This window comes from Kogia breviceps, chromosome 8 (assembly GCF_026419965.1).
Source record: "Kogia breviceps isolate mKogBre1 chromosome 8, mKogBre1 haplotype 1, whole genome shotgun sequence".
NCBI lineage: Eukaryota > Metazoa > Chordata > Mammalia > Artiodactyla > Physeteridae > Kogia > Kogia breviceps.
The window spans coordinates 1,553,313-1,661,469 of record NC_081317.1 but is presented as its reverse complement, the minus strand read 5'-3'; the positions used below and the strand labels follow the sequence as shown (position 1 = coordinate 1,661,469).

The window sequence follows — 108,157 nt, the reverse complement described above, 5'->3', positions numbered from 1 at the left end:
CGCCCCGGGGGCTCCCGGGAGCCCAGCCTAGAGGAGCGGGCAAGGATGTGTGGCCTGCAGCAAAAGTCTGGGACAGCTGCTGGGGACCCTGCCCCTCCCCTGCTCCGCCAGCCCCAGGTGGGAGGGCGCCCAGGGCAGGGGGCTTCAGCGCTGGGCCCTCGCCCCCCACAGGTGTCCCGGGTGAGCCCGGCCGCGAGCTGGCTCCTGTCCCCCGGCGCCCCTCTTTCTCAAGAGCCCTTAGTCACCTCAGAGGGAGGGCCGAGGACCCCCGTTGCGGTGTGGACAAGGCTCGGGCCCGTGCACGCCGCGGTCTGACCGGAGAGGTGGATGGACAGGTGGCACCTGGTGGAGGGAGGAGCCGGACCGCCCTCTCCTGGTCTCGGCTGAGCCCGTGCAACCTGCCAGCCTGGGGAAGCTCCCTCCCCTCAGCCAGGGGGTGCTGCCCAGGGGCCTGGTTCAAACGCTGGCTTTTCCCCCTTCCAGCTATGTCCAGGTGACTTCATAAACTTCTCTGAGCCTCAGTTTCCCCGTCTGGAAAATGGGGCTATAGTTGGATCACCTCACAGGATTGTGGTGGGACTCCAGTGAGGCCCTGCGTGGGCAGTGGGAGGGCAGAGGTCAGCCGGGGTCAAGCTCCCTCCACCCCCCACCCCCCACCGTGAGGCCTGAGGCATGCTGGGCGGAGACAGCTCAGGAAGGACCACAAGTCATCGGGAGGTCAAGTTCCCCACTCCTGCCTCAGGGGCCGTCCCCAGGGGGGCTGCCTAGGGAATCCTGCCCTGAGGCCAGCTTTGAACACCTGCCGTTAGGAGTGACTCCCCCCACCCCCCCACCCCCCCGTTCCAGAGTGCAGCCCCCCAGCTGGGCGCCGTGACCTCTGCCTCTGCCCCTGCTCCAGGAGAAGAGAGGCCAAGGGCCTGAGTGGAGTGAGGGCCAGAGAGGGGGTGGCTTACCAGCAGCCGGGGCCTGTCTGGGGTACCGGCGCGGGGCGCCCTGGAACTTCCTGGGCCAGGAGAGCTGCCTGCTGGTGTGGCGCCCTAGCCGCCCTGCTCAAGGGGCCCTGTGCTACCTGGAACCAGCCCAACCGCAGGGAGGCCACGGGGCAAAGCTGGCTGGCTCCTCCCCAGGGCCACTGTCCTTACCGGATGGAACCGGGACAGAGCCACACACCTGGGCCAGCCCCGCCCTCAGGCAGGAGGGGAAACTGAGGCCGGGAGCCCAGGGCAGGTGGGCTCTGCCCCCGCTTGGTCGAGGCCTCTCCCCTCCCTACCCCTGACCGCCCTCCCTGGAGAATCAGGCTGCCTTTCCTGGACACTGGGGCCTCCGCGCCCCTCCCCGCGAGGCGGTGCACCATCCGTCTCTTAGCCCCACTTGTCTGTCTGGAGCTGTTAGTACATTAGGGTCCCAGGAGGCTGGGACCACCTTCCCCTCGGCTGCTTCTCTGCTCAGCGGGGCCCGCTTCCCGAGGGCGGGGTGGGCTTTGGGTCCGGACTAGACCCGCAGCACCACCCCAGGACAGGCTCCTCAGGCCCCCTCCCAGCTCCAGGCCTGGCCACTGGCCACAGACACCCCAGGGAAGCCCAAGCAGCCGGGCCCAAGGCGGGAGATGGCCTCATGGTCTGAACCCCCCACCCCGTCACAGCAGGAGTCCTGTTGATACAATGTCACCGAATCCACCTTTTGCTTATCTCCCACCTCCCGTGTGCCCTGACCTGTGGGGGGGGGGGCCCAGGTGGCGGAAAGGTCTCAGAGCTGGGTGCCCTGGGGCAGCACAGAGAGGCAGGCGCCATCCCTCCTGCCCTGCCCACCCACCTTCCTGACGCGGGGCCCCGACCTCTTCCCGCCCCCTTCCCGCCCCCTTCCCTTGACAGGTGAAGACCCCCCAGTGGTGCCTTGACAAACGTCTACGTCTACTTCCGAGTAGACCCTCCTGGCTGGCCTCCTGATGGACTGGACATAACCCAGAACCATAACTGACCCCCCAAGCCTCCCCGGCAACAGGCCAGGATGCCCTCCAAGCTGCGCTGCTGCCAGCATGGCATGGGGTGCCTCCGTGTCCCCATCTAGGGAGCGCCGGTGCCCACCCAGGGGGTCGTGAAGGACACACCGCTCAGGGTCTGCCCAGCAGGGTCAGGAGAGGCCATGACGGTGGTCACCCCTGCGCTGGCCAGGCCCTCGCCCGGCCTCTGGCTCAGACTCTCCGGGTGTGGACGGGGGCGCCCCTCCCCCACAGGCTCAGGACCCCCACCCCCACCGGGCTCTGACCCTTTGTTCTGGAGGACAAAGGGCTCCCGGCAGAGCCTCCGGGTCCTGCTGACTCCGCACCCCCTCCCAGAGCAGGACAAAGGGGTGGGATGCAAAGGTTCTGATGCCTCAGCCAGTTTCTGTGGAGGCTGCAAGGGCAGGGAGGCCGGCTGAAGGACGGAGGCTGGAGGGGACAGGGCCAGGCTGGCAGGTGCCCTGATCCCCTCGTCCTAGGACACCGGGAGGCTGGCACGGGGAAAGGGGCTGGGCTGGGCGGCTGGAGCCAGAAGGATGCGGCAGGACTCCTGGGTTCAGAGCGGAGCCCTTCCTCAAAATGCGCGCCTCCCCCCCCCACCCCGGGCCCCAGCTCCTCCCACCGCCGGGGGCTCCGGGCCCGCCTCAGTGGGGCCATTTGGAGGCTTATGATGGCGTCTGGGGGCCTTCCAGGGGTGCAGCCTGTGGCCCCGAGGTTGGGTGTCTCCACCAGCCCAGGTGGGAGACCTGGAATCCAACTATTCAACAGCTTTGAGGTCCCGGGCAGGAAGGGGAAGGGGCTTGTACAGGCCCAGCTGGCGGCTGAGCTGGGCTCCGGGCAGCAGGGCACAGCTTTGAAAACAGGACCTGAGGCGCTCACCCATCGGGGCTCAGCACTGGGGTCGGCGGGGCGCGCCTGGCTCTCCCCAGGCTTTGCCCGTGTGTGATGTGGCCCCTGCAGGAGGGGGCGGCTCAGGGCGACCCCAAACCAGCAGAGCCACTGCTCCAGGGGCCCGTCTGGAAACCACGCCCACCCGTCTTAGACTGTGTCTGCTCCATGCTGGCCGCGGCTCCAGGGGACCCCCTTCTGGGAAAGTCACGTGAAGCAGACCTACAGACCCCTGGCCCCGGGGGAGGCAAGATAAACAAGTGAGCAAATAAATCCATCCCTGGCTTGGGCACGGCAGCTGCTACAATGCCTGAGAAAGTGGGAGAGGCCGGAGGTGCTTCTAGAAGCAGGTCAGAGGTGAGCCTTCTGGACCAGACCTCGCAGGACAGAGCAGACGAGGAGCCCACCACCCAGGTGTCCGAGCGTCGGAATCGCGCCTGAGGGCCCGAGACCTGACCCGTGTCTGGGGACACACTGATGCAAAGCCTCACCCACCGGGGCCCAGGGGAGCCCAGAAAGGTCCTGTGGGTACAGCAGAGGAGAGCAGGGGGACAGAGCTGCCAGGCCTGAATCAGAGAACCCCAGCCCTGGGCTGGCCTGGAGGGACGGTTCCAGGGATGGTCAGGGGATGGAGTGGCCTGGCCTGGACCCGCCCCCCCCCCCCCCCCCCCCCCCCCCCCCCGCCCCAGTCGAGCCAGGTGACCTGCTCCGCCCATGTGCAATTCCCCCTCCATCCACCTGGGGGCAGACCTAGCCCAGGAGCAGGGGTGGGAAGGGGAGGGAGGCAGCCACACACCTGGAGTGGTAGGCAGGTGAGCCAGGTGAGGTGGATGCCCCAGTTTGCAGACGAGAAAAAGCAAAGCAGAGCCTCGCCAGTTCACCCGGAGCTCAGGGCCCTCCCCCAGGCACTGGACCTGAAGGACATCCTACCCACCAGCCCCCTTCCCTTGTAAGATACTGCGGGGAGGGGGAGGTAAGCGGGCCAGGTGAGGACAGTGGCCAGCGAGCCTGGCGATGGCCCTTCCCCCGCCCCAGGCTCCTGGGTCTTGAGGGTGTCCTGGGGTGGCTGACCACGCTGCTCCCAACAGCCCACCCCCTCCCTGCCTTCTCAACGCCGCCCCCCCAACAACGCCACTGGGCGAGCAAAGTGACGGCAACCTGGCTTTGAACTGACTTTATTATTCTGTAAATGTGAATTTTACAAAGCGCTTTACAACGAACGATCACATCCTTTTGTTTGTAACGGATTTCACCTCCTGAAACGGCTCTGAGCACACTGCAAGCCCTCGGTTTCCTGGTCGCTGGCGGACGTTGTGTCTTCTGAGTCATGATACGGTGTCAGCCGTGGCGAAAAAGCAACAGTCTGGACTCTGCCAACTAGCAGCGCGGAAGAGAGGGAGGCGCGGGAGGAGCAAACAGAGGTTTCCTCCTTCTTCTCCAAAAAAGAAAAAAAGAAAAAAAAAAAAAAGCCAGCCTGCGGCTGAAATGGAACTCAGTGTTACTGTGAAACAGGCCTCCTTTATACAGCACAGGACAATTTATTGATTTATTTTTAACAGTCGTGAGTTACAGTACTACATAACCCCTCCATGGACTCTTTACAGCAAGTCTCTTTTTTCCCAAACATTCCGTCCAAAGGATGAATGGTCTATTTGCACCCAGTGCCATCCAAATGTTCAAGTCAAAAATATTTATACATTTTATATTTAGTTCTTTTATTTTTTTGTCTGCTAAAAATAGTATTGCAAGTTTTGGCTTCTTTTGACATAAAAATTACAATCATGTGCAAAACACTAACACTGAAGCACTCATCAGGATTCAGGCAGGCTGTCCAATCTGAACGCTTTAGCTGCTGCATCATTTTCCTTTCCGTTTTTCTCAAATAAACAAAACAAACAAACAAAACCCAGAAACCCTTGCTACGTTAGAAACACCTTGTACCGAGCCCCCCACGGCCTCCGGCGGGTGACACGCCCGGAGCTGGATGACATAATGACAAATTCGTGCAGCAGCAACATTTGGAAACAGCAGTTCAAGCTCAAGACGGCTCTGAACTCTCGATTCTGTGTTTAGGATTTACTGCTGGCAGAGGCAAACTGAGGTTTTCTCTGAGTTCTCAGTTGGTTAATGGGCCATAGGGCCTTTTTCTACTTGCAGCAAGATATTTCCATAAAGATAACCCGTTGGAGGGGCATCTAAGCCATCGACGGCTAGGGTGGCACGCACGGGGCCAGTGCTGGCGGGTTCCGGCCGTCAAACGGGGACGGGTCAGGGCCGGGCACACAGCAGACCCCTCCCAGGCCGAGCCTCTCTCTGCCTTCCTCCTTCCTCTAAGGCCGCCGAGGCGTGCGTTTTCACGGAGGAGAAACAGGCCCGGCTCCGGGCCAGCGGGCAGGGGCCAAGGGCCGCACCTCAGAGGCCTCTCCCCTTCGCCTCTCGTCCACATTCAGGGGCAAGGAAAGCCGATCGAATCGAATGCAAGGTTAAGCAACCACAGAGGACTCCGGGCGAGACCAGACACGGTGCAGAAAGCAAGATGGGATTCAAGTACCGAGGCCGCCGGCTAGGCGGGCGGCCCCACCGAGCTCACAGCATGTCGCATCTCCCGGTCCCTTCTCCTGGACCTTTGCACTTGTCCCAGCTGCTTCCCTGGCACATCCCGGCCGCTGGGGAGGGCAGGAGAGGGCAGGCAGCCGCTGGAGCTCAGGCCAGCCGCCCACCACAGCCGCTGGGACTGGCCCAGTCCTCCTCTCCTCCAAAGGCGCTGATAGGACTTAGCTCTATATAATAGACTCTATGTAGTTATATGCGTATTGCTAATAGTCAAGCTTAGGGATAAAGGTGCAGACATCTCATAAATACTGAGTGGCTTGTCTCTCGGTCTACAGGATCTGGGTGAGTCGGGATCACGCTCACAGGACAGGAATTAGTCGTCTTGTAAACAGAGGAGGGGGAGGGTCCGGTTCTCTTAATTGGTTTTCCTTGGGAAAAATGATCAAAAGATGCTAAGGCACTCTGGAAGGCCCCACGAGCCCAGGCCCGCCGCCACCCACGCCGAGAACATTCAGCAGAGGGAGCGCCCCGGCAGATACAATCATCAGCCACGCCCGTCTGCAACGCTCCCGACCCACGTCCACCACCGCGGGACACATTAGTGCAAAACGCTCGGCCTGGCCCGCCCGGGGCGCAGGGAGAGCTCAGAACCCATTCACATTTGAGTATTATTAAAGTTTCACCTGTAGCTCTTGCCTTCCTTACCCAGAACAACAAAACAGACGGCGGTTATAAACAATTAAAGGACAGAGGTCACGGGACATTGTGCTAGCCTGAGCGGCGGTGAGGCCGTCTCTGGGAGACCAGCGGCACCCCTCCTTGTCCTGGCCTCGGGTGAGGGCCGTGCCCACCTTGGAGTGGGGGAGAAGGGAAGAGCGGGCCCTTCTGTCAACAGCCGGGACGGGCGGCCGGCCCCCGAAGGTCCCCAGGGATGGTGGAATGAAAGTGCAAACGTGGGGCAGGGACAGATGAAGGGACCTCCGTCTGGAGCGGGGGACAGTGGGGTCTGCCTCGCCCACCACGCCCCGCCCCGCAGCCTCCTGATAGCTTAGGGGGTGTGGCCTCCTCCCAACTCCAGGAGGACTTGGTCCTGGTCCCTGGTGGGCTGTGGGCCTGCGGTGGGGGCGGGGGGCCCGGCCAGCTCCAACCCCACCTGGGCCTGAGACAGAGGAGGCCCGCCTCTGGGCCAGGTGGTTGGTCCGAAGCCCCAGCAGGAAGGAGCTGCAGCCCCTCGGGCCGGGACCACAGGGCTCGGCCCTCCCTGCGCCAGTGCCCACCCAGGGCCCCCCGACCCCGGCCCGGAGCCATCAGCGCTCTCTGGAGGGCAGGCACCCGTCTGGCCTGGCTGGAAGGCGCCCCGCCCCCCCCACCCCGAGGTCTCCCCCAAGGGCCCTCCACAAAGGAGGGCTGCAGTCAGCAGGACGAGGAGCTCGGGTGGGAGGGGGCCTAAGCCCCCTGCCCTGCCCCCCAGGCTGCCCCCCGCTGGGACCCACACTAGGGCAGCTCAACTTTGCAGGTTAGGAGGGTTGAGCCACACCTGCCGGACGGCGGGGTGGGGGGGTGGGGGTGGGGGGACGACGAGACGGGGGTGGGGCGGGGGGGGAGCAGCAGGCCAGCTCAAGTCTGGGGGTGGGGCATGCCTCTGGCCAGGCCTGGGGGCTGCCTGGGACTCGAGGGGAAGGCAGCCCCTGGATGTCCGGACAGGAGAGCACTTCGGACAGCCTGCGCCCCTCCCCGCAAACAGCAATTAAACTTCACAGTGAGCTTTCCAGCCTCAAACCGACACTTGCACGCCCCTGCCACCCCGCCCACCATGCATTCCAGAACCCGTGCACCGCAAGCCGCCCCAGCTCAGGCCTGTGCCCACCCACCCACAGCCTCAGAGGTGCGCATACCCCAGGGCTCAGCGCGCATGGGGGAGCCCAGCACCGAGGGGCCTGGCTCCAGCCCCGGCCAGGCCCCTGGCTCCCTTCCTCCGGAACATGCCCTGGCTGCACTTCAACAGGAGGTGAGTGGGACCTGGCCGGGGGAAAGGGGGGCGTGGCATCCGGGCAGACCCACCCCCAAGCCGTAGCGGGTTGGGGCAGGGATCCCAATCCTCCCTAATTTTTTTGCTCTTTTGGGTCTGAAAGTTTCCAAACCATACATGAAATAGATCTGAATTAAGACAAAGACAAATAAACAAACAAACATAAAACCCAACGTGGCTGCGGACTGCGTGGTCTGCCCCGGGGCAGCGGCCCCACCTCACAGGATGGTGGGCGGGTAGCCGGGCGGGTGGCCGGGCTGGAGCCAGCAGGCGCCGGGTCCCGGGTGGACCGAGGGTCCGTGGAGCCGCAGGGGTAGGGCAGACCCCACGGGCGTGGGGCAGGAGAGCAGACACAGCCAAGATCGCTTCCGCCACCCACAGTGACCAGCACGGCCCGTCGCTGTGCCGTCACCACCGCCCCCGCATACGCTCACACACGCCAAGCGCACACACCCACACCCCACACGCACGGCGGGCCCGGCGGGCCTGAGCCCCGAGTCTCAGGAAGAAGGGAGAACAAGGAGTTTGGCCCCTGGGGGCCCAGCCCCGGCCCGTGGTCCCGGAGTGGCGGGGGGGGGGGTCCCCATGGGAAAGGAACGAGGGTCCCAAGACACGTGCTCCCACCCCACAGGCCCCTGGCTTTGCCCCAGGCAGAGGGAACCGTGGGGGCAGGAGGCCGGGCACCAGGGTCTGGCGGCTTCTAGCCCCCTCCCCGCACAGGGGGAGGGAAAGCTACAACGTGGAGACTAACCTCTCGAATATCAAAAAGGAGCCCCGGGACCACCTCGCAACTAGGTCGCCAGGGGCCTAATCGTTTACAGTATAACGAATGCATTTGTTTCCTTCATGAATTTTAAATACAAGCAGAATAAAAATCACATTTTTTTCAGGCAACAGTAGCAGTTCAGTAGGTAAGTGGCTTGATCACATTTGTCTGTATTAGTAACGCATGCAAGCAGCTTCAGTACCCGCCTTGGCGCCCGGTCCGGCCTCGGGCCCCTACAAGGTCCCTGCGTACGGGCCCTCCGGTCTCCTCCCCGTGGCCGGCGTCGCGGGCCGGCTGCTGCTGGCGCTGCCCTGCTCGAAGGGCTGCGGGGGGCTCTGGCCCTCGGCGGGCAGCGGCTCGGGCGCAGACACCTCCTGGACGACCGAGCCGGCCCCGTCGGCCTCCGAGCCGGCCTCGAAGGTGGGGTTGGTGGAGGCGCCCAGGTCGACATTCACAGCGTCAGTCCTCAGAGCCACGATGGCGGCGGCATCGCCCCGCCGCTCGGCGTAGAGGCGCTGCTCGAACACCTGCGCGGCGGCGGGCGGGAACTCGGGGTCCAGGGGCGCGCTGGCGGCCGAGGAGCCCATGACCGTGCGGTACATCTCCACGCCCTCGGGCAGCATGGACTTGATCTTGGGCAGCCAGCGCTTGCGGACGCGGCGGGCGTTGGTGCACATGTCCGCGGCGATCACGTTCATCTCGCTCTCCTTGAAGCTGGGGGCGAAGTTCTGACAGTACACTGCAAGGACAGGGTGCCAGGAGGTGGCGTGAGCGGCCACCCACCCCCAGGAACCCCACGATGCTGGCTGGCCCTCTGCCTCCTGAGGGGCCGTGGGACTGAGATGCCCTGGAAGCGCTCTGGGCTGGAGAGGCCACCGCGGGGCCAGTGGGGCAGGCCAGGGACCTCCAGGGTCTCCTCCACCCTGCTCCCCTCTGGCAGGGGAGGCCACAGGGCCACCGAGGCCTCTCCTGGGTCAGCCTGAAGACCAGTGGTCACCCTTCTCAGTGCTGGAGGCCCCGCCCTGCTCCTCTGGGACAGCCTGGGGGAACCTTCAGGGGAGGGGCCGTCGGGGCAAACAGGAGCCCAGCCTGCGGCTCTAGCAGGAGCACAGAGGGTCCAGTGGGCTCCGGCTCCTCCTGACCACCGGCTGGCAGTGTGGCCTTGGGTGGGCCCCCATCTCCGGGCCTCGCTTTCCCACCCTGTCCCACCCACCTTGCATCCTTGGTCAGACAAGCCTGATAGAATCCCTGCCCTGGTGGAGTGGGATTCGGGGCAGGGCCTGGGCACCCGCTCAGCTGTGAGGCTCGGGTCTCTCTGGGCCCGATCAAAGGGCTGGCAAGGAGTGAGGAGGGGGCCGGCTGACACCTGTCTTCAGCCCAGTCCCCGGCCCGGAGACCCCAGCCCAGCAGCTGGGCTGCTGTATATCATCATCAGCAATAACAACGGTACGCCCTCTCCCCGCTTCTCCTCTAGAAGCCTCAAGATCCAACTCTCCGAACAGCCCGGAACCCAGAGGCGGGTCCCCCAGGGTGAGCCCCCTCCACTGGGAGCCCTGCCCTGGGGCAGCAGCAGCTGCACCCCCCCTCTCAGCATCTTCCCAGAGCCGCTGCCGGCACCCCACCCATGCTTTGGGACGCGACTACTGGCTGCAAAGGCCCCTCTGCTCTAAAACAGAATCAGCCTCACAAGAGAGATTTTTTAAGCCAGAAAACTAAGACAGTGTTTCGCGTGCCGACAGCTACAGGAGGACGTGCTCTTGGCTGCACTGGCCCGTGCCGGGCACCGGTGGCTTCCTCCTCGTCTGGGGGGTGCGGGGGGACGGGGGCGGCGGTCTGCCACCGAGATGGACCAGACTCCGCCCCCACGGGCCGAGCAGCGGGAGGCAGAAGCGGGCCGAGCAGATGGCAAAGGCTCAAAATAACCCCAAAATGTAAATAAGCGGTTTTGTTCCAAAAGGAAAATTAGATCTATTTCACATATTAAAATAGTTTCGCAGCTGAATTCATCACGCTTGGAAACCTACCAAGAATGTTAACACCCCGAGACCGGGCCCCCGCGAGCTGCTCTTTTCTCCCCCTCGACCCTGCGGCCCCGGCTTTTGCTCCTGGGGGAGAAGCCACCTTTCCCAGGCTGACATCCAAGGGCCCGGGGGCTCCTGGAGCTCCTTGAGACGCCTCCCCAGCCCCGAGAGACCCCAGCGGTCCTCTTACGTTTCACAGCGTTCAGGACGCGGCTGTCCAGCGGCTTGCGGCTCGGGTCACTGGTGGACGAGCGGATGCCTGTGCCACAGCTGTTGGCCAGCGTGTTCCTGGCGGGGGGACAGGAAGGGGGGCGGCCAGCGTGAGGCCGCCGGCTGGAGGGGACGCACGGGAACGGGGTCCCTGCCTGCGTGCCCCCCCCGCCCCTTAGGGGAAGGAGCCCCCCGCCTCAGTGGCGTGGAGCCGGTGTGGTTCTTCACTTTGGGGGGGGGGTGTCCACAAGCCCTCCCCAGACCCGGGTCTGGCCGACGGCCTCGGGTTGACACCTGTGAGGTCGGGAAGGTGGGGGACCCTGGGCGCACGGCCTCGTCTAGAGAAGACTCCGCGGGGGACCTACCTGTCGAAGAAGGTGGCGAGGAGGCGCCGCAGCAGCACCTTGTGCTTCACCCCCGCGCAGAGGTGGCAGTTCATCAGCTGCCCGCGCGTGATGTAGACGCCAGAGCCTGCGGCCGCCAGACACAAAAGGGAGGCCCTCAGCCCCAGACCCAGGGCCACGGGCAGCCCGGGGGCCGCTGGGGCCGGGACGGGCGCACCACGGGTGAGGGGGGGTCGGTGGGGGACGGTACGGGGCAGCCCCCCCCTCCAGGCCTGGGACCCCGAGGGGCTGGGAACAACGCTCGAGGCCTTCCTCGCTGCACTGGGGCCCTGTCACCAGAAGCAGGCAGCCTTGGTCACACGCTTCAAAGGGCTGTCCCCAAACTGCCCTCCCAGCCTCGAGGGAACTGCCTGGAGCTGACCTGCCTTTGGGTTTGGGCAGCACTCATCTTGCCTCTCAGTTCTCCCTGAACACCGAAGGGCCGTGGGCAGTGATGGAGCTGCAATCGTGGAGGTCGGGCTGCAGCTGCCCCCTGCCCAGCACTGACCTCTCCGGGGGCCGGGACGGAAGGGCCAGCCCAGGGCAGAGACGGGACCAGTGAGGCCCGCGGTCTGGCCAGGCCGGGCCCCCACCGGGGTTCAGGCCAACGAAGGGCAGGGACGACAGGGGCCTCGGGGGGGGCCTCTGTTTACCCCGGACCCTGCCCGCGGAGAGAGGGGCTCCCGCGAGTCAGCCCGCGTGAAGAACACTGAAGGGTGAGGAAACGCCGGCCCCGCTCGGGAGCCTGCAGGGCCCCATGCGGGCCTTTGTCTATGATCTGACTTTTTACGGGGCACGTACTGAACCTCCTCATTGGAAAACGTGAACAAGGCAGTGTTCCCTTCTGGGCGGCGGGGGGGGCAGGGCAGAGATGCAAGGACCCCCCCGTGAAAGCTGCCCCTCCGCTTCGGGGTCCTTCCCCGGCTTAACGTTTTGTTCCCCACGAGCCAGGTCTCCAGAGAAGCCCACAGGCACCGGTTAAGAAGCACGTGGCTGATTCTGGATGGAAACCGCCATCGGGCGTCTCCGGCCACGACACACCGAGGCTCCCGCAGGGCCTCGCCCCACCCGAGGTCTGCAGAGCCTCAGACCCAACAGCACGGCAGGTCCCCGTGAGCCACACGGGCCGGGCGAGCCCCCTCGCTGTGGGGAGATCTGTAAAGGGGGGCTTAGCAGGAGGCCTGCGCCCTTCCCACCCCAAGCTGATAAGACAGGCCTCCCCGGGGAACACGCCCACCCCAGGGCCCTGAGGCGCCTGCCTACTCGCAGAACCCCGCACAGCCTGATGCTGGCGTTCCCCGAACAGAGGAGCTGGATGCTGCCTGGAACGCCGCCGGCCAGCAGGGGCGGGGGGCTTGGGGCACGGCCGGTGACGTCCCCACCCCACCCAGGTCCAGCCAGCACCGCCCAGCTGCCCTCCCGTCGGCTGAAAGGCGAGGCCGCCTGCTGAGGCGTGGGTCCAGAAGTGGGGGACGGCTCAGGCAGAAGGAACCCCGTGATGTGGCCCGGGAGCAGCAGGCGGGGGGGTGCTGGTCGGGAGTGACGACCCAACAGCTCACAGAGGAAGAGGGGAGGCCCCATCAATTCTCATCTCCCCGCCGGACAGCCTTAAAAAAAAAAAAAAAAATCTACAAGGAGGGACTTCCGCGGCGGTCCAGCGGCCAGGACTCTGCGCTCTCACTGCCGAGGGCCCGGGTTCAATCCCCGGTCGGGGAGCTAAGATCCCACGAGCCTCACAGCGCGGACAAAAAAAAAAAAATCTACAAGGAGCTGTGAGGCGGAACGAATCCCAACACTGAGAAGATAAATATTTCCAACAGGCACGAGCCCTAAGGGGCTTTGGACCCCATCGGTATTGTTTGTTTTTACAGAAGAAACAAGTCCATTGCTGCCTGGGAGCTAGCTGCCGTTTGGAAGCTCTGGTCATTAGCTCTGGAAGGAGACAATTGGACACTTGGGGAGCTGGGGGTGGTGGGGGGACTTGGTTTTATCCCGACCTAAATTAAAACACAATCATGACTGCAGTCCCCGCCAATCAGAAGCGCGACCAGCCCAGGGGATTCAATTAAAATGCTAAATTAATTCAATTGAATATCTCCTCTTAATGACACATTCTTCTAAAAGGAAATTAGAGGAAATTTAAGATGTTCTTTTTTTTTTTTGACTGACTGGTGATGAGTCCATTGTTCATGGCTCCGGAGAAAAAATAAACGGCAGGGCAGCTGCATACAATAGACAGGGTGGGGGTGAGGCCTCACCTGCCACCAGCTCCAGCTTCTCGCCGGGGTCCCCCTCGGAGTAGAGCTTGGGGTGGCAGCGGTACCCGATCTGGCTGATGAGGCTGGCGGGCAGGGCCACCAGGTCGCGGCGGATGAGGACGCAGGAACGGCTCTCCAGTGGCAAGGGCTCCGGCTTCTCTTGCACTGTGGGCCCAGAGGCCACCCAGTCAGGGACACGGCAGATCTCCCCTCCCGCCCACCCGGGCCCGGGCCAGGCCTGCTGCATGCCCGCCCCCCCCCACCCACCAGGTGTTGTCCCTGCCGGGAGGACCCGACTAAACCAGAGGGCAGAGAAGGCAGGCACGGGACTCCCAGCCGGCCTGGGAGCAAGTCGCGGGAGGCCTGGGAGGCTCCCAGGGTGGGGGTGTCCAGCAGGCTGAGGCCTGCAGGGCGAGGAGCCGGAATGAGGGCTCAGGGCTGGGGGTGGGAGCAGGGAGGGAGCGCCCCGCGAAGGGGACCCAGCGAGACCTGTACTGTCAACCGCTCCCCAGCCTGTCTCCTCACAGCAGCCCCGTTCTACAGGCGGGGGGGACGCAGCCCCCCTGAGCGTGGGCACCCCACCCCCAAAGGCTGCGCCATGTTTTCCTGGCCAAGAGCAGCTCCATCAATATTCACCAACAGTAAAGCCAGGCGGTGGCCCAGCCGGGCAGCCGACGCTGTCTCCACGCCGGCTCCAGGCCTCCGGGCCGTCGGGGGATGTTCCTGACAGACCACTACTAGGGGTCATTCAGGGACCCCCAGGGGTGGGGAGTGGGGGAGGCCCCCTCCGACGTCCCCATGTCACACGTGAGTGCAAGCACCACACACAGGACACCAAGCAGGGGACGGCCGAGGCCCCAGCGCCCCCCCCCAGCCTCCTAACCACCCACCTACCCACGGGCCCTCTGCAGGGGCTCAAGGCTGGGCTGGGGGTTCCCTCTCGGGCTCATGGGGTGGGGGTGGGGGCTAGTCTATCGGGCACTTGCTGGGCACCCAGCACACCCAGGTGCCTCCCCAGGTGCTGGGAGGCCGAGGGCCTGCCCCCTGCTCACAGGGAGTGCCCAGCCCAGAGGGTTCAGCAGGCGGCCAGGCGGGGTGAGGGCAGCGGCCACGTGGAGGCCCCCATGGTGGGCAGGACCCCACCTCACCAGCCTCGCCGCCCCAAGACCCTCCAAGCAGGCCCCCGCTTCCTGCCCCGCGCCTGCCCCCCCGCCCCCTCCTCATTTTCCTGCCCGGCGCCAGCAGCCCGGGCAGCATCACACGCCCGGCTCCCGCTCTGCAGGGTCAGCTGGAGGCCCGGCCCCGGCCGGGCTCTACCGTAGGCCGGCCTCCCCGTTCAGGCTCACACACGGCCATCCGTCCGGCACTCCTCACCCTGCGGCCCGCACTCAAGCCATCCCGGCCAGACACAGGGCAGGGACACGGCCTCCCTCCTCTGTGTCCTCAGCACATGGCGCTCCCGGGTCACTCCTGGGAGGGCCACCTGCTCCCGCAGCTGTCGTTGTTGAGAAATCACAGCTGCTCCAGGGCGGGCCCACGCCACACACCTGGCTGAGCAGCGAGGCCTGCAGGTGAAGACCCCAGGGCCCGTCCCCCGGTCACCCACCCGTCACGCGGGCACCCAGGCAGGGTCTGCTCTGATGGCCACCCGGGGTTGGGCTTTCCTTGATGAGGACGGTGGCTCTCATCAGCAGCCTCAATGACCACTGGCGGGGAGAGCGCGGCTTGTAAAACCTCCCAGGGCTCAGGTACCCAGAGGGCAAGCCTGGGCTGGAAGCTCTCCTCCAGCAGCCTCAGGGTAGGCGCTCAGCGGCAGGGCCTGTTGGGGAGGTCCCGAGGCCACTCCAAGATGGTCAGAGGCAGCCCCCTGGGCTGGCCGGTGTCCCATCCCCTCTGCACTGTGACCCCCCTTGGGGCCACAGGGAAATTCAGCAGAGGCACCTAAGTCTGGGGGAGGCCAGGTGGGGCTGGGAGAAGGACCTGGAAGCCCTTCAGGAGGGGGAGGCTGGCAAGGAAGGGTGCCCAAGCCCCAGACCCGGCACAGTGTGAGCATGAATGAGCCCCTAGTTATCTCTGTAGCAAGCTCTTGCGGGGGAGACGTGAGGGCTGCCCAGTCCCTGAAGGGCCAGCACCCCCCAAACCACAGGGCGAGTCCCGCGGGAGAAGGCAGGACGGTCGGTTCCAGCCCCGAGGATGGGTTGGGGGCCCACCTGTTGCTCTACCCACCCCTCCTGGGTCTGGAATCGCCCGCTCCGGAGTCAGCCCCAGTCCCCACCAGGGGACCCCCAGGCCACCCCTCCCCCGTCCCCTCAGGGCTCAGCCGTTCCTAGGGAGGCACCTGCCAGCATGCACAGGATGGGTGGCACGCGGTGCCTTCGGCCTGGCAGCGGCCACTTCCAGTTCAAAGGAGGGAGTTTTCCTGAATCAGCCAAGCCCTGGGCGAGGTTGCAGCACAGCTCAGGGCAGAAGTCAGAAGGGTGGCCACTGTGGGTGGGGTGGGGGGGGTCGGGCAGCATTTCCCACCTGGCATGTCTGGGGAACGCTGGCAGGGGGTGGGGGCAGATCGGCAGAGAGCTGCCAGAATCTTCCAAACCCGGAATTACCCGGGGGCTCAGGGAGCACAGGAAAAACAACCCGGATGATATTTTAAAACATAATTACCCGCCCAGCCCTTCCCTCCCCCCCTCCCCGCCCCCAGCCTGCTGCGATTACACTCTCAGACTCTCGGGAGCAGGGCGCCAACGCTGGCGCCGTGGCATTTACATAAAGAGCGCTCACCGGCAGAAATAATCCCCATCTACAACTCCTCGGCCGCGATGTTTCTCCAAACAGCAGAAGTTGTCTGCACTCCGCACGCCCCCCACCCCACCCCACCAGCCCCAGCACGGCTCCCCAAGAGCCAGAGGCTGTCAGATCCAGAGGAACCAAAAGAGCCACTTCTATTTCTGCTTTGCCATGTGCCGGATACTGCGCCGGCTAAAAATACCCTCAACAGAGTGGCGGCTCATCTGGAAAGGTGCTCCGAATCGCTTCACGTGCCCCCGTCCCTCTCCAGCCCCAAATTACCCACCAAGGCCCCAGCTTCCAGCGGCCTCCTTCTAGGGAGGGGGTGCCAAGTTACAAACAGGTTCTGGAAACCCAGGAGAGTCTGTACACCAGGACATAGTGACGGGGCCCCGCCAGTCTCCCTGGCGGCCTCTGGCGGGGTCCCTCCAGTGCCTGACGGCAAGGGTGATGGGAGACCCCTCGGTGGACTGTGGGCAGGGGTGTGGCAGCCTGCAGAGATCCCTCGGATCACACCCAGGTCTCCCTGAGCACTGGGGGGCCCAGCGGCCTCCCGCTGCCCCAGGACCGGGGCGGCTGCCTGCGTCATCCACGGCCCCGGTTATTACCCTTTATAAGGTCGGTTTCTAGGATCGTGGGCTCCAAATATTTCGGCCCCGTGAAATTTGGAGAGAAGCGTGTGAAAGCAATTAGCTGTTTGTATCGGGGGATGAGCAATCTCTCTGTGTGCAGGGAAGGTGAGTCATGGTTGTAAAGGTCCCGATGGAACGATCTGGAACAGCAGCTAATCTGGGCAAATGGGCAGCAGGGATAGAGGCAGGCAGAAGCTTCCCTCAGACCACAAGGGCCGAAGAAAACACCAGTGTGTTCACAGGGTGCATGGCGGGCCCTGCAGGGTCTCTAACTGGAGAGAAAGAGGGGTCCAGGCTGTGCCTTCGGAGTCCTGCTGCCCCCACCATGACACCTGCCTGAACCCAAACGGGAGACATCACGCAAGGGAGGTGAGCCTGACACAGACGGACACGGCCTGCAGGACCCACTCGTGTGAGGTCCCTGAAGGAGTCAAACCCATGGAGGCAGGAAGTGGACGGTGGGGCCTGGGGCTGGGGCGGGGGGTGGGGAGCAAGTGTCTAGTGGGGACAGTTTGGGAAGAAGAGAAAGTTCTGGAGGTGACGGTGGTGATGGTAGCACAATGTGTATGTACCTGATTTCTGTGCACTCAGAAGTGGCCTTAACAGGAAATCTTACATGAGCTACACTCTACCACACACACAACAATTTTTTTTAAAGAATGAATGGGAGACTTCCCTGGTGGTGCAGTGGTTAAGAATCCACCTGCCAACACAGGGGACACGGGTTCGAGCCCTGGTCCGGGAAGATCCCACGTGCCGCGGAACAACTAAGCCCGTGTGCCACAAGTGCTGAGCCCGTGTGCCACAACTACTGAAGCCCACGTGCCTAGAGCCCGTGCTCCACAACAAGAGAAGCCGCCGCAGTGAGAAGCCCGCGCACCGCAACGAAGAGCAGCCCCTGCTCGCCGCAACTAGAGAAAGCCCGTGCGCAGCAACGAGGATCCAACGCAGCCAAAAAAAAAAACAACAAAAAAAACCACGAATGAATGGAAGGAGGGAAACCGGGAGGGTCACGCTGACCTCAGTCCTGAACTTCCTCAGCCTCCTGAGGCCCAGACTGGGAATCTGAAGAAATCACTGGACCCTCTCTTTGGGCAACACACACCAAGACGCCCGACCACAGGATGCTGTCACATCCAGGAAGCCCCAAAGGGCCCCTGTTCCCGCCTCCAAATGCGTAGTGTGTCCTAGGGAATCACCATCAGACACAGCATAGGCAGCCCCCGCCCCCGGGAGCCCCGGCAACGTGGGTGACCACCAACCGGCAGGTGCCCGAGCCGCCCTGGTCCAGCTGCAGTGTAGCTCTGCTGAGGTTGGGGGCGGGGGGGCGGACAGGGGACAAAAAAGGTGATGCCCACTCCACGAAAGGGTACGCTGTTTGTTCAGAGGGCAGCATAAGAAGCCGAACCCCTAGTTCTTAATTGTATAGAAAAACACAACTGAAAACCAACTGGAAAGAAAAATGCTGCACCACCCCACCCAACCCTGGCTCCCCACAAAGCACAGTGACCAGGCCTGCCAGACACACAGTGCACGGTCCAGAGACAGACCCACTCAAGTACGCTTGGCCGATCTGTGATAGAGACGCACACAGACCCAAAGAAGGAAGTGACAGTCTGCCAACAAACGGTGCCAAGTCACAGGTCACACACAGGCACAAAACCCATGGGCCGAACCTCACAGCTTGTGCAAGATGGACACAAGGGGGTCGCGGATCTAAACGTAAAACACAAAAAACGACAAAACTTTCACCAGAAAATCTGTGATCTTGGGTTCAGCTAAAAGCCTAGACTTGACTCCAAAAGCACAGTCCCTAAAAGAAATTAAATGATAAACTAAACTTCATCAAAATGAAAAACTCCTGACTATGAAAGAAGACAAGCCAGCTACCACCGACCAAGGAAAGATCTGCAAACCACGTGTCTCCAGGTAGGCCTCTCAAAACTCAATAGAAGCAAAACAAAAAACCCAATTTTCAAAATGGGCAGCAGAAACTGACACACCATTGTAAAGCAATTATACGCCAATAAAGATGCTAAAAAAAAAAAAATGGGCAAAAGATCTGAGCAGACACTTTGCCAGAGAACACGGAGATGGCAGGTGAGCAGATGAAAAGATGCTCAACGTCCTGGGCCGTTAGAAAAATGGAAACGAAAGCCACGTTGAGACACCACTGCCCGCGATTAGGACGGCTCAGCGGGACCTGAGCACAGCACATGCTGGCAAGGACACGGAGCCACCGGAATGCTCGTCCCGGTGGCGAGGACACTGGAAACCATGCGGCAGTCTGTTTTAAAGTTAACCGTATGGGGCTTCCCTGGCGGCGCGGCGGTTGGGAGTCTGCCTGCAGATGCGGGGGACGCGGGTTCGCGCCCCGGTCCGGGAGGATCCCACGTGCCGCGGAGCGGCTGGGCCCGTGAGCCGTGGCCGCTGCGCCTGCGCGTCCGGAGCCTGTGCTCCGCCACGGGAGGGGCCACAGCGGTGAGAGGCCCGCGTGCCGCAAAATAAAATAAATAAATACAAAATAAAGTTAACCGTATGTATAGCTGAGCCAGCAATTCCACTTTTAGGTATTTACGCAGGAGAAGAAAGAAATGAGGGCTGGACGCAACGGACCCTGTACAGGAATGTCCACACCCACTGTGCTCACAGACGCCCCAAACTGGAAACACCCAGTGTCCTGAGTCAGAGGAAGGGACAGCCAGGAAGCCGTCCACACGACAGTCACCACAGGGCTGCAAGAAGCAACTTTTTTTTTTTTTTTTTTTTTTTTTTGCGGTACGCGGGCCTCTCACCGCTGCGGCCCCTCCCGTTGCGGAGCACAGGCTCCGGACGCGCAGGCGCAGCGGCCACGGCTCACGGGCCCAGCCGCTCCCCGGCACGTGGGATCCTCCCGGACCGGGACGCAAACCCGTGCTCCCTGCATCGGCAGGCGGACTCTCAACCGCTGCGCCACCAGGGAAGCCCAGGAACAAATTATTGCCACACAACTTGGATGGATCACAGGTTCACTACACCCAGCAGAGGGGCCAGCATACAAGGTCATCTCCTGGGCAGGTCCATGTGTCGGACACGTTCCAAGACAGAACCACGGGGACAGAGAACAGCGGCTGCCAGGGGATGGGGTTGGGGGGTAACTGTCGGAGCAGCACGCTGGAGTCCTGGGGCCCTGGGGGCTGGTTGGTGGAGCTGTTCTGGGTGGTGGACACTCAGGCCACACCACCCCATGCCCAGGCGGCTGCCCAGCCCCCGTCCGCTCAGCTCCGGGTGGCCTCCACTCATGCCAAACGCACCCCGGGTGGGCGATCTAGCCCATCTCTGCAGCTGCCAGCTCAGTGCCAACCAGACGGGCGGTTCTGAAAGGGCCACACTCGTGAAGGACATCTGTGCACTGCACACACCTATATCAGCATCCCAGGAACAGGGCAGGTGGCGGTTCCTGCAGGTGCACTTGGGCCCAGGCGGCTGGGGGGGTCACCACGGGCATCATTCTGTCTTTTACGTGACACCAACGTAACTGTGATACACCACCGACTGTAATACGATGCATCCCATTTCTTGGATCTAAAACAGGGGCACGAAATGCATCCAAGAGCCAACGCAGTTTGGCATGTGGGGTAAAAAATAGCAAAGTCTGGCAGGGAAAGCCAGTAAGAAAGAAAAATAAAGGTGGAACCAGAAACACGAGGCCAAGAGTCCAGAGGACCTGTGTGTAAACCCCAGCTGCTAGGACACAAAGGGACACAGCGGGTCTCCAGGCCCCGTGGCTCAGGAAGTTACAGGCATAGCTGCTGGGGAAGACGCAGGGCCGAGAGACCAGACCCTGGACGGTGCTCCAGCAGGGCTTTGCGGCCAGTGCAAGCCCGCACCGCGGCCCCCCGACCCGGTGACCGGCCCCCCGGGCCACGGCTCGGCACACTTGAAACGCCCTCTGGGCAGCTCCCTCCCACTCAGCTCGTCCCAAGGAAAGCTGGTGCTGCCCCTCCCAGGGGGCAGGGTTCTGGGTTTTTTTGTCTCCTGCGCCCAAATCTGGCCCTAGGAGACCCCACTGGTTCCCTACCTGGTCTCCTCACCCCACCACAGCGATCCTGGCAGCTCTTCTATCGCCAGTCTGACCATGTCCCTTTCCTGTTCTCCATCCTCCTGTCCAGTGCTGACCTTGAGAAGCTCGCAGCCCCCCTGCCCACCCGTGGATGCCAGGCCGACCATGGATGCTTCTGGGGACCCGAGTGGGAGGCGGAAGGGCCATGCGGGAGAACGGCTTTTCACTGTACGATCGTCCTACATTCCTTAAGATAACGAGTACACGTTAGCTACACAAAAATAAATGCACTGAACTTGTAAAATACCCCGCAGACGCCCACTGTGAGGAGGAGGCAGTAGCCAATAGTGGACTGAGCCCCTCGGCAAGAACAACGCTAAAAGCTGCATTAAAAAAAGCTGCCCAGTAGAGAGTATCATACTAAGTGAAGTCAATCAGACAGAGGAAGTCGTATCACGAGATACCACTTATATGTGGAAACTTAAAAAATGATACAAATGAACTTATTTACAAAACAGAAACAGACTCAACAGACATAGAAAACAAACTTACAGGGACTTCCCTGGTGGCTCAGTGGTTAAGAATCCGCCTGCCCATGCAGGGGACATGGGTTTGTAGGCCTGGTCCGGAAAGATCCTACATGCCGCAGAGCAACTAAGCCTGTGCGCCACAACTACTGAGCCTGTGCTCTAGAGCCTGTGCGCCACAACTACTGAAGCCCGTGCGCCACAACTACTGAGCCCGCATGCCACAACTACTGAGCCCACGAGCCACAACTACTGAGCCTGCGCTCTAGAGCCCGTGAGCCACGACTACTGAGCCCATGTGCCACAACTACTGAAGCCCACGCACCTAGAGCCCGTGCTCTGCAACAAGGGAAGCCACAGCAATGAGAAGCCAGCGTGCCACAATGAAGAGCAGCCCCCGCTCGCTGCAACTAGAAAAAGCCCGCGCGCAGCAACAAAGACCCAATGCAGCCAAAAAGAGAATAAATAAATTTAAAAAAGAATGTGGCGTCCCACGTATGGCCTGGACAAACACTGAGATTTGGGGCCCGCCGAGGAGGCAGTGCTCTGGGGAACACCCAGGCTTTCAGCTGAGACGTGCGAACAGCCAGGGCCCAGGAGCAGGGCAACCAGGAGTGCGTAGCCTGACTTACTCCAGGAGGTCACATCACTGCTCGATAAATCCGACAGCCTCTCAGAAGGACCTCTAAGAGGTCCCAAGACCCTCTTTGGAGCAGCTCTGCTTAGAGCTTCCAAAATGTCTTCACACAATGTGAAGCATTTGATAAAAAATTACCAGCAATACAAGAAAGCAGAGCCAAATGATTAAAAAAAAAAACACCCCACAATTTACAAAGAGACATTAAATCAGACCCATGGGCGATCTGTAACAGGTTAAACAGGCAGACACTGCCTTTCAAATAACTACTCTTAATTTGTGCAAGAAATGTACAAGATGGAGAATTTCACCAGAAAACTAGAATCAATAAAAACAATCAAATCTTAGAAATATGATTGGTTGAAAAGGAAATTAAACAGAGCAGATGAGAAGATTGGTGAACTGGAAAATAATTCAATCCAAAACTTCCAGCTTAAAGCAGCAGAAGAAAAAAGAAATAGAAAAGTCATAAAAGAGAATAAAAGTCATCCGGCATGCCCAGGACGCGGTGAACGCACACCACGCGTGTCACGGGAGCCCGGGAAGGAGGGCGGGTGCACGTGGGAAGCTGTAATGACCCAGAACTCCAAACTGATTGAAGACATGAAGCCTCATGAAGAAAGTGATCCCAGATAAGAGGGCGAGGGTAGGGAATTCCCTGGTGGTCCAATGGTCAGGACCCAGCGCTTTCAGTGCTGAGGGCGCAGGTTCAATCCCCGGTTGGGGAACTAAGATCCCGTAAGCTTCGCGATGTGCCCCCCCCGCACCCCGAAAAAAAAGAGGGCGAGGGTAAAGCAGGAATATGTGGAAAAAATAAATGGGCAGGTTAAGTATCAACACAACTATTTAAAATGACAACGACAAAAGGGCTGGTGCAGCTCAAAACGTGCAAAACAACCCCAACCAGCGTGACGGGGGCCAAAGGGGCTAAAGTGATGGAGGCCTTCGCGAGGCTCCTTGAAGGCAAGCTATGAATCCGGATGAATGCTGAAACCTCCAACCCTTAAGAGACCAGCAGACAAACTTACAACAGGCATGGAAAGGCAAATAAACAGTAAAACGCTTGATTAACCTGAAAGAAGGGGAAAGAAATGGAGAAACAACAGAAGATCAGAGGGGACAAAGGGAAAATAGTTAAGATGGTAGATGAAACCCAAAGACACCAGTAATTACATGAAATGTAAGTGGACTAAACACTCCAATGAAAAACTGTTAAGTCTGGATTAAAAAAACAAAACCCAAGAGACAATCTTAAACAAAAGAAAGTTTGAAAGCGAAAGAAAAGGTAGAAAAGGTGCACCAGGTGACCATCAAAGAGAAGGATGCCAGGGCAGCTCTGCTGATGTAAGACCACGCAGACTTCAAAGCAAGAAACTTTCCTGGTGCCACAGGATATTTCACAATGATAAGAGGACCAGTTCACCAGGAAGATGAGACAAGCCTGCAATTGATAGGCACCCAAATCAAAACTTCCTAATAACCGGCAGAGCTAAAAGGAGAGAAATGGCAAATCTATAAGCCTACTTGGAGAGCTGAACACCCCATCTCTTGAGCCAACCTAAGAAGACAAAAACAAATCTGAAAGAGTATGCAAGATGTGATTTAATCATTGGTGCAACAGTTTTTGTCTGGTGCATGTGGGACACCTGCTGGGGCGCAGAGTCTCAAAAGACGTCAGAGCTATGAAGCGGTCTGAATATGTTCTGTGACCACAGAGAATTTAATTCAGAAATTACAACAAATAGATGACCAGAAAATCCAAAACATGTTTGAAAATTTAAGCAACACACCACTACATCACCCAAGGGTCGAGAAGAGAAAAATCACGAGAGCGCTGGGAAATGCTTTTAATGGGATGATACTGGAAATACGACATATCAAAATGTGTTGGGAAGAATTAAGCCGTGCTGACCAGGAAACGGACAGCCCCAAAGTGCATGTATTTTAAAAGGCTGAGAAATCAATCGATCAAAATACTAGGAAAAAAATAGCAGATTAACTCAGAGGAAGTCGAAATAAATTGAGATTTTAAAAATACATATGTAAGTACAGTTGACCCTTAGACAATGTGAAGGTTGGTGCGCGGACCCCCTGAGCGGTCGAAAAGCTGCATATAACTTCTGTCTCCCCCCCAAACGTAACTACGAGTAGCTCACTGTTGACCAGAAGCCTTACATATGCAGTCAGTTCACACATATTTTGTAGGTTACACGTATCTGTACCGTATTCTTAGTCAGCTAGAGGAAGGAAAATGTCGTTAAGAAAATCATGAGAAAATACATGTACAGTACCAGACTGTACTCACCGAATATCATAAGTTTACATCATCTGTTTACAAGATGAATCATGTGTCTCTCGGTACCTGCGTCAATGCTGTCTTACATGGTACGGAACACTGCAGGTATTATACGTGTTACCAGAACTAGACATCAAAATGGAAATGTGACAAAGAAATGCATATTTCTTTACAGGTACTGTACTTATTGCAAAAAATCCGTGTATAAGTGGACCCATGCAGTTCCAAGGTCAACTGTATACATAAGAGAGAAAAATCCAAAAGTTGGCTCTTTGAAAAGACTAATATGTTGGAAAATCTCTAGCAAGACTGAATGAAGGATAATGAGGCAAAAAGACACAAATTAACAATACTAATTGTTAATATTATGTTAAAATGACACAGCAGATTCTACAGAACAGGGGTTGGCAAACTTTTACTGTAAAGGGCCAGAGGGGCAATCTTTTAGGCTCGGTTCTCTTGAATATCCTTCGTTATTGCTTTTTTTTCTTTTTACACATCTCTTTAAAAATATAAACAGCATCCTTGGTTTGTGGGCTGTACCAAAACAGGCCATGGGGCAGATCTGCCCTACGTCACAGTTTGCCACTTTCTTCGATAAACATTAGGAAGATTTTTAAGAGGATGTAAGTAGTAGATTCACGCCAAGAAATCTAAAAATTGGATGAAACCTATAAGCTTGAAGAGAAACACAACTGACCAACACTGACACAAGAAGAAAAAGAAATTTGAAGTTGGACCTAATAAAGACATGAATCTAATAACTACCGTCCTGCAAAACACTCCAGGCCTAAGTGGCTTCACCTGGGCATAATACTTCAAATATTTAAGAAATGGACTCATGTCATACAAACTCTTCCAGGTCAATTTTAAAAGGTGGGGAACGGTGATAATTCTCAAATCCTTTTATGAGGCCAGATAACCTTGCTAGTAAAAAAAGGGAGAGATTACCTTAAAGGAAAATTAGAGGGCACCCTCCCTCGTCCACACAGTGGCAAAAATCCTAGAGAAAATACGAGGCAATATGAAAAGCACAGGCTTGTCCCACGCAGCCGGTGCTCCAGGCGTTGGGTCCAAACTCCCGCTCCTCTGATGTGGGTCCGGGGTACCTGCACTGGCGCCCACGCTCTGTGTGCCTTGTGTGGGTGGGGGGTATGCACTTAACAGGTTTCCCAGTGTTTAGGCTGGAGCTCTGTGGGGGGTAGGGGGGCACCCCCAGCAGAGGCAGGGGCTCCACGCTCAGGGTCTGGCCAGACGGGAGTGGCTCCCTCGATTTAGCGACTGCCGGACGGACACCTGGCAACCCACCTGAGGCCTCCTTCTAGGAGATGAACACTGACTGGGGGTGGTCATAGCTCCAGAGAGCCCCCCCAAAAAGGGCAAAAAAATTAGGCAGTTGAATCCAGAGGTAGGTAAAAAGGATACGACGTCACAACTAGGTTGATCTTATTCCAGAAACACAAGGTTTTTTTAATATTCGAAAAAGCAATTTATAACATTAACAGAGCAGAAGAGGAAAACTATATGACCATTTTAATATTTAAAGAAAAGGCTGGGGCTTCCTTGGTGGTACAGTGGTTGAGAATCCACCTGCCAATGCAGGGGACACGGGTCAAGCCCTGGTCCAGGAAGATCCCACATGCCGCGGAGCAACCAAGCCCGTGCACCACAACTACTGAGCCTGCGCTCTAGAGCCCGCGAACCACAACTACTGAGCCCACGTGCCACAACTACTGAAGCCCGTGCACCTAGAGCCTGTGCTCCGCAACGAGAGAAGCCACCACAATGAGAAGCCCACGCACCGCAACCAAGAGTAGCCCCCACTCACCGCAACTAGGGAAAGCTGGCGTGCAGCAATGAAGACCCAATGCAGCAAAAAATAAATATAAATAAATTTTAAAAGGAAAAGAAAAAGCAAAGAGACTTACGGGACTTCCCTGGTGGCACAGTAGTTAAGAATCTGCCTGGCAATTCAGGGGACACGGGTTCGAGTCCTGGTCTGGGAAGATCCCACATGCCACAGAGCAACTAAGTCCGTGCGCCACAACTACTGAGCCTGTGCTCTAGAGCCCACGAGCCACAACTACTAAGCCCGCGTGCCACAACTACTGAAGCCTGCACGCCTAGAGCCCGTGCTCTGCAACAATAGAAGCAACTTCAATGAGAAGCCCACGCACCGCGACAAAGAATAACCCCCACTCGCCACAACTAAAGAAACCCGCATGCAGCAACAAAGACCCAATGCAGCCAAAAAAAATAAATATTTTTTTTTTAAATCCTCTTTAAAAAAAAAAAAAGTAAATCTTGAGCCCCATATCACACCACATTAAAAAAAAAAAAAATCAATTCCAGATATACTACAGAGAGAAAAGCCTTAATAAGAAAGCAGGAGAGTCTGAATCTTGACTGTTAGAGGGGAAAACAGACGTAAGGAAGAGAGGAGGCTGGGAGAAGCCTAGGACATTGAGTTAAATTTGGAGATATCAGTACAAACTCGTGATTTTTAAATATATAAATTCCTAGCTCTGACTACTAAAAGGGTATAAAAACAGCACCCTAGTAGCAATAAGCAAACGTAGCACCCAGATCTTGGTTCCTAAATACCATTCCCTACTCAGAGGGAAAAAAGCTGACTCCAGGGCTGGGGAACAGAAAGCATGAGACGAGCCCGGGATATTTTGCTGAAAAAGACAATATGAAAATGCTTAAAAAAAAAAAAAAAAAAAAAGCAACTTTATACTAACACCAAATAAACAACAACAATAAGTGAAGGAATAAAATAAATAAGTAGGGGGTCTGGAGAAGCTCTTCCCTACAAAAGACCGCCAACTAATAAATGTAGGAGTTATGGAGTTCTGATCAGCATTTTGCAACCATCAGAGCAGTATAAACCCAGGCAAGAATCATCAACAAACACTAAAAGGGTTGGGTGAAAGGCTAATGACACACCTTCTCTTCTCACAGTGGCTCTACCTGGCAGAGATCACCTGGACCAAATGACCTAAGGGGCCATTACCAACACTGAGCCAGACCAGGGTCGTGGCTGGAGAAGGACACAGCATTGCTCCTGTGGAATTCCAGCAGAAACGAACACCAGGCACCCAATCGTGAGACGAAACTCAGCAAACCCAAACAGAGGGACCTTCTGCAAAACAGCCAGCCCATGCTCTTTCAAAAGGAAAGTCTCATGAAGGATAAAGGCTGAGAATCTGTTCCAGAATAAAGGGACTAAAGAGAATAACTAGAAATGCAATGTGTGATTCTGAACTGAATACTGGATCAGAAAAACCCAACGTGACCACAAAGGACAATACTGAGACAACTGCAGAAACTTAAGCATGGAAATTTAAGCATCGTTGATTATATAGTTAGTAGTGCCGGGTCAAAACTAAATTTCCTGGGGACTTCCCTGGTGGTCCAGTGGGTAAGACTCTGCACTCCCAATGCAGGGGGCCTGGGTGTGATCCCTGGTCAGGGAGCTAGATCCTGCACGCATACCGCAACGAAGATCCCTTGTTCCGCAGCTGAAGACCCAGCACAGCCAAAACAAACAAACAAACAAAAACCTGAATTTCCTGAGTTTTTGAACACTGTACTGTGTTTATGCAAGAGAATGTCCCGTTTGTAAGCAATGCTCAGTATCGTGGGGTAAAAGAGCATAATATCTGCAACTTGCCTTCAAATGGCTCAGAGAAAAAAAAACCAAAAACCTATACATAAAAAGAGAAAAAGAATGACAAAGCAAAATGTGGCAAATTCTTACCAGCTAGTGAGTCTGAGGGAAAGGTATACAGGAGTTCTCTGTGCTTATCTTGAAACGTTTCTGTAAATTTAAAATGATTTCAAATCCAAAAGACAACTTTAAGGTACATAGAAGAACATTACACTGATCTGGAGGTAAAGGAAGATTTCTTTAAACAAGATGTAAGAACAGCTATTGATAAAGGGAAAAAAGTTAATAAACTTACTACATCAAAATTATATTTAGAAGATGACAAGTTGTAGAGTGGGAGAAGCTATTTACGACACTTGTCTGACAGAAGAGGTCTATTCAGAGTACACAGAAGCTCACGAAAAGTTGTGAGTAAAGGACAGACAACTCACTCTACAAAAGTGTGGGAAAGAAGATTTAAATGGGCACTTCACAAAGGAAGACAGACAAGCTGCCAAGAGTATGAAAAAGCACTCAAAATCATTACTCACTATGGAAATTCCACTTAACTCCACAATGAGAGACTCAGGATAAGACTGCTAGTGCTCAACATCCACGATGTCCAGCACCTGTTACAAAATTAACAGACACGTGAAGAACCACCAAAAGGTGATCCTAAGGAGGAGAAAAATCAGTAGGTAGAAACAGACCAAGAAATAACAAAGTGGACCGCATTAGCAGGCAAACCAGCTATAAAAATACAATCAGAACTTAAAAAAAAAATGTAAAAGCAGGAACTCAGTGAGGGCAGAAACGGAACATACAAATAAGAACAAAACGGAACTGCAGAAAAGATCAGCGACCATGAAGAAACAGCAATGGAAACTACTCCACCTAAAGCCTAAACAGAAAAAAAGGCTAAAAACTAATAAATAAACAGAGCCTTGGGACCTCAGGGACAAAAACATGTTTAATTGGAGTTGTGGGGGGAGGGACACAAGATATTTGAAGGAATAATGGCATAAACGCACACGTCCAAAAAGCTCAACAAGATGTAAACAGAAATAAAAGCTGCCTGAAAAGACACAACTCATACAGAGAAACTCAGAGAAGAATGACTATGATTTCCTGAGGAAAAAAAATGCATTTCAGAAGACAAGAGAACGTCTATTGAAGGCAGAAAGTAATAGTCAGCCTAGAATTCTACATCCAGCAAAAATACCCTTCAAGAATGAAGGTGACAACTGTACAATGAAAACTGACTAATTTTATTATACATAAATTATACTTCAATAAGGCAGATTTTTACAAAATGTGATATAAAGACCTCTTTGTAATTTTTCAGAATTCACTACTAGTCCATCACTAGGTTGAAGGAAATTCTCCAAGCAGAAGGAAAATAACACCAGAAAGAAACTCTAATCTATACCAAGTATGAAGAACCGGACAAGGTAAATATGTGGGTAAACATAATAGGCTTTTTATCGTATTTTAAATTTCTTTAAAAAAATTAGACATCCACATGGAAAAAAAATCAGAACCTCGATCCATGTCTCACACCTTATACAAAAATTAACTCAAAATGGGCCACAGACTAAATGTAAAACCCAAAGCCATAAAACATCTAGAAGAAAACATAGGGGAAAAAATTCTTATAATCTTGTTAGGTAAAGAATCAAATACAACACCAAAAGCATCATCTGTAAGAGAAATTACTGACCATTTAAACTTCATCAGGGGACTTCCCTGGCGGTCCAGTGGTTAAGAATCCGCCTTCCAATGCAGGGGAAGTGGGTTCGATCCCTGGTCAGGGAACTAAGATCCCACATGCCGTGGGGCAACAAAGCCCGTGGACCACAACTACTGAGCCCGCACACCGCAACTAGAGAGAAGCCCGCTTGCTGCAAAGAAGAGCCCGTGTGCCACAACTAAGACCCGACGCAGCCAAAAATAAAATTTAAAAATTTAAAAAATAAACATCAAAATGTTAAAATGTCTTTGAAAGACACTAGTAAGAGAAAGAAAAGACAAACTGCAGTCTAGTAGAAAATGTTTATGAGTCGTGTATCCAACACGGGACTTTCACACCTAGAATGATAAGGAATACACCATATCAACAATACACTCAATATTCAAACCACTCAATAAAAAGAGGGCAAAAGACTCAAAGAGGCACTTGACCAGAGCAGGTATACAGATGGCAAATAAATACACAAAGGGCGTTCCACATCATTAGACATTAGAGAAATACAAATACATTAACACTGCAATATGACACCACTATAGACCATGAGAATGGCTTTAAAAAAAAAGACAAAACCAAGTGCTGACAAGATCATGGAATGACAGGAACTCTCCTGCTTTGCTGGTGGTGATATAAAGTGACAGAACTATTTTAGACAAGAGTTTGCACAATTTCTTATAAAGTTAAATATGCACTTACCAGATGACCCACTATCTCATTCCTAGGCCAATTTACCAAATAGAACTGACAATTCAAGTGTGCACAAAAACCTAGATGCCACGTTTGTAGCAGCTCAATCCATTAGCACTAAAAATTAGAAATAAACCAAAGGTGCTTCGACTGGCAACTAGATAAACCCATCGTGGGAATACTATTCAGCTGTCAAAAAAAAAAAGAACCACGAACTCACACAACACGAATGAACCTCAAATGCATTGAATCAAAAAGCCACACACTGTGTGATTCCACTGATGAGACAGAAAACAGACCAATGGTCGTGGGAGTTGGAAGAGAGGAAGAAAAGACTACAAAGGGGCTGCAGGGGATGATAAAATGTGGGAGGTGACTGCTCTGTATCTTGATTATGCAGGTGATCACATGACTATATACATTTGTTTAAACTCAGAGAACAATCTGCCCCAAAGAGTAAATTCTACTCTATTTAAATTTTAAAAGTGACTAAAAGTGGAAAAAAGACAACTGTCTGTTTCAGATAAAAACAATAACATCATCATAAGGCTTATAGCCTATGAAGAAGTAAAATACATGACAACAATTTCACTAAGGACTGGAGCGGGGAAATGAAAACACACTGTTTTTAAAGTCTGAGTTCCACAGGAGGGGGTGATATACCTGAGAAGGTTGATGGGATAAGTCAAAGATTCATGAGTCAGCTCCAGACGACCGAAGCATGGCGGGGGGTGTCGGGGGGAATGTCTAACCACTAGGTCAACAGCAGAGCTAAAGAGAAACTCTGGAAAAATCCAATCAGAGAGTGGTGGAAAAGAGGAAAAAAAGAAAACATGACTAATAAAAATCTAATAGTGAGATGACAGACCTGAACCTAACCCCCCTGAAAATTACACTAAACGTAAATGGTCGAAAGATTCCCAATAAAAGATGGTCAGATTGGATAAAAAAGCAGATCTCAATCATGTGCTACTTATAAGAATTGAGCTTTAAGACATAGGTAGGTTAACAGTAAAAGGATGAAAACAGCCAACACCAGGTAAATAGTAAACATAAGAGAGCTGGCACGGCTATATTAATACCTGCATAGATCAGAAATGGATACATTCCCTGAAACACACAAATTACCATGGCTCAAGCAAGATGTGAGAGAAATCTGAACAGTTCTACATCTAAGCTAACAGAATGTATAATTGAAAACCTTCCCATAAGGAACAAAAACAACAACAAAACTGCAGGCCCAAGTGGCTTCACTGGTGAATGAATTCTATCAAATGCTTAAGAAAGAAATAACATCAAACTTATACAAGCTCTTTCAGAAAATTAAGGAGAAGAGACATAAGGTTAGCATATCCTCCTACAAAACCAGACAAAGATACCACAGGCAAACTACGGATAATTAACCTTCATGAACGTAGATGCAAAATTCCTTAAGAAAACATTAGCAAATCGAATCCAGCAATATAGAAAACAAAAAAACATAATGACCAAGTGGGACTTATCCCAGAAGTTCAAGGGTGGTTCAACATTTAAAAATTAACCTATGCAATACACCACATCAGTAAAATTAAGGAGAAAACCCATATAATAATTTCAGTAGATGAACAAAAAAGCAGTCCCACGTGCACGTGGATGTGCACAGCAGCACTATGATAACAGCCACACACAACTGCCACTGGTGCCATGTCCACGGCGTGGGACAATACCATCAACCACAAGGACCAAGGACCCACACTCAGAACCACAGGGATGAACTGATCTCAAGATACAGCAAATGAAAAAAGTCAAAAATAAAAGACTCCGTTCTGTGTGATCCCACTTAAGGAAAAATGATAGTGATGGAAAGCAACGGCGGCTGCGGTGGTGAGATGGGGTGGGGAGGACGCGGGGAAACATCTGAGGGAAGTAAATTGTTGTGTATCTTGACCGTGGTACTTGACTGATTACAGTGGCCAAACTCATCACCTGTACACTTGAAACTGGCACATTTTACTGTGTGTAAATGCTTTAATAAATAAAAAAGAGGGGGAGAAAAAGGCAGGATAGCCCACCCAGCACAGGCAAGTCTCAAACTCATTCTGCTGACGAGACAGCCGGACTGGAGTGCAGACAGCCTGCCTCTGTTTACGTGACGGACAGAAGTATCCAGAGGACAGAAAGCAGATCCGAGGCTGCCCGCGGCTGGGGGTGGCGGAGGGGATGCCAGCAAAGGGACGCAAGGGCCCCCAGGGTGACGGACACGTTCTCCATCTGACTGCGCTAATGGCACCACACCCAGATCTCAAATGGGTAATTTCATACCCGTGGCACCGAGGTATGTGAGTTACACCTCAATAAAACTGGTTTTAAGAAGAAATCTCAGGGTGTTTGGGGGTGTGAGGGTTAAATGTTGACACTGCACGGAAGCTGAGGTCAGGGAGCCAGGGGGGCCGCCCCTGGAGGCCCTCAGGGACGAGCCCCAGATGGTGACTGGGGTGCCCGACCAGCCCTCAGGGCAGCCTCCGGGGTATACAGTGCGACAGACACACTGGCGCTGGCACCTCCTTCGTCTGGCCTGAGCTGCCAGGATGCTGCCTTAAAAGAGCGGGAAGCCCCCGGGCCTGGGCAGGCCGCCCCCACCTGGGCACCGCTGCAGCCAGGCCAGTCCAGGGGTTGTGCTGGGCTCTAACGGTGCGGACGCTCCGGGCCCAGGGCAGGAGGCAGTGTGGGTGGCGGGCAGTGGGGCTTGCAGAACCCACCCTGGCTGCTCCCTCTCTGTGGGGCCCCCAAGCCACAGCCTGTGAGCTCTGAGCTGTGGGTGGGGGCAGCCGCCAACCAGGCTTCCCAGAGGCTCTGCTGGAGGGACGCCCTGCCGAGTGGAGGGGGAACGCTGCAGGCTTGGCCCGCCCCCCGTAAGATGGGACAACAGCCGCGCCGACCTCAGAGGCCATGCTGGGGAGGCCTGGCCCGGGGCAGGGCTCCACCCTCTCCCACGCGCAAGAGCCAACTGAGGGCTCTGCTCGGAGCCGCGGGGCCCGGGAACAGACGTGCTGCCGCGTGCCAGGACCCTCCCGCGCACCACCAGGGTCTGTCCCGTGTCCAGGCGTGGGGACAGTGGGCAGACCCGGAGGGGGAGAGCAGGGCCACACAGGGCCACCAGCTCACTGGCCACCAGCAGGGCACCCCGCGGCGGTCTCCTCCTGGGAAAGGGTGAAGGTGGAGGTTCGGGGCTGGCGCGTAAACACCTAGGTGGGCCCGTGGCTCGGGAGCACACCCGCCTGCGGGATTCAACACCTGCCCAGTGAGGGGGGCGGGCCTGGAGGCCGGAGGGTGGTCAGAACCGCAGAGAACGGGGAGGGGGCCCGGGTCGGCGTGGGAACCTCCCCCTCCACGGCCTCTGTCGGCTCATCCGACGTGTCGCACCCCTCAGCCTCACTCCCGGGCCGAGGGGCAGCCCGCCCCGACGGCGGCCCCCCGCCACGATGAAACACCGCGTCAGGGTCCAGTCTGGTGTCTCTCTGTGTCCACAGCAGGCAAGGGCAGGGACTGCGCCCACCCTGGCCACCGCTGCTCGCAGCCTCGGGGTAGATGTGCCCGAAGAGGGTGAACAAGTAGAGACCATGGGAGCGGACCCCTCACGGCGGGGTGCCCTCTGCGCCCCGCCCACCCCCAGAGCCCACACCAACCCCCCCAGACCCGCGCCGCCTTGACGGGGCGGCCCCCTCGCTCCTGCGCCACCCCCGGCTAGAGGCTGACGTGCAGATAGGCGCCCACCGGCTCTGGGCCCTGCGGAGCTGGGGCAGGAGCCGCCCTGAGCCCCGGGGTGGGGGGCTGAGCCCAGTGCGACGTGGGGCGAGTCGGATCGGCCCCATCATGGTTAGGGCCTTCCCAGTGGCACCTCTCCTAAGCTAGCCAGTTAGGAACCACCCGATATCCTCCGACAGGGAAGTGGATAAATCAACCACGGCATCTCCACTAACGGACAGCGACACAGGACTTGGACACAACGGAGGAACGCGCAGGACGGAAACGGGAAACCACGCGGGGGCTGCTGGGGGGAGGAGTCAAGAGTCCATCCACTCATCTGTAATATTCGATTCCTCGACTTCCACAAGAAGCCAGTCACGTGGGAGCTGCTAACAGCTCTTCTCGGGGAGGAGGGTGGGGACAGGGTCTCCAGGGCAGGGCTCTGCATCCTCGGCTTTCCTGCACACGGCGTGCTGGAGAGAAGACCCCTGAAGGTCGCTCAGGCCACCCCCTCCCTTGGCAGGTGGGGAAACTGAAAGGAGAAGGGACTCCTGAGAACCTCATGCGCCAGTTCGCCAGTTCACCTTAGAACGTTCCGGATTCCACCAGCTCGAGAGCCCCGCCCAATCCTTGTCCAGGCCCCGGCACGGGGCACCTGGCTACTCGGCTGTCCGTGGGAGGTGTGAGGATGCCCGCTGGCCAGACCAGGCCAGCACAGAGGGAGCCTGGGGTACGGGAAACCGGCGCCAAGGAGCAGCCAGTCTGTGGGGACGGGCCCCTCTCCGCCTGCCCGGCCCCCACGGACCCTCCCCCCAACCCTCTTCCCCGCGCGCCCGGTGCCCAGTGATGCCAGCAACGTCACTGCCGATAACCTAGATTTTAACCAAGAAATCACACACCCCCTCCCTGCCCCACTTACGGGCTCAGGGAGGAGAAAACCCAGACCGGAGCCTCCCGAGTCCTGTTGGAGACAGGCTCCCAGGCCACCGCCCCCAGGCTGGCGGCTTCCCTCCACCCCGTCCCACCTCCAACGCTCCCAGGGATGTGGGGTGAGGGGCTGGGCTCACAGGCCTTGGCTGACCCGTGCCCGGCCCCAGGAGGACCCAGCAGCTGGTCTCAGTGCGGGAGGAGCTGGCGAGAAAGCCCAGTCACAGTCAAGGCAGTGGGGCAGCTCGGTCTCCCCGGCCGCACCCCGGGCTGTCCGCGGCCACCTCCCTTGGCTCCTTAGAAAATCCAAGGGTGCAGGTGGGCCACAACTGTCCAGGTGAGGAGAGGTCCAGGCTCGTGCAGCCAGAGGGGCAGGTGCCCTGAGACGGGCTACCGCCTGCACCCACACCCAGCAATGCTAACACCTGTGCCGTCTCTCACTGTCTTGGACACACCAAGGCCCGAGGCCACACTGGCGGGAAGGGGGCCATACAGGGAGGACACTGGGGTGACACCTGAACTAGGGTCCTCTCCCGGTTTGGCACTGCACCACCAGGGACCGCCGGTGGGCAGCCCCGCCCCTGGGCCCTCAGCAGATTCTGCCCTGACCCCTCCGTTGAGCCCTGTTCCAGCTGCCGGCACTGGGGGGGTGGGGGTGGGGCCACGGCCCTCAGGGGCTGCAGGGTTTGCCCCGAGCCCGTGTAGCCTGTTTTCCTGGGGAAGGGGCTTGGGAGCCACCCCAGCTCCCTCTGGCCCAGTCTGGGTGCCAATGGATCTTTCTACCCCCTGGGGGCTGTCAGGGAGATGGCGGGGTCAGGCAGAGGAAACTGCACACGGGTGGTTCCCGGGGTCCCGGCCAGGCCTAACCCACACCGGAGCTTGCGGGTTTCTTGGTGTCAGGAACACCAAGCCCTACCCCTTACCACTAAGAGGAAAAAACCCAGTCCACACGGAGGTGGTCTGTGTGCTATAGTATCCTGTGCAATTCATACAAATATGACAAAACGCATTCAAGTAAAGTCATGAGCCCTGGGAAGACCCAAGGTCCAGGGCCCCTGGGGGGAGCTGCCCAGGGCCGTGCCTCCCCCGCAGCTCTGAGAGGGACCCAGAGACCGAAACCCAGCCGCCCGGCGCCACACGGGGAGCGGCGGCCACGACGGCCCGAGCAGCGCCCCAGGCCCCCTCTGCCCGCGCCCCCCAGGACGGATGGACCAGTGCCCGCCTGGAGGTGGAGGAGCAGAGGGCGGAGGGAGAGGAGGGGCAGCGTCGGCCCCATCAGGGCGCAAGGACGCGGCGGGTCTCAGGGGCGGAAAGAGTCCCCAAACTGCCCTGTGGGGCCCCAGCTCTGGGATGCCACCTCCCACTGGCATCCAGGCCAGTCACTGGGCACGGGCCCCGCATGCAAATCAGGACAGGCAGCGGGCCCAGGCACACAGCCAGTTTTCGGGGAACACAGAAGGCCAGGGGACACCTGACCTGGGGCCTCAACTACGGGACCCTTCACGCAGCAAATCCTGAACCGTCTCGGGCGACTGTGATGCATTTCACGGGCAACGCCAGGCATCGCAAATCAGTGCGTGTTGGGTTTATAGATCCCAAATGCGGGAGTCCCCCCCAAAGTAAGTTGAGGGGCGCACGTTCAGTACAAGAGGCACTCTCTGGCCTGCCGCGTGGTGCTGGCCCCAGGGAGGCTGCCGCGACTGGGAGGGGCCCGAGGGACTCTCTGGCCTCCCTGAGTCAGGGAAGGCAAAAGCACACGGGTGGGGAAGGGGCTGAGGTCAAAGGTAGCGAAGACGGGCCTGCTGGGGCAGCCACCTCAGCGACAGGGACGCTGAGGCCTCAAGCAGGGGAGTGACCAGTCTGGATCACACACGGCCCTGTGAACCCTCAGGCAGGTCCCTGGTCCACTGAGGCCCTCTGTCTCTTCATCAGTCCGGTGAAAGCCAGGGCCCTGTCCCACACGCCACGCTGCGGCTGAGCTCTCCCGTGGCCTCTCATCTCACCCGGGAGGAGTTTAGAGTCCTCAGCTAAGGCCCTGCAGGACGGACCCGGGTCCTGCTCCTGCCTCGGGTGTCGGCTCCCGCCAGCGCGTCCGGCCCGGGCTGGGGACTGTCCCTGCACACCTGCAGCACAGTGGCCACCCAGCGCTGTGCCCCCGGGGTGCCCTGGCTCCCAGACGTGCCCGTCTTCCTGCCAGGCTGTGAGTGCCACGGGGTAAGGCCAGGTTGGCCTGGGCGGCCACCAGGAGGTGCCGGGAGGTCCGCCCGTGCCCGCAGGCGGGCGGCCGCGGCGGTGGCGTGGGGACAGGCCGGCGCCCCGCGTTACCTGCGTAGCTGCCCGTGGCCTTGATGTACATCTGGCCGTACTGCTCCTCCACCATGGTGTCGTAGGCCTCGTCGTCCTCCTCGTCCTCCTCATTGTGGTAGGAGGTGGGGCTGTCGGTGGCGGGCAGGCTGCTGGCCCCCGGGCTGGTCCGCTCCCCCTGGGAGTACTGCGCCTGCTGGATGCTGGGGATGAGGGTGGCCAGGCTGGGCACCCCGTAGTAGGAGACCCGGGGCAGCTTGAGAGGGGCCATGCCTGCCGCCACCGCGGGGCCCGTCGCCACCGTCGCGCCGTCCCGGGCCCCCGTCTCCAGCGGGCGCTTGGGGGCCAGGCCTGGGCCCGCGGCCAGCGGCAGCTCCATGGCTTCGTGCTTGACGCGGGTTAGCAGCGGGATGGGCACGGAGGGGGACACGACGTAGGGGGGCGCGGCGGTGACCGGCTGCAGCTGGTTGCAGGGGCTCTGGGGCTCGGAGCTGGCGTCCTCGATCATAGCGGTCTGCGAGTCGCAGTGGGGTGAGCTCACCTTGAACATGAGGTCCGTGCCGCGCTCCACGATGTGCTGGATCTGTAGGAAGCCGGCCGTGTACATGACCACGAGCTGCTCGCTGGCCGCCATGGTCAGCCTGCCCGTGTAGCAGAAGGACAGGATCTGCTGGAAGCAGGCGGGCGGCACCGTGCCCGGCAGCTCAAAGGCGCTCTTGCTGTTGCCGCTGAACAGGTCGCGGAAGTAGAGGCTGCTGGCGGCCAGGACGGCCCGATGGGCCTTGAAGGCCTGGCCCTTGACCACAATGGACACATCGCAGTAGAGGCCCAGCAGACGCTGCTCGTTGAGGCAGCCGAGCACGGTGTTCCCGAAGTTGGGGATCTCGATGTGCAGCATCTGCGACATGGCGGGCGGGGGCGGCGGGGGGGCCTCAGACTCTCAGTGCGGGAGCGGCCGAGCGGGGCACATCTGCGGGAGAGAGGGCGCGGGGCGCCACGGTCAGGCTCGGGCTCCTGGACGTCCGGCGGCCCGCCGGCAGGGCCGAGCCCCGCACCACCCCGCTCTGCCCCAGTGCCCGGGCCCCCCTCCGGGGCACCCCCGGACCCTCCAGCCGCAACGAGCCAGACCAGGTCTCGCTGCAGACCCGGCCGACGGCGGGGACCCTGGCAGGGCCGTCAGTGCCGCCCGGGATGCTAGAAGCCCCAGCTGGGTTTCCAGCTGGGGTGGGGGTGTCCCCCCCACGCCCCCCTGGGACGCTCCCAGCGGCCACCCAGCAGAGCACGTAAGCCCTCGGGGCCGGGAGACACCCCGTCCTGGCAGAAGACGAGAACAGGCCCGCAGGCGGCGGACAGACTGGAGGACGGGACCGGGCGGTCCACCCCCAGCACCGGAGGGGCGAGGGCGGCAGGCCCGCATCCGCACAACTCTTCTCCCGGGAAAAAGTTAGCAGCAAAGGAGCCCCTTGCCGCCTGTCCCCTGGGGGGGGCCGAACCCAGAGCGAGGGGCAGGGCACCGCGGTGTGTGTGGCGGGGGTCTCGTGGCGGGCGGTTTCTCGGAGGCTTTGCTTTCGGTTTGCTTTTCCCCTTTTCCCTAGAGCAGCCGTGCGGAGGGCCCGCCAGGGGGGGCATTCCGCCCCGCCGTCAGCCGCCCCTTCGGCCCTCAGGAGAGGCGGGCAGGAGTGGTTGCCCGGGGAAGTGAGCTGAAGCTGGGAGAACTCAGCCTCTCCGCCACCTCTGCTCGCCCTCCAGGCAAAGGAGACCTCGGGCCAGAGGGGCTCCGAGCCGCGCCCGCTCGCCCAGCCCGAGCTGCCTCGGGGACCCGGCTGCCGGTCCAGGAGCCGGGAGCCCGTCGCAGCCCCACCTGCGCGCCCTCCCGGCCCCCCACTCCCGACGCCGGCCGATCCCTGCCCGCTCGCTCCCAGCCCAGGTGACTAAAGGGGTCGTGGGGAGACAGGGGAGGGCCGAGCAAGGGACCGGCCGCTGTGGGGAGGCTGCCGGCCCGCGGGGTCTGGGGACGGGGCTCCCGGGCTGCGGATCCGGTGTCCGACTCAGAGAAGCGGGGCCGGGACGGACGGGCCGGAGGAGGCGCCGGCCCAACTCCGCGCAGCCGGCGCCCGTACAAAGGGCCGCTCGGTCCCGCGGGAGGAAAGTGCAGGCGGCCACAGAGGCGCCGGGCGGCCGCGGAAGGAGGGCGGAGCGCCGGCCCGGCCGCCGACAGGAGTTGAGCAGGTGGGCGGCCGCTCGGGGGGAGGGCCCGCAGTGCCCCCGCTGCGGAGAAGTTGCCGGCCTGGCCGGTGGCACCGGCGGCAGGGGAGACCTACCTTTGGCCGCTGCCGCCGTGGCCCCGGCACTGCCCGCGCAGCCTGGCAGGGGCAGGCTCGCCCGCACGCCGGCCGCCCGCAGCCGCCAGCTGCTCCGGGAATGCAGCAAACGGAGCGGGAGCCCTTGGGGTGGGGAGGGCGAGAGGAGCTGCGGGGGGAGGAGGAGGAGGAGGAGGAGGGGGAGGAGGGGGAGGAGGAGGGGGACAGAGAGTCTCGGCTGGGCTGGGCCGCGGCTCAGCTGCACCCAGCCCGGCTCTCCGGGGCAGCGCACAGCATCTAAATGAAGAGGCCGGATGCAGACGGACATTCAGGCAGCTCTCGGGAATGAATAGCCGCCTTTGATTTGGGAGCCGAAGTAAATGCCAGCTCCCAGCCCCGGCTTTAAAAACAGTGGAGTGTTGGTGCCAGAGGAATGCACGGCTCCGGGTGTTGGTACAAGACAGACTTTTGATGACTCACTGCAATGCAAACAAAGATGGCAGAAATACTGTACTGTACGTGGAGAGACGCTTCGTGGTGCCACGGCAACTGAGACAGCCTGGAAATTTATAGTGCAGTTTTGCATATGAATTACCCAGTAACTGCCACCCTGCCATCCAGTACAGCCCGAGTGTCAAAGCATTTAAACTATGCCAAACAGTCTGCAGGGCTGGCAGAGCGGCCTAACTCCTGCAGTGCAGGCGGTGGGGGTGCCGGATGGGGGCCGGCGAAGGGGGCAGGGAGGCCAGGGGGTCGGGGCAGACAGGGCAGAAGCTGGGCGAGCAGGGGAGGAAAGGAAGGGAGGTGAGAAAATGAGGCAGAAAGAGGTGAGAGCAAGGGGCCAGGGAGGAAGAGACCCGGCCCCCCTTCCCCCGGCGCCCGCCTGCCCCCCTTCTTGGGGTCCCAGAGCAGCAGGCCCACCTAGTCCGGCCCCAAAACCCCAGGTAATCACCCTGTCCCCCAATTCCCCAGCCGGGGCAGCTCTCTTAAAGAAGTACAACTTTGTGATTACAACCGGGGACCAGGCCCGTGGCGGCCAGCAACCAGGAGCCCCCGAAGGACCCGCCCTAGGCCCCGATGGACCTGCCCCGGAGAGGTGGCAGCAAACGCACTGCCCCCAGGTTACCCGTGTGGCCGGGCCAGCAGTGCGGGGTCCACAGTGTCCACCGTCTACTGAGCCTTTCCTGGGCAGGGGCGGCCGTGCTGTGCGCACTGCCCGTTTTGTGGCAGAGGATGGCACCTTGTTCTAGGCTCAAGCCCGCACCTGCTGGACGGCGTGGGCCCTGGGGCAAACCCCTGGCCTGCCCAGCCTCAGTTTCCCTGCTTGCCACCAACTGTGGCAGTCTGCAAGAAGGGGCAGGGTTGAGAGTGGAGATGGCCAAGGAAGGTCTGTCTCCTGCAGCACCCAGCATCGCCACCATCAGGTGATGCTGTGGCAAGGCGGGGAGGGGGGGCTACAGGCAGCACCCCTCCCACCGTCCCTTCCGAGGCATCCGGAGAGAAAGAAAGAGCCATCTGGCGCCTCCCCATTCACACACCGTGGGCTCAGCTTCCGAGACCAGATAAAAAGCTGCTGAATGGAGAGAGGGAAGAAGTCCAGGTGTAGGGAAGCCGCCCAGTGAGCTGCGGCCAGCCGAGGCGGTTTGGTGCCTCCTGCACGGGGCTGCTGACAACTCGAGAGGTGATGGCAACACAGGCCCGCACGTGGAGTGTTAACAGAAATGGTCCACGCTCGGTGCTCTGGGGCCCCGGGGGCTGTGTGGGGAGAGAGAGCGGGGCTTGGCCGGGCTTCCTCCTGCTCGAGGCCTATGTGGGGCAGCCACCATCTCGGCACCAGCCAGGTTTCACATCCTGGCTTGGCCTCGGCCACCAGGTGACAGACCGAGGGCCCTTACGCTCCACACTCCTGGGTCCACGTGGACGCCTGGGTCTGCACGCCCCCCCCTCAGCCCCACTGGCCCCAAGATGAGGGACTGGGGCCCCGGGGGGAGGGGGGGAGCGGGCACAGCCCCATGTGCCTGCCCAGCCACAGAGGGGGGCAGACTGGGCGCACATGGAGCCAGTGGGGAGGGAGCCAGAGGGACACTCAGAGGCCCAAGGACAGTAGGACCCGTGATGGGTAGGGAAGGGCAGGGGCCAACCCTGGCCTGGGTGCAGGACACCCAGCCTTCCACTGCCCTACACGAGCTCTCCCCTCCCCTGTGCTGCACCCAGGCCCTCCCTGGGTGGAGGAGAGCTGCCGCCATCAGGCCCCTGCTTCACTGCCAGCTCCGCAGGGAAGTCCCCCAGGTGCCACACGGGGGCTTGCTGAGGCTGGCAAAGTCTGTCCGATGCCTGATGGGCGTTTCACCCAATGCTGGGCACAGCCAGGGAGGGGGCCGCAGGAGAGGGGCTGTGCGGCCCAGGGACACACAGCACGGTGGGGAGGGCCGCTACGGGGCCCCTTCACCCACCGCTGGGAGCCTCCCGGAGAGTGAGGTGGGGCCTCCTGAGCCAGATGGGGGCTCTCGTGCCGTGAGAGGGGAGGGTGTGCCCAAGCCCGGCTGGGGTGGGCGGAAGCTGCAGAGGTGCAGCGTGCACTGGCCCCCAGAGGGTCCAAACTGCCCAGGGCTGGGCAGGGAGCGGCCAGGTTCTGAACTGAGGGCAGGGAACAGCGAGGTGTGCGGAGCCGACCCTTCCAAGAGCGGCTCCTGGGTTCCGCCGGGTACCACCCCACATGCCAGGCCCGGCGCCAGCCACCTCAAACGCAGGTCCTACGGCCTCCAGCAGAGGACTCCACGTCTGGGATGCCCGCCTGGGAGGGGGGTCACGTTCACCCTCCCATGGTGACCACAATATCGAGGCAGACGATGTTATTCGGAAAGCGCTCGGCTAGAGAGAGACCGGCACACGGCTAGGCCCCGTCCGTGCTTCACGCGCCCGCCCCCCCGGGCTGCGGCCAGACCGTTCACCCAGAGCGGGGACCATCCTCCCCCTGGAAGGTGACGGGGCCGTCTGGCCCCGGGGCTGGGGACAACCAGCCGTGTTGTTGCCGTGTCCTCAAGCCACCTGTGCGGGTGAGGCCGCCGCCCCACGGCCCAGCCCAGGACAGCCCAGCACGAGCTGGTTTCAGGTTGCTTTCTTAGAAGCCTCGGCCGGAGCGAGAACAAAGCTGAACTTTAGGAGAAAAGAATAAAATAAAGGCTTGGCTTACACACCCAGGACTGTGAAAGCAGGACGTGCCGAGGGCCGATCCATGGGCAGCGGCCGGAGAGGAGAGGGGGGCCCGGGGCCTGAGCTGGCCTCCCTGGCCAGCCCTACACGACCTCCTTCCCCTCCGGTGCCTCTGTTTCCCCGCCCCCTGCTACCCAAGCAGCACCACCTCTTCTGCTTCCCTCCGCAGCAAGACTCCTGTGCCGTGCACTCACGGAAAGTCCTGAAGAGCCGGGAGGCACATCCGAGGTCCTCTCTTTGTTCATCCTGGCCATCCTCGAAGCCACTGCACCACGGAACCCTCCCCCTCATAACGCCCTTCAGAACGGAACCCACCTTGGGACATAACAAAGCCAGAGTCCGGCCCCTGCAGCTGTGCCAGCCTCAGGGGAGGCCCTTTCCACACAGACTCTAGACCTCCCCAGGAACAAGTGTGTGTGGGGGGTCTCTTCTCTGTGGACCCTCCCTTGGGAACGGCTGGCATTACGGGCTGTCCACCAGAACGCCTCCCAGCCCCCGGCGGGCCACGCCCCCACAGGTGGCCGAGAGAAGGACGTGGGGCCGTGAGCCCCGAGAGCTGCAGACACGCGTGCACACGGAGGCCAGGGGGCATCAGAGCCCAGCCTCCCCCACCCACCCCAGACCCTAAAGGGCCCGCTGCGGCAGAGGCACGGCGCCGCGCAGGAACGCAGCGCTTGATTTCTGCAGGAGCGCGAGCAGCGAGGAAAAAGGAGGCGAGACAAACTAAATTAAATTAAATTATTTTGCAGGATTTAATTTTACCAATCTAATAAGCGGACCGGACCTTGGCGAACGCACGGCCATTAAACACAGCCACCGCAGGGGAAGGAGGGGGCAGGTGTGAACATTCTGGCAGCAGAAAAAGGAGCCCCTCTCACCCCCAGCACCTCGCACCCAGCCGGGGGCCCATCCCCGTGGCAGCCCCACTGCCCGGCCGCCAAGCCCTGCCATCTCAGGACCTCGGCAGAAGCGGGCCTGGCAGCAAGGCCACCTCCTAAAAGGCAGGGCACTCCGGAGTTTGGGGGCCAGGCCCCAGCGGCCACATCCCCCAGGGCCGCGTCCTGCAGGGAGCGGGGCAGGTTACTGAGTCAGCATGAACACACGTGGGCGCGTCGGGGCGTCAGGAATACCGCCCAGGCTGCCCCGCGGAGACCGTCAAGAGAGCATGGGCGAGGCGGGGTGTCGCTCTGGACAGCAGCCGTCAGAGCGGCGGCCTTGCTTTCCGATTACAATTACGGCGCAGGCTCCAGTTACCAGGCTCTCTGGCACCCCCACCTGCAGTCCCCCACCGATGCTCTGGCTTGGCTGCGAGCTCTGCTCCTCCGAGGGGGAAGGGGGAAGCGGCCTGGGGGTTGACCCTTCGGAGGTCCGGGCGGCTGTTTGAAGCAAGGCTGCCCGGCTCAGGCGTGCCAGGCCCCCTGAAAGCTGGGCGAGGCACCGGCCTGCTTGAGCCTCAGGTTTGCATTAAGCTTTTAATACACCACAAAGCAGGGCTGGGCTGTCAGGGGGCCAGGCTGCTAATGCAAGGCCCCGGGCAGGGAACCGGGGCTCCAGGGTAGGGTCTCAGCTGCTTGGAGCCCCTCCCCACGGTCCTGACTTGTGTGCTCGCCTCCCAGCCCCACCCCCTCCAGGTGGATACAGAAGAGGCTGAGGTACCCAGAGGATGAGCTTCCTGCCCAGGCCTCTGGCCTGGGCTGCACCCAGTCACCACCCTCCCCAGCTGACTGCTTTCGACACCCATGATCCCGGGCAACCGAGGTCATCAGGAGGGTGGGGACTGACCCTGCTGGACTGAGGGACGCTGAGGCCTGGACTTGCCCCGGGGCCTCCAGGACTCTGCTGCAGAGGTGAGAATTCCACCTCGGCCTCTGCGCCTGGCTGTCCTGGAGTCCCCTGTGCTCAGGGCAGGGAGTGCACAGGCCTTGGGAAACCTCAGGGGCCACGCGGGTCAGGGCTGTGGCCACACCTCCAATACACCCGCCCCCACGCCCCCGCCCCGCCCCAGCGCCCCGCCCCCGCCCCCCATCCCCCACCCCAACTGGTTCACTGAGCCCCAGCAAGAGGCCCCTGTGTTCAGCCGGGCACCTGGGCAGCCTCCACCCAGACCACAGCCTGGACCGGCATCAGGAATGAGAGCCGGTTTTAACTGCACTAACAAATGTTTGCCTAGAAGCGGGTTTTTTTGTTTTTTGTTTTTTGTTTTTTTCCCAACCAGAGAAGGGCAGTCTGCCAGAATCTGCAAATTCAAAAATGTGCTTATCAGTCTGTCCCCTGCCGCCCCAAGAAGAGAGCCACAGATGCAGGGCTGGTCCTCAGACAGATGGAGCACACACCTGAGTTCCCTGCCAGCCCCCCAGACAGCCCCCCCAGCCCCCCGAGGGCCCAGGGCACTGGGTGCGGCACCCGCAGCCAGGCCCCATCAGCCCCACTGGCTGCAGGACCGCGGGGGCTGGGCGGGGGCTGGGCGGGGGCTGGGTGGACGCCCTCCCACACGGGACAGCAGGCCCGGCGTCACGCAGCACGCGGCCCACGCGGTGGGCTCTGAAGAGGGTCCAGCCTAGGGGTCGGGGTGGCCCAGCTCTTCCCACGTGCGGGGGGACGATGCAGCTGGGGCTCCTTCCAACACGCCTCCGCCCACCAGGCATGACTGCCCGCCACCAACACGCCAGCCCCTGGCCCTCCGCTCAGGTGTTTCGTGCGGAGAGGGGGTCGGGAGCCAAACAGACAGGGCGTGAACCTAAAGAAACAGCTGCGGCCGGCCCAGAGGGACGGCAGTGGCCCCTAGGAGCCCACCCGCCCACCCTGCACCCACCAAGGCCAGGGACTAGCCATCAAATGGTTCCAGAAGCCTGGGAAGAATGAAGCAGTGTGTTGAACAGAGCCCGACAATCTCTCTCACCCGTATTTGTAATTTAAATACCGTAAGCTTGAAGAGCGTGCCCGAGGGGCACCGTTTAGTAACTTAAAAAGCCAGATCCGTGCCTTTAGAGGCACCCTACTCCTCCCTCGTAGGCTGAAGCTGGGTCTGCCCCCTGCACCCAGGCTGGGGGCACCCGGGGGCCGGCACTGAGAGCAGGGGCTGCCCGCGCTGGGCAGCTGGGCCCCTGGAGCCGGACTCGCCCCCCTCGGCCTTACAGCACCTTGCTGTCCCCTCCGAGCGCTCACGGGGGTCCTGAAGGCGGCAGGTGGACGGGGTGCGTGCCAGGCCCGGCCGGTCACCCAACTCATTAACGACAGCGCCTCTGCACACACTCCCATCTTTAATATTCATAGCTCTCCTCATCTGCATATCATGCCATAAATAGTCGAGGTAAGACACAAAGCTCCCCTGCATTTCTAATTATGCTTAAAAATCTAATGTAAATCAGACCGACACAGAAATACTAAATCAGCTGCTGGGTTGAGGGGGGGGCAAACAGGCTGAGACGGGGTCACGGAGCACCAGGTCCCACCTCCACGCTCCCGCCAAGGTGGCTGCTGGCGGGCGCTGGCCCAGGGCCCCCCCCCACCCGACCCCCGGCCTGCAGCTGGGTGACGGTGTCCCAGGCCACTCCCTAGCCAGCCGCACCCCCGAGGCCCTAAAGAAAGAGACAAGTGTGGGGCAGGGGGGGCACCTCAGGGACCCCGCCGCTCCTCCCCTGGGGCCAGCCAGCCTGCCCTGCCTTCTCCCGAGGGGCTCCCACCACCGTGCCCCCTTACCCTCCGCACTGGGGGACACTCAGCCACCCATCCCACCCAGGGGCCCAGTTCCTGGGCTCCCCTGCATCCACATTTAACCGGCTCCCAGAGGGATCTGAGTCCACCGCAGGGGAGAAGCAGAGCAGATGTGCCCCCAGCGCCAGGCAGTGCCCCACTCTGGGGGTGCAATTTGGCAGGCAGGGGGCGCAGCCGGAGCGCCAAGCCACTGAAGGGCGTGGGGACAGGACTGGACGTGACAGCGGGCCCCCTGACCCCCGAGGGGGCTCCAGCCCTGCACGGGCAGGAGAGGCCCGCGTGGGCCTCGGCTCTGCCCTCGGGGCCCAGTCCCCCTGTCTGCGGGGAGACACAGCGGAGGGGCTACAGAACTGAAGGCTCCGGGCAACTCAGAGCCCAACACAGCACCAACCCTCACGGGGGGGCACCAGAGGGGCATCCGGGGCCCTGGTGGGCGGCACTGACACCAGATCTCAGGGTCCCTGGGAGCTGAGGAGCAGCTGGGGCAGTGGGGGCATCTGGGGGCAAAGCTGCTGCCCAGGGAGCCCAGGAGGTGCAGAGCCAACAACAGGGGACCCGGCCTGCATCAGAGCACACGTCTGTCTCCGTCCCTTCAGACAGACCCCAGCACCCCCGGCCCCCGTGTTCCCGGGCAGCCCCAAGCACTACCGCTCAGCACCCACCCTGCCCAGCCCTGGCCCAGGCCCCCCCAGACGCAGCCTGGAGTCGGGGCCCCTGGGCTGGTGCACCTCTGCCTGTCCTGGGGTGCAGAGGCGGGGCCCCCAGAGGGACCCGCAGGAGACACAGGCCCGAGTGACACGGGGGTTACCCCGCTCTGCTTTTAGAGAGAGACGCAGAGATGCCTGCTGCCCGCATCTGCCTGGCATCACGCCCAGACCTATTTTTAAGCCCATTTACTAGAAATCCCACAAATTAAAGGAAATACGGATAATGCAGAAAGAATCCTGGGGGCCAAATAAAAGCTACACATAATTGTCCTCGTGCTGCAGCGTGAGAATCTCAACCACAAAACCAGATCGCCCCGAAGCACCCCCGCGACGCGGACACGTCCTGGGTGAGGAGCAAAGTCCAGCGCGCAGGTCGAGGCCGACAGCAGGGCCATAAGAGGCAGTTACCGATACGAAAAATAAAGACCATAAATACAGACACCCGACTTTACAGCCGCGGAATGCAGATCATCGGCAGCTACTGATAGCATGTTGGGTGGCGGCGTGCTTTCCTAGAGGTGGGTCCCGGCTGTGGGCAGGAGCCCCCTCTCCCCATCCCGTGGAGGCAGCTCCTCTGTGGGACAGGCTGGGGGGGCGCCAGGCGGGGACCGGGGGACCGGGGGCCTCCCTCCCAGCACCTGGCCTCGGCCACAGCTCTCCCGCCTCCGCCCCCCCCGCCCCCAAGTTTCACGTGGTTCCCAAGACAAGCCAGGAGGTGGGGGCTATGGAGACCCAGATCTCCAGAAACCAAGGCCCAGGGAGGGGACCAGACAACTGGGTTTGCCCGGGAACGGGGTGCGGGGGCCTCCGTGGGCACCCCGGGAGGGGCCAGGCCCCCCAGGACAAGCTGGTTGGCTGAGGTGAGAAGTTGAAAGGCCTCACACGCGGTCCCCCCCAGGGTCAGGCCCAGGCCTCCTGGCCTCCAAGGTCGAGGGCCGTCCTGTAGGCTCAAGGCCTCAAAGATGCGATCAGGACAGAGGACAAACAGCCAGATCGCTCCTGGGTAAAAAGCATCAAAGACGCGTCTGGGTGGGCACCGAGCCCCTGCAGACCCTCAGGAGCCCCGGGCATGTCCTCCCCAGCCCTCCCCTGCTTGTTCCACCTGCCAGGTATCCAGGCATCCGCTATCCAGCCGCCCCTTCACCAGAACCTCCCCCTCTGCATCCTGAAGCCCACCAGCCCCAGGCACACCGGGCGCCCTGAGAAACTGTGGGTGTCGGGGGTTGTGCACAGGTGGAAGGGGAGCCCAGGATGGGGCGGTGCGTGTGTGTGTGTGCGTGTGTGTGCGTGTGTGTGTGTGAGACAGAGAGAGAGAGAGAGAGAGAGAGAGAGAGAGAGAAAGAGAGAGAGAGAGAGAGAGATATGTCCCTGATCCCTCGGCCGGAGGTCACACGTTTCATCCTGAGCCGTCACTGGGTGGGGATAACAGACCCCCCCTCGGGGGCTCGGGCAGAGGAAGCAATGCCAGGTGGGTCAGCTCTGCCCCAGGCCTGCTCCCCTGACCGCCCGGGAGGTGGGGGAAGCCGTCAGCCACACCCTCGTATCCCGCCAGACGCTGGGCGGTCTCCTGCTGCCTGGTGGGGTGGGCGGTGCTCCCGACACGCCAGGCACACTGAAGTGGGTCACGGGTCCCGCCCAGCCACTGGGACCACAGCGAGGGCCCTGTCGCCTCACTCAGATGCTTCCCCAGCTCTACACAGCACGAGGCGGATCCTCGCGGGGACCTGGCCGTGGAGGCGTCACCTGGGAGCCCAGCCTGCAGGAGAGGCTGGCGGTAGAAGGGAGGGCGGAGCCCCTGCAGCACCTGCTCCAGCAAGACCACCCGGGCCCCCGGCCCCGACGCCACCAGGTCGGGCAAGGCCGGATGGAGAGGCTCTACCTGCCCCGTGACGGGCAGGCAGCCGGGTGGGGGGCGAGCTCACGGGACACGCACACGTCAGTTCCGGGTGGGTGGGCGACGGGTCACGGGTTATCAGAAACTTGGAAATTAAGCAGAATATGGACTGCTCGACCCTTCGCCATCGCAGGGGCTGCCCAGGGGATTATCCGGGGACGAGGACCACACTCTCCCGTTAGTGCCCCGCCAGCCTCTGTCCAGTGACGTGCACACGCATTCATCTTTTGGTCCAGGAAGGATGCAGAGGTATCTCTCCATGGAAGAGACACCCCCAAAGGTTATGGGTTCTGCCCTGCAGGACACCAGCCAGTTTAGGGTTGGGCCTGGCAGGTCCAGGACATCCCTGCCCCTCCCCGGGGGGCCCACCCTGCCGGCTCCCGCACATCAACGTCGACACAGCCCTGACATGCGCGCTCTCTATATCTGTACGAGGGTCCTGTTCACAACCTTTAAACAACTATACCTGACGGGCACCCAGGTGGACTCGTCTGCAGCAGCAGTCCGAGCTGGTTGGTGGCAAAGTCTGTCAGTCCACCCACCTGTATCCTAACGCGTGGTGTGGGCCACGCCCTTTTCTGCAGTGAGGACCAGGGGCGAGCAGTTACCGGGACCACTAGGCTGGTCTCAGCCACGCCGTCCCGGGCACCCCGAGGGGGCGGCAGCGAGTGGGGAGACTCCGTAGGGAGGATGACGGGGTCCTGTCTGTCCCCACCGGTCACCTGTTTGTCTATCTGTCAGTCAAGGAAATAGCTCATGTCCCCTGCAAAGGAAAACATCTCTCAGAGACAGGGAGAAGAGGCATTTTCCATGTTTATTTCTGACCCATGGCTGAAGCGGAGGGTTCCCTGTGTCTAGACTCGAGGGAAGCCCTACCTTCCCATTGAGGGTGGAATTTTTTCCACCCTCTAAAGAGTATCCATGAATTACAGATGCTTAAGAGCTGCATCCTCGCGGGCTAATAGACGAGAGGTTTTATAAGCTAATATTTTCAGAATTCCCAGAACATAAACGTAACTTCTAATATTTTAAATGAGCTAGCATGTAAAGGGGAGGGGATCCTTTTCAGAGAAACCACTAGACCAAAAAGCACTTCCATGTAATACCCCAAATTCCTGCAATCAAGGGGAAACCTGGGCAAATCAGACTGCTTTGATAATGGGTTAAAAAGACAACACAATGTCTCTTCCCTGATTTGTAAATACAGCGCATATTTTATTTTCAAGATCTAGATGTGTTTTCTCATGAGGAAAAGAGTTAATCTGAATTTCCTAAACTCCATATACTGTTTCAACCAGAGTAGCTAGCATCTCTTTTACATGATGCTCAAGATCATGGAAACTATAAAATTATAAAGTCAACTATATTGAACAATTCTGACAAGCTGATATCAAAGTTAATTGTGACTATGTAACACTGGAATACTGCAGTGCCGCTTTAAAACCTCTGTCAGATAAACAACACAAAACAACAACAATGCAAAAACAAACAAAACAAGACAAAAAATACCTCTGTCAGACAATTCTAACATCAGTCATCTAAAAACGCACAGCACGTAAATAACACATTAAAAACACTCAGCGCCTAAAAAATACTCAACCAGCTAGGAATGGGGGGAACTTCCTCACTCTGATAAAGGACATGTGTGGAAAACCCACAAGTAACATCAGAGCCCATGGTGAAAGACGGGATGCTGTCCCACTAACCTCAAGGATAAGGCAAGGAGCTCAACACTGTACAAGTCCTACATTTGAGGGAGGGAAATTAGGCAAGACAATAAAATAAAAGACATATAGTTGGAAAAGAAAAAGAAAAACTATCTCTATTCACAGATGACATGATCTTGCACAAAGAAAGTTCTAAGGAACCAACCAAAAGACTATTAGAACTAAGAAACAAGTTCAGCAAGGTTGCAGGATGTAAGATCAACAGACAAAAATCAAATGTATTTCTATACACTTACAATGAACAATCTGAAAATGAAATTCAGTAAGAAATTCCATTTATAGTGACAACAAAAAGCATACAACACCTAAGAATGAATTTAACAAAAGCAGTGTAAAACTTATACTTTGAAAACTACAAAACTCTGTTGGAAGAAACTAAAGATCTAAATAAATAGAAAGGCATCCATGTTCATGGATTAGATCTAATATTGCTAAGATGGGAATACTCCCCAAATTGATATACAGAGCAAATGCAAACCTAATCAAAATCCCCGCTGACATCTTCTCTTCGTAGAACTTGACAAGACAGTTCTAAAATTCATATGGAAATGCAAGGGACCCAGAATAGCCAAAACAATACTGAAAAGGAAGAACAAAGTTAGAACACTAGTGCCTCCCAATTTCAAAACTTACTACAAAGTTACAGTAGTTAAGAGAGTGTGGTATTGGTATGAGGATAGACATATAGATCAATGGAACAGAATTGAGAGTCTAGAAATAAATCCATGTGTCTATGGCCAACAAGGGTGCCAAGACCATCCAGTGGGGGAAAAACTGTGTTTCAACTTATGGTGCTGGGACAACTGGATATTCACATGTTAAAGAATGAAGTTGGACCCTTACCTCACACCATACACAGAACTTAAGGTGAATCAAAGACCTTAATGTTAAGAGCTAAAACTGTAAAACACTAAATCTTTGTGACCTTAGACTAGGCAGTAGATTCTTAAACACTAAAAGCACAAGAAGAAAAAAAAAGATAAATTAGAATTCACAAAAATTAAACACTTTTGTGGTTCAAAGAATACCACAGGGCTTCCCTGGTGGCGCAGTGGTTGAGAGCCCGCCTGCCGATGCAGGGGACACGGGTTCGTGCCCCGGTCCGGGAGGATCCCGCGTGCTGCGGAGCGGTTGGGCCCGTGAGCCATGGCCACTGAGCCTGCGCGTCCCAAGCCTGTGCTCCGCAACGGGAGAGGCCACAGTGGTGAGAGGCCCACGTACCACAGAAAAAAAAAAAAAAAAAAAAAGAATACCACAAAGAAAGTGAAAAAACAAAAAATGGGAAGGAATATCTGTAAATCATATTTCTGAACAGAGACTTGTATGTAGAATATGTAAAAAAAACTGACAACTCAACAGTAAGACAAATAACCCAATTTTAAAATAGGTAAGAGGGCTTCCCTGGTGGCACAGTGGTTGAGAGTCCGCCTGCCAATGCAGGGGACGCAGGTTCGTGCCCCGGTCCTGGAAGATCCCACATGCCGCGGAGCGGCTGGGCCCGTGAGCCATGGCCGCTGAGCCTGCGCGTCCGGAGGCTGTGCTCCTCAACGGGAGAGGCCCCAACAGTGAGAGGCCCGCGTATCTCAAAAAATAAATAAATAAAATAAAATAAAGTAAAATAAAATAAAATAAAATAGGTAAGAGACATTTCTCCAAAGAAAATACATAAACATCCAATATGCATATGAAAAGATACTGAACATCGTTAGCCATTAGGAAAATGCAAATTAAAACCACAGTGGGGCTTCCCTGGTGGCACAGTGGTTGAGAGTCCGCCTGCCAATGCAGGGGACGCGGGTTCGTGCCCCGGTCCAGGAAGATCCCGCGTGCCGCGGAGCGGCTGGGCCTGTGAGCCATGACCGCTGAGCCTGCGCATCCAGAGCCTGTGCTCCGCAACGGGAGAGGCCACAACAGTGAGAGGCCCGTGTACCACAAAACAAAACAAAACAAAAAAAAACACACCACAATGAAACAGCATTTTACACTCACTAGAATGGCTATAATAAAAAACACATTAAAAATGCAGGTGAAGTTCTGGTGGGATTGTAAAATGGTGTAGCCGTTTTTGGAAAACAGTCTGCCAACTCTTCAAATGGTTACACAGAGTTTTACTACATGACCCGGCAATTCCACTCCTAGGTATCTACCCAGGAGAAGTGAATACATATACTCACGCAGAAACTTGTGTCTGAATGCTCACAGCACCATTACTTATAACAGCCAAAAAGTGGAAACAACCCAAATGTCCATCAATGGAAGAATGGATAAACAAAATGTGGTCTATCCATATAATGAAATATTGTTTAGCCCTGAAAAAGAATGAAGTACTGTCATGCTACAACATGGGTGAACCTCAAAAATATGATGCTAAGTGAGAAAAGCCAGACACAAAAGGCTACATGTTCTATGATTCGATTTATATGGAATGTCTAGAACAGTTTATGGAAACATAAAGTAGACCAGTGATTGCCTAAAACTAGGACTAGTGAAGTTAGGGAGGGATGGAGGAAATGAGAGTGACTGATGAAAGACAGGGGTTTCTGTCAGTGATGAAAATGTTCTAAAACGGATTGTGGTGATGGTTACACAACTCTGAATAGACTAAAAACTACTGACTTGTACACTGTATGGTATGGATTTATATCTCAATAGAGCTGTTACTTTTAAAAAACACACTCGTGCTTTGTGACCATCTAGAGGGGTGGGATAGGGAGGGTGGAAAGGAGACGCAAGAGAAAGGAGATATGGGGATACATGTATGTGTAGAGTTGATTCACTTTGTTATAAAGCAGAAACTAACACACCACTGTAAAGCAATTATACTCCAATAAAGATGTTTAATAATAATAATAATAAAACAAAAAACACAGACCCAGGGCTTCCCTGGTGGCACAGTGGTTAAGAATCTGCTTGCCAATGCAGGGGACACAGGTTCAAGCCCTGGTCTGGGAAGATCCCACATGCCACAGAGGAACTAAACCACCCATGTGCCACAACTACTGAGCCCGCGGTCTACAGCCCACAAGACACAACTACTGAAGCCTGCACATCTAGAGCCCATGCTCCGCAGCAAGAGAAGCCACAGCAATGAGAAGCCTGCACACCACAAAGAAGAGTAGCCCCTGCTCGCCGCAACTAGAGAATGCCCGCGTGCTGCAACGAAGACCCAATGCAGCCAAAAATAAATAAAATAAATAAATTTTTTTTAAAAAGGAGCACTTGTACCCTTCTTTTAAAAAATACAAAAAAATACAGATACATCAAAATAAAATTTTTTAAAATGTTCAAGTGACCCACAGGAAGGCAAGGAAAAAGAAACAGAGAAACAATCAAGAAGAAAAAACAGAATCAAAAAATAAAATGGCAGATTTAAGCCCTGACATATCAATAATTCCATTAAAAGTAAATGGCCTCAATGGACCAATTAAAAGACAGAGATTGGCAGAATAGATTTTTTTTTTAAGACTCAATTATATGCTGTCAACAAGAAACTCACTTCAAACATGATGATAAAGGCAAGTTAAAAATATATATATATATATACACATATATATATGGCTGAATCACTTTGCTGTACACCTGAAACTATACACTTTGCTGTACACCTGAAACTAACTTGATTTAAATCAATTATATTTAATAAAACTTTAAAAAATTAAAAAATAAAAAAGGATAGAAAAAGATAAATCATGCAAACTTAAAACAAGGGTTGCTATATTAATATCAAATAAAGCAGATTTCACAGCAAAGAAAATTATCAGAGACAGAGAGGGACATTTCACAATGGTCAAGGGGTCAATCACCAAGAAGACATAGCAATCTTACGTATGTACCAGACAACAGAACACCAAAATATATTAAGCACAAACAAGTAGAAAGAGAAAAGAGAGTTGGGGACTTTAAAACTCTCTCTTGAACAACTGAAAGAACTAGAAAGTTAATCAACAAAGATACAGAGAACTAAACATCAACTAACAGGATCCAATCGACATTTACAGAACCATCCACCACAAAATAGCAGAATACACATTCTTTTCGAGTGCCTATGAAACTTACACCAAGATCCTGGGCCAGGAAACAAACTTCAAGAAATTTAAAAGAACTGAAATCATACAGAATGTGTTCTCCAACCACAGTGGGATCAAACTGGAATCAATAACAGAACAGTAACAGGGAAATCTCCAAACACTTGGAAACAAGCAACATTCCTCTAGCTCATCCATGTGTCAGAGAGGAAGTCTCAAGGAAATCGGATTAAAAGAAAATGAAAATACAATATATCAAAACTTGTGGGACACCACTTAAGAGCTGTGAGGAGAATTTACAGCACTAAGTACATGTACTAGAAAGAAGGAAAAGTTTCAGATCAATAACCTAAGTTCTCATCTCAAGAACCCAGAAAAAGAACAAAATAAACCCAAAACGAGCTGAAGGAAGAAAAATAATAAGAGCAGAAATCAGTAAGACTGAGAACAGAAAATCAATAGAGGGGAAAATCAATGAAATGAAGAGCTGGTTCTCTGAGAGCAATCAAATTGACAAGCCTCTAGCAAGACTGACAAAGAAAAAAGAGAAAAAAGACAAATTAATTACCAATATCAGAAAGGTATTGGGGGTATCACTACAGACCCTGCCGATGTCAAAAGAATAATAAGGCAATAATAGGGACAACTTTAACACATAAACTTGACAATCTAAATTAAATGAACTAATTCCTAAGTGGGGGGGGGGACTACCACAATGAACAGAGCATTCAAATAGTCTTATAACTATTTTAAAAATTGAATTTTTAATTTCAAAATTCTCAAAAAAGAAATCTCTAAGCACAGATGGTTTCCCTGGAGAACGCTACCAAACATTTAAAGGAGAATTAGCACCACATATATACAATCTTTTCCAGAAAACAGAAGAGAAAGGAACACTTTCCAATTCATTTTATGATTTATCCCAATACCAAAACCAAAGATGATACAAAGAAAGAAAACTACAGACCAGGGTCCTTCATGATATAGATGCAAAAATCCTCAACAAAGTATTAACAAACAGATTTTAACAACATTTAAAAGGAATTATACACCATGACCAAGTGGGATTTATTCCAGGGATGCAAGCTGGTACAATATCTGCAAATCAGTGAAACCACATGAAAATATCATTCAATGCATAAGAAGGATTTGACAATATTCAACATCCATCCATGATAAAAAACTCTCAGAGAATTTCCTCAACTTGATATAGAGCATCTACAAAAATCTTACAGTTAACGCTTTCTCCTCAAGATGGGGATCACAGAAAGGATGTCTGCTCACCACTCGTACTCAACACAGTGTAATGAGGCAAGAAAACACACAGAGATTGGAAGGAAGAAATAAAGCTGTCCCCATTTGCAGATGACAGGGTTGTCTTCGTAGACAACATCACAGGATATAAGATAAACTGTATTTCTATGTACTAGCAATTACTAAAATTAAGAATACAATACCATCTACAATCACTCACAAAAATATACCTACATGTAAATCTAACAAAACACATACAGGACTTACATGCTGAAAACTACAAATTACTATTGAAAGAAATCTAGGTCTAACTAAATGGAGAGACATACCATGTTCATGGATTGAAAGACTCAACACAGTAAACATGTCAGTTCTCCCCAGATTGATATACAGATTTAACACAATTCCCTTCAAAATTCCAGCAAGATTTTTTTGTAACCACAGACAAGATTATTCTAAAATTTATACAGAAGGGCAACAAAACTAGAATGATTAAGACCATTTTGGAAAAGAATTACATGGGAGGAATGAGTCTACCTGATTTCAAGACTTACTATATAGTTACAGTTATCAAGACTGTAGGGGGGGACTTCCCTGGTGGCGCAGTGGTTAAGTGTCTGCCTGCCAATGCAGGGGACACGGGTTCAAGCACTGGTCCGGGAAGATCCCACGTGCCGTGGAGCAGCTAAGCCCATGTGCCACAACTACTGAACCTATGCTCTAGAGCCTGCGAGCCACAACTACTGAAGCCCACATGCCTAGAGCCCGTGCTCCGCAACAAGAGAAGCCACCGCAATGAGAAGCCCGTGCACCGCAACAAAGAGTAGCCCCCACTTGCCGCAACTAGAGAAAGCCTGTGCACAGCAACGAAGACCCAACACAGCCATAAATAAATAAATAAATAAGAAATGGTAATTTTAAAAAAAGAAAAAAGATTGTATGGGGATAGACAGACAAGCTAATGAACAGAATAGATAACCCTAAAACAGACCCAAAAATATGCCTAACTGATGTTTTACAAAGATGCAGAGCAATCAGTGGAGGACTGCCTTTTCAGCAAGTGGTGGTGGAGCAACGGCACGTCCAGAGGCAAAAAAAGTGATCCTCACGCTAAACCTCACGCTGATACAAGAATTAACCCAGAATGGATCAGAACCTAAATGTATAACTTTAAACTAGAACAAAGTATAGGAGAATACTTTGGGGATCTAGGACTATGCAAAGAATTCTTCCGTAAGGAAAAACTGATAAACTTGACTACTTTATCCAAATTTAAAACCTCTGCTTGGAACCCCCCCAATGCAATAATGTTAAAAAAACAAAACAAACAAACAAACAAAAACCAGAATCTGGAACAACACAAGGATGCCCACTCTCACCAATTCTATTCAACATAGTATTGGAAGTCCAAGCCACAGCAATCAGACAAGAAAAAGAAATGAAAGGCATCCAAATTGGAAGGAAAGAGGTAAAATTGTATGCAGATTACATGATACTATATATAGCTAACCCTAAAGACTCCACATAAAAACTGCTAGAACTGATAAACAAATTCAGCAAGGTAGCAGGATACAAGATTAACATACAAAAATCTGTTGCATTTCTTTACAGTAAAAATGAAGTATCAGAATGGGGAAAGTTAAAAAAAAAAATCCCTTTGAAAATCCCCTTAAAAAAAATAATATACTTAAGAATAAACCTAAAAAAAAAAAAAAAAGAATAAACCTGAAAGACTTACAAGCTGAGAACTATAAAACACTGACAAAGGAAACCAAAGATGATTCAAATAAATGGAAAGATATCCCATGCTCTTGGACTGGAAGAATTAATATTGTTAAAATGGCCTTACTACCCAAAGCAATATACAGTTTCAATGCAATCCCTAACAGATTACCCATGACATAACATTTTTCACAGAACTAGAACAAATAATCCTAAAGTTTATATGGAACCAAAAAAGACCCAGAATTGCCAAAGCAATCCTTAAGAAAAAGAACAAAGCTGGAGGCATAACCCTCCCAGACTGCAGACAATACTACAAAGCTACAGTAAGGTGTTGGCACAAAAAACAGACACATGGATCAATGGAACAGGATAGAGGGCTCAAAAATAAACCCATACACCTACAGTCAATTAATCTTCAACAAAGGAAGCAAGAATATACATTAGAGAAAAGACAGTCTCTTCAGCAAGTGGCACTGGAAAAGCTGGACAGCTGCATGTAAATCAATGAAATTAGAACACTCCCTCACACCATACACACAAAACTCAAAATGTCTTAAAGACTTAAATATAAGACATGATACCATAAAACTCCTGAAAGAGTACATAGGCAAAACATTCTCTGACATAAATCATAGCAATATTTTCTTAGGTCAGTCTCCCCAAAAAAGGAAAAATAAGCAAATAGGACCTAATCAAATCTATAAGCTTTTGCACAGCAAAGGAAACCATTAAAAAAAAATGAAAAGATGACCTACAGAATGGGAGAAAATATGTGCAAACAATGCTACCTACAGGGGATTAATTTCCAAAATACACAAACAGCTCATATAACTCAGTAACAAAAAAACAAACAAAAAACAATCAAAAAGTAGGCAGAAGACCTACATAGACATTTCTCCAAAGAAGATATACAGATGGCCAATAGGCACATGAAAAGAGGCTCAACATCACTAATTATGAGAGAAATGCAAATCAAAAGTACCATGAGGTACCACCTCACACTGGTCAGAATGGCCATCATTAAAAAGTCTACAAATAACAAATGCTGGAGAAGCTGTGGAGAGAAGGGAACCTCCTCCACTGTTGGTGGGAATGTAAATTGGTGCAACCACTGTGGAAAACAGTAGGGAAGTTTCTCAAAAAACTAAAAATAGAGTTGCCATATGATCCAGCAATCCCACTCCTGGGCATATACCCAGACAAACCTATAATTCGAAAAGACACATGCACCCCAGTGTTCATAGCAGCACTATTTACAATAGCCAAGACATGGAAGCAACCTAAATGTCCATCGACAGATGAATGGATAAAGAAGATGTGGTACATATACACACAATGGAATATTACTCAGCCAAAAAAAGAATGAAATAATTCTTCATTTGCAGCAACATGGATGGACCTAGAAATTATCACACTAAGTGAAGTAAGTCAGACAAAGACAAATACCCTATGATATCACTTATATGTGGAATCTAAATTGTGATACAAATAAACTTATTTACAAAACAGAAACAGACTCACAGACAGAGAAAACAAATTTATGGTTACCAAACGAGAAAGTGGGTAGGGAGGGATAAGTTAGGAGTTCGGGATTAGCGGATACAAACTACTATATATAAAATAGATAATCAACAAGATTCTACTATATAGCACAGGGAACTATATTCAGTATCTTGTAATAAACCATAATGGGAAAGAATACGAAAAAGAGTATTATAGTATCTTGTAATAAGCCATAATGGAAAATTATATATATATATATATATATATATATCACTTTGCTGTACACCAGAAACTAACACATCATAAATCAACTATACTTCAATTAAAGAAAAATCACAGGAGAATATTGATAACATGAAAAATATTTGCAGTATGTTAAGTGAAGACACCAAACTACAAAACTGGGTGTATGCTCAGAACCCAGCTTTTAAAATAAACGATATACATACACATGTGCTGAAAAAAAAGAGAAAATTGGCTAAAGTCATGGAAACTTCTCATGAAAGAGGACACACAGATGACAAATTAGCACATGAAAGATGTCCACCACCTTTAGCCATCTAGGAAATGCAAATTACTACAAAGAGACGCACGACAGACCTATCAGAATGGCTGAAACGAAAAACAGCAAGCTAGGGGAGAAGGACCGCTTACAGACACAGAGACCCCGGGCAGTTAACGACCGTCAGAGGTAAAAGGGGAGGGAGAGAGGAGGTGGGGGGCTACGAAAGGGCAGCCCCAGGGGGTTCCTGCAAAGGGTCCACTGCGCCTCTCAGTATTACCTTTCTTAATACCAGCTGTAATAAGATATAACTCATACACTATAAGGTTCGCCCATTTCAAGGGTACTTCACTCCTTTCTATGGTCAAACAGTACTCCATCATAGGGATGGACCACTTCTGTTTATCCATCCATTCTGTACTACTCACAGCAGCACGTGAATCTACAATTATCTCAAAATACAAAGTTAAAAAAAAAAGCAACTGTGTGGTATATTAACCTAAAATTCCCCAAATCCTCATTCACTGTAACACCCTATACTAATATTAAATTTAATTAACTACTAATGTTTAGATAGAAGGATAATTTTTAAGTATGGGATCCAAACACTGGTCAGTAAGCCGAGCTTTAACACACACACTCTGCTTCTCACGCGTGCTCATCAGGTTCCATGTCCACGTTCCCGGCCACTTTAACAAGGTGTGAGAGGCACGTGTGTGTGTTGGGGGGATGCTGACAGGGGTGCTCTGGGCTTGCCTGATGTGCTAAGACGTTTACGGAAGACAAGCAGGTCCCCATCATGTCCCTCCTATCACCCGCAGCCCTCTTGATCAGGGAGAAGTTAGTTACGGGAGTTAAAAGGCAAGACTAAGAACATGGGGCTACCAGCAGCGCGGCTCACCTCCAAGCACACCGGAGGGTGTGTCTCCTCATCACGGGGAAGAGAGGCGTTCTGCCCTGAACTGAAATGCCTGGTTGCCCCAGCGCGTGAAAGCGGACGGGGAAGATAAAAACTAGGATGGACACAGAGCGCACCGTGGGAGGTTCACAGAGGGGAGTCTTTATTTCCTCGGCTTTATGATACCTGGACGTGACGAGTCAGAAAAGAAGAAAATTTGGGCAACATTTGCTTGGTTTTGATGGGCTTATTCATGAGACAATTTTTTTTTTTTTTTTTTTTTGCGGGCCTCTCACTGTTGTGGCCCCTCCCGTTGCGGAGCACAGGCTCCGGACGCGCAGGCGCAGTGGCCACGGCTCACGGGCCCAGCCGCTCCGCGGCACGTGGGATCCTCCCGGACCTGGGCACGAACCCGCGTCCCCCGCATCGGCAGGCGGACTCTCAACCACTGCGCCACCAGGGAAGCCCCCATGAGACAATTTTTTTAAGGTGCTTATGGATCCTTTACTGCCAAGCAGTATATCTGGTACAACAAGAACCTGGTGTTGTGTGAAAGTGGTGACCGGTGCTGGCGCGTGGAGTCTGCATCACCGCGGGGCGAGGAGGCCTGGGTGCTTCACCCCCACCCTGACCGCTCGTCCGATCGCCCCAGAGTAACTTTCAGTACTTTGCACTAGTCACTTCCTTGATACTTTTTTAAAAATTAACATTCTTCTCTCCCCAAGCAGTTAAGGTTCCTTAGAAAGGTGTTACTGATTTCTAAGATTATTTTTTTTAACGTGTTGTCCCTTTGATTAATAGACAGCCAGGCTGAAACCATTCAGTGCTCTACTTCATCGAATACCCACATCTCTTCTGATAACGATACCGATTTCATCTTCCCCAGATCAGACCCTGAAATAAATGAAGTCGGACTTGACATCTGACTGTACTCTGGAGTTTCCCAGAGTCAATCACAAACTACTGTTTTCAGCTGATGAATTGGGGAATGCTGGATTTGATGTCCTGTAATTCTCAACTCCACGGGAAGAACTGCCCAGGAAGAGGCGTCAAATCCAGAGCCAGGGCTTCCCTGGTGGCGCAGCGGTTGAGAGTCCGCCTGCCGATGCGGGGGACGCGGGTTCGTGCCCCGGTCCGGGAAGATCCCACGTGCCGCGGAGTGGCTGGGCCCGTGAGCCGCGGCCGCTGGGCCTGCGCGTCCGGAGCCTGTGCTCCGCAACGGGAGAGGCCGAAGCGGTGAGAGGCCCGCGTACCGCCAAAAAAAAAAAAAAAAAAAAATCCAGAGCCAGCCTTCCCGGGCTCAGCTTGGCCCATCCAGTGCCGTCCATGGGAACAGAACCCTCACACGCTCCCTTCCAGGAGCTCCACGCTGGCCTCCACCCTCACCGTCCATTTACCCTCTCACTGCGGGCAACAGCAAGCAAACCGTCATGCTGTGGTTCTGCTCGATGCTCCTGCAGGATGTCTCCTCCTCCAGGCTGGCACCGCTCGCTGCCCGGTGAAAGGAGCCTATCCCATCTGGTCATCCACAGGCGGCTTCAGCTCCCCAGAAGCTGCAGGCCAGAAGGCGGCTGTCCACAAAGAGGGACACACTTGCCCACTTGCGCATCTCCCAAGGAGGCGCCCTGCACGGGCTCTCGCCCTTAGACGGCTCTTACCCGGCCACGGAAGGGGGCCAGGTCTCCAGGTGTCTTGAGGTCCGCGAAGTGATGGGCTGCTGACCGCAAGGAGCAAGATCTAACTGCGGGGTCGGTCTCGGAATATTGGGGAAGAAAACCCTCCCCTTCCACCCCAATGCAGCTCGAGGCCTCCAGGCAGTAGATTCACTTCTGCAAACTACACAAAACGTTCCGTACACTGTGTGCCTTCTCCCCAAGGCCTCCGAATTCAGAAACAAATACTTTTCCAGAGTCCCTTTACCTTTCATGGCAATGTAGCTATATCTGCAGCAGTTCCATGGGAATGTGGCCTCTTTTATCCCCTGATGGAGCTGGACAAGCCGAGCCTGCAGCCGGGCCTGAACCCGGGGCCACCGCTGGCAACACGCGTGGGCTCCCAGGCTCTGGGGGGGCGGGGAGATCGGTAAGAGCAAAAACCCACCTCTGCAGTTAGCGAGCTTCTTGCAAACGGACCTGAAGCCTCCTTGTGAAATGCAGGGAAACTGACCAGCTTTAGCAGCTGCCCCGCGCCCGACAGCTCCGGTGCTGCCCTCCACAGGGTGCCCTCTTACCACGGCACGCGATGAATCAGAACACAAAACCCGCTTCTCAAAACTATACTTGGAAATTATGATCACAGAGGGAGGCTGAATGATTATCAGAAACTGGGAAATATAGTAAAGAGTGACTGTGCCCTTTCCATGTCACAGGAGGGACCGGCCAACGAGGCCACCAGGACTATTTCGTTCTCCAGGGGACTGGAGCTACCTCTGCTTGGCTTGCTATCTGATATTACGTCCCAGATGCTGTGACCTGTTAACTCTTAAGGCAGTTCTGCCCAGAAGAGATGCAAATGATGAGTTCTGCCCAGAAGCAAAGCGCACTGCCCAAGGGGGCTGGTGCCCTCGCCTGGGGGACACTCAGCAATTGTGTAACCAACCCAACAGTCTGAGGGCAACGTTCTTTCTTCAGCGACTATAAATACACGCAGTTCCTCAAACGCTCTTTGATCGAGCTCTCCTGCTCAGACCACGAAATATTACTCAGCCTTTAAAAAGAAGGGAATCCTGACATGGGGTACCACGTGGATGACCTTGAAGAACATCCCGTCCAGTGAAATAAGCCCATCACCAGAAGACAAACCCCAGAGGAGTCCACCCACGCGAGGACCTAGAGAAGTCAGCTTCATGGAGACGGTGGGGCCAGGGGCTGGAGAAGAGCCGGGGGTGGGGGGCGAGTTTTGTGGGGACAGAGTTTCAGTTTGAGAAGATGGGAAAATTCTGGAGACGGATGTGGCGATGGTTGCACGGCGATATGAACGTACTTAATGCCACACTGAACTATTATACGCTTAAAAATGGTTCCGATGGTAAATTTTATGTCCTGGATACTTTACCACAATTTTAAAAAACTTTTTAAAGTTATACTTCATCAGAACTACATGTGAAAGGCATAAGAATAAAAGAGAAATGTGACCTCTGGTAGAAGGGTCCCCAAGAGGACACAAAGAGCCCTAATCATAAAGGAAATTGTTGGTAAACTGTATTTCATTCAAATCAAGAATTCAAAGAGTCCACCTGTTCACAGTGAAAAGACCACAGGGATGCTATGCCTTAGAAAACAAAGGCAGTGCGGTCAGAATAGTTAAAGAATGCTACAAGTCACTCAAGGAAAGGGAGGCTCAGAAAGGGAGGAGGGGGCTTACAGAAAGAATGCCACAGAAGGCAGGCAGGGCATCGGTCACCGGGGATACAGACAGACTCCTGGCAGGTCACGCGCCTGTCCTGGGCAGGGTCTGCAGGGGCGGGGGCCAGCCTCCTCGCTCCTCCAGGTGTTCACCCAGCATCTGCACCTGTAACCTTCCGAGCAGAGGGCGTCCATAACAGCCCCAAAGAGGAAAGAACCCACAGCCCACAACAGATTAGACACTGAAATCGTGGAAGAGCCCCCGGCAACACCACCCCCCAGGACCCCTCCAGATCCGTTCCACGGGACGCATCTCAAAGTCTCAGTTCTGAGCAGAAGGCGGGCCCACGCGTCTCCGGGAGCTTCAAGAACAGTAAACTCTTCCAGCCACGAGAGGTTCAGGATTCAGGGCGTGGGGGACTGGGAGCCGAGCCTTCACCTTCACACTGGTCACACAGGTGTGCTGGCTGCATAAAAATACATCAAACTGGGGCTTCCCTGGTGGCGCAGGGGTTGAGAATCTGCCTGCCAATGCAGGGGACACGGGTTCGAGCCCCGGTCCGGAAAGATCCCACGTGCCGCGGAGTGGCTGGGCCCGTGAGCCACAACTACTGAGGAGCCTGCCCTCTAAAGCCCGCGAGCCACAACAAATGAGCCCACGTGCCACAGCTACTGAAGCCCGTGCACCTAGAGTCCCTGCTCCGCAACAACAGAAGACACCGCGATGAGAAGCCCGCGCACCGCAACGAAAGGTAGCCCCCGCTCGCCGCAACTGGAGAAAGCCCGCGCGCAGCAACGGAGACCCGACGCAGCCAAAAATAAATTAAGAAAAAAAATACATCAAACCGTGCGCTTGAGATCTTTGCCCTTTTCTGTAGGCTACACGGCCAAGTGTGCTTAAGATATCCACTTACATGGTAATAAAAGGTAGGCGGAAGCAGTTTGAGAACTGAACAATGAATTTAAATATTAGTTTGTACCTCGTTACACAAAGGTGTGCTTTTTAAAGGAGAAAATCAGATAAATACGATCACTCTATTAATAGTTTTTTTATCATAAAATTTTCAGTGCTGCATATTAAAAACTCCACGCACAAGTTTTTAAAAATATAGTGTCGGGGGCAGAGGGGGCAATGCCTACCCACTGACACTGTGTCCACAGGCCCAAGGCCCAGGCCTGTGCCCCACCCTGTGGTGGGGCAGCCCGGGTCTCCCCAGGACCCTCACTCCCCTAAGCCTTGAATCCAGAAAACCTCAGGTCCTTTGACCTCAGGGTCCAGTTTCCTTGAGAAGAGCAGACATGTGTGTGGGGTGGGGCGGGGGAGGGGAGGCTCCCTAAATAATCCCAGGGCTGGTTTCAATGGCCTAAATTCCCAGGTCCTGTGTCCTCTTTTAATTCAAGTTCAGAATAAGCACCATTACCCCATTTTACAGATGGGGAAACTGAGGCTCTGGGTGGGGAAGGAACTCGCTCACTGGCCTGAGAACTGGAGCCTGGATCTTGCGAGTGGACGTGAGACCTCTTCATCCACAGACAGGACTCAGGACAAAATGCTCCCGGGCCAAAAGCAGACACCAGAGAGAGGAGCACGAAGGCCCTAGGTGTTGGCCACAAGGGCTGAGCAAAGCCCAGAGGACAGAGCCACCAAGGTGGGTGGGGTTAGGTGGGGTCACGGGTCCTCAGGTCCACAGTCCCCTGCCTGGTTTCCTCCGCCTCATCCGGGGAGGAGGGCCCCGGGGCCCCTGCAAGCGTCAGGGGAGGCTGGGGGTGAGCGCTCGTGAGGACCACCTGCCCGGGAGGCCTGGAGAGCCGGGTGCCACCCTCGCCAGCAGCCGGCACTGTCACCGCATGTGGCAGCCGCCGCTGCACCTCTGCGATTCCCTAACGGTTCCCCTGGGAGCACCGAAGGTAAATACATTAATTTGACTTCAATCATGGCTTTTTAAAACAAAGTGCACACTATATTAATTTAGGGGACAGAACCGGAAAATTAGTCACACGTATGTGTCTGAGCCTCCCGTCCCGGGCAAGGGGGACCCCGAACATGAGGGGGCCGAGGGGGCAGGGGGCCAAGAGGGAGGCCCACCCGCCGATCCCCAAACGCGAGCCGCAGCGGGGGCCTGAGCTTCGGAGGCTGAGCCCGGCGGCATCAGCCAGGGGTGCCGCCCCTCGGCTTGCAGGCAGAGGACGCTCCCTACCAGCAAGAGGCCCGACGGCCAGGGCCGGGCAGGTGGAGCAGGGTCTGCAGAGCCCGGGCTGCCCAGGACCCCTGGGAGGTCCCCGCTCCCTGGTTCCTCAGCCCGTGACCACGGCAAGGCACAGCCTGGAAGCAGGACCCGGCCCGTGGCCCGCGGGACCCCAGGCCTGCCCACCTCACCTCCGTCTCCAGCCCTGTGGGCTCTACGGCAGCCCACGGGTCAGCCCACCGAGTGGGGTCTTAGACAGTATTGTTAAGGTCACGGTCGGTGCAGAAGTGGCCCGGCCCAGACTGCACGGAATCAGCTGACAAAGGACACTGGTGCCCTGCTCGTCGTATTTTTCGGGGGGTGGCGCAGGTGGGGGCTCTCCTCTCCAGGCACCCGGGAAGGGGTACCCGCCAATACCCCAAAGCAGAAAGGGCTCGGGGAGAGGAGCCAGCCAGACGCCTGAGCCGGGAGGCCTGTGGGTGGCACAGACTCTCCAGCACCCCCGGGACCCGCCAAGCAACCTACACACCGGGGGTGTCACACGTTTCCAGACGGCGCACTTTGGGGCGAGGGGGCTGGAAGGCAGTGAGAGAAACAGACCAGTTCCCAGCACTAGTGTTAAGATGACTTTAAGGATAAGTAACCACACCTGTGCTGTTCAGCACCACGACGACAGCACTTCCGGGCCCCGCCCGGCACCGGAGGTCCCACCGGTCCCTCTCCGTCACAAGCAGCTGTGACCGTGGCCCCAGGAAGGCCCCATCTCCACGTGAGCCTGGGCAGGAGCCAGTGTGTGGCTCCTGCAGCTGCCTGGGGGCAGCGGGGACGGCCTGGGGACCAGCAGCCCCTCCAGGAGGCACGGGGATGAAGGGGGGTGCTGGAAGAGGCTGACCTAGAAACACTGCAGCCCGGGGTCAAGGGTCTCCAATGGTCTCGGGGGAAAAGAAACAGTCTGCTCCCACGTGTTCATATGTTCTGGAACCAACGAGGGACACAGGAAAGAGTTCCCTAGAAGAGAGACCAAATCAAACTCAGAACTGGGATGGCCACCTCGGGACCCAGCAGGCTCCCAGGCCGCTGGAAACCCAGAGGGACGGGCGGCCGGGTGGACACAGGCCGGCCAGCTCCCAAGGGACTATCTTGGCCCCACCTTGCTAACCAACGCCCTGCAAGCATCACTCCCCTGGCCGCCCAGGCCAGCCGAGGCCAGGGCAACAGGCCAGCACCAGCCCCTCCTCCCGCCCAGGCCGGGCAAGCGCTCCCCCTGCCACAAGCCGTCCGGGAAGGCGGTGCCGGGCACCCGCGTCCGCTGCGGCTAGAACAAATTCCCTCGCGAGGTTTCTTGGAAATCAGGGGCTGCGATGTAATCACAGCTGCCGGGGCTCGCAACGAGCCCGCTCGGGGGCTCTGTGCAGTTATAGTTATTACGAAAGCTCAGTTAAGAAACCCTGAGGAAGAACTGAAACCTTCAGGAATACCCAAGAGCCAGGGGAGGGGCGATCCCTCACCCCCACCCCACCCAGGATGAGGACACCCTGCCCCTTCCTGCTGGTCCCTCGTGCAGCCATCCTCACCCAGGGTCAGTCCGTCCTGACCCAGCTCCGTCCACCCGGGTGCACCTGGCCCAGGTAGCTGCTGCTGCCCGGGAGATCTGGCTGTCTTTGCCCGACCACAGCCCACCAGGGCAGCACCCTGGAACCCCAACAGACCCATGAGTGGGCACAGCTATCACCACCCCCGGCTCTGCCCTGTGACTCACGCCTCGGGCCCTCGTTTCCTCCCGTGACACGAGCGGACAAAGACGCTCGGCCCTGGCGTGGCCTGACAGCCGCTCTGGGCCAGCTCACCACCCAGGCAAGACCAGGACCGCCTGGTATTCCCTGCAGGGGGCGGGGCCCCGGAGGGGCTTCTCCCAAAGGGCCGTGGGGGTCTGATGAAAGGGAGCAGCCAGCGGGGTCACCCCAAGCCTCCACCTTGTAGCCTTGTGCCCGTGGCTACACCTGCCTTCTCCCTGGTGCCCGTGGGGTGCCCTCACCCAAAAAGCATGGGGCAGGGTCCTCGGAGTCGCGCCGAGCGACACATAAAGGAGCCAAGGTGAGGCCTCGCGGGTGCTGCAGAGCAAGGTCCACCCCCCGGTAGTGCCTCCCCTTCTGGCACGAAACCCCACTCCTGGAGCCCCCGGTGGGAGGAAGGCGGGCCCTGCCCACACCCCGAGAGACAGGCCGGCAGGTGGAGGGGTCCCGGCCCGCCCTGCCCAACAGCCGTCAGCGGCCAGCCGGCCGCGGCAGAGCCCTGGTCCCACCGGCCACTCCCAACCTCCAGGTGTTTCCTTCTGTCCTTCTCCCCGCAAGGAAAAACAGACATGTTTGCCAGAAGCAGCGGTTTTATCTTGCTAACTTTACCCTCACATTCGGACCACTTCTAACCAGGGCTTCATGCAGACTGCCTCCGCCCTGTCAAACCTCGGAGCCAGAGGGCTGATCCTGTGTGTTTGAGGCTGAGGAACCCCTACTCCGCTAGACATGCAGGCTGACATGAAAGGCATCAGACCAAACCCCGCGCCACGCCCTCTTTCCGATGGACTCCATACTGGCAAACCGCCTTTCTGGCACTGGGCCGGAAGCCTCACAACCCTCTCAGCTGCAGAAATGGGGCCGTCCCACCAGACAGGAGGCCTGGGCACTCCAGCCATCCCCAAGAGAGCGCAGCCAGAGGCCAAACAGCCCGGCTGGGCGTTCTAGGGGAGCTGGACAGGAGGTCAGAGGGCGGGAGGCCCAACCTGAGATCAGGAGACACGGGGACAGTACGGCAGTTCCTTCCAAGATTGGGGAGGGGGGGGCAGCCATGGAGAAAAGGGAACAGGGGGCAGGTAGACACTTTGGCCTTCACTCCTCTGCTGGGGTGAATAGGGTTCCCCAAATTCGTGTCCACCTGGAACCTCAGAATGTGACCATAAGTAAACCAAGGTCTCTGCGCGAGCAATCAGTTAAGATGAGGTCTTAGAGGATTTAGTTAGGGTGGGCCCTGAAGCCAACGACTGGTGTCCCGAGAAGAGGGAAATCTGGACACCGGAGCAGCCGTGTGGCCAGGGGCTGGGAGAGGCGGGAGGGAGCTCGGCCCTGCGATGCCTTAATGGGGGGGCTTCTGGCCTCGGAACGGGGGAGCGTACACCTCTGCTGCTTCAGACGGCCCAGCCGGCGGGGCTGTGTCTCAGCAGTCCTAGGAAACTCACAACCCCCGGCCCGCTGACGCTGACCTTGACCCGGGATCTGAGGCAACGGGGACCTGCTGGTTTCGGACAGATCTGCTCAGACTCAGACAACATCTGCCAAGTACCAGGATGGCCCGGTGCAGCCCCAGGTCGGGGAGATGGAGGAGACACGGGAAATGGTGCTAGGGAAGCCGCCTCTCCCCGAGCCCACTTCTCCCCAGGGCTCATCGTGGGCAGGAGGGGGCCAGGCTTAGGTACACCTCCTACGTCATCCTCGCAGAGCCCTACAGCCCAGAGGAAGAGTGGGCCGGGGGCCAGGGGCTGTGACAGCAGCAGCCCAGAGCCCAGCTCAGAGCTTCTCCATGCGGGACACCGGAGGGACGTGGCCGCCGACAGCCAGGAAGGGACCCGCCGGTACTGATGAGACCCGACACCCCTCACCACTCAAGAGCCTCCCGTTCCAGGGCCAAAGACCCAACTCCTCCCCGCACACAGGTCCTCACCCCTGCCCTGCTCCCACGCACAGCCCTGGCCGTGACCCCCATGCTGGGGTCGCTTCAGGGACACACACACCAGTCAAATCCCCCTAAGTGGCTGGACAAAACCTACCACGGGCCACCTCCAGCCGGCAGGACAGTGGCACGGCCGCAGCACCGCTGTCCGAGACGTGCCCAGACCGGGGGCATTCTGCAAAACTGGCCTGGGCTCTGGGGGCAAGGTCACAGGAGCCAAGGAAAGACCTCAGATCTTGCAGGCTGCAAAAGCTTAACAGACACAGCAAGACTTGGGCAGACACGAGCACATCCGTGTTCACACAGCGCCCTTCACAACAGCCACGTGTCCTCGGACGAGGGAAGGATAAACCCAACGGGGTCCATCCCCACAGTGGACTAAACTCAGCCTTAGAAAGGAAGGAAATCCTGGCACAGGCCACAGCAGGGACGAGCCTCACAGACGTCATGCTGACCAGAAGCCAGACGCAGAGGACAAATTCTGTGTGATGTCACCTATGTGTGGCCCCAGAGGAGTCAAACGCACGGAGACACAAAGTGGACGGCGGGCCCGGGGCTGGCGGCGGGGAAGGGCGTGAGTGTTCAGTGGGGACAAAGTGTCAGTTTGGGGAGATGAAAGAGCCCTGGAGACGGTTGCGCAACAATGCGAATGAACTCAATACCCCTGAACTGTGTGCTTGAAAGGGGTTAAGACGGCAGGTTTTACGTGTAAGTAACTAGAATTTTTTTTAATTAAAATTTTCAAAGCAGACCTGACAGCTGCCTGGGACAGGACCTCCACGGTGACCCTCTGGCTGTAAAGGGCCCAGGCGTGGGAGCCACCGGGGCCATTCGGTGACGGCTGGAGCTGCGGTGAGGCGGGCAGCAGGCAGCCCTTGTTTCAGTGGGTCACCCGGCAATGAGGGGCCACTACCCTCAAACGGTCTGGAAGAAGTTCTGCGTTCGGTACGCGCAGTTTCTCCGTAAGTTTAATAGTGTGCATCTTTTAACCCTTTCCTCAGGCGTCAGAACTAGCGTCCCCAGCTGCCAGCGCTGGGCAGAGGGTAGGGGCTCCTCCACCGCACTCAAGACCTGTGACAGTGACAGCGGGGCCAGGAGGCTGGAGGAAGCCACGTCACCGTGCCCCCACCCCGGACAAGGGGTGTCTAGTCCCGGGGAACGCCCGCCCCCCGGGGCCCACCCCAAGTCCTGGCCAGACGTCCTGAAAACCCTCAGAAACGAGTCTCTGAACGCGGCGGGGACCCTCCTTCTGAGCTTGAGCAGCAAATCACGTCGCCTGTCCTCCCAGGAGAGAAGTCCCACGCCAGGCAGCTGGTGGGGTGGGGTGGGGTGGGGGAGGGACCGAGGAGCCCCCCAAGCAGAGCTGGGGGCCAACTCCCAAGGAGGCCTGGTGGGGGGACCTCCCACTTTCCCCAGGTTACTGGGAATGTGAAGAAGGGCCCAGCGCAAAACTGCACGGCAGCCTCCCGGGCCCTCAGGCCCTCGCCCGGCCAGGCAGTCACCTGCACTGGGACCGGGACCGAGCTGGGGCCGCTGGGCTGGCAGAGCCGGGCGGGAAGAGGAGTGAGGGGGACCCGAGGACCCTGCTCCTCCTCCAGGAGAGACACTGAGGCCCGTGCCGTGAGCCCCCTGCCAATGTGCCCCCTCCCAGGCCCGCCACAGATGCCTGAGGTCACGGTCCGGGAATGGTGGGGCCCCCGAGGTCTAGAGGCACCACGCCCGCGTGGCCCGCGTGACCCGCCTCGCCGCCTGGACGCCGTGGCCTCCTCCAGACCCATTCTGGGCACCCACCTCCTCCCAAGGCATCTCTGATCTTACTTTCTCTTTGCCGCCATTTCTTGGCCATCTCTTCTCACTTCACTCCCTTATTTTTCTTCTGCGGGACGGAAGAGACACAGGGAGGAAGGACTTGGAGGGCCGTGGTGGCCCCAGTCTGCGCTGCAGTTTGGGGTCCAGCCCCAGGGGCTCCACTGAGACCCACCTCCCTCTCCTTTCCAGGCTGCTTCCCGAGACAAGGATGGGCCGCTAAACTGGGTTATGACAATTAACACAAATTCTGCCTCCTGTCCCCAAACTTACGTAATCGCAGACACTCTTGTCTCAGAAACTTCCTCCTCTGTCGGTGGCCCCATTTCCCGCCCTCGACCCCGGCGTAGCTCCTGAGCCAAAGGTCCTTCCAGACTTCCCAGCCTGCGCCGGCCCTTCCATGCCCGCGGCCCAGGCGCTCGTCGGGGCAGCAGCTACCGTCCATGCCTCCTGGGCAAGCACAGGGCGGAGCCAGGAGGCCAGCAAGGCCGCCACTACTTCTGAGGCTGCCCCTCCCCTCCAGGCACTAAAGGGTTTCTGTGCCCACCTGGCCACACCAGGTTGACTAGGGTCCCCCCAAAATGCATGTCCGTCTGGAACCTAAGAACGTGACCTTATCTGCCAACAGGGTCTCTGCAGATGTAATTAGTTAAGCTCTGGAGATGCGAGTCATACGTCTACAGGCCAAAGGAACGTCAAGGATCGCCAGCACCGCCAGGTGCTGGAAGAGGCCAGGATTCTCCCCTACAGCATCGAGACGACGGAACCAGCCCTGCCCACACGTTGATTCTGGACCTCTGGCCCCTCGACGGTGAGAGAGTAAATTTCTGTTGCTTTAAGCCTCCAGGTTTACGGTCATTTGTTACCCAACCCCAGGAAACTGATCTCGCCCCCACCCCCCGTTACACCCCAGGGTGACCGCAAGGCCCACGCCCCTTCCAGCCTGTCCTCTCCACCGGCAAACAAACATGGCCGCCCTCCTGGAGCTGAGGGACCCTGCGGGGAACCCCCAGAGCAGCGTTCACAAAATAGGGCGGATGCACCACCCTTGGTAAGGGAGGGAGTCACCTTCAGACTCGAGGAGGGGGCAGGTGTGAGTGGGCGGTCAGGGCCACACGCCAATCCCACCACCGCCTTCCCATGCGTCGGCCAGGGCCCGACACGGTGGCGACACCCACTCGACAAACAGCACAGGGCCCAGTGGCGAGCCTGGGGGACGTGAGCCTCCAGCCCTCACCCTGCCCCGAAGCCTCCACTGGGTCCATCCTGCCCCACTGCTCCCCGTGTCCCGCCCCCCCACCTCCTCCCAACACAGACGAGGGGCGAGAGGAAGTGGTGTGGAGGAAGGGGACAGACCTGGCCCAGTGTCCTGAGACACGGCCAGGAACCCACGAGGGCTGATGGGCCGGCGATGCAGGGGCGTCGCCCCGGAGGGACACCCCCGTGCCCCACACCCCACGCACATCCCCATCCCCGCAGAAGGTTTCCGGGAGAAGCCAGCGGGCAATTTGCATAATATTCCTTGCAAGTTAATATCAGCCTCTGATAATGATCTCGGCATAGCTGGAGCGCTGCGGCGGCTGTTACAACACTAAGTAATCATATTTTAAATTATGTTTCCCTTTATAGAAAGGTGTTGCAAAAACACACAGACATGAAATCTGTTGCAGCCCCCTGCCAAGCACCTGACCAGATTCCCAGAGCCACGGCTGTCGCTGCAGCACGGGGGCTGGCGAGACCCGGGCCGCCCGGGCCAGCCCCACGCCCCACACTGCCCGGGCCTCACCCGGGCCAGGGGTGCGTCCCAGCAGGGGCACCGCCCAGATCTGAGCCACCGCGGGCTCCGGCCACAGTCAAGGGTGAGCCCGTGCAGAGAAGTTAAAGGAGCACCTAGGGCACGCTCTCGTCGGGGGTCCCAGCTCCCCTGGGGGTAGGCCAGGGGGGCGCTCCCCATCCCCACGGCCCCCAGCCCCTGCCTCCTGCTGGAGACTCCAGTGCCCACGCCACCAGACGTCCAGGCGCGTGTCGTGTGGCGGACGCAGGATCCTGAAAACTCAAAACCAAAACCATCGGCGCTTCCAGGACGTCCCTGTTGCAGCCCCTCACCCAGCACCTGGACTCGGGGACCCAGTCCAGGAAGGCGAGCTCATCCTTGACCCCTGCACACCCACAGCCCGACTGCGGCCACGGCACACCCTCCCGCCACGTGTGAGCCGGTCCTGGCGTGGACACAGGTCTGAGCACACGGCCACACTCGGTCCCCCTGATGGGGGCAGCAGGGGCAGGGCCTGCGTGGACGGAGCGGCCGGTCACCCACAGGGATGCAGAGAGGACCGAGGCCAGGGCCTGGAGGAGGCAGGGGGCCCACAGCCGCCCCCAAGGGGAGCCCCTTCCCTCCTTTTCTCTTCATGCAGGAGCGGGGGGCCACCACTCAATCTCTATTTTCTTAAAAGCTTTCTTTTCTTTTTTATTAAAAAAAAAAAATCCAATTATAGCACAAATCTCTCAGCAGGGGTCAGTGTGGAATAAGAATAACCAAAGTTAATGGACGTGACACAGGCAAGATTAACGCCTAAAGGGTTTCCAAAGTTGTATGATGCAGATTTCATTAACATTTTAATTGTAATGTATCTTTTTAATCTTCTCTCACCCTAATAGCTTTATATGGCCAAAAAAAAAAAAAAAAACTGCTGACAACAACAAAAAGTATCAATATACAAAATTTAACAAAGGCGCTTAGCAATGCAACGACAACCTCCGTTAACACTGTGATTTTTAACAGCACAAAAGTCGGAATGCAGCAGAGGCGGCTGCTTCTCCTTTCTTGGTGCAGAGACTGGGACGGGCGAGTTAGAAAGACAGGCAGATGCCCAGGGCTAGGGTGGGGAGGCCCCCCCCACTCCGTCCCCCCCCAACGACCCGGGGGGCACACGCAGCAGACTTCCTGCAAAGGCCACCGGCAGCGCGGGCAGGCCCTGCCCCTTCCCCACTACCCCTTCCCCACTAGCTGGACTCCAGGCAGCGTCCAGGAACAGAGGGAGGGAGGCCCTCTTCCGGAAAACGCCAGCCATCTGTGGGGATGGGAGGGGACATCTAGGGGTGTCACCATAATGAAGGGGGCATTTTGTGGGGCAAGGGCTGTGGGTCCAGACGAGCAGGCATCCCGCCCCCAGCCCACAGTGAGGGGCCCCCGGTGGCTCTGGCCTACAGGGCAAGCCACGTGTTACAGCCTCCAACTTTCAGAAATGGTGTCTCAAGAAACACACTTGGCCCAGACTACCAAGTACCCAGGAGATTTTTATTTTCAATCAACAAACACTCCTGGAGCCCCAAACCTGTGCCTGCTGCTATATCTGATGCTTCGCCCCAAATCCAGCTCCCCTCAGCACGCCCCTCACCCATGGCCAGCCCGCCCTCGAGGACCTGGGGGCCAGCCAGCCCTGGGCCTGGGACACAGCCCCACGGCCGGCCGGGCTCACTGCTCGCCCCAGTGACTATATATGGGCACTTTCAGGCCCCTGCGGTCCCCGCCCCCGGCCCTGCTTCTTCCCAGGCACACGGGCAGACACGGGGCGGGGCCCAGGAGCTCCCGGCCCATCCATGGCCATGTGCCCTCCTGGATGCCAGGGCCCAGGGCCAAGGGGGAGGGGGAAGATTCCTTCAGAGAGACCCAGAGCCAGCCTCTCCTTTCCGTGGGACCAGAGACCAACACCTCAGAGAAAAGTATGCCTCCATGTGCCCTGGAGACTGAGAAGCAGCCTCCCCTTAAAGGGGCATGAACCCCTCACTGGCTCTGGTGCACTTCCCGGGAGGGGGGCACCCCCACAGGGCCCCCAGGCCGGGCCTGCTCACCTTCGACCTCACAGCAGTAGCATCACAACACCCAGGCCAGGGTGGGGCTCAGAGGGGGTAAGTTCCCCACCCAAGGTCACAAAGCCTTGAGCTGGATGTGACCTGAGAGAGACCTCAGAGGTCCTGCTCCTAAGTGCCTCCTTGCCTGGACTCGGGTCCGGCCAGAGGAGGCTGGGGGCGGGGCAGGCCCCAGAGAGCCCAGCGTGGCATCAGATTCCAGCTCCTTTCCTCCTGCTCAGACCCGCTCCCAGGCCCGGGCAGGGGCGAGTGTCCCCCACGGTCCGTGTCCCCGTGGGGGCTGCCCCGCTCTGAGGGTGCCAACCGCAAAGGCGGCCGCCAGGGAGCGTGGCTCTCACGTTCACGTCCCAAACACCCCGTGCCTGCCCCACCTGCTGGGACCCTCACCCACGGGGCGCCTTCTTCCAAAACCTGAACTTTAAATGACAAAGGCCAGAGGCCAGGGCAGAGGAAGGCCAGCTCCCAGGGAGCAAGCAGCTGCAGGTGACACAATGAGGGAGCCCGGGCCAGCGGGGAAGCATACTTTGCAAATGATCTCATCGAGAGCCAGGCCTGGTGAGAGCAAGGATATGCTAAAAGAGAAACAGAGGTCGCTAGGATCCCTGGCTGCTCCGGAGGCAGGGTGGGTGGCAGTGGCGCCTCCAGCCTCGCTAAGGGGACTGCTTCCGCCGCACCCCCCCCGCACTCCCCCCACCCCCCGCCAGCGGCCTGGGTCCCTGGAGCCCAGGATGGCGGGGCAGGGGGGTGGGGTGGGGCGGGCACGATGTAGCCTCCCAGGCACAACCTCGGTGGCTCAGAACACAAGGAAAGAGAGGGAACGTGGGTGTGGAGGGCAGGGGCGGACACACAGGCTTTGCCCAGGGCCACGGTGTGTGGGGGTCACTCTTATCTCTGAATTGGGCTGAGGACACCAATGAAGATGCTGTCTCTGATCCTAAATTCCGGCCCCACCTGGAAGTACCCGAGGGCCAGACTGCTCACCTCGGGGAGGACCAAGGGGGTGCCTGGGAAAGCGTGCTGGATGCGCTGGATGCAGATGAGGCATTCGGAGAGGCCTGGGCAGGGTCCGGAACGTGGACGGGCCGGGCAGAGCTCTCTGCAGACCAGGCAGGCAGTGAGAGGCCCTGAAGCCCCTCACCAGCCCCCCGTTGGACCACAGACCCAACCAGACTTTACAAGGTCCCGAAGTGGGGCTGCCCACAGCCCGGAACGGCTCTGGGTCCAGCCAGGGACCGGCGGCCCCTGTCCCTGTGAAGGGAGACACCCCTCCAACTGTACCGAAGACACTGCCCCCCTTCCAAAGACCGGGCCTGAAGGCCAGGTTCCTTGGGCCGGGACACCCCTCGGGGACAGCGGCCACGGGAAGGAGCCAGGCCCAGGCCAGCGGACACGATAGATCCTGGAAGGCAGCTTGTCTTGTCACAAGAACCCGGCCCGGGTCAAGCTCCCCAGGGTCTGCGGGCTCTTGGGAGAAACACGCTGGAGAATCAGGAGCGGAAGGGCCGTGATCTGGGCCACAGTTCCCGCTCGAACGGCTCAACAGACGTGCCCCACCCTGCCCCCAGCCAGGGCAGCTCATCTCACCCCCCACCCCCCAGGAACCCAGGGAGACACAGGCCAGAGGAGAGAGCCGGGCAAGACGGGACAGGGTAACCTGGAAGGGGGCAGGTTGGGCATCGGCTGCAGGGACAAGACTTGCTTCCTGCTTCCCCGGGGTGCGGGGGACGAGGCCTCAGGTGCCTAAAACTCCCAGCCCTACTGATGGCGAGTGTCATAGATGCACCGGAAGGCCCAGGGCCCGGAGGGAGTCCGTGTCCGGTGCAGCCCATACCTGGCTCTGCGTTCCTGGGAGCACAGACCTCAGAGGAAGGGGCGTGGGGTGGAGCCCTGGGAACATCCTTGAAAGGGTCAAAGCCACATTTCTTACTTTCTGTCCCAGGAGGGGGCCCAGGCCCACCCAGGCCCAGTCTGCAAGTCAAGCACGCTAAGCCCTAGAGGCAGAGGTGCCGGAGGAACCTAGGCTGTAAATGCCAGCTCAGCACTTGCCATCACCACCGTCTCTCTTATATGAATAATGCATCTCACGTTTTAGTTGGAAAACAGAGAGAGGCTTTAAGGGTTCTGTTAAAAGTCACCCACGAGCCCACCTCCCAAAGACAGCCTCTCTGAGTGTCCCAGCACATCCAAGACAAAGAACCCAGAAGCACTCCGGGCAGCCAGGGTGGCCTGGTGTCCCCGTGTCAGAAAATGCACAAGCTTTTTCTCCTGGTCCAAGATTCTGCAGGAGGCTCGAAACGACTGCAGAGCAGAGGCCAAAGGAAGCCAGCTCCGAGTCAGCGCGGTTTCAGACACCACGTCCGGCACCCACCCCGCCCGGCTGTGACCACCGAGAACCGATCTCTGCCACTTAGAGGGGACGAGTGATATCCTGCTCTACTGCTGTGCCCCTTCCAGCCAGCTCACCGAAACAGCAGGGGGCCAAACACCCTGGGTCTCGCCCCCTCCCATCTCCTTCACTCAGGCTCCAGCCAAGGTACCAACAAACGGTGGCTTGTCCCACGGGAGAATGCCAACGGCCTCCTGGGAGGGGTGGACACCACAGAGGGCCACAGGGAGAAGGGGAAGGGGGTTTGTTGGAAGGTGGACGGCAGTGCCCGCTGCTTAATCCTTCATCTAACTGCTTGTTTCCTCATCTCTAAAATGGAGCCAACACTTGAAGATACCTCTCCTGGGGTCTGTGGGGGGCTTAGACGACACCCCGCACGAAACGCTGAGAAGCACCTGTGCCGAGACCAGGAGAACCGCGTCCTTTGTCATCAGGGCAAACTGGGGGGAGCGAGGGGAGAGGGGTCTGGAGCTCAAGAGGGAAGCGGAGGGGAAGGTGGGGGTGGGGTGGGAAGGGGAGACCTGGAGAGAGACGCGGACCAGAGCAGACGGCTCACAGGGGTGTGCGCGCGGGGCGCTCAGAAGACCAGCTCTACCAGATGGCCTGCCCGCGCAGGGCGCTCTCCCCCCGCCCAGCCCCCCACCACACAGGACAGGCTCAGCGAGAACAGACAGCCAGGGGACACACGGCTGGGTGCCCAACAGGTCCCTCCCTCGGACGGCCCGGGAGGGAGGGGCGTGTCCCCGGGGCCGTGTCCCCAGGCCGAGCCCGCGCGGGTTCCCCACCCCAGAGGGCTGGGCTCCGTCCGTCCGGTCGGGGGAGACCGAGTGTCCCGAGCGCCCCGAGAAACCCGGCAGGAGAGGAGACGCTCGGAGCCCGGGTGCCCGCTCGGCGGGGCGGGGCGCGGCCCGGCCCGGGCGAGCGCCTCCCCAGGCCCGGGCGCCGCCGGCCAGCTCCGCGGGCGGCGCGCGGCGCGAACTTGGGCACTGCGGCAGGCGAGGGCGGGCGCGCCGCGGAGTTCGCGGGAAGTGCGGCGGTGGGACCCGTGGGCGGCGCGAAGTTGGGGTACCTGCGGGCGCCGGCCCGGTCCGGCCTGCAGCAGGAAGTGCTCCGGCGGCCCGGCGCTCCGGCTCACATGGACTTTCTCCGGCCGCGCCCAGCACCGGGCCGCACCGCGGCGGGCGGGGCGCGCGGGGGAGGCGCCGCGGGCCGTTTAAAGGGACAGCGCGCCGGCCGCGCGCGCGCACTCGCCGCCCTGGGGCGCGCCGCCCCGCCGCCAGGTGGGCGCCCTGGGAGGGGCAGGGGCGGGGGGAATCCCCGGGCCTGGGGTCCGGGGCGGGGGCGGGGGGCGGTCGCTCAGCGCCCCCTCCGTGCGCCCCCTCCGCAAACTCCTGGCGTGCGACTCTGCGCTGGGCACTGAGCCGGGGCCGGACGCAGGAAGGGCAGGGGCGCCGACCCACACCCTCTCGAGGTGTGGAGCCCCTGGTCCTGGGGCGCCCCCTCCCCGCGGCGGCCTCGCTTGCACGGGGCGGCCTCCGGGATGCTGGGCCAAGGGGGGCCGCCGGCAGGAGCGGGTGCGCGGCCTCGGCTGCACCGACGCTCCGGAGGCCGGAAAGCGGGGACGTGGGAGCGCCCTTGGACGAACCGCGCGTCGCCGGCGCCTCCTGCGCGGATCCCGGTAACTGCGAGCTACGTAGACGCGGCGGGGGTCTGCTTTCAGGCCCGGCGTGATCTGGGCGCACTGGCCGTTAGTGACTCCCACCCCCCCGCCCCCCCGCCCCCCGTGGCTCCAGGTTTGCTCGAGGTCACCCTCCTGTGGACAGAGGTGAGGTTTTAAAACAAGTGCGCAGAAATAAAAGCAGCCACAAACCGGAAAGGACCCACAGAAGTCGCCCCACCCTAACCTGAGGCCTGGGGTCAGGACAGGCTGCAATGATCCTCCAAGACTAGAGACCTCCTGGCTCCCTCACCCCTACAGGGTCCTGGCAGGAAAATGGGGGTGGCACCAGGACAGTGGTCCTGAGCATAGCGTCACCAGGAGGACGGGGTTGATGTGAAGAGCAAGATGCCCACCCCCACTTCCACCCCCGCTGAGCACATTCTGGGCCCCTTTGGGGTCAGAGGCTGGGGCTAAAGCTCTGCAGGACAGTTGACCAAGGTCACTCCTAGGACAGTGGTCAGAAGGCTGGTCTGAGTACTTCTGTCCCCAGTCTCATGGTAGGTCCTTGACCTTGGTCGTGGACTGACCCCTGACCCCCAACTTGAGGATCTGCACAGAAAGCTTCCCCCCACCAGCTCACTCCTGCCTTGCCCTCTGGGCGATGGGTATGAACCCTCGAAGACTCTCTGGGCACACCCCCAGAACCCCACTTAGATCTAAGCTTGTCCCAGTTCCCACCCACCCCCCGCCCAGCGCATGCCCCAGCCTGCAGGGCAGTCTGACTGTCCTGAGAGGCCCCTGCCGGTTGCTGGCACAGTCACATGGATTGGCGTGTGGTCCCAGCCCAAGAGGTGCACGGAGAGAGTGACAGGTAACTGCCACCTGCTCAGCTTGGGGACCAGCTGAGGCCCTGGGCCGGGAGGGAGGCCATGCCTTGGCCTAGGGCAGCTCAGCAGCCACAGGATTGCAGCTAGCTACTAAGTGTTATTTAGGATCTCGGGGCCCCGGGGAACCGGGGCTTCTGCAAACAACACCTGTGAGCAGAACGTCTAGCTGCTTCCAGGCAAGGGGTCAGGACTCAAGAAGCCCTCCACTGGGCGCCAAGGTCCTCCCTTGCCCAGGGCTGGGGTCACCGTGTGGATGGGGCCTAGAGGCGAAGATGGGCCGGGGTGCTGGCTGTCGTCCTCACTCCCGGTGGGAACCTACTCGCCTCACTTGTATTTTCTAACTTAAAGAGCTTCTTTCTTCTTTAATGAGGGACACTTGGAAAGCGTTGATAAGTTTTTAGAAGACAACAGATAACCAGAAACCCGTCCCCAAGGATAAGGGGCTTCGGTGCAGTTTCAGTGTGCATGTGTGTGCGTGTAAACCACACTTGCACCTTTTCAACGCCGCCGCTGAATACCTACTAAAATCCAGGCCTGTGCTACGTGTTCTGCGTGTTTTCTGACTTAATTTTCACAACAGTTCTATAAAGTTGGTTCTCTGTTCTTGTTTTACTTATGAGAAAAATGCAGCTTAGGAAGAAAGTGCAGCTGGGTTGGGGGTCCCTCACTCCGGGTCCCCCGGCAGGCGGGGTGGGGCGCGGCCCTGCGAAGCCCCATGCCTCCACCTGTTGGTCGTTAGGACGCTTAGACGTTATAAACGATCAGCCTGCGCTGGCTGATATACAGGCCTGGCAGCGGCCCCAGTCCCCTCCCGAGGGATCTGATTAGCACCGCAACCACCCTGAGATGCCAGTGAGGGTTTTCTCGGCTCGGGGAGGACCGGCCCGGCCTCTGGTCCTGAGCTTTCACGGCCTGTAGCTTGATTTTCCCCCTTTTATCCAGAGAGCGAGCGTCAGGCTGGGGAAAGAGGGTAGTCACAAGAGGTAAATTTGCAGACAAACTGATGAGCAGGGTCACAGGGGCGGGGGCTCTGGGTGCACTTGCGAGCAAGGCCCGGTCACCCGTCTGTCCTTCCCCGGACAGTGGAAGCGTTTGGGAGCCGGCCAGGTGCTGCTTCGGCAGTCCTGCAGGTGGCTGAGCGCTCAGCGGAGGCCTGTTGGAGCAGCGGCTGGATGGAGCCGGGCTCCCGTGGAGGAGGGACCTGAAGGGACGCCTTCCCAGTCAGCTGAGACCAGTGCGCCACGCACCCACTCTGACCACTCTCCTCTCGTCCTGGGCTCCACGTAGCACGGGGCTCCCATCCTGGGGGCTGTGGTCTTCAGGGACGCAGGGACCCCTGAAATCGAACGCGGATGGGCGGGCCTGCCCCAGCCGGCCTCACCAGTTCCGGGAAGACGCGTGCTTCCTCCACCCAATGCTCATCTCGAAGACGCATTGAGACCCACCAGACACACCAAGCCCAAGTCCCACTTAGCCAGGCGCTTCCCCGACCTGTCCACTTGGGTGGCTCATAGATGTCTCAATGTGGCACGGCTGAACGGACCCTGACTGTGCCCCCAAACTGCTCCCCCCAACACACCCTCCACCTCAGCAAATGACAGCTTTTCCTTCTGGAGCTCCGTCCTTCAGCAGCTCAGGCCACCCTTGGATTCTCCTTCTCACTTTTCTCACACCCCGGTCCTAACACACACACACACACACACACACACACACACACACACACACACACACACACACACACACCGTGCTCAGGTCACTGCAGCAGCCTCACAACTGTCCTCCCCGTCTACCCTCTCTTGCCCCTGCCTGGCTCTGTCACTGCATGGCAGCACAGAGATGCTTCTAAACGTGTCAGATCACGACCTTCCCCTGCTCAGGTCCCTCAGTGGCCCCCATCTCACTTCTCGCTCGGGACGCGAGCCCGAGTCCTTACAGTGGCCGGGACCTGGCTCCCCATCCTACGCTCACCCCCGCTTGGTCGCTCTCCAGCTCTAGCCCCACTGGCTCCTGCACGGGTCCTCCACGTGCTGGCACCCTTCTGCCCCAGGGCCTTTGCACTTGCTGTTCCCATTGCCTATACCTTCTTCCCCCAATGTCTTTGAGGCTTTTACCCTATCACTTCTTTTGGGTCTCTGCCCAGATGTCCCTGGACGGAGACCAGACTTCCCTTCCTGACCCTCCCATATGAAAGAGCCAGTTGGGCCATTGCCAGTCAGCCCTCCCTGACCCAACCCTGGTACTAATCCACGCTGACGTTCACAGCCCCCATCTCCCCCTCGGACACAGGCTCCCCATCTCGTCCACTGCCCTGGCCCTGGGGGTACCACGCACAGACAAGAGGCCCACAGACATCTGCAGAGTGTGAGAGCCTGAGGGGTGCTGTGTGCTCACTGACGAGGGGCCGGGACCCCCCACCCACCTGCCTGAGTCCTTGGTGCCACTTTCCCGTCCTCAGAGTGTCCACGGTGCCCGGTCAGGTGGAAGGGAAGGAGCAGGCGGGGAACCCCAGGGTCAGACCCTTGGCCAGGACCGCGGGGCTGAGAACAGACTCCAGCGTCGAAGCCGGCAGAGAGAGGAAGCAGCGCTTCCCCACGGGGGTCCTGTCGGCTGCCCTGCGTGAGAGCCAGCGGCTGAGACAGCCCCTTGGCCCGGGCAGCCCAGAGAGCGAAGGGAGCTTGTCTGTCTCCTGGCTTGACCTTTGCCAGTAGGACATGGAAAAGCCTGGGGTGGCATGGCCCGCGCTTACGTTCTCAGGGGAAGCCTCTAGGTCTGGGGCAGAGGGGATACCTGACTTCAGGTCCAGTCCCTCCTCGGAAGCTGCCCCCAGGTCGGGGCTTCCCGGGCCCTCGTTCGGAGGGTCCTGTGGAGGGTTTTCCTGCAAACATCGGAGCATCTGTGCTCCCAGCAGAGGCACAGTCAGCGAAGACCCCCACCCCAGACCAGGCGACTGTCAGGAAAGCGGTGAGGCTCCCTTTCCGGCTCCGAGAGGGGCCCTGGCCACCCCATGAGCGGCCGCATGCCAGCAGCCCACAAACCGCCTCTTTGTTAGGGCACTGCTCCGTGCCAACCAGGCCATCCACTCGCAGTTGGGCTTTGAGCAGGGCCCCCGCCCTCCCCGAGGCCCGCAGAAGTCAGGCCCTCCAGTTCAGCTGGGTTTCTGCCCACCCCGTCCCCGGCTCGGGGTCCATCGAGGCCACGCCCTCTTTTAATACCAATCCTTCGGCCTACCTGAGGAGCACCCAGGAAGTCTGCCAGGACCCCGAGGTGGCGACCACCCAGGCTTGGAGGGGAGCACGGCTGCTCTCACCATCACAGCCTCTCGGGGCAGTGACAGCCCAGAACGGCGGGCACGGACCTCCCCAGCCACCCAGGGCCCAGGCTGCCCGCCAGCCAAAGCCCAGCACAGGCCGGTCAGGCTGGGCACCTCTCCGAGGAAGGCCCCAGCTGCCCTCCCGAGGAAACCTTCTCTGCTTTTGTTCCTGGCGGAGCCTGGAGATCCCATTTGCCCGCAGGGGCACGTTGTGTGCAGATTCCAGCACGAGGGGCAGGGCGCTGGGGAGGTGTTGGCTGGGGCTGGCGAGTCTGAAGGGCCCCCCCCCCCCGCCCCGCCGCGCAGATCCTCCGACAAAGCGCCTGGCAGCCTGGCCTCCTGGAGATAAGCACCCCTGGCTGCCCGGAGACCCCCCTGGTCCCTTGGCCACCCCCTCCACTGCCGCTGCTATTTTTCTGGCAGTTATTCTGGAGAACCAGTGAGATTCCTGGGGAAGGGCCACCCCTCCACCCCCCAGGTGTCCCTCCACTCCCCTCTGGGGTCGTGCTGGGCCGCGGGCACCTGGGGGCACTTTTCAGTGTCATCGCTGAGCTTACTCTGAAGCCCGGCGTGCCCTGCAGTGCCCAGCGGCACCTGGCTCTGCCTGCCAGGTGCCCGTCATCCCCTGTAAAGCCTGCACTGGGGGGCATCCACCTGCGTCAGAACTGGCACCAAGCTTGTCCTGCAGTGACTCTGGGAGCCGGCTCCCAGGGCTCCAGGCCCCCAGCCAGCCCATCTTCCCCTGTGGGTGGCAACTGGACCCCATGGGGGGGGCGGTTCTCAAACTTCTGTGCATCCGACGACAAAGCCCGGTTGTACTGCAGACATGGGAGCTGGGGACTAGGGTGATGCCCGAGGACAAAGTGCGGGGGGGGAGGGGGATAGATGTAGCAGAGAGAAAGGCTGGCGGGACCCCACTTTGTGTCGCTTCTGTGATCATGATGTCCCACCAGGCCACTCCTCAGCCTTGGTCCTCTCCCCACCCACACACACTGTCTTCGCAGGACCCAGGCTGCCTGACTGTGCTGGCTGCTCCCTCTGTGCCTGCGGCCGCAGGGCCTTTGCACCTGCAATTCCCCTGCCTGGGACACCTCTCTCTCTGGCATTGGCAAGTGAACTCCTTCAGGCCTGGGTAATTCACCTGGGCCCTCGGGGAAGCCATCCTGACCCCCCAGCTGGCTCTCACAGTTCTGGGCCCCCTCCTTGCGGCCCTAGGTATGGCTGAACTGCTACGCTTGGGAGCAGATGGTTTAATCAGGAAGAGGAGACAGGACTTGCTCAGAGGGAGGCTCTGGCAGCCTGGGTGGGCTGCAGGCGAGGCTCTCCCTGAGGCTGCAGGGGGGCGAGCAGGTAGCACACCTGTCTCCAGACATCAGGTCCTCCTGGAAGTCCTGCTCTCTGTCAGCCCTGGGACCCTGGAGAACGTGATGGGCCAGGGCTGCTCCCCTGGGGCTGCTGTCCTCGTCAGGGAGACAGACAGCTAAAAAACCCCAAAACATCATGGACTGAAAAGTGCCGTGCACACAGTGAGATACTACTTCATCCATTAGGACGGCTAGAAAACAAAAAACAAAAAACCCAGAAGATAACCAGTGCTGGGGAGGACATGTCGGGAGACGAGGGTGCAATGCTGGTGGAAATTTAAGCGGTGCCGCTGCCGTGGAGAACCGTGGGCCGTTCTTCAAAAAATTAAACATGGAGCTACCATATGATCTGGCCATCCCCCTCCTGGGGGTGCCCCCCGAAGAACTGAAAGCAGGGTCTACGAGAGACGTGTACACCTGTTCACAACAGCCACAATGTGAAAACAGCCTGGGTGTCTGCAAAGGGATGAACAAAATGTAGTATATATGATACTTTTGATGGAATATTGTTCAGCCATATAAAGGGGAGGAAATTCTGATACAGGCCGCAGCATGGATGAACCTTGAGGACATTGTGCTGAGTGAAACGAGCCCAACACAGCAGGCCAGATCCTGTAGGATCCACTCACAGGGAGCCCTAGAGGAGTCACATCCACAGAGACAGAAAGTAGATGGCGGGGCCGGGGCTGGGGGTGGGGGATGGGGAGTGAGTGTCTAGTGGGGACAGAGTGTCAGTTTGGGAAGATGAGAAAGTACTGGAGGCGGATGTGGGGATGGTTACACGGCAGTGTGAATGTGCTTGATGCCCCTGAACTGTATTTTTTTTTTTTTTTGCGGTACGCGGGCCTCTCACTGTCGCGGCCTCTCCCGTTGCGGAGCACAGGCTCCGGACGCGCAGGCTCAGCGGCCATGGCTCATGGGCCCAGCTGCTCCGCGGCACGTGGGATCCTCCCGGACCGGGACACGAACCTGTGTCCCCTGCATCGGCAGGCGGATTCTCAACCACTGCGCCACCAGGGAAGCCCAAACTGTATTCTTAAGAGTGGTCAAGACGGTGGATTTTATGTTATGCATATTTTCCACAAGAAAAAAACAAAGGGCTGTGCGGGGCACTGAGAGGAGGAGGCTGTTGGCTGAGGAGACCTGAGGTGGGGGCGGGGCAGGTGGGCGGGGCCGAGCGGGCAGGGATCCAGGTATCACCAGGAACCGGCTCCTAGGGGGCGGGGCCAGGCGGCGAGGGGCGGGGCCAGGACTCTGCCTTGTTCTGACCCGCCTGCAGATGAAGAGGTCTCCTGGCTGCTGGGCAAAGGAGAATGTTCTGCTAGACCCGCTGGGGCCTCTCCCGGGGTCCAGGGAGGGCTGAGGGGCATGGACTGGATCTGGAGGGGGAGCCAGAAGGACCTAGGGATCGGGGGTGCCGCGCTCAGACTGTTGCTGGGAAGGTGGCCCATGATGGCCATTTCCTCAGATGGGGAGGTGGGAGAACAGTTTGGGGGATCAAGCCCCCCGTGGAAATGACAAGTGGCAGTTGTTGCTCATGTGTCAAGGCCCTGGGGAGTCGGACCAGGCTCAGCTGGGGGTCCAAGGCTCGGGGACGGAGGCCCCACTGTCACCGGTGGTCACATGGTCTGCCCTGACCTCTCGGCATCTGGCCACACGGCCGACCCTCCCTCCTCCAAACACCTTCTAGCGGCTTCCTGAGCCACGCTGCTGCCCTGGGTCCCCTACTCGCTGTGCTTCCCCTCCGCCCTCCGCCCCAGGCCCCGATACGCGAATCACAGGGCGCAGGGCCCCAGGTGACAGGTGTGCGCGTTAGGGCGTGAGGTGCGCTTGTCCACGCTGGGGTCTGCGGGGAGAGTCCTGGGGCCAGCCTGGCCCGCCCTCCCTGCGGCAGGACCCGAGCCCTGGCCTGGGACTCACGGGCCCTGCCAGCTGTGCGCCCAGGGCACGCGGGGGATGGAAGGGATGCTGGGCCGGGGAGACGCTCTGGCAGCTCAGACCCCGGGCAGAGACACAGAGTCTGAGGTCTGCACTTGAGACAGCAGCTCACGCCCCGGGGCTTCCACCGGAGGCCGGCCCAGAGCGCTGGCCCCAGGATTTGGATCCCGGTCTGGTCCTGTGAGGAAAACCAGGTGCTTGGGGTCTGAGGCACATGCAACGAAAAATCATTCCTTCTCCGGGGCGGGGGGGTCCGCACAGGGAACTGAGGGGAGGCCCACAGGGCGCGGCCATCTGCAGAGCCTTCCCGGAAGGGCAGGAGCTGGACTCCCCCCCGGGTGCCCAGGGGCCAGCTCTCACCCGGCCCGCTCCACGAGGTGGCACTCAAGGGGCTGAATGCTGCCCCAGGCCCTGTGAATCGGGGCCTCCGCGGGGGAAGGAGGTGACGTGTCCAGTTGACCCCGTTGGCCTCTGACTCCGCTGGACCACCATTCCCGTGCCCCTGGCTACAAGTGGGCCTGATACCTCCAGGGCCTCTCCAAGGGCAGCCTCACCTGCTCTGTAGGGGGTCGTGAGGTTTGGGTAACAAAGTCTACGTGGCCATCCCTGGCCCTGGGAATCTTCCCCCAGGGTGGCGGCTTCACTGAACTCCTAACACCTCACCATCGGCTGGGGTCATCCCTCGCCCTGGGCTGGGGGGGGTCCCCACGGAGCCCTGCACTTCTGGGAATCGAGTGCCCAGCAGCAGTGCCCCTGTGATGGCCGAGTCACCCTCTGAGCCCCCTCTCCAGCTCTGTCTGCTCCTGGGCCCACCACAGGCATGGCCTGGCCCTGGGAGAGGGGCATGGAGGGGCGGTGCTGCCCAAGCTGGCTCTGGGCCTCTGGGGATGGTGTGGGGCCTGGCCAAGGCCCGGTGGGCAGTGGGGAGCCTGAGGGACAGCCCAGCGCGGCTCCGCGCCGCCTGCCCCACCTGCCGTCTGGCTCGGGGACGAGCTGAGGCCTCCCGCCTGTTTCCCAGGTCCCACGGAGGGGCCGGAACCCACTCTCTGCCCAGGGCGTCGGCACAGAGCAGGGACGCACAGGGCCCTCTGCTCTCCAAGCCCGACCCAAGTGAGACCCTCCCACGCAGACCCTCAGGGAATCAGGGCAGCGAGGGGAGCCATGGCCCAGGGCCCGCGGAAGGTCACTGACAAGCGTGGCCCGAAGCCGGCAGGAGGATGGATGGAGGTGGGGTCCCTGCACTTTGAGGCACTGACTGTCCGTACCCGGGGCGCTTGGGATGGCAACGATGACCGAATCCAGCCCTGCCCTTCAGGATCACGGCCCCGGTCCCTGCTGGCCGTTGCCATCACCGTGTCATCCGTCTTTCGCCCTGGGAAGTTCCGGGCAAGGACCCGGCAGCTCAGATCCAGGCTGCCAGAGCGGGGCGTCCAGCCTCCGGGAGGGCAGGGTAGGTCTTTTGGTCACCAGATATGGCCTTAGCTCAGGCCTGGGCTTTGTGCTAACAACTAAGTCCCCATGTGTCCCTGGTCCCATCGCCGCTGGAGCCCGAGCCTCACCAGGGAGCTCCCACCTCATGGCCGTGGATCTGCCAGGGTCCAGGGAACTAGGTGCCTACAGACCCACAGGAAGTGGGGGCTTCCCTGGTGGTGCAGTGGTTAAGAATCCGCCTGCCAAAGCAGGGGACACGGGTTTCAGCCCTGGTGCAGGTAGAGCCCACATGCCGCGGAGCAACTAAGCCCGTGCGCCACAACTACTGAGCCTGCGCTCTAGAGCCCGCGAGCCACAACTACTGAAGCCTGCGTGCCTAAAGCCCTAGAAAAAGCTCGCTTGTGGCAACAAAAACCCAATGCAACCAAAAATAAATAAATAAATAAATTTACTTTAAAGAAACACAAGATGGGCTTCCCTGGTGGCGCAGTGGTTGAGAGTCCGCCTGCCGATGCGGGGGACGCGGGTTCGTGCCCCGGTCCGGGAAGATCCCACGTGCCGTGGAGCAGCTGGGCCCGTGAGCCGTGGCCGCTGAGCCTCCGCGTCCGGAGCCTGTGCTCCGCAACGGGAGAGGCCACAACAGTGAGAGGCCCGCGTACCGCAAAAAAAAAAAAAAAAAAAAAAACAACCCACAAAACATAGGAAGGGCCAGGAGGGAGGAGCCGGGCTGAGTATCGGCCACAAAGAGCGAGGAGGCTGAGGGTGCAGAGCGTGGCCACCTCGCCCTGCATTCATGGGGACCTGCCCTGCTCCTCTCTCCTGGGGCGGGGGTCGCCTGGCCCCAGGCAGGCTGCCAGGGTGCCAGCACCTGGAGATGGTGCCTCTCTCCTTGACAGCCTACCAAGCTCCCTCCTCTTTAGTCTCTACAGTGGGAGGGACCCCTGCCCTGGGCATTTTACTCACAGCTGAAGGACGGAGCAGGCACTGGGTTGAGTACCGTTTATCACATAATCCACTGCCCTTCCAAACCCCAGGCAGAGCGCGTTCACTTCCTTCTGTTAATTCCCTTTACGGGACCGGGCAGGAATGCCCACCCCTTTCAGGTCCTCCTTGTGGCTCCAGCATGGGTCTGTGATGGAGGCACAGGCTGGCTTTGGAGAACCGGGCATTCCTCAACACCCCTGGCAGGGACCCGGTATGCTGGGGTTTCCTGGCAGTCACTCGGTGTCAGCACACAGACCCCACTCCAGCCTGGAGGCTGAGTCAGGGCCCAGTGGGGGGACAAAGCCAGCAGGTGTGAAGTCAAGCCTGCAGCTCAGGGCTGGGTCGCTGCTGGGGAGGAGGATCCACCTGCTGCCCCCTCTTGCTCTCTTACAGATCAACCCCTGGCCAGCAGTTCCACTGAGGGTGGGGTCCTTATTCAGGGGCAGGAAGTTGCCGAAGGCTACTCTGGAGATTAAGCCTTGCTCACCTGGCCCCAGACTCCTGCCCGAAAGCCATTCTCTGGGGTCAGCCTCTGCTTCCACTGGAAAGCAGCTGCCTTCTTCTCCAGCTGGGAGCCTTGTCCAAGAGCGCACCGAGAGCTGGGGTGCAGGAGTCCCGGGACTGCTAGGGTGAGGCGCGGCCTCCCAGACCCCGCGTGGCCTTGGGGTGGAGCTGCAGCTGGGGGTGGGGCACCTGTCCGCGCAGGTGCTTCTGGCCCCTTCCCCATCCCCTCCAGGCCTCAACCTGGCCTGCAGGGCAGATGCACCGGCCCAAGTGAGGGGCCTGCGGTGCCCTGGGCCAGCTGAGGCTCCTTAGCAGGTGAGTTTGGATCCCTTGCACAGAAGGAAACTGGGTGAGTATTTTGGTTTCTTGTTAGAGGCTGCAAACCCGTGGCTCTCTCTGCACGTGAATTAGGGCAGCACCATTTTGGTTTCTGGATGCCTCCCCTCGGTTTAAATTGGACGCTCCAATCTTCTTCCTCTTTTGTCCTAAATTTCCCTCTAACATTTAGTGCAGCTGTTAAGCAGCTGCCGCTGCCTGCTCCCGACAAGGCTGAGGGCCAGGCGGCTGCGGTGACTCGCCTCCCCCCAGGAGGGACAGCAGGGTCAGGCGCGGAGTCGTGCCAGGGTGGGCACGGCAGCCTGGGGGGGCAGTCAGTGCCTCCACAAGACGCAGGTGAGAGCTGGGCACACGCCCCCCGGCGGGGAGGAGGACAGGATGCAGACAGGACTTGGGAAAGGCTTCAGCAGCTGCAGCTAGAGACACCCAGGCGAGACAAGCAGAGGACTTCCGGGGGCCACAGGCCCTAAACAGTGGGGCCGCCTTTCCAGGGGTCGCTCAGCAAAATGCAAGCGCCACGCCCGTGGGCATTTCTGGAGGGAGACATCCGCCCCTGAGACCCAGCTTACGGAGGCCTTGAGTGACCCTGGACACCGTCGTTGAGAAAGTAGAGGGCCTACAGGGTGCGATCCCTGGGGATGCAGGGGCACCTATGGTCTGAGTGTGTGCGTGTCCCCCAGGTTCATACGTTAAATCCTAGACCCCAGGTGATGGTATCAGGAGGTGGGCCCTTGGGGAGATGGCTAGGTCATAAGGGTTCCACCCTCAAGAATGGGATTCATGTAGTGACCTTATAAAAGAGGCCTCAGAGACTCTCGCCCCTTCCACCACGTGAGCGCTCGGAGAAGACGGTGTCTGTGATCTGGGAAGCAGCCCTCATCAGACATCGACTCTGCCCACCCCAGGACCTTTGGACTTCCAGCCCCACAAGTGTGAGAACTCGTTTGCTGTTTACGAGCCACCAGGTCTGTGATATTCTGTCCCGAAAGGGCTGAGACAGGACGACCCCATTCACTCGCTCGCTCATTCGTTCGACCACTGTGTGCAGAGTGCCAGGTCTCCTTGAGAAGGTCCTTCTACAGGCTGTCCCCTCGGGACGCGTCTCTGAGGTCAAGACCAGGGCCTTCCAATCTGCACCTCCCAGCAGGGCCTGCAGTCCCCACCCCTGGCTTCCGGCACCTTCCTGGAGAAGGGAGCCAGGAGAGCTCGGCCACAGGCCGGTCTGGGTTGCAGGGGACGTCAGAGCCCGCTGCGCCCTCCGGAACCCCCCCCCCCCCCGCCCGGGAGGAAATGCTGGCCTTGGGCTGTACTCCCCAGAGCCCTCTCCCTGCCCCTCTGGGAAGAGCCGTGTCCAGCAGCCCCGTCCACTCCGGGCTGTGAGTCCAGACTCCCCTTATCTCACAGGAGGAGCTGGTGGTGGAGAGAAGCAACCCCTCCCTCCCCAGGGGCAGGGCACAAGGCCCTTCCCCACGTGAATGGGCTCCGACAACAGCGACCAGCTGACCCCAAGCGGGAAAGGCAAACGGAGCGAGGACACTCGCCTCCCAGCTGAGTACAGCCCACTGTCTTCCGGGCAGGAGCCCGGGGATCATGGCCATCGGGGGCCTCCCACTCCCGGGGGCCCGAGCCCCCCAGCGCTCTCTGAGAGCGCCTAGAGGGAGTCCTGGGCGCAGAGGGTGGCAGGGCCAGGACCCGTCCACCCACCCTGCTCAGAGCCTGGGTGAACAGGGTAGGGCTCGAAACTGAGGACACACACAGGCACGTACACGTGCACATACGCACACACAGGCGCGCACCGGCCAGCCGCACGGCAAGAGGAGGGTGGTGGGTCAAAGAGGGCTGCAGCCGCCCCGAAGCACACCTCGATGACCCGTCCGCTCGGGACACGGGTGGGTATCGAGCGCGGGCTGAGTCAGCCCCGGGTGCGGATTAGGGGGATAATCGTGTTCACGGGGCACTTTTATGCATTGAGGGAGCTCGGGAAACAGGGTCACTGCGGTACAGTTTGAAAAACATACAAATAATTCGTGTTACCGTTATGTCACCGCGCTGTGGTAAATGACGAATTCCCACTTAAAAGCCAGATTCCTATCATCCACGGGCTGCCCACACCCACAGGCGGCAGAGGCCCTCTCGGTTTCGCAAAGCAAACTCCACGGGCGGGCAGCCGGGCAGCAGCGCAGGCCTGGAGGGGCCAGAGCTGAGCGGTGGGGCCAGAGGGCCCCCGGGCTCACGGGACAGAGGGGCGGCGGTGCTCCGGGCCGGAGCGAGGCCCAGCGCCTCCAGCCAAGGTGGCAGCACGGTGGGGGGAGGGGGGAGGGCGCTGGCGCCCGTCGGAAGGACCTGGAAACCCGTTCTCTGGTCAGGTGACTCCCTTCGCGGGGCAGCCGGTGGTCAGAGGGGGCAGCAGCATTCCTACCGGCGGGGCCCCGGTTGTATGTGGGAGCTCCCTGCACACCTGGCTGCGCCCGGCCCCGGGCCGGACCGTCCGCCTCCCCGTCTCGGCCTTGGCCAGCCGGTACCTGGCTCCTGACCCCAGTGAGGGCAGGAAGGTGACCACTCACTGCCCGGGGAGGTGGCCTCCACTGCAGGATGGCCGGCTCCTTCCGCACCCACCAGGAAGGAAGGGCCCCCAGCCCTGCCCCAGCCTCCTGGGCCCCTCAGCTCGGGGACACACCTCCTCCCGGGGCCACCTGGCCGGGCCTGGCCTCGTTGACTCCGTAGGAACATCCGTGCGGCGTTCCAGCCGGGACGAGTCGTTTGCATTCTAAGGAAGCAGAGTGGAGCGCTGTCCTGGTCCCCTCGGGTAACGAACAAGGGTCACACGCAGCTGATGGGAACGTGGCCTGGACCTTTCAGACACTTGCTTTGGACTCTGGGGCTTCTGTCTGAAGACATCCTCTGACCAACCACCCACGGGCGGCTGGGGCGAACTGCGGTGTCCAGAGGGGCAAGCTGGCGGGGGGCGGGGGGGGGGGGCTGCCCCAGGCCCCATCCACTCTGACCACACGGCCCTCCAGCCCGCACGTCCCCCCCTGCCCGGGACGCTCGCCCCGCTTCCATGGCCCTCCCTGTACTGGGGGTACCGAGGAAGGTCCCCCACCTCCCGTCACACCTGCCTGCCCCGGGCTCAGGGCCTGCCCCAGGGCCACCCGGGCCGCCTGTCATTCTGGGCCCTTGGGGGTTCTGGCTTAGGCCCTGCCCCCTCTGGTCCAGGCTGCTCCCATCAGCTGGCCAGTCCGCACGGGTGGCAGTACCCGCCCCTTTCAGCCTGTGCCTGCCCCGGGGCTCCGGGTCACCTGGGTCAGGGTGGCAGGTGACCACTGCTGGACCAGCCAGAGGTGGGGGAACTCTGCCCGACCTGGGCTCCTGGGAGCCCGCACACGGCCAGTTCGGCCTGCTTGCCGTCTCTTAGGCGGACGGGCTGACTTCCTGGCTGTGGTGGCCGTGCCCAAGCACCCTCCCGTGGGCCTCTTCGGCATCGGACCGTGGATGTGCCGGTACGGGGGCGCCTGGCACACCGCCCGCCCGCCCGCCCGCGCAGGCCCTCCCAGCATCAGTCTGCCACCCCCCCGGGCGCAGTGTGGGCCACACAGCGAGAGCCACAGCAACCCTGCCTGAGGCCCCGTGTGACACAGCTGCCAGCCTGCCTGGGCACGTTGCCCGGCGGTGGCTGGGGGAGGGGCGGGCCCACGAGCACTGAATCAGCTGCTCCCGCGTGGCCCTGTCCCTTCCAGGGCGAGGATGCTGGTGAGGTGGGGGGGAGGGGTGGGCCCTCCGTCTTTGGGGAGCTGTCAGGCTGCCGGGGATTTTCTGGAAAGCGGCCCCTGCAGGAGCCAGGCCTCCTGGGGGATGAGAGGAAAGGCCTTCCCGGAAGAGGGCCTTTTCCAAACAACACCAAAAAGGGAGAAGGGAGAGGACCGGCCTGTGCCGAGGGAAGGAAGCGCTGAGTCAGCACCAAGCCCTGCCATCTCCCTCACCCAATCAGGCGCTAGAGCGGACAGGGACCTCTCAAGGTCAGGGAACATCAATATCCGCAGGCGAGTCCCAGTGGACGGCCCTTCCTCCGCAGCGGCCCTGGGGGTCAAGCTCTGGTCCAGAGGTGGGCTGCGCCCGCCCTGGCCACCCTCGGTGCCGGGCGCTGCGTCCCTCCCGCTGGGCCGTCCTCCCAGGCAGTCGGGGAGGTGGGGCCACCCGGGGGTCCGACTACCACCCTTCCCGGGGCTGCCAGCAGCAGCTTCAGGGACCAAGAGGGCGTCTTCGAGGGCACCTCGTCCACCCCTGCCCGGGGCCCGGACAGCACCTGGACTTGCCCAGATAACCACGCAGTTTCTAGAAATTCCCCTTCTTGCCGTGGCCTCCCGCTGTTGGCTCACCTCCCCCCGGCAGCCCCTCCCACGCTCCGGGCCGGGGTCCCTCAGCAGAGGAAGGGCCGGCCCCACGGGCGGGCCACCAAGAGGCCCCCGACACCCTGTGTGAAGGAGGCCATCACGCGGCCCTGTTCTTTGTTCGAGGGAAGCCCCTCTCCCCTCCTCCCCGCCCCCACCCCACCGCTGCCGGCTTCTGCCCCAGCCTTGACCTCCTGTCTTGAACACCTGCTGCTCTTCAGACGCTCACCTGCCGGGGGGTGGCGGCCCCCAGACCTGACTGTCCTCTCCCCAGGCCGCCAGGCTCCCAGGGCCCCCTCGGACTCTCCCAGGCCTCGCCCCACCCCCAGCTCTCCCCGGGGCACTGCTCTCCCCCTCCCCTGGCCGGCTCCCTTCTCCGGGGTCACACTGCCTGCCCGCCCTCCCCCACCCTCCCCGCCTCCCAAAATCAAGGCCCGGTGCCACCACCACCACCGTCCAGGTGCCGTCTCCCCGCCAGCAGCGGCGCTGGTGCCGGGGTCCCCGGGCTGCGGTGCCCCGAGGGCCCAGGAGACCCCTCTCTGGGCGGTGCCCGAACTGGTAACTAACTAGGGCACGGTCTGGGCAGAACGGGGCTTTGCCGGCAAACCCCGCACGGCCCCTGCCTTCCTGCGGCGGCCGGCTCCGCGGGCGCTCCTTGAGAATGGTGACTGTGCCCCCAGGGGGACAGCGGGTTCGTCCAGCCCAGAGGACGGGCTGGTGGCTCCCACACCAGACAGTGCAGACAGCATCCCCACCACACCCAGGTCCTGCCGGACAGCGCTGGTCGAGACCCACTGAAGAAAACCGTCCAACTCGCGCACGGCGAGGGGAGGCCAGGCCGGGAGGCCTGCGGACGCCGCAGGGGGGGGCAAGCCCGAGGCGCCAGCGTGGCGGGAGGACAAAGCTGAGACAGCGCTGCCCACTGCCACCCGCTCCCAGTGAAGCCAGCACGCCTGAGAGTGGTGTCCCGGCCGGAAGCAGCATCCCCACCCGGCCCTGGGCCAGGCTCTGTGCAACAAACTGCACCTCGCAAGGGTCCCCTCTGCTGCCTGGGGGACCAAGGCTTTCGTGAGGATTTCACCAACTCTGCCACCACGAGCTAAACCCCGAAAGGACTCGGATTGTTTTCTTCGGAAACGTCAAGTTCCACAAAAGTCCAGAGATGGCAGCTAGGCCGCTGTGTCACGGCCCCCCAGCTCCTCTTCCAGGGCCCCATTTTCTGGCCACGCTGGCTGTGTGGAAGGGCATCACCCTCATCATCACGTGGGAAGAAGTCTTTGCAAAAGGGAGAAACGTGAGCGTCCATCCCCTGCACAGAAGCCCGGGAAGCCTTTACACACTAGAGATGCTACCTAATAACCTGTCACTCGTTTTTCCAATTGCTTTTTGGTTAAACAAGAATTCGTAACTTTGGTTTCCTTCCAGTTTCTCTCCTGTGGGTAACTGTCTTCCCACCCTCCCGCCACTCTGGCACGCGAGGGCATCACCTGTCTCAGAAGGACGATACACACTCGCCTGTTGATTGAGTTCAGCGCTCCGGGACCTCACCAGGCCCCCCGCTCGGCCAGTGCCGGCAAATTCTCGCTGCCGCCCCAGCCAAACCCCCAGGACGGGCTCCAGCGGTGGGGCGCCTGGACTCACGGCAGGGCGGCCCCCCAGCCCGTCACACTCCTCCGGCAGCATGGCAGGTGGCTGCTTTTCAAGGTTCCGATCTGACTCATGAAAAATAGCATCTGTGGCATTTGGGGCTGGTTATATATCCTTTAAAAAAGGTGTCAACTTTTTGAGCTTTAAACAGTCACGCTTGTCAACGTGTTAAAAAAATAAGTTTAATGCAGGTGGCTCATAAAGAATTTCACAGGCACTCAAGACACCAAGCAGCTTTGTGTCCGCACCACCGTGACCCCCCTGTTGCCCCAGCCCCGTGGACACGTGCCCACCTCAGAGGGGGCCTCAGAGTAACGTGAGTCAACTAACACAAAACAAAGCTTTTAGGAAACAGCGTGATTTGGTGCAAAACGTCCTCTGTAGCGCCGAGAAGTGGGGTCCATGTGGGTCGGCTCCTTGCCTGCCGTCCGGGTAACTGGGACAGACTCATTCCCAATTCCCTCGGAGGAGCCGTCCACTGACCTCGAGTGGACAATCGTCCGACAGAAGCTGGCTACAAATTAAAGAGCACAGTTTACAGCCAAGCGTTTTTTGCCTGCTTTACCTGATCTGGCTTTTTTTCCAGTGGCACACAACCGCCCCGACAGCTCCCCCAGCCACTGGGGGACCCGGCCAGGCAGGGTTGAAGGGGCTACCGCCCGTGCCCACGGGTGTGGGGACAACCCGGGGTGAAGCAGCATCGGCCTCCATGTCACCCTCAGTGTGGGGCCCTATGTCCCGCCTCTGGCTGCTGTCCCAGCTGCATTATTCAGTGCCCCTCGCCTGCCCACAAGGCCTGCGGCTACCCTGTCCCCCATGTGATGGAGGCCAGGGTGAGGGGTCTGGGCAGAATGCTGGCCCTCTGGTATGTTCTCTCTGCAACCGAAAGCCCCCCTGGACCACTGGTTCTTTCCTGGCCCACATTCATTGTTGCTCTGTACTCCCAGCTGCTCTAACAGCCGCCGAGGCAGGGACAGGGGCCGCCGAGCCCCTCACTCGGAGGTCCAGCCCTGGCGCAACCCTGATTCCAAGAGATGTTTCTTCCAACAGACACGTCTCGAACCTGGACGTTCCCTGAGGGGAAGAGCCTGAAAGCCCCCCCGAGGCCAGAAAGAAGCTGAGTTGCCTCCCCAGAAATCCACACTTGAAGAGCTGACAACATCCAGCTGACATTCTCAAAAGACCCGCCTGGGAGGGAGCGAGTTGCACCCTGGACCCGGCCCTCCCCGGGGCTGGACCCTGACCTAGGAACTGCCAAGCGAACCGAGGTGCCACTGAAGCCCGCCTGGGACTCAGGACCCCCACGCCTCACAGGGTAACAAATGGAGGCGAGTCTGTGGGCTGGGCGAGGACTCGGTGGCCCAGGGCGGAGTGAAGGGCTTGGTGGCAGTGTGGTGCGTCAGCTGGTGGAGCCTGACGCTTCCCTAAGGCTGGGGCAGGGGCTGGGGGTGCACAGGAGGGGCTGTGCGGCCAGGAGGTTCTCCCCTCCGGATCTGCACCTGGGTAGCACACCCCTCCCGGGGACCTCCCACACCACTGGTGACACCACTGCCCTGGAGAGGGGACAGGGACACAGGCTCTCCAAATACACACTGGACCCATACACCCCCCCCCCAACCCGCCCCGAGAATAGCTTGGAAAGTGCAGGCTGGAACCACAAGCAGGTGGCGCAGGGGACACGGCACCGAAACCGCACACAGAAAGGGTCCGAGCAAAGGCCAGCAGGAGGGAGGGCGCCAGTGTCCCCTTCACAGAAGTCTCAGCCCTTTCCTGAGCCAGAGACGCAGGCGCCGGGGGTGGGTTATGCCTCTGACACGGGGCGGAAAGGGCCCTGACCTACCGCATGGAGAAAAGCGCCCGCTGCAGCTGCATCTACGGCCGGGTCACCAGAAACCGTCCCTGGAAGAGCCCGCGGCGCCCTCACATGTCCACGAAGACCATGAAGCACCAGCCCAGGCCCCCGACCAGCAGCATGGTCACGTGGATGCCGTAGACCAGCAGCTCATTGAGGAGGCGGAAGTCCACGCGCCGACGGCCCAGCAGCAGCAGCAGCGCCGACAGCTTGAGCTGGAAGCGCAGCAGGACGCGCACGCCCAGGTACTGCAGGCAGAAGAGGGCGGCCAGCACGCCCCACAGCGCGGCCGTGAAGAGGCTGCAGCTGAAGTAGAGCAGGAAGCGGATGAAGCCGTAGAGCCAGCGTGCCCGGACGTACACATCGAAGTTGTTGTACTTGGTGCGGGCCGGGCGGGAGGCGCGCGCCGGGCCGCAGGCGGCGTGCAGGCAGCTGGTGTGCGGGCCCTGGAAGGAGCGCACCCGCCGGGGTATGGGCATGACCGGCATCGGGCCCGGGGGCAGTCAGCATAGGCGTCGCAGGTGCCTGGGCCTGCGAGGCCGAGGCTGAGTCCCGGGGGAGGCGTGGGCCTGCGGGGAGAGCGAAACGGAGAGGAGCCAGGTCAGCCGGGACACCAGCCAGCCCGGGGCCGCAGGGAGACCGAGTCTGGGACTTGGGATCCGCTCACATCCCCCGGAGTTACTCTTTTCATAAACGCTACCGAGGACACTCCAAAGGGACCCCCAATCACGTGGGAACCAAAATTCTACCAGCGACACCGGGGTGAAGGGTCAGGACAGTGGCTGCAGGCCCCCTGGCAGTCAATGCCAAAACCACCGAGGAAGGGCCAACAGAAACCCTGGCTGAACTCCCCCTCCCCCAGGCTCGGCGAGTCCCCTTCAATGGACTCACCATCCGGCTTTTATCTGGGATGCCCATGCCTGCCTGCGCTTCTGTGGCTGCTTTATCCAGGGCGAGTAAGTCCCCGAGTGGCAACCACAACAGGACAGGAGGGAGAGGGTGTCCACAGGGCAGACGGGGGCCATTCTCTTCAGCAACTTGACAGGCCAAGTGCTGGAGACCAGGCAGCCGGCACCAGGCTCTGGGCTCCCCTGTGGGGCCTGAACCCTCGTGCTGTCGTTCACCAGGAGTGACCTTGGCCAGGTCACCTCACCCCGAGACCGTCCCTGCTCTGCACACGGGGATGTCGAGCGCTGGGCTCGCAGGGGTGCTGTGGTTAGCAGGCGTTACCGGGCAAGGGCTGCCCGTGCCTGGCAGGGAGGATGACGGCCCAGGGCCAGTGGTGCTATCGCAGGGCACAGGCCCTGTGGCTCGGGCCACCACAGGAGAGGAGAAAACAGCAAGCGGCTCTCTAGTTTTGCCTGGCAATTGCCATTTATAGCTTGCCTGAATCGTGGCTGGAAACACAGAACTGGAAGTTCAGGATGTGTAAAATCGGAGCAGCAAAGTTGGTTACAGGCTCTGGGTTGGCACTGCGGAGGGCATCTGCGTCCCATCACATGGCTTGTAGCCTGAGGGCCTGCAGGGGGATTTCTGCTAGCTCCCTCTCCCGCCGCCCACGTGCTGCTCTGGCCGCAGGCGGAGAGGGGGAGGCCAGGGAGGCCGGGCGCATCCACCCTCCCCTGCCCACAGGCCCAGCCCTTCCCGCAAGCTTCGGTCAGAACGCGGTCTGACAGCAGCTAATGGCACTCAGACGTCAGTGCTCCCTTCACGCGGCGGAGTCGCGGCCCCATGCGGGCCGCTCGCCATCCTCCCATCGCCACCTGGCCGCAGGCAACGCATCTGCGCCACGGGCTTCCAGGTCGGGGCCGGGGCGTCCGCGCGGCACCCACGCGCTCGCTTCTGGGGGGTGCCGAGCCCCAGATCCCGGAGGCAGGGCCGACCCGTGGCGCCCCCGGGAGCCGCCCCCGCCCCGCCCGGGCACCCCCGCCCGCTCACCGGGTGCCCTCTCCGCGCCGGCGTCCCAAGCCGCGCGGCCCCCTGTCCCTCGGGGCTCCGGGAACAGGGCGGCCGCATGGTGCCGACGGCGCGGCCCGGACCCTCACGCGTCCCCGCCCGGGGCCGCCCCGAAGGGCTAGGGGCTCCCGCGCCCGGTGGCCGGCGGCGTTTGGCCTAGCGTGGGAGCCGTAGCGCCGTCCCTCTGCGGCCACCGTAGGACTTTCCTCACGCCCCTCCGCCCAAGCCGACACGGAGAGCGCCTCCCTTCCCCCAGCCCCGTGGCGACCCCGAGCGCCCGGAACTCGGCGCTTCCCCTGGGCGTGCGTGCGTGCGTGCGTGCGCGCACGGCGGGGCGCGCGGCCCCTGACTTTGCCAGCCGACTACACCACCCAGCCTTCGCCGCCGGCGCCTCGGCTCGTCCTGCGCAGGCGCAGATCGCTGACCTGAGCCGCGGAGTCCCCCGGCAGCTTCTCTGCTCAGGCGCCGCTGAGCCGAGGCGGTTGGCAGTGCGCAGGCGCGGCCCTACGGGCGCAGCTGATCTTCCGGCCCCGGGAGAGCGCTTGCCAATGGTCCCAAGATCGGCCCCGGTGCTGCGTGTCTGCCGTCTGGCGAGTCTGAAGCGGACTGCGTGACACCACCCACGGACGCACGTCCCCAAATGTAGGGAAGACTGGCCGGCTGACCACCCACGGACACCAAGGTCCCCAAATGTAGGGAGTCAGGGCGGGCTGGCTGACACCCACGGAGCCCTGGGGTTGCCCTTTGCCAGGAGAATGAGGATTTCGGTGTAGACGTGTTTAAACATTTTAATCCGATCGAGGTCAGGGTAGGGGAAACTCTTCACGCTCCTTGGATTTAGTCGGCAAGTTCCATTTGCCTGAATTCTATCAATTGTGGAGAAGCTGTTAGTTGCACACACGCGGGAACGGCTGGTTCTGTCCCCCAGTGCCTGCGGGTCCTGGTCTTGGTCGCTGTGTTGGATATTGGACACTCTGATAGAGGCCAGCTCCTCGGGCATCCTTTACAGAAGACGGCTGACCCGACAGGGCGGCGAGCCTCTACGTCACCTCCCCTTGCAAGTTCTGACCCCGACCCGCCCACGCCCCCTCCCTGTCGTGTGGGAAGGGGTCCGATGCTTGCGGGCACGTGTGGTCCTATCCCTTCAGCTGCAGCTTTGCTGGTGAGGAGAGTCTGGCAGGGTCATGCTGGAGAGGGAAGGAAGGGGCCCAGAGAGTTTTGAGAAGTTTCTAGATCAGGCGAAGTGGCAGCAGGAGAGGATGGTAGAGAAGAGGGATATTTTAAGAAGTGATTCTTAACATGCATCTTCTCTGCTGCTGGGTTTCCACAGTGGCCCCCTGCTTTGCACCCTACCCCAGGGTGCTGCTTTTTTTCCCCAGACCCTGGTCCAGCCCTGTCCCCTTGAGATGCCCTTTACAGGCCCCCTCCCCGGCTCTGTGAGGAGGCCCCATTGCTCCTGTCCATGACTTGTCCCTTCACACTTGCTTTTTCTGTCCCTCTACCCGTCCTCCACCCAACGAGCTCCTTCTCACCCTTCAAGACCCCGATCAATATCCCCACCTATGGGAAGCCACCTCCAACTATGTGCCACCCCTTCCCTGGCCCCCCACCTTGGCAGGGGGGATTCTCATTCCTGCCTTTCTTACACCTCAAAAACTACCTTTATGGACCAGCCTCTCCCACTAGCTCAGTTTTCTTACCATGGCACACACAGTCAGATGTATTTCTTCATTGTGATCTAGTCCACACGTGCACATGTTTAAACAACTCCAGAAGCTTCACAAACAGTACTTCTCCTGACCATGCGCTCTGCTGTGTTCTGTTCCTTCACTCAGTAGACGTGCTAGGGGCCGCCTCACCGGCAGCCTGACCACCACCGGGTCAGGAGCCCCGAGGACGAGGACGAAGCTGTGTCCTCACAGCCAGCTCAGTGGCAGGGCTGGGGGAGCCCCGCCGAAGAGTGCCGTGTTTGTTCGCAGGCTCGGCCGGTGTGGGGGTTCACTGGAGGTTTCCTTCATGCTCTCCATCTTCCCAGGCATCCCTCCCTCCCCTCCTGTCCCCTGCCTTCCCGTGCGTGTCCAGGCTGTGGGCAGTGGCCTGGCGCCACCTGCTGGGACGGTGCATGTCGTGTCGCAGAGCCGGCCGCCGTGATACCTGGTGAAGGGCCTGAGAAGCGCCTGAGTCCATCAGCGGCTTCGAGGCCCGGCCGTAAACCAGGGCACCCTGGGCCAAATCGCACCCGCTCCCTGGTTGTCTGTGGCTGCTTTGGAGTTACCGTGGAGCTGAGTAGTCTCCTACAGCAGGCCTGATGGCGTGCAAACCCCCATACTCTGTGCCTTTGCAGAAACCTAGTTTAAACCTGGTTTTATATATATATACATATATATATATATATATATATATATATATATATATATATATATATATTTGGCTTCACCGCATGGCATTTGGGATCTTAGTTCCACGACTAGGGATCGAACCCAGGTCCCCTGCATTAGAAACTCGGAGTCTTAACCACTGGACCGCCAGGGAATTCCCTCACCCCTGTTTAAACAAGCATTTATCACGGGGCACACAGGGAATGCTAAAGGTGCAGACTGCCAGGTTTGGGGCGGCTTTAGCCACCCACACCCTCCACTGTCCCTGCACTTGCTAGGGAGTGAGGACCCAGTCACTTCAGGGGCCAGACAAGGGGTGGCTCTTGCTGCCAGGACAGTAGAGGCTGAGTGATCCCAGACATCGGGCTGCCCTGCAGGTTTGGGTGTGGGGAGGGGCTGACCTCTCTGCGGTCATTTTTTTTTTTTTAAACATTTATTTATTTGGTTGTGCTGGCTGTTAGTTGTGGCAGGTGGGCTCCTTAGTTGAGGCTTGCTGGCTCCTTAGTTGTGGCATGCGAGCTCTTAGTTGCGGCATGCGTGTGGGATCTAGTTCCCCGACTGGGGATCGAACCTGGGCCCCTGCATTGGGAGCGTGGAGCCTTACCCACTGCGCCACCAGGGACGTCCCCGCAGTCACGTTCTAACTGTCCAGTCCTCGGGCAGGACCAGTGTGACTTCCAGCCCCTCACAAATGTCCCGACAACGGAGTCGGGCACGTTAGCGTTCAGCGACCGCGTAGTCCTTGTAAACGGCCCTGTGGTCACCTCGCCATCAAGAGACAGACCACCATGTGATCCAGCAACCCGACTCCTGGGCGTGTACCCAGACAAAACTCTGATTCAAAAAGATACGCACACCCCCGTGTTCACAGCAGCACTATTCACAATGGCCAAGACATGGAAGCAACCTAAACGTCCGTCGACAGGTGAATGGATAAAGGCTGTGTGGCACATCTACACAATGGAATACTACTCAGCCATGAAAAGAATGAAATAATGCCATTTGCAGCAACGTGGATGCAGTTGGAGATTATCGTACTAAGTGAAGTCAGAAAAAGAAAGACAAACACCATAGGATATCACCTTTATGTGGAATCTGAACTACCTGTCTACAAAACGGAAACAGACCCAGGGATGTAGAGAACAGACTGCTGGTTGCCAAGGGGGAGGGGGCTTGGGGAAAGATGGAGTGGGAGTTTGGGGTCAGCAGATGCAAACTATTAAGTATAGGATGGATAAACAACAAGGCCCTACCGTGTAGTACTGAGAACTATATTCAATATCATATGATAAACTGTAATGAAAAAATATTTTTAAAAGGATATTTAAAAAAAGAATGTAAAATGTGTGAGAATGATTATATGCTCAAGGGAGTGAAATTGAAAACCACCACCAAGAAAAGAAAAAAAGAGACGGACTCGAATTCCCTCCCCTTGGCTGTGGGCTGCCTTAGTGAGCAGATCCTGAGGCCCAAGTGAACCCCGTGATTCTGGGGCTGTGCAGCTTCGTCCTCGGCCTCCGGGACGCTCCCTGGATGCACCAGCTGCTGCGCTGTGAGATGCAGGCCCACGTGGGGCTATGTGGACAGCCCGTCATGGGCAGCCCAGCCGAGCCCAGCCTTCGGGTGTCCCTGGGCAGGTGTCAGACCTGTGAGTGAATGGCCCTGCAGGTGATTTTGGCTCCAGCCCTTTGGGTCACCCACCGGCTTGAGTCTTCCCAGCTGAGCCCCCAGATGGCACGGAGCAGGGAAACCCTGTCTGGGCCCTGTCCAAACCCCCGCCTCATGCGGACCCTGAGGTTACTGCTTTACAGTACCAGGTCTGGGGTGGTCTGTCACGTGCCCAAATGGTTTGAGTGGACACATTTCACGTCCTTGAAACCACCTTCAAGGGAAATGGTCTTGCCTCCACCTTACAGACGAGGAAAGAGATTTTTGCTCAAGTCAGGCCTGACTCCCAAACGCCTCACCACCCGTGGATGGCTAAATACGTGGCATGCATACTGGACCATCTCCTCCAGACTCGCTGCAGACATCACTAGTTGATTTGGCACTCTGGCAAAATCCCTAGTCATCTCACCAACGGCTGTTTCCTTGCTGGTCCTCGGTTACAGAATCCCAGCCTGTCTTTGGGGGCCATCGTGCCTGGCTAACAGATCACAGCATCTCCCACCCCTGATGTGATTCCTCCTTTAGCCCTGTGAATCCAGAGAGGATGCCCTCTCCTCAAGGTGGATTCTGGGCCAGTGTGTCACAGGGGCCAGTCGGACCCCCAGAGGTCACCACAGAAGCAGTGGGCAGCATTTACGGAAGGCAGTGCAGTGGAGTGGCCGGAGCGTGTGCTCCAGACCCAGCCTGCCTGGTCGGGCTCTGGCTCCACCACTTCCTAGCTGTGGGCACCCCACTCTCAGCATGGTGGTGCCTGGCAGGGAGGCCTCCTGCTGCCTGCCCCCCACCCCATCCCACCCCTCTGGAGCTGAAGCTCCAGCTGTAGCCCTGGTGCCTGGCACACAGCTGGCCCAGTACTACTTGAGTAGTTGGTTGGTCGGTTGGTTGATTAAGCGCCTGCCCTGTGCCAGGCATTCAGATCTGGGGGCCCAGGCTTTGGAGGGAAACAAGCCTCAGCCTGGCATCACCCAGTGACATCCACGGGCATTAGCTCACCCGGCTCCAGTCCGGGCGCCCTGGGCGCACGGTGCAGGGGTAAAGGGCGTGGGAGGGAAAGCAGGTTGAGCTGCTTGCCGGGGCAGCACGTAGATCCCCGGCTACAGGCCTGGGGGGTGACGCCGGGGGCTGGCCGAGGCAGCTGGACTTGCCCTGATTTCAGAGGTGTGTCCACCCTCCCTCCCCACTCCCCCCGGGCTCTGCAGTGGGTGGGCTAAGCTACGTAACCTCCCTACGTGTCCAGCCTCCATCCGTGAGCTGGATGTCGCATCCCCAGTGGCTGTCGGTGAGGGTTTCAGAGTGCGGAGCCCTCAGCCAGGGCCAGGGCACGACGCGTGCTCATTAAATGCTGCCGGTGACCGAGCTCCCGGACTGGGCCCCAGCCTCTCACCGTGGGAAGGAGGAGACCACACGGCCCGTCTCCTTGGTGGCCCTGGCCTCCTTCTGGGTGGCAGGCCCACCATCTCCCGGATGTGCCCTCCTGAAACCCAGACCCAGGCCGCGACGCGAGCAGGGGAGGCTCGGCCCCTTTCCAGCGCCCACCGCCCCGCTCCCCGGCGCAGGTTGTATTTTCTCCTGTGCTAATTTCACAAAAGACACAATTCACACTCCTGTTGATTGAACAGTTTTGTGCTGACAGGAGTGAAGGTTTGTGGCCGTTACCGTCACCCCCGAGCGTGTGCGATTTGTCTGGCTCGGAGGAGACTGGCGGGCGGCTATGTTTCATGGCACGCTCGGAAGAAAAACAGAGGCATTTATATGTCTCTTGTTGCAATAGAAATGCTAACCTGTACTTCTTTCAAAACTTTTAATGAATTGTATACATTGCGGAAGATTTACGAGGTGAACGCGATGGCTCAAGATGTTACTTTTTTTTTTTTTTTTTCTGTAGTACGCGGGCCTCTCACTGCTGCGGCCTCTCCTGTTGCGGAGCACAGGCTCCGGACGCGCAGGCTCAGCGGCCACGGCTCACAGGCCCAGCCGCTCCGCGGCACGTGGGATCCTCCCGGACGGGGGCACGAACCCGTGTCCCCTGCATCAGCAGGCGGATTCTCAACCACTGCGCCACCAGGGAAGCCCCCAAATGTTACTTTTAACATACTTGTCAGTTTGGCAACAGCACCAAAAAAATCTGGAAGATATTGCATTCAGAAATAAATCATAAATAGATGCATCTTAAAAGAGGTTTATTTTGGTCGTTAATGGTTGATGGGCCCCCCAGTGCAGGATTTAAAGGTAAATTATGCAAAATCAAAACCAAACCTTATAATACTTAATCAAACATGCGTAAAACTGTCAGGCCCCAATAAATTCTCTCAATTAACTTGCTTCAGATTGTGATTACATTCGCTAATTTAATCAGCCCCAGAATAATCTGGAGGCCCGGAAGTGATGGATGGCTGTGTGTACACGCCCCCGGGAGCAGGGTCAGAGCTGGGCTGTGGCAGGACGGGGAGGTCAGGGCCCCCCTGTTTCTGTAGGGCGGCCCTTTCCCTTTCCCACTCGTGGAGGTCTAGCCCATCACCAGGCACTTGGCTTGGATCCCCGTCAGCTGCTGCCCTGGGAATGCAGCGGCCTTCACACGTGTCACCTGGATGGCCGGGCCTGGAAGTCACCGTCTGGAAGCGGTCCCACTCCGGGTTTGCTTGGCTCCACAGGCCCTGGCACTCACATCGGTGTGGTGCCAGCTCCCTCCCGGTCTTTTCCAGAACAACAGAACAGAAACGGACTGGGAAGGGTTCCCTTGGCGTCTGTCCATTCCTCCCTCTGATTCGTGATTAAATGAGGGTTTTGACTTAAACTGTATTTTGTTCATTTTGCAGGCGGGGGTGGGGGGGTGACAGGCGGTCGGGCCAGGGTGAACCTGTTCCTGGGCCTGCATGGGGAGGGGGAGGTCTCCACTCAAGGCCTGGCCCGAGGTGGGCACAGAGCCGAGCTCGCCCAGTGCACCCTGTGGTGGGGACCCAGGCAGGCCTGTTGCACCATCACTTTGCTTCCCTTCTGACCAAGGCTGTTTGCCCGTTTCCCTTGGTACCTGCCAAAGACCTCCCTGTCCAACAGGACCACCCAGACCAGAGCAAATCTCCAAGGAGAATTGCACGAGGCTTTGTGCTTTCAGAAGGGAACCGAAGCTTTGTGGAGTGTGTTTCTTTTTGTAAAATCTGGCGAGTCTGTTTCATCCAGAACGAAATCTGCTGCTTGTGTAATTCTAGCAGATGAGAAAAGGAAAACACACACAGGGAGGGAGAGACAGAAGGAGGGAGAGGGGAGGCTCATGGACACCTGGTAGAGCTGATCAGGGATGGTTGGGTCTCTGTGCTTCCGTCTGAGCTCCTGACTGCTGCCCGGATCTCGGGACCCCACCTCAGCACCCCCACCTCACCCAGGACCCCTCTTCACCCCTCTCCCTACGTCTTGGCGGAGGGCCTCTGTTAAGCCATCGGCACACAGCCTGCCTCCGCTGCTTCCCCAGCCGCCCTGTGGGGCCCTTTGGGGACAAGCCTGGCTCGGCCCTGGGACACGCAGGGGGACGCTGTGTTCCTTGGTGCCTGCGTTCCTCCGGCGACGTGCTCTAGTATCGTATTTAATTGTCAAAGCGGGACTCTGTTGGGTGCCTGGGTTTGCATTCTGCTCTGTACCGCTTGGCCTTTAGTAAGGAATGTTTTCCGTGTCAGTGGACACTCTTCCTAAATCTGGCTTTGGGGGCTACCTCATCGTTCCTCTCCAGCTGGACACGAGCCTCGGTGTCAGTGTTTTGTGAGCATATGCAATTCTGTGACGAACACCCGGGTACGTAAACCTGGGTGCGCGCACCTTTCACCTTCCCTTGGGATGGATCGCCGACACTGGCTAACCTTTCAAGGCCCCCGACGATTGCCGTGGCTGGACCCCTGCTCTCTCTGCTGCAGACAACGACTGAGGCGCGAGGTTCCGGGCTGGGGGGCGGGGCACTCCCCGCCTGCGGTTCTGCCTCCGCCACCCCTTGCCTGCTCTCGCTGGTACAGACGGAGCCTCC

The 108,157-nt window shown here is 58.5% G+C and overlaps 3 protein-coding genes across 12 annotated transcripts; all 3 read right to left on the bottom strand.

Moving 5' to 3' along the window:
- Positions 1-4,046: 4,046 nt before the first annotated feature.
- On the bottom strand, positions 4,047-79,036 carry NACC2 (NACC family member 2). Of its 6 annotated transcripts, XM_067040321.1 has the most exons (8): positions 78,915-79,018; positions 76,441-76,555; positions 37,610-38,038; positions 37,090-37,264; positions 13,108-13,272; positions 10,832-10,937; positions 10,447-10,544; positions 4,047-8,974 (listed from the first exon to the last, which is right to left on the bottom strand). In XM_067040321.1, exons 3-8 carry the CDS (start codon positions 37,973-37,975, stop codon positions 8,469-8,471), a joined length of 1,416 nt encoding a protein of 471 aa, XP_066896422.1. In that variant the 5' UTR covers positions 37,976-38,038; positions 76,441-76,555; positions 78,915-79,018; the 3' UTR covers positions 4,047-8,468. The 6 variants fall into 6 exon arrangements, with proteins under 6 accessions (XP_066896422.1, XP_058926874.1, XP_066896421.1 ...); XM_059070891.2 differs by lacking the exon at positions 76,441-76,555 and having other exon boundaries at positions 78,915-79,035; XM_067040320.1 differs by lacking the exons at positions 76,441-76,555; positions 78,915-79,018 and adding an exon at positions 39,390-43,295.
- Positions 38,729-79,872, bottom strand: LOC131761497 (collagen alpha-1(I) chain-like). Its single transcript, XM_067040141.1, has 18 exons — positions 79,816-79,872; positions 79,491-79,658; positions 78,631-79,134; positions 78,183-78,285; positions 76,411-76,514; positions 73,696-73,935; positions 71,205-71,321; positions 70,536-70,630; positions 69,881-69,978; positions 69,483-69,555; positions 67,656-67,752; positions 49,505-49,630; positions 48,506-48,881; positions 47,787-48,001; positions 43,857-44,006; positions 43,460-43,642; positions 39,390-39,537; positions 38,729-39,336 (listed from the first exon to the last, which is right to left on the bottom strand). Exons 1-18 carry the CDS (start codon positions 79,870-79,872, stop codon positions 38,729-38,731), a joined length of 3,462 nt encoding a protein of 1,153 aa, XP_066896242.1.
- Positions 79,873-96,451: 16,579 nt separating this feature from the next.
- TMEM250 (transmembrane protein 250) lies at positions 96,452-100,472 on the bottom strand. 5 transcript variants are annotated; one of them, XR_010841792.1, is made up of 4 exons: positions 100,085-100,472; positions 99,038-99,665; positions 98,135-98,715; positions 96,452-96,808 (listed from the first exon to the last, which is right to left on the bottom strand). XR_010841792.1 is itself a non-coding variant. In XM_067040343.1 (3 exons), the coding sequence occupies exon 3, from the start codon at positions 98,632-98,634 to the stop codon at positions 98,215-98,217; it is 420 nt and encodes a 139-aa protein (XP_066896444.1). In that variant the 5' UTR covers positions 98,635-98,715; positions 99,038-99,665; positions 100,085-100,472; the 3' UTR covers positions 96,452-98,214. The 5 variants fall into 5 exon arrangements, 3 of the variants coding, with proteins under 3 accessions (XP_066896444.1, XP_066896445.1, XP_066896446.1); XR_010841794.1 differs by lacking the exon at positions 99,038-99,665; XM_067040343.1 differs by having other exon boundaries at positions 96,452-98,715.
- Positions 100,473-108,157: the final 7,685 nt, after the last annotated feature.

Bases quoted from the DNA above. Each gene is read 5' to 3' on its own strand.
- NACC2 (XM_059070888.2), bottom strand. From the start codon at position 37,975: ATGTCGCAGATGCTGCACATCGAGATCCCCAACTTCGGGAACACCGTG. The intron at 13,273-37,089 runs GTAACGCGGGGC...CTGGGCCCACAG, and splicing joins GGCCACGGGCAGCTACGCAG to TGCAAGAGAAGCCGGAGCCC. The intron at 10,545-10,831 runs GTAGGTCCCCCG...TCCCCCCGCCAG, and splicing joins CTCGCCACCTTCTTCGACAG to GAACACGCTGGCCAACAGCT.
- TMEM250 (XM_067040343.1), bottom strand. From the start codon at position 98,634: ATGCCGGTCATGCCCATACCCCGGCGGGTGCGCTCCTTCCAGGGCCCG.
- LOC131761497 (XM_067040141.1), bottom strand. From the start codon at position 79,872: ATGCTCAGGACCACTGTCCTGGTGCCACCCCCATTTTCCTGCCAGGAC. The intron at 70,631-71,204 runs GTAACCTGGGGA...GCCTCACCGCAG, and splicing joins GGCCCTTCTTCACATTCCCA to CTCCAGCCGTCACCGAATGG. The intron at 69,556-69,880 runs GTAGGTTTTGTC...TCTGGGCTGTAG, and splicing joins CCGGCTGGAGGTGGCCCGTG to GGCTCTGCGAGGATGACGTA.